We start from the raw sequence: 127,716 nt of genomic DNA, 5'->3' as shown, positions 1-127,716 counted from the left end.
TCAAGAAGGACACCGAGACCACAACATCCAAGATTGAATCTTCTCGCAGGCCGAGCCATACTTGGCAAGCTGAGACGTAACTCCACGGTCGTCAGTCTCGACGCTGTGAAGCTGCCCAGCGACGTCAGATCCAAGATTTACATACACCGGATGTCACGCAATATGCATCCCACCTACAACGAAGGACGAAGACGAGCCAGGGGTAAAGCTCTGCTCGCCAGTGCCCGCTGGAACAAGGACCGAACATGCTTCGTAGACGCTGCTTCGTACGTTCAAGAAGAGGCCTTCTCCTCAGTGGTCATCGACTGTGATTCTAAAATCCTTAGCTGCGCTACCATCCGCACTTCTAATTCCATTGCAGAGCAGATTGCTATTGCTCTGCTCAGTGTACATGACACGATTTATTCAGATTCCAAGGCCGCTGTCAGGGCCTTTCAGATGGGAATGGTGGCTCCCCAGGCCCTACGTATATCATCCAAAGTGCTAAAGACATGAAACATCACTCTTTGGCCCGGTTCCCTGCGCACCTTGGAACCATTGAGGGTGCCTCGATCAACCCCAACGAGGAGGCGCAGTCGGCTGCACGAGATTTGACTGACCGTGCGCTGGGTAACGCGTCCTCTCCTGGGCGACCCGAGCCTCTCTGCTCGTACAACGAAATCTGCAAATACAATTATCTGTCAAGGAGACTCCTACCTTTGCCGCACTCCTCGCTGTGCAGGGCCCAGGCAGTCACTCTCAGACTTCTGCAAACAAGCACTTACCCAAGCCCCGCAGCGCTGCACACAATGTACCCCGAACGGTTCCCAAGCCCGGACTGCCCTCTGTGTGGTGATTATGCGCTTCGAACATGTCCTGTGGGGCTGTGCCTCTGCCGGTCCCCCTTTCACCCAAGAGGAAATGATGAAGCTAATTAGGGGCCAGGATCAGAGCTCTCAAAGCCTTGCAGTCCAGAGCGCTCGCGAGAGGGCCGTCGGGTTTCACCTGATGGTCCCCGAGTGGGCCTAGCCAGGTGACGTTGAGTTTGCTTACGTCTATAGTGGACCAAATAAAGTTGTTTCACTAAACTCACTCTCGCGAAGCCGGGCCAGCTCTGACAGTCGGGCGTTCCGAGTGCGTGCCCCGGAGCTCCGACCGTGTCACACGTCACGGGCAGTAGTTTTCCCCCACGAGTAAATGATAGACGTTAAGGGATGTATTGCAATTGGTGCTGCTCGCAAGCTCACATAGACTGCGAACAGGACAAGCGCAAGTTTGAAGAAGCAATCCGGAGCGAAGAACTAGCTCCCCGACTCTGGGCTGTCCAGCAGGTCCACGACGCCGCCAGGAAACTCAACCTCCCGGTTCCGTCGTGGGAGACGCCCACTCCATGAGAGCCCAAAGCTCTCGTGGCCTGCAGGACCTCGAATAAAGTTGATTTCCTTCCTTCCTTCCCCCACGACGAGCTTATTTCGCTTCCTTTCATTTATTTACTCTCAGAGCCGCACAGGCGTTGCGGAGAGGAGTGGAAATAAAACGAAATAACCGATGACATAACAAAGCGACTCATGGTCACAGACAGCAGACTCGAACGCGCCATGATCAGTGACACAACTGAGGCAGGAATGCGATTCCAGTCTTGACATGTTTTAGGAATGAAAGCTTCGAAGTACATGCACGTTGCTCTTACACTGTGGTACCCAAGGTGTTTTTTTTTTCTTTTTTGCTTTTTTTAAACCTCCTTGGTGGCACCCGAACCTTAGTTTGATGATAATGACGATGATCTATTAACATCCCTTTCGAAACTGGTTGGCGACAAACAGTATAGTCTGTTCGAGCTAATCAAGTAATCTATAAATATTTATCTAGCATTTTGTCTAGGCCTCCTTAATATTTTCTCTCTTCCTTAGAGCCTCTGTATTTGCTGTACATAGTTGTGTTTGCCTGTAACGGACCCAGGGGCTGGCGAGAGGCGTCGAATAGAAGTTACTACACGGAGTTTAGCATCCCAAAACTACACAATGGGTGAAGGGCGAGCCGTAGGGAACGAGGCTCCGGATCAGTTTGCACGTGCACACGGCACGGCACACGAGCGATGTTTTTTTTTTTTTGGGGGGGGGGGGGGGGTATTGCACCCCTCGATGGATGGATGGATGAAAAACTTTATTAGGGTCCTTTGGGCGCGCACTAGCGCGCAGCGGGCCGCTCCCACGTCGGGACAGAGAGGCCGAGCCTCTCCGATGCGTCGCGGGCCCGTTGGACAGCCTATAACTGTTCTTCGAGGTTGGGGCTGTGTAGGACCGCATCCCAGCGTGAAGATGGCATGAAAAAAATGAAAGGCACATGAAAGGTAGCTATCGAAATGCAGCTGGGAATAGAACGCACGACCTCGTGCTCAGCAGCTCGGCGGTTTATGTTCTTTTGCATTCAACTATATACTCTACTTTCTCATTTAATGCTACCCGATTTTGGGCCAATCTCCTAGAGTGAATATGTGCCACTGACTCAAGAGGTTATACCACTATGGTATACATATCTGGAATGTTGTGAAAGTACAACGGAAGACCGCCTCCGCCAAAAAGAAAGTAAAAAAAAAGATAGCTTCCAAATGAAGACAACTTCTTTCAGGGTGACAAAAGGTAGCTAGTTTCTTTCAAAAATAGTCGCTGTCGGGATCAATGGAATTGTTCAACCTGGAAGAAACTCTGAAACTCCTCAACCTAATATGGTCGAGCGCGCTGCCCCTGTGAACTTGCTCTGGGTGAATGAAGCATGCACGAGAGAGGAGCCCGTTTGCTGCCTAACTTGTTTCTCAACGTTCGCACGCACCGGCGCTCAAGGAATTTCAGAGGCCACGCTCAGGCTTCGTGGCGGCGGCGCTAGATGGCGCGGCGTGTTCTTAGGAAAGCGCGAAAGAAGAGTCCCGCTGCAGTACACGCCTCATATACCCAATTCGTTTCTACATGGGAGAGACAATCAGCTGCGCAACCATAAGGAATTGCAAGGTCGCGGAGGGGGAACAGGTCGCCATAGCGCTTGCAGCGACCGAAGGCTACCGAAGTAACAGATCACTAACCATATTAACAGACTCCAAAGCTGCATGCAGGCATTACATGCAGGGGAGAGTCTGCAAAGAGGCCCTGCGAATCCTCCTCGGAGCAGGAACCCTCGGAAATAAAGTGAAACACAAACTTTTCTGGATACCGGCCCATACCGGTATAGAAGGGAACGTGAGAGCAGACAGTCTAGTTCGCGAGATCACATACCGAGCTGGACAGATAGAGCCTCTCGAGAACCCTACAACGGTGGAGCCGACGTGTGCGGAAATATTAAACTACTATAGAGGGCAGAGAATCAAATATCCTCCGCCACACACACTACTTACACAACAGGAAGCAGCCGACTGGAGAAGGCTACAAACCGGAACTTTCTATAATCTACACATGCTAAGTAAAATGTACCCGACACAATACAGAAACTCCTGCCCATGGTGCGGAGAAATACCAACTCTTTACCACATAACATGGGAATGTAAGCATAACTACACATTCCATAAACATAAAAACCCGAGTGCGGAGCAATGGGAGGGCCTGCTCACCAGCAGCGCGCTCACCGCCCAAAGGGCAATGGTGCAGCACGTGTGCGAAGTGGCCAGGCTCAGTGGAGCCCTGGAATAGGGGCACACCCGTGCTGAAGAGCCTGGCAGCAAGCGCAAGACGGCTCACCGCTAAACCCCTTGATAGCATCAATAAAGTTTTTCTCTCTCTCTCTCTCGATGGTGGTAATACGTTGTGTCGCTGTATTGATTCAATGCTATAACCGCGCCTTACCGTCAACAGTCATCATGAGAATTTTTCGGTAGCCATGTGCAGTCTTGGCTCTCGTGGCCCTCTCGACCGAAAGATCTCGCTTCCTAGCACGCTTCCTAGCTTTGGGTTTGTGCCACTAAGTGTGTGTCGCTCTTCATAATAATCATCATAACATATAAATCATATAATCAATGACACACGCATTATAAGATAGGCTGCGGCACATTAGCGTCTCCAATCATATCCAAAGGATGGTTGCGCCGCCAATTTTTCTGGGTATGAACCCCTGGTATTATCGTTTGGAGCTGTACAGTTCCGCCGCAGACATAGGGCGATTTGCACTGCGCTTAACATTGTCAATGATGCATCCATCAGATTGCCATCGCTGCCGCGATTTCATTTTGTCACATCATTTCACATGTCAGATGACTTAATATCCACCTCTTCTGATATTCCACCTGAACGGGCTGAGTAACGCTTAATGCCCGGTGCCATTAAAAACAAATCTGCTCTAGAAAAAAGAAACCCCTGTGTGGCGTCATAGTGAATCAGAAATCGATTGCGTATTAATACAATGCAGGACTGGATTTCATTCCCTATTTCTACGCCTAAAGTTACACTTTGTACACAAATCTTTAATATTGACATGTGAAATCGCTGTGGACGTATGTCGCTGATAGCTCTTCGCCAGGTCGTTAGCCAAAAATGCATTGTAGTACTCAATTTTCTCGCATTTAGCTATTGAATTCGTTGTCACATCACCCGTTTATTAAGACGGAAGCATTAAGTGGCTCGTTGCAATGGCTCATACCCCTTTAAGGCGGCGTCTCGTCGAGTGGTACAAAAAGTATGATCAGCAAGCACTCATACCCCGTAAGCAAGCAAAAATGCAATGGCTCATACATTCATTGAAATCGTCCATACAACACACGGAACAGCATACGTTTCAATAAAGAACAAGCTCAAAACAAACATCCGAACCATCGACGATGCATTGCATACCCTCCTCGGAAGTACGCTTCGGCCGAGGATGCTCGCCAAACGGGAAACGAGGTGCGACGTGCGAAGCAGCGCGCGCAAGGCGTTTGACCGCGAGTGGTGCTTCCCCTGCTGAGAGGACGCAACGTAAAGTCGAAGAGAAACGTCGTTGGCGCGACTCTGACCCCGCGCGAAGCCGTAGCCAAGTATCGAAAACGATACGAAGCCGAACTGCGAAAGCAGCAACACGACGCTGCGAGACGGCAACGCACAAAGGAGACGAAGCTCGCGCAGACATCCGCTTGCCACACGTGTACTACTTCACACTGCGGCTCGTTACGTCTTGCAGGAAGTCTGACCCTTCCGATCATATAACTTAATGCGTTACCAAGTGTACAGCAGGCTTTCGCCTTCACGTATTGCAGGAGTGTAACATGCTGGCGAAATTTTAAATTTATACTCTTTGCATCGCTATTTATAAATAAACCGTCTCGTTTATATGTTGGCCAAAATGACATGAAACGTGCCGCTGTTCGCAGCCTCAAGCGAACTATTAGTTTTCGCAGGATCCCTCTTTATTATTCCCTATCCGTTTCACTTCCTTCCGATTTTTCTAAGCCGCGCTCGTGCAGTTTCAAATTTCGACATCGAATGCAAACGGGGTAACAGGCGGTCGGCAAACGCTGCAGCCTTTCGGAAGTCTTCGGCTGCCTCCTTTCGGCAGCCTGCGATCGCCATCCGGCCACCTAGGCGCCGTCCATGCGGACATAGCGCGCCGCAGGCGAACTTGTGTCTGGTGCGCTTTCGCGAGCCGCGACAGAACAGCAGAAAGCGCGCCGGGCGAGACAGGCGTGCACTGCGGTCACGACTGCTTGCTCGTGCTGGCGCCGGCTTTGGGCGGCGCCCACGGCTGCTCCTTGGTGAGCAGTGTGACGGCGCGGCCGTCCATCTCGAAGAGGTGCCACCCTTTCTCCCGCTCCTGGTCCATGCCGCCGTGCCTACGCATCAGGTTGATGAAGGCGTCGCTCTTGGTCAGCGCGTGACAGGTGAGCCCGTTGCACTTGTTCTGAGCGGCTTCCTGCGCAATGGGAAGACGACGGCGACATAAACTCAGGGGGCTGCGGAACAGGGAGACCAGAGGGGGCGCCCGGAGTGTCCACACAGGTTTCAGTGCAGGGGGGGAGGGGGGAGAGGGGGAGGGGGAGCACGACAATGAAAAGGAATCACAGCACTGAGGGTCACCCCTCCTCCGCCCCCGCCCCCCTTAAACATAGCAAATTAATCTTGGTTTCGCAATAACAACTTTGTATAGGTGAAATGGGCCCGGCTCTTGCCCCCACACTCACGATATACCTCCGGAGCACCTGCATCGACTTTCTGGCGTAGAGATGCCAATGATCTCGTCGTGTGGTGGCTCAAACAGCTTTGTGCAGGTGGCCACGTAAATCCTAATTTCCATAGGTAATCGTGCCATGTCCGCTCAAGGCACGCTTACGTTATATCATGCTCACACGATGAGGTAAGCCTTAATTCCCATTATGATCACAGTAAATTTACCTTGAAGACCGTTTATAATTACGGCGATATAGGCTGACCTTGAAGACAGCCCGGAGGAGTGCCGAGCCGACACCCTTGCCTCGGTACGCGGGTGCCACGTGCAAGCCATCGAGGACCATGCTGCGGCCTCCCCAGGTGCTGAAGACGAGGCTGTACAGCGCACAACCGATCAGCGGGTGCGACGGCATCAGGCTGGCGCACAGTGGAGGGCATGGCACGGCAATGCCTGCGTGTAAACGTCGGACGGCAATGTGGATGACCGAGGCACTGTGAGGAAGCTTAAAGCATTCACATTAAAACCGGAATAGATTATAAACGGCATGGGATGTGCTGCTGGAGCCCAGCAACGGAATTAAGAACCTAGTACGGGCCACTCATGACCCGTGCAAAGTCCTTAGTTCCGCTGGAACTAATAAATGTCATTTCCGCCTTCTCTCCCTCGGACGAGGCGTTCTGGCACATCGTGTCCAGCGGCGAACTTATATCGCCTTCACGGGCGCGTCGAAGTTTCATGCACGAATCCACATACACGCTCTCTCGAGGTCGGTCAAAACTTTTCCGTTCGCGATTCAATTTGTGGCCATGGTGCACCGCGGAGACGACAGCAGCTGTGGGCTTACCTCCGCTACTGTCCTCGGCCACCAGGATATTCACCAGAGGCCACTCTCCAAAGGCATTTTCCTTGAGATCTGCGAAGTTGTGTACTGATTTAGAGCAAGGGGGGCGTATACTGCGGTGTGTTATATATAGCATGCCTTGGGATTTAACCGAGTCAGTAATCTAAACATCAAACCACTTTTCTTTATGGCGAAACTCGATAGAAAATTGTTGGTTCTTACCATAGAGTTTTATACGTTAATAACTAGAGGTAACTCTGGCCTTGCGATCTTTCAGCCACCATGGGAATGATGGGAAGTACAGGAATTTGTCTGATCTTCGTGCTTGTGGCTTCAGACATACTTGCGACTTCGTTTATTACGCTTTACCTGCCTTCAGTATCCTAAATTTCAGAACAACCAATAAGTGCAGAATGAGACTCTACGAATACACACAATCCTACTAATTGCAGCGTTTCATGTATGTCGACGTGGTCAAATCGAAGCGCACCAAGCTTCTCCACACGCTGACTTGCCCGCGAGCAATTCACTAGAGCGTTCTATGGCTCGCGTCGGTTGCATGCGTCCGTGACGTAATGGTTTTAAAATCCGGCTTCTCTTCTATAGAGGTCCTGTGTTCGAATCCTGCCGTCGGGCAATCTTAATAATATTTCTTTAAATATTTATTGCACAGTACTTTGTTGAAAGTGACGAATTTACAAAGTCGAAGGGATGTTTAAAGCCAGAAGGACGAAGTTTAGGCAAGTCCATGTACTTCCCATAATTCCCACGCTGGCTGAACCGGCCCGATTGCAGCCCCCGTAGACACTAGCGCCAGAGTTCCTTCTAGTGATTACTACCTGAAACTCTATGGTTCTTACCTGCCATTGCGGCTGCATCGTCCTTGAAGTTGAACTCCTCAGCGCCTTTCTGAAAAGTGTTCAAATAAAACAATATTTCTTGCTATCACCAGTGTCAGGTTATCGCCGGATGAATGCCCACCCGCCTGTCTCGTTCATGTCACTTTGAGCGTCACTTTCCCGCTGAGCACAAGGCTGTCCGTTTGATTTCCCGTACTCAACTATACAGGCGGAATACAAAACCGTCTATGCGCTGGGCTTTCGACGCAAGGAACCTTGGTCAAATGGTAAAAAATAAGTCAGCCATTTCGTTCCTCGTAGCGAATGCGCAGGTTTGAGCGCAAAGTTAAATCATTCAATCTGTCAGTGAATCAGCAAACCATAGTGGCGTGTAATATAGTGAATAGTCTGTCAATACATCGGAGAACTATACATTTGAAACTCGATTTAACGAAGTGATGACCACGCTAAAATTATTTCGTTAAATCAGGAAGTTCGTAAAATCGAGAAATGAATTTTCCGGTCCTTAGAAATCTAAAATTGCAACGTAACGACACGCAAAGGCTACCGCGGTATTGCATTTGCCGCTAATCCAGCCATCTGCCGCATAAACCATGAAATAAAGCAACACCGCCCCTACCGAGGCGGTGTTGACTCGGCTGTTCCGTGCATGGGCGCGGCGTGCAGCCTCGTCAAAATAAAGCTAGGGATGTGACCGTGGCGCCTAGATGTTCTAACGCGATAGCTTTAGAGCGCACGTTCGAAGAAGAACCCGTATGTGTCAAAATTAGAAAGAAAGAAATCACCGCTTTTTTTTTACTCATTTATTTCAGGAAAAACTTCGCTAGAGCGAGTTCGGCCAAGTCCGTTTCGTTAATTCGGGTGGGTGGTAACATTGAACCCTATGGGTACCTGCCGGGAAAGTAAATTTCTTCGTTAGATCGGGAACATCGTAAAATCGGGTTTCGTTATATCCGAGGTTTAGCTGTATTGTCGCGTGACGTAGTGGCGCAGGGTCAAGTAGCACGAAATGGGTAAAGTCTAGCTCAGGAATTCTGCGATGTGTTTAATGGCATTGACGCAAGAGAGGCTCCTTCTTGTGGCTTTTGAAGTTGTCATTATTTTTTTTTCCTGGAGTCGCGTGAAAATCGCACCCCAGTCACCATGAAAATGCGTTGCTTGCACTTTGCACATCATCAGAAAAAAAAACAAGCACACAAAATACACACCGCATATAGGCGAGGCCAGAGGTGTTATCGCGTCATATATAGGGATGATGCCTGTTTCCCGACAAACGTAGCCTTTCTTTCCGCACTAAAGCTTTATATGCAAAAGGAATTGTTGCCAAGCTATAACACGATTTTCATGGCACACTAGGAACAGGACTCAGCATTTCGTAGAACGAATAACATGTGAACATGCTGAGCTTGTTGTCAACGCCACGGGGGCGGATTCTAAGCTAACGTTATAACCGGCAAAACGCATTAGCACGCAATGTATTGGCGACGTCCAACTGTACTATTTTAGTTGGGTTTTGTTCAGAAGCCATCTACAATGACTGTCAATGTAGCCGAATATGGCCGAACGCTTCCAGAAAGCTATTCGCTTTATTTAAAGAAAGATGCGCACTCGAATTCAGCGTATATTTGTTCATAGTAAGCATATAGTTTAGGTAGCGTTTGTTGTTTCATTGCATAATTTAGTAAACGGAGCCGCTAACCAGTACATTTATGACCGTAAGCTGGCTATATATATATATATATATATATAAACCGATTCGTCATGTTTTGTCTTCAGCGGCGCGAGCGCCGGCGTGAAAGGCGGCCGCCACTCTCCTTTCTTTCACCTCCAGGCGCCTTCCTCATCCGCTTCCTTCGCGGCTTGGAACAGATGACATGAGAAACAAGATGGTGTGAGAAAGTATCAAAGTGGTTGAATGAGTTCGCTTAGCTTCCTTTCAAACCGCAGCGATGCTTATGTCCTCAACACACAGTCATCAAGGAAGAGGCACAAAGAAGCAGCGCAGCCTTGAGTGACTATATACTCCGTCTGACGAATTCCGTGCAGTGCAGTGAATGCTAGGGCTCGTGTCAGCCGATCAGTAACGAGCGCTGGTTGACTCCTCCACAAAAGAGAGTAGGGCTTGGCCATTGCACGCTACTGTACATATAATCCTTCCGTCTAGGTTCTATGCAGTCGGCGACGCGGCGGACGACGATCGGAGGCGAACAGTGGAGAAGTCTGGTTCGATTTACTGGTTGGCTAACGTGGCCCACAACTTTCGCTGCGCATGCCCGTTGTCTGCGAGAGCCGCCTTGCACTTACCATCAGTCTCCTGAGGGCGTCGCAGTCTGTCGGCTGGGCCCTGCGTATGTGGACGCCTATCGTTGTGCTAGACATGCTGGAAGCGGCCGCAGAAGGCACTCACTCTCCGTCGGTCTGTCGGAAATTTTGGCGCGACTGAATTTCCCCCGTCCAATCGCGGCTTCACATCACCCGAGCCTGCTCTGCGGCCGTGCTGCGGCGTTCGCGCGATGGGAACCTCTCGCGGCGAGTGCACGGGTCGGTGCACGCGAACCGAGAATGATGATGATGATGATGATGATGATGATGATGACTACGACGACGACGACGACTTAATTATTTGCACAACCCCACCGTGGGGGACAGGATTCGAACCGGGTAGTAATAAAATGATTAACGCATGGGGTATTACGTACCAAAACCACGATCTGATTATTAGGCACGCCAGAGTGGGGGACTTCGGATTACAATTCTGACCACCTGGGGTTCTTTAATGTGCACCTAAATCTAAGTACACCGGTGTTTTACAGAGAAGCTGTTAAGAACTACTTTTCCCACTATCGTGTCCGCGTGTAGGAAAAAATCCCGAATATAGTGCAATGTCGGGCCGACCCGCTTTAAACACTCCCCATACGTGAACCGATACCAAAGATAGTGCAATGCCGAGCCGACCCGCGGTGGAGGTGCAGTTCGCCATTAAGGGGCCCTCATACACAGCTTCACTGGTCAGACTTCTTCACAGAGTGGAAGGGCGCCAAGTTTTTTTTTTTTTCTTTTTTTTTTTTTTTGCATTTCGCCTCCGTCTAAATGCGGCCGCCGTAGTCGGCATTTGATCCCGCGACCTCGTGCTTAGCAGCGCAACACCAAAGCCACTAAGCAACCACGGATGGTCGGAAATTAAATTAATAATTAAAGTTGAGAAAGAAAGGAAGAAGGAAAAGCGGAACGGTGAAGGACGTTTTCTTTTTTGTGCAAACCGCCCAATTCTTGGCCGACTCCCCACCACATACCCACAATGGGTAGCTGCCACTTGTGCAGAGGGAACAGTCACATTTTCGATTACGTTTTCGACCATTTAATTCCTCAATTTCAATATGCTCTAAAAAAATTTCCGTTTAATACTAACCGACCTATATTCAACTTCGGTTTTAGTTTTAAGTTCATTAAACCATCGTACTGAAACGTTCCGTGCGTCATACCAATAATTTGAATTATTTCCTGTGTATACTTCTTCGATAGTTGTTGCGGAATTTATATGGATTCCATATAAATATTGCGTCATTTCCATAAGAATCGTATGGAAAACATGGAAATCTGCGGGAAAAATGGAAAGCATCGAAACAGGAGCGTGTACACGTTCTGAACGATCCTCCACATGGCAGCCCGCGATCTTTCTGACCCTCGGCTTGTCCGAGCTCCGCAATGAGCGCCTGCTCGAACTCATCGAGAGTCGGGAAAGCCGGTGCAGCCGCAAGATCGACGCCTCATGCATAGCCAGGCACGTACCTGCGAAGTGATTCACATAACTTCACGATTCCCGCAGCGCGTGGGATCTGCGTAGCTTTTTATTCGTATTTTTCGATGTGCGTGAGAGCCACGAGTTGAACTGCCGTGCGCGGTAAAATTTCTTCTGGCGCACGAACAGCGCCTAAGTGTTAGGCACGATGCCTAATGGTGCTTTTGCCGTCGGTGCATGGGTCAGTGACACTTGAAATGTTGTCAGTGACACTGCCGCACTGTGTCGGAGCGCGCTGTGTACAGTATACATTCGAGGTGCTGCCGAACTGCGCGTGATTATTCCTTCGTTATTAGTTTTCACCTTGAAGTTCTCGTTTTTACATTACTGTAATTTTTCCTCCCTACCACGCGCTTCTTGGCCAGTCCCTCACTGGGGGCAGAAGGCTGTCACGTGACAGAGAAGGCGGTCGCGAGCTCCTCTACAGTATACCTGAAAGTGACAGAAATTAGAGCCCGACTGTATACATGCGCTGCGCCTTGCCTCGTACGTGCGTGTGGCTAATCCTAAACTCGGGTCTCTCCCTCTCTTTTATGCCCCCCTCCCATTCTTCTCTTCGCGTGTAGGGTAGAAAACTGGACAATGTGTTGTTAACCTCCCTGCCTTTACTTTCTGCGCAGTGGTACTACTTGTTTGGCTGGTTGTTTGAACGTAACTATTAGGAGAGGGGCGGTAGTTAACGCACTGTATGCAGATGAAGCGCGCCCTTTTGCAATACTTTCAGAATGCTCGTCTTGTCAATACTCCATCTGTGTAGGTGCATTAAGTTGCGCGCCCCTGAAAATAATTATCCTTCCTTCCTTCCAATTCCTTCAACCCCCTCCCTGTCACTATGTTTCGAAAACACTGACGTCTTTCTGTTTGGAGGAAGAGGACCTGTGTGGCTTACGGTACCTATATAAATGGTGTGTGGGTGCACGTCAATATTAAACAGTGCTATAACGGGCACGTCACAGATAGCCGAGGCACCACTAAGGTCAAATAAAGGTTCGCACGTACGAACGTATGGGCTCACGTCGAACGCGACAAGACAAGTGAAAATAAACGCAGAGGAAGACTTTGTCAAATGTATCGCCGATTTTAATTTACGTCCGTCCAGCCAGTTTCTGCATGTCGTCGTAGGAAAGCTGGTAATAGCTCCAGCCGTCTTGGGACATGATGTCCTTGGCTCCGTGTTTCTTCAAAAAGGAGATAAGCGCCTCGTTCACCAGTTGTGGACAGCAATCGATGCGTCGGCATCCTTGATCTTCACACTCCTAAGTAGACGAGAAAACGACAGCGCAGAAAGTAATTATTTGTGACGTCATACAACAAAAGGGGGGGGGGGGACAAAAAAAATTAGGCAGTACGGTATAGCAAACACATCTTAACTCAAAAGAAACGCCCAAAGAGCCCGTTTTCACCGTTCCTTCAAGGCTTTTGGCTGCTTAAGCCAAGTTGGTGCATTTGAGTTCGATTGTTGAATGTGAATAAGCTTCCAGCAATCGCACCACTTTAGCAACGTGTGCACGAATAATTCGTCACTTGCTGCCACTAATCAGTCTATATGCTGTCTCCTAAGAAAGCAAAAAATGCATCATAAAACTGAAATAGTCAGGGTACAGCATACACGGTAAACACTCTACGGGGCGTGGTGCATATTACAGAATTTTGGCCCATTCACGGCCAAAATTCTACACGCTGGCACCTTCATCAGCCGTGCTACGTGCTCAAATTAATTACATTCCATAACGCCCTCAACAAGTTCAATTAAAAGCATCTGTGCGTTTACTTGGTAACGCGGTATTCTAAAGTACAATTTCTAACGTGTTCGCTTAATTACGTGCTAACAACTTATGTTGCACTAGTCAGTTTTCCTGGCTAGTGCGTTGTCCTACAGCTAGGAGTGGAACGCACTACTATCATTTGAATTTCAAATAATCTCGACCGAACGCGCTCACTTAGAAGCTAAATCAGTAAGCTGAGCTAGTGCGCTCATACCATATAGCGCAAGTAGAGGGCAGGAAAGGCAAGCAACCCATTTGATACTAGATACTTTAATTGCACTTGAAGAAAAAAAAAGTAGATTTGAAGAATAGAGAAGGTGCGCAGGTCTTACGGAAAGGCGCGAAGCCGATGCAAACAGATGCGCCCGCAGAACCAACCCACTTGCAGGTTGCAGGTTGATTGGATGCTGAGTTTTATTTTTCGGGAGCGTGAGAAACGTAGCAGTTTGGCGTGTATATACCCACCACGTGACATATACCATTCATGCCTGGCATACAACTTTTGCATTACTTGTAACCTACATGCCCCCCAAATTTACCTTCATGACTCTCCTCAAGAGCTCGGTCCCAATGCCTTTTCTTCTACGGTCTTGAGCGACGTACAGGTCACCAAGTCGCAAGCTTTTTCCTTCCCAACTGGAGTAGATCCTTGAAACCATGGCATAGCCGATTATCCCGGGAGCAGCTGCAGAAACGGCAGCGTTTATTTCGTTGACAAAGAATAAGTAAATGCTGATTGGGGAATAGGAAGGGCGGGGGGCACAACCTGCCGCTATAGGGGCCTACCTGTAGTATCTTCCTCAGCGACGAAGCACTCGAAAACAGGATCTTCACCAAACCCGTTTTTCTGGAGACCTGCAATTTACCAAAAGGCTCCGTCAGTTAACTAGACCTACCCGCCGCGGTTGCTCAGTGGCTATGGTGTTAGGCTGCTGAGCACGATGTCGCGGGATCGAATCCCGGCCACGGCGGCCGCATTTCGATGGGGCGAAATGCGAAAACACCCGTGTGCTTAGATTTAGGTGCACGTTAAAGAACCCCAGGTGGTCGAAATTTCCGGAGTCCCCCACTATACGGCGTGCCTCATAATCAGAAAGTGGTTTTGGCACGTAAAACCCCATAATTTAATTTAATTTAATTAACTAGACCTCTACATTCAGTTTATACGTATATGCCCTCCTATCTCCTCCGTGATGACAGAGTTGGTCTCTCTCGACGGCGACCTTGACGCGCTCTTCAGCCTTTGGGTATTAACGGCTTGCTGCGTATATAGTCAAGCTAGCAGGTCTAACTATACGTGCTTTGATGCGGGTGCTCACTCTAGGCTTAACATATGCGTGCACGCCTTCGATGAAAAAAATAAGTAAATGCAGACACAGGACAGCGCTACTTTCTCGTCCTGCGTCTGTCTTCTTGGTCTCGTCTAAGGTGTGCGTTTGTTAAACTGTGAACCCAACCGCCCAGCAACACGTCCTTGTACGACCCGGCCATTCGCGCACCTTGACGTGCTGCCCAACAGTTTAGTGTATTAAAATACACTTATCACCGCGCGGCGGAATACCAGTTCTTGGTTCAGAGTATATAGCTGGGTCCGTCGGTTTAATACCGGACGCTGCCCTATACAGATTCCAGCGGTCGAACACTTCGGCCATTCGGAATGGTACCCTTCGACGCACCATGCGAGCACCTGTATACTCCGCGTGGCCCCGGTATCCCAGATGGTCTTACCACAGCAATTTTGGCTCAGAGAAATTTATGTTAAAACGGCTGCCATATACGGCTATCCGTGCCGCTACCCTGAACCCATCTCAAATATGAAGGCAGACCTTTATATATCTGCGGACGAGCCCGGGCCTCCATTCTAATTGATGACTACGACGACAACGACGATGATGATAGGTAGTTAAAAATATTGTCTTTGTTATGCTTTAATTGTTGCTAGACGACTCCCTCGTTAACATTATATATATATATATATATATATATATATATATATATATATATATATATATATATATATATATATATATATATATCATTAGATTACCTCAGAACTAGTATGAAGTTAGAAAGAGAGAGGAACCCGCCCAGGTGGCGTAGGGACTATGGTGTTGCGTCGTGGGATCAAATCCCGGCCGTGGCGGCCGCATTTCGATGGGGGCGAAATGCAAAAACGCCCGTGTCCCGTGCTGGTCGAAAATAATCCGGAGTCCACCACTACGGCATGTCTAATAATCGAATCGTGGTTTTGGCACGTAAAACTCCAGAATTCAGTTCGAAAAAGAAGAACCTCCTATTTTCTAAACCGTTGTCAGATCTCAAGACAGCGCTTCGCCTATTGAAGCAGCCTTGATGCACGCGAGTGACTCACTTATAAGCTCTTCGGTATGTCATTAGAAATGACGGCAAATGAAGGCGCATGTGTATCTCATGTGTAACCCTTGGGATAAAATGGTGGTAATGCAGTGAACTTAGCGAAAGTCACTTGAGGAATTTTATCAGGACAATTTACTGGTGACTTACGTCGCTAAAGAAGCGGGGACCCCAAAAAGGCGGAGTTGTCGCTAACGTCACTAACTAGTAGCTAAATGCAGTGACTTACTCAACACTGCAGGTAGCAGCTAGACCTTCATCACTGGACGTATATTGTCCACACACCCTGCTATATAGGGCGTGCTCCAATTCTGGCCAGAACGGAGACAATCTACGTAGACAGCTAAAGAGACAGCCGAGACAGCTTCGGGTCCAAGTAATGGAACGCGTTTCGAACCGTGTGGAAGACTTGTGGAAGACGCTTCTGCGACGCGATGGCACCTCGCAGCGACAGTGAAAAAGTTGAGAAGAACGCATTATTTCTGTATTTTAACTCTTTGCGTCCGCTAACCTATGAAAAACACCATGTGACTTACATTAAGGGCACAGGAAAGCGTGTGTCTGCTGTATTTTTTTTATCTTTCTTTTTCTTTTCTGCGCAGTCGACCTTCCCGTCGAGATTTCAAGCGTCCTGCTCAGCCGCCATCTTGTTTGGACAGGAAAACAACCTCCGTCGGTTTTGACTTTGGTGCTGTTTTCGCGAAACTGTCTTTGACGTCTTCGTGGGAACTGGCACGATACTTAATATGGCCGCCATCCGCTTAGCCGTCTACCTTGCCGTCTGCGACGAGTATTGGGACACCGCCTTAGTGAATACTATGAGCCATTCTATAGCCCCTCTCTCCATAACTTCTTTCAGAAAAGGGCTATTCTGTGCTTAGAAAAAAAGAATATATTATTCGACATACGCGATTCACATCATCATTAAGCCCACCAGCCACCTTAACTCCGGTAACAATAAAATAAAATGTGTTTTATTCCTTCTCTGGAACTCAGACGGTGTGTTGCTAGTGTGGTTTAAAGAGGGCAGCCTCATTTAGACGGGGGCGGAATGAAACAAAAAAGAAAAGAACGCTCGCGTACTTAGATTTAGGCGCACGTTAAAGAACCCCAGATGGTTAAAATGAGCCCTCCATTAAAACTTCCCCCATAGCTGCTTTCGGAGGTTACTTCCAACAAAACAATCAAATCAGTGGTTTAAATGGACACTAACGAGGATCACTAAATCAGTTCAAACTGATAAAGTATTCCTTCAAAGCTCCGTTAATATTGCGTTAAGATGTTGATTGCCGGGAGAGAAAATGAAGGTCAAACTTAACGCTTCTTTTTGTTTCTTTCTTTCATTTCTTTTATTTTTTTAATTTCGCACCGATACCCCATCGGCATACAATAGCGCGAAGCCACGAATTTCAGAATATTCTATACCGTATTTGTGCCGTTGTAGCGCAATAAAATTTCTCAAAAGTTGCCAAGCTACAGTCACTCGTGTTTGCGCTCTATTCTCGCACTCCAAGACTGCATGCTGTCGCGGGCACCGTTAAGAGCTGCTTCATTTTGTATTTTAAAGAGGTGATTTACTAATACAGCTCAAATCATTTAGTTCTTTGGTGCGCCTTTAACGTATCACAAAGACGTATCGCGGGGAAAGAAGCCGCAGTCATTATTAATTAACTGGCACAGCCCAGCGCTGCGTTATATACAGGCCGCGCGGAGGCGCATTGAAAACTTCCTTGTGCGATTCTTGGCAAACGCCCTTCAAGCACGTGTCGTACTTTCTTCGCAGCGCTTCTTATCCCAGAAGTAACGATGTACTACACCGGGCGATCGTATTTAAGTGTTGTAGAATTTTTAAAAATACTTTGTTGCAGAGTCCTTGAGCTGGATTATTCAGAGATGCGGACATGCACGAGAAAATGAAACCCGTATTCAACTAATTTTACAAGAAACCCACTAATTATCTTCTGAATTAATTAAGAGCACATATTGCAATTTACGAATTCTAGCCGGTGGGTTTGTCAGGCGATACTCGAAGTAAATTTCCAGGATGACACCAGTTTCGAGATATTTCCCAAAGTGGGGAACGAAATGCATGGGCGTTCCAGTTAGTTTTGTGCTTAAGTGAATAAAAGTGCGTTTCGTTAAAAAAAAAAAAGTAAGCGTCAACAACAGGGCATTTTTACGGCAAGTTTTATGGCGCATATCTCCAAACTGGCGTCATTCTGGAAATTCATTTTAAGTGGATGCGCCTTGTAAACTCACCGGCTACAATTCGCAAATTGCAATGTGTGCCGTAAAGTAATTCTATCACGAGATGTTTAGTGGATTTTTGTTAATTAGTTGAATATGTGTTTCGTTTTCTCGAGGAAGTAATGTCCGCCTCTCTGAATAATCCAGCGCAAGGACTAGAATTAGGTTATCTGGAAGAGGCTATTCTTTCTTTTAATTCCATAAAACTAAAAAAAAAAAATCGATCACCTTGTACACACAGCGGTCCGGAGAGAAACTATCGGTTTCTTTTGGAAGAGGCGGCGCAGGGAGGAAACGGTGTTTTGCGTGCATAGGAATGCGCGGGTGACGCAATCAAAAAAAAAAAAAAATGTGCGGGTGACGCGGTCCTCTAGATAGAAGGTGCAGATACGTGCAGTAAAGACAAACTGCACAGCGTGACGTGACGAAGGTGGCATGGCGCTGCTTCCACCAGCGCTGTCTAAAGTGAATAAAATCCCACTTAGCTCGCACTACGTAGTGACTACACATGTTTGAACTTCCTTATAACACTGGCTGGCGTCGCTGTGACAACTTGCCTCGCTGTGATTCACGCTAAAAAGGTGCATGTGAGCGAGGGGAATAGTGAATCGCTTGTTTCCCGCTCATGAAAATCGGACAAAGCGCGGCGGATATATCGGCAGTGAAACGAGCGTCGGTGGTCGAAGAGATATTGGTTTTGCCGTCGAGTCTTGGTAAAAGTGAGAACCCCTCCTGCAATCGTTAACTGTCCTGCTGTCACTGAATTAAGTAAGTTCCAGTTGATGCTGGAGACTACGTCAGTGTTATGAAAGTTCGCTAATAAAACATTTTTTCCTGCCATATTCTTGCTGAAGGAAAATCGAAAAAGAAAGAAAAGTCGATACGTCGCTTATTTAGTAATAACTTATTTCCTAATGCCATCCGAATCTTGGCCATGGCATCCCCCGCCCTGGGTATGTGCCATGAGTGTCATAGGAAAACGAAACGAAATGCCACAGGTGGGATCCGATCCCGCAACCTGGGCATATGCAAATTTCTTGGCTTTATTCATTTGAGCCATTCGTGCTTATACTTGAAAAACTCGCAATAACGTTACCCACAGCGGGCCACTACAACAACCTATTACATACTTCGGGCCATCCTCTCAATTCTGTGCTCTATGTATGTAAATATTCCTCTGTCTCCACGACGTTCTGCTTTTTGACCACGAGGGAGCGGGTTCGGCTCCCGATCGCACTCCGATGGGCGAGGAATCCAGAAAGACTTGCGTGTATAAATTTACGTGCACAGTACCCCGCGAGCGGTCAGAATTAATCCAAGGAGCCCTCCGTGCACCAAGGCGTCTCCCATAGCCGTATTACTTTGGGACATCGCACCCGGCGTATAAATAAATCTCTTCTCTCACAGAAGTGGGCGGGTGACATTTGGCGGCCGCCCTCTTCCTATGCCACCTTCGAGGGCCACTATATAGGGTTTTGCAAGAGCCGCAGCTGTACAAAGTAAGGAGCGCATAAGTGTACCAGAGCTTCCATGTATAAGCTCCCTATCAGTAGCAGGTTTGTTCGCGAGGCGTTAGGTTTTAAGGACAGTATAGGGGGAAACATGAAAGAAATTGGGGCTGCGGAGTCTATATGGTAAAGAGACGGCATGGAGGAAGGCTGGTGCCGCAAAAGGAAGGGATGATGCGCAATAAAGCGAAGAACTTTCTACATTGGATAATGTAGCTTAGGATATATATTTAGAAATATTGAAATATTTATAGGTATTATAAAGTTGTAAATGACAATATTGGTGGCGCGTGACCCTGCCCGTTTCACAGAGGACCCTCGCAGCTCTCCGGGACGGCCCGCATCGAGGACACGGATGACGCGCCCGCGCGACGAAAAAAAAAAAAAAAAAAAAGACTACGGCTAATAAGGAAGTGGCCTGCAGGGCGACAAGAGCGCGGCTTCGAAGCCGTTCCGTGCTGCGTCCAAAGGCGCGGTTGTGGCGTTTGCCAAATTCAGCTCTTATACACGACTGTTCCAAGCGCGGCGAATAATCGCCAAACTGACCACTTAAAATGCTTCTGCAGCGACGTCCGTTGCCGGATGTTGGACGCAATACGTTAAGTGCGCGCACGTGACCGTAACGTGGTATAAGCGTACAGGCAGCCTTTGATGATGCTGGTTTTCTTATTTTTTTCGTTTTTCTTTTTTATCGAACTGTGGCAAAGGAATCGAAAGCGCGCGCCGTATACTGCAAGCGGCATTCGCCAATTTTCCCACCCTATAGTAACATGTAGTAAAACAGCAATGCATCGCAGCTCGTGTAAGTACTTATGCCGACGGACGACGACGCTTCCAATAATAATAATAATAATAATAATAATAATAATAATAATAATAATAATAATAATAATAATAATATAGGTAACTACTTACGTGAGGTAATGACATCTGCGTCCGTAAATGCAATATCTGAACGATCCCTCTGCAACCGAAAAAGAAGAAAGAAAAGAAATGAAACGTCACTTTGCAGCTGTTCTATTCGTAACCTGGCGTCCGCAGTTCGCTTGGCTTTGTACTCACGAAGAAGTTTATGCATGGCTCAATTAAATGTCACCGTTCTGAAACCAAGCGAATCTCATGAAAAAAAAGAAAAGATAAAGCTAGCATTTTTGAACCGAGCTTTCAAGATGTCAAGATAACGTACATGTAGGGCGCAATCAGATGCAAAAAGGTGAGCAAACAGCGGACATGAGAGAGGTTGCGTAATTGCGTGACGGTGCGCGCCAGCTGAACCCTTCCGCGCCAAAGCGACGCTGGGCTTTAATTGACGGCACACAGCTGCAATTCCAGGCAGCACGCGCATTCCGCCTTAATCCGCGGCACACGTATATCCGTCATAGACATCGGAGCTGAGGTCATGGTATGTCAGCGCCCGTCAACAGGGTGATCATTTTTAAGTTTTATGGAATTTTCAACAACAAAAAAAAGCCTCTTGCAGACGACGTAATCCTAGTCCTTGGGCTGGATTGTTCAGAGATGCGGACATTAATTTTACGAGAGATCGAAGCGCATACTTGATTAACAAATAGCCACTAATTATACTTTTAATTAATTACTTTACGGCACATATTGCAATTTACGAATTGTAGCCGGTGAGTTTGCAAGGCGTATCCACTTGGAATGAATTTCCAGAATGACGCCAGTTTGGAGATATGCGCCATCAAACTTGCCGTAAAAATGCACTGTTGTTCCACTCACTTTTAAAGCGGAAGCTTTACTGGTCGCGAACTTGCGATTTCGCCGTGGCGGTGCTCCGAGGACGCACATGACGTCACAACGCGCGCCTCGTCGCGGATATTTCTCGCTCTCTCTCTCTCTCTCTCTCTTGCTCCCTAGTCACTACTGCTCATGCGCCATTAGTAGCACCGAGCCACAGGTGTTCCGCCGCTGCGCAGCGCCGCGCCTTTCCGCTGTCGCCGTTTGGTATGACGTCACACCGCGTTCCTCGTCGTTGCGCTCACCTCCGTTCGCTTCGCCAGCTGCGTCGCATGCCCGATAACATGTCGGAGGATTGAAAAGGAGAGCTCGCGTGCGCCGCAACCACAGTTGAGGCGCCAGTATGGACGGCGACAATTCTGATAAGCAGGAGGAGGCCTGGAATCGACGTCGGAAAGAGATGAAGAGGAAACGAATCACCCAGGAAGCAGACGAACAGCGCGCCGAACGACTGGCTAAACGCCGCAACATAGCTACACAACCAGACTAACCTGGACTTGCAATCTAGTTTAACCAAGGCTAACCATGCTACGCCTTAGCTTTCGCTACGTATATCGTGGCATAGCCGAGCTAAGCCAATGCCAATTTTTTTTCTTTAACAAAGCGCTCCTTTGCGCACTGAAGCGCAAAAGTAAGTGGAACGCCCATGTATTTCGTTCCACACTTTGGGGAATATCTCGTAACTGATATTATCCTTGAAATTCATTTCCAAGTGGACACGTCTTGCCAGCTCACCGGTTACAATTCGTAACTTGCAATACGTGCCATAAGGTAAATAAGTTAATTAGTGAAATGTTATTTAGTTGAGTATCTGTTTCGATTTATCGCGCTAGTAATGGCGGCCTCTTCAAATAATCCTGCTCAAGGACAATTATTATGCTATCTGTCCCAAGCGATTTCTAAATATTCCATAATTGAAAGTAATCACCCTACATTTAGTGAATAAGCGGATGCTGCGAACCGGTCGTATGCTGTTTCGAACAAATACGTGGATATATGAGGCATCAGTACTGCATTCTTTTTTTTCGAATGTTAAGATTTCGCTTTAATCTGAGGCAATATGTATGAGATGCGTCAGTCATGCCTCTCGACTGCGACTAATTACGATAAGTATGCATTGGAGCCTCGTATAGTCCTGTACGAAACAATGCGCAGGCAATATTGCTAATCTTGAAGGTGAACGAAAAGTGCAGTCTTAAGCTCGTTTAACGTATAGGTTCCAGCTATAACTAAAAAGTTTTTTGAAAATATATTTCCACTTACCAAAATGGAATGGAGTTATGCACATTCCCGCTTTTCCGGCTTAACCGTTATCATTCGCACTCATCGACGAGTCGCGAGTATGCCAATAAGCTATACTGGTAATGGAACATTATAATGTTCCATTCGCGATTTTAAACTGCAACACTTCGTAAAGCTCCATGTAAAGACGAACTTGCTAACGTTGTGATGATGATGATGATGATGATGATGATGATGATGATGATCAGCAGCAGCAGCAGCAGCCTACTTCTTGTGCCCAGTGCAGGACGAAGGCCTCTGTCAATGATCTCCAACTACCCTCGTCTTGAATATACTAGAATGTTCATATCATTTTATATTAAACGTGATAACGGCTATTCATTATTCGAAAAGTGTTCGATATTCGATTCGCTTTTGGCACTATTCGATCCGTGCTAGTGCCCAAACATGGCGGACACGATGACGCCAGTGCATCATATTATCACGCGTTCACTGCTTTACGTTTTGACTGTGACCGGTCCTCGCCGCATATTCACTGTTATCAATTTGTCGCTCGGCCCAAGACACGCCTGTCACGCTTGTTTTTTACGCAGCTTCTCGAGGAGCTAGTGCCCCAAGATGGCGCCCACGTCAATGCAAACCATCTATATGGGACACCAGCGCTGAAACTTCGCGTGCCAGTAGCAGCGCCGTAGAACAGCGTAGCGAGCGGCGGAAAAAGTTTTCAGTAGCACATGCTGCGGTTTCGCGTCATCAATTTCGCCGCTCATCTTGAGATACCTGTGTCCAGATTCTGGCCTGACTGGAAACCGGCGTGCTCTTAGAACGTAGACGAGCGCATGCGCTTCTCCAGCGCGCGTGGGTATGGCCGTATGGCCAGATCTTGGACGGATGCATATATAGCTAAAGCAAACGTTGATACAGGCGGGCGTCTGTTAGCATCCGAAACGTCGTACCATTTTCGTGGCCTCCCTATTCGAAGTGTCAGCATATTTCAGCTGAACACCCAAGCTGCTGTAGCGCCTCCTGGCCAGCACTGGTACCCCACAATCAGTAAGAGCAACGTCTTAGTTTGGTGTGACAGGATAGCGATGTGTCACACGTCGCATTATCTTGTCCGCTAACGATAAGACACTTGTATCTCGCGCGATTATTCCACTAGAAGCCATCCGACTTTTGGCTAGAACAGCTCGAGGAGGAGTGATTGCGAGCGAAGGTGGCAGGGCCGCAAAGTGACGGCGGCAGATAATCGCTCGCTGCAGTTTATTTAGGCAGTCTTTTAATTTCTGTTGGCACTGTTTGCCACCGCCAGTGCGCGCGTACCACTCGCCGGCGCAATAAGAAACGAGAGTGCATTAAAATCCCAGTTGATATATCTTGAAGAGTGCGCAGGGGCTGTATTTTTGTATTGTGGTCGAATCCTGTAGGAAATGTCAGGAAGGACTTCGACCGACGCCGCAGTTTCTCCCACACGGTAGTGAGGAGGATCGTTCCTGTCTTGCAATCTGTATTGTTTAATACCACATTAAACACCACGTGATGTTTTTTCTTGTCCAGCAAATATATCTGCTAAATGACATTTGGACACAACGCCTTTTAGCACGCATGTGTCGCCCTTGATTACAAGGCCGACAGAAACATCACACGCTGAAAAATGGATTGGTTCTATCCTTTGAAAATAGTCGCCTACGTGGCAGCGCAAGCCTCTTGACATTTTTATCAATGACCAATGGAATGATAAATTTAGCGATTCATTCTCAAAATCAGGCGAAACAACGAATCGCCCGTGAATGTAACGAATTTATGCGAAACTTTCAGACTCACCCCCCAAACCGGTTCGAAACGGTTGGTTTGTTTTGCGCCAAACTTTGCTGGAACTGATCACCGGACCGGTTCGATCGGAACGACGCCTTTGTTTGTTTGGAAGCATTACGAGATGCTGGGCGAACAGTTTCGGCACGGTTCCATCGTTCTGAGCAGGTTCGGGTCTTCAATATGGTGCGCCGCACATTTCTGCCCGGGCTGTTTCGGTTCGGCAGAAAATCACAAACGGCTCAGTTCGGGTCACAGTTCGACACCCTGGTCTTGCGCGCAGCGCGTCATCGTCTTATCATTCGTAGGTTATCTTTCCCATCGTGGTTTGCACAGGTATTTTCCAGCACGTTTTGCACAACTGTGAATTTAATTCAGGATAATTCGTAAAGACATATCCTCAGAACAAAGTTTCAATGAGTCGCCATACCTATGATTGCTCCGAAATAGAGCACACACCGGAACAAGGAGACGACGGCATGTAGCCATTGTAAACCGGAAGTGCGGATTCTCACTAAGCGTAGCTGCAACTATTACGATGATCTCTACGTTCTCAAAGCTTTCGGACCTGATTTTTTAAGTGCAACGACTGCATATAACTAAAAATGACGACCTTGTTGAGGCTGTTCAGTCTCCAGCAAACTTTGAGCTAGTTTGTAACTTAAATGCGCGCCACTCATTACGGGCCTGTTAACGCACGCGCGCTATATATCGAGGAAATGCTTCGTCTTCAGCCACGAAAAGACATGTTCGAAAAACGTTACCATAATCTCGGCAAGCTTGCTGCAGTCTTCAACTCGTGCAATCCGAATCTTCGTCATCTTAGTACGCGTTGTCTTCTGTTTTCCTCCGCAAACGGACGTCGCCACTGCTCGCTGACACACACGAACGGTTCGCGAAACGAGCCGCGCCAGCAGACGCGCTCACTGCAACGCGGCGCAGACGGCCGGACGAAGCGCCGCCGGCGTTGTCGCGGGGAGATCTTTCTTCGGCAACGTCCTGTACGCCATCTAGCGATAAAGTGGCGAGGCTTTTGCTTTCTCGAGGAGCACCCGCGCTCGAGAGTGGCACGTGATAAGGCAAGCCTCCACTTTTTTCGCCATGGCCGCCACCATGCAGAGAAACGACCGCATGCTCCACACCCAACGTATTCTTCAAGAGAGATTGGCTCCAAGGCCACTGCTATCCTGCGACAGCAATTCAAGCCACTAAGTACTGGCGCAGATACAAAAAATATTCTCAGCCGGTGCCTGCAGTTGTGAGGAAAGCGCGTGTTTGTCTGCACAATTTACACCGCGTGTCGAGGTTCTCAAAATAGGAGTTCAGTGAATTTCCCTTTTTAACTCCGTGGGCGCCGAACCTGGTTCGTCCGGCGCACTGGCGGATCCAGAGGCGGAGGGGCAGCGAGGGAGACTGTAAGGATCGGGCTTCCCCTGGCATGACATGCCGGTACTTCTTCAGACACACGCCATGATCGCGGTATACAAGTTGAGCAGAAAATTCATGTGCTGACAAATTTGAGAGTGCCCACAGCGTAACCAAAACCGTCTACCGCAATATCCTGCTTCTCCACCCACTCCACGGCCTTTTGAAGAGGGCCGCATCCTTGATGCTACCGTGAGTCCGCCCCTGAGCTAGTACGTGTCTCCCGCTTTTAACTTCTTAACGCAAGACCTCACTTAAATGCGTAAATTTGCATTCACTTGTGAAGCGGCAAGTGTGTGATCTCAGACTTACGTGCTCTGCTTTTCGTCTGAATTTCTATAGGGGACTGACTCCTTTCTCTTCTGAAAGAGTAGCTCTAATGGAAATATTAATTGCGCTGGCAGAAATAATTTTAGACGGCGTGAAATTTTTGTAAACCTATGGCTGCGGTCGTTGCTGCTAATGTGCTTGGTATGATGTTTACCTGGGGCTCAGCATAACATTATCATTATCCCCGTTTATTCTTTGTATGGCTATAGCCGTCGCTTCTTTATACAAATATCTTATTTTCTTATAACGTACTGGTTCTCACAAAGTTGAATGATAGGGATTGTGGACAGAAAATTAAGCCGCTGGCGCATTTCAGAACTTGGAAGCCGGTACGTGAAGTCCCTCGCTGCAAATGTTCGCCAGGTTTCAAAACAAAAATGTGCACTGAGAATTATCTGTTTCGAGTAAACCTCATCGTTTATAGCGCTTTCGCCAACACAGAAGTGACATCAGGAAGCACATGATTTCAACCTCTCTGCCTGTTCCCACTATCTATCTATCTATCTATCTATCTATCTATCTATCTATCTATCTATCTATCTATCTATCTATCTATCTATCTATCTATCTATCTATCTATCTATCTATCTATCTATCTATCGATCTATCTATCTATCTATCTATCTATCTATCTATAGAAATAAGTAAGTAAGTAACTATCTAACTAACTTACAAATAACACTGGCAGATTCACGCCTATGCTTTGACTGACCGCCATGGTGAATACGAAGCCCAATCAAATGAAGATGAAGAGGAAGAACAGTGCGTGATTTGCGGGCTCCGCTAAGGTGGAGGAGCGGCCATGGCGTCCGCCGCACGCCTGGCGGCCGTCGCCGTTGTGCTAGCGGGCTCCGCGTTCGCCGCTGCCGCAGCAGCCGCCACCCCACACTTTCCTAACCCGTCGGCCCAGCAGGAGAGTGAGTGTACTGTTAACACACGCGTGTTTCCGAAAGGCGGGGCTGCCATCACGACCTTGTGCTGAGCGCACACGAGACCGGCAGTCTCAAACTGCTGGTTCAGCTCCTAAACAGCAAGCCTGTGTGCTCTGAGCCGTTACGTCATACCGGAAGACGAGAGCGCATGCTTTCCAGTGAGGATGCAAATGACTAGCGCGGTCATCACTTTCCCAAAGCATGTTCATCAATGGACTTAGCGCGCGACGTCCCTGCTCGACGTGCACAGACATCATGTTAGGCTGGCCGTATCAGGCGCAGGCTTATGGTAACGTAAGCCACACCAGACTAGAAGAACTTGAGCAGAACCGGTGCTCAACGGTGAAGACAGACTTATTAGAGGGGTGATGCTCTAATCTGCATTGGCTTTATTATCATCCAGACCGTTCGGCAATAGTCTGCAGGGCAGCTGTCCAGCTTGCCAAGGACCTGTGCAACAAACCTTACACGAACTTTTGGCATGCCCTAGGTATCGCTTTCTGGCCACCTTATCATCCTCTGATTATAACGGCATAGTCAATGTGCAGAGCATTGCAGCTGACCGTAGAGCTGTCTGTAATCAGTTATGGAAGGGCTATTGTATAAGTGGCGCCAGCTGACACTGTGAAGACACCGCACTGTGCGCACTGACACACACTGTAACTTGCGATCTCATGCTCGCTCTCGCTCCCAGAGGAGCCCGGGTTCTGGTACCGCTTGAACCGCGAGGCCCTCGAACAGCGCCTGAACGCCGAGAAGCGCGAGGGCCGCGCCCACAACGTGATCCTGTTCATCGGCGACGGCATGGGCCTGTCCACCATCACGGCGGCGCGCGTGTTCAAGGGGCAGCTGGCCGGCAAGGCGGGCGAGAACACCGCGCTGTCCTTCGAGAAATTCCCGCACACCTCGCTCTCCAAGGTGAGGAGGTGAGCCACGCTCGCTCTCGACTACACTCATCGCAAGTTAACTGGCCTCCCATTCTTGTGGCTCTCGTTTTAAGACGGGAAAATAAGAACAAGGAAGCCGCAGAAAGCAAGAAATGTGTGAATGTGTCTGTCAGCGTTAATTGGTGCCGTTTCACAACCTAGACGGCGCGTGTTGTCATTAGGTCTATAGAGAACATATTCCGGGGAACAAAACATCGGAGAAATCTGAGGCATTTTCTGTACCCGATCCGAAATTGCCCAAACTCTAGGTCATTCGAAGCCAGCACAGGCCTACACGTTTCCTTAGCTCGGAACATAAAGCCTCGTTGGCCGCGGCTCGTGTGGGAACGCGGAGTCGGCAACAAACTGCGAGCTACGCAGGTCCACCGAACTAGTTAGAAGTCAGAGGACAGGTACGGTGAGGCATGATGCCCACTTTCTCTTTTCTAGTATCGTCAATGCTTCATAAAGCCCAAAATGAAACGCCCAGCTATTCCTCATTTAGGAGCGAGATACAGCTACCCTCCCCTCCCCCTTCTTTCATATATATATACGCACGTACATATAAAGCAAATTAAAAAAGAAAAATAACAATAAAAAGCAGGGCTCGTCCGGGATTTGAACCCGGGACCTCTCGCACCCTAAGCGAGAATCATACCCCTAGACCAACGAGCCGCTGATTCCGGATCGTCCGAACGGAGCACGGCTGGCCTGCCCTCGGTCGCTCGCGTGATCAGAGAGGAGAGCGTTGAAACTGGGCGACCAAAAGTTAGGCGACGCTATATAGGTGTTCTGTGACGCTATATGGACGAGCCCTGCTTCTTTATTGTTTTTTTTTTCTATTTTAGTTTGCTTTAAGGGACTGCATACGGATTTCATTAAAGATACTGGTTTAGTGTGGGCGGAAAAATGTTCGAGGAATCTGGGACTGATTTTGGTGGCGCACTCCTGTAATAGATAAAAAAGCACAAATAGCCACCTTAATGAATAATTCCTGAATGGATAGCAATGCGCCCTCGAACGCTCCGAAAAGGAAAAAAAAAAAGTAAAATGTTAGCAGTTCTCGCATATGACCTGGACAAACTTCGTAGACAGACTACGTACTTTGTTTGCACTGTTCTAAGCAATTTCCTCAGATTTCTTGAACGCGCGCCGATAGCTGAGATATAATCACAAGCTAGATGCGTCTTCATGTTATCGTTGCAATGTGTCTTCTTGTGTTTCTTTCATTGTTCTCTTTTATTAGGGGGGGGGGTTGAGGTGAAGGGGAAGGTGTTGTTATTGTGCTTACATCAAGAATTCCATGCGTGCGCTGAATGCATGGCTGGCTCAAACTTCCTAGAGGGTACCCCTGGTCGTTATGAGTCTGGAATGCCAACATAAGATAGACATCGTGCTGCGCCATACCGATTGATTGATTGATTGATTGATTGATTGATTGATTGATTGATTGATCGATCGATTGATTGATCGTGTTTAACGTTCCAAAGCAACGCTGGGGCTATGAAGGACGCCGTAGCGGAGGGCTACCGATTAATCTTGACCAGCTGCAGTTCTTTAATGCGCACTTAATAAGTTCGCAAGCATTTTTGCACTTCGCCCCCATCGAATGCGGCACGGTCTGGAGTCGAACCTGCGACATCGCGCTCAGCAAATGCGCTGCGGGTACCATATAACACCTGTCTTTGTTTGAATTCTCGGGCAATAATAAGTCAGAAATCTTTGACCCCGTTAATTGTATGAAATCGATTCGTGCCGCCTTAATGCATACGTTTGGGGATCCGACATAACCCTGCAATGACCTTTGGCCACGTACCTCAAGTGCTTCTGCATTATCTTGCCGGAATGACCATACAAAATGCGAATTTTAGGCCATTACATTAGAAACAATGTCAGAATGCAAAAAGAAGAGGAATTGATACTCTGAAATGTTTGCCAGAATCGAAAGCTTAGGGTATTTCAAACTGGAAACGTGTCGCAGCAAGTGTGAACTAGGGTTAACGTTGACACTTTTGTGTGTTTGATAACCAACGTTACAGTTTTACAGAGAGCTACTGCTGCTAAGCTGTTTTGTTTCTGGGTTGGGAGCCAAGTCGGAATGATTAGTCTAGCTAAATTTACATAGCAACGCCAGCTTATATATTGAAATAGCCTTTGGGAAACAGCTATATGTCATTAAATGATCTCAATAGGAAGCGCGGAACTGGAAAAGCAATATTTCTATACTACTAGATGACTAGGTTTAGCTATACCTCACTTCACAGCTTTATTTTGACTGTTGCCGTCGCAGTAGCGGGCTTTGGCTGAAATAGTTCGCTGAAATAATTTCACCAGATGCATATTTTAAAAAAAAAGTTCATTTAAAAACAAAGGGCTCGTCCGGGATTTGAACCCGGGACCTCTCGCACCCTAAGCGAGAATCATACCCCTAGACCAACGAGCCGCTGTGGTCAAGCGCAACCGCGCGCCAGCAAGGCTGCTCGAGCGGCACGTGGCGGAGCGAGTTGTAAATTGAGCCGGTGACCTTCACTGCAGAGAAAGAAGGCGCCTGCCGAGCGGGGCTGCGTTTGGGAGCTGGCCGAGTGGGAGAGATAGTAGTAAAGTTGTTCTTTATTCTATGATAGTAGTGCTGGGCGATGTCGGTGTATCTGCGAGTGCTTGTCGACCGTCGTCACAATGCACGACGGGCTATTGTGTGCGCGCCTGAGCACCTGCGCGCTGGTGAGCACATGCGAGGTGTGGATTACACGCATTGCGTCAGCCAATACAGGAGAGGGAACGCACGGACGCATGCCCAAATCACTTGCTCGTTCGCCGATATCGGTTTTCGCGATGAAGAACCGTTCGCGCCAAAAAAAAAAAAAAAAGTAATAATAATAATACCGTATATTTAAGAGATATTCAGACAATGGTTCTTTAACTAGGATACCTTTTCCCGGAATTAAGCATTGAGAACATTGAAGTTTGTGTGCAGCCCGCGGAACAATTGAACACATGCCATGAGAACGGCAAAACGGCGCGATCCCTATTGAGGAAAAGGAAATACGGTGAAAAATGTGTCAGTGTTCTGTCCATCGTCCCGACAAAAAACGAAAAAGGTATGTATCCGTGACAAGGTTGGACAACACTGACTGTGTATACATACACCAGCAATTATGGCGCGTGTTTCCTTATTCCTCATGCGAAAACCAATGAGCTTCATTAAATACCAAGAGTGTGTCGTCGTCTCTCCTTCCATGTTTTCAAATTGAGTGCCCGCTTAATATATATTTAAATAATATCTTGACATTTTGGTACGTAAGAGGTTCATGCTATGGTTTAAGTTCTCACGGCCGATTGGTGTGCCACCAATATTCCAGAGCCCCCTTGAGACCAAAACTTCATACAACACATTCTGCTGGCCGATCGATGAAAGGCGGGGAAACGTGTCCGTGTAAGGGGACGGGTTCGAAGTATAATAGGCTAGCTGTGAATTCATATCGTTCCACTCATTTCACTTTTTAGACACGCTTCAGCTAGGAGGATTGTGCCCTTTATGTGGGATTTTTTGTTTAACGCCTGTACACGTTTTTTGAGCTTCCCTGCTTATCGGAGACAGCAAGTGCGCTGAACACGGGTTCGTCCTAGGATGTGGGGAAAAAAAAACTGCACCCCCTTCTTAAAGAAAGATGGTTGAACGCCACGCTACCTTGACGAACTGTATATATCTGCATTGCATTACGAGCGTCACGCAATGCATTCCCGGCCGTCACCATGGGTAGGCCGCGAGTGCAGCGCACGGCAGAAGAAGAGGCTGCCGTACGCGAACGCAAGCGCGAGAGCGATCGTGCCCGTAAGGCCGATCCCGTGTATCGGCAACGGCATGCAGAAGCCACGTGGGAGGCGCTTCTGCAGTCGAGATGCCCACTGGTCTTGTTATCGTGAGCGTGTAGTACCTCAGACCGAACACGTCTCATTGTGACGCGGAAACGTTCTTGGCAGAAACGACGAATAGCTCGAATACACATAGTACGCCGCTTCTCGTGTGCGGTGACTTTACGTCGAATGTGGCGAAAGAGCACGGCAAATGGATCGAGCGTTTCATGCTAGATCGCTACTCGTTGAAACTGAAGACGCTACAGAGACCCACGACGCAACACCGTTCCTACATTGATCTCACGTTTGCAAGCAGATTGTGTCACGTTACGATGGCAGAGGCCCTGACCGTCTACCACAGCGATCACAAGTCAATGCTGTGCAAGTGTAGAGTCGTCCGTAAAAGCGTGAGTGTGGGCGTGTAACTAACGGCTGCATAGTCTAATATAAAAGTTATGCAACTTAACGAAATGTGTCTTCATTAAACTTCAACGTTCAAAAAATACAATCTTAAACAAGCAATTAAATCGCATATGTATAGCATCGGGTCGCTCAGCATTTCTTTGGTACGTTGCGTGGTCGTTGGCTTGGGCTTTGACTTTGATTCAGTTTGCATTGGGGGAAAGCTTCGCGTTCATCCATCTTTCTTTAAGAAAGGGGCTCTGATATTTTTTTTTAAGTGTCTTTACCTGGTTAGAAATTCTGCATGTCACGTTCTCAGGGCTCGCTTCACTGTGCGTTATTAGCTGTGATATGCAAGTGGCTGGTAGGCACACACTGTTATCTGTTGATAAGACTATCAGATAGGATGAGGATATACAGGCAGACCATATCCTTTCAGATTGATGAAACGTGTGCATATGCGGCCTTACAAGCTTTTTTCCCTCTTCCTCCAACGTTGCTGCGTTCTGGCTACATGCTGTCTAGCCTAGTATGCAACAACTCGGTCAACTGGGTATGTGCAACAGGGCATGTGCCACTGAGTATGCCATTAGATAAGCAGAACAGGAGGCAAGACAAAAAATAGTCTGGGGTATTACGTTACGATTATGAGGCGCGCCGTAGTGGGAAACTCCGCATTAATGTGGACTACATGGGGTTCCTTAACGTGCACCCAAACCACGGTACACGGGAGTTTTTGCATTTCGCCCCCATCGAATTCATGCGGCTACCGTGGTCGGGACTTGATTCCGCGCCCACGGGCTTAGCAGCGCAACGCCAAAGCCACGATGTGACTACGGCGGGTATGAGACAAGAAGAAAGTCGGCAGCGGAAGCAGCCGAGAGTGCAGAAAGAAGTTGATGCTAAGTGAACAAAATGTGACCAGTGTGTGCATTAATCGAGGAGCGTTGATATATATATATATATATATATATATATATATATATATATATATAGAGAGAGAGAGAGAGAGAGAGAAAGAGGTAAAGAAGAAGTGAAGACATTTCAGCAAACATCAATTAAATAAAAGCTTCGCTCATCACTGATTCCCACATATATGCGTAGTATCCGTAGATTTCTTTTTCTTTGTTTAAAACCCTCTCGTGTGCTCGAACACTACCTTATATGTCCTGAATTAATTAGGTCGGTCGGTCCGACTGCACCGAAAAGCCAATGAGGGAGGGCAGCACCCGTTGCCTATTCAGCATAACTGCGTGTAACACTTGCGCAACATGATGACATATGTCACGGCCGGCTGTGGATTGGGCATGTGCATCAACTTCTTTCCGCACATCTGCATTCCATGCTCGGGGCATAACTTGGGTCCGTGCGGCTCAGGGACCGTATGTGGAAAAGTTAATAGTTTGTGGTATTTTAATGTTGACCGCCGCCTTCGCGATAGCACTTCGTACAACCATTGCCAGACGTACATCACAGGCACCACTGTATAGCGTCACAACCACAGAGAAAGAGACGGACGTCGCAGCGCCGCCTTGTGGCGTCTGTTCTTTCGTCGGGCGCGAGTGCACGCGCCGCGGGTGAGATGTCGGGTGTGCCCGTGTAGCGCAGGTGTACTGCGTGGACCGCCTGGTGCCCGACTCCGCCTGCTCGGGCACGGCCATCCAGTGCGGCGTCAAGAGCAACTACTACACGCTGGGCGTCTCGGCGCACGTCACGCTGAGCAACTGCACCCAGTCCTCGAACCCGCGCCACCACCTCAAGTGTCTCTACGAGCTCGCGCAGGAGGCTGGTGCGTACACACCACGCTCGACGACGACATGAGCACGCATGTGTCACTTGTTCTCCAATTGCAATGAACACGAAGTTAAAGACTGGCGCGTCTACCCCACTTAGTTACAGCTTCAACTCCATTCTTCCGCTGACGCACCGCTTATCAGAGCCAGCATCGTTCCAGTCATTTAACGCGAGTGTGTACCTTTGCCACAGTCCATGGGGTGGCTGGAAAACGCCTACAAGTGCTTTCGTCGTCCCGATGTCACTATACGACAATCTGTTGCACAAGTTCGGTTTTTATTTAACTGTTATATCTTTTCGATGGAAACGTGCACATAGGGAATAGCGCAGAAATCTGACGAAGACGACAGCGCTGTATGTGTCTTCGTTGTGCCCTCTCTTTGTCAGATTTCCGCGCCCTCCACCTGTGCGAGGAACAGCCTACAAATCCAACTGGGAATGTGCGCATCAGTGTTTTTCGATGCAATTGGAGCGAATTGAAAAGCTGAAACTGCCATGGCTTTATCGGAAACGCGTTTCCCCCGCAACTGGCGCGCTGATCTGCACGTGCACTTCCCCGCGCGTGCAGACAAGAGCACGGGATTCGCGACCACGGCCGGCGTGACGGACGCCACGGTGGCCGCGGGCTACGCTCACTCGGCGCACCGCGAGTGGGAAAGCAGCGTGGGCGACAAAAGCGGCGACAACTGCCTCGACATCGCGCACCAGCTGGTGCACCGGCCGCCTGGGTTGCACTTGCGGGTGAGCCCCTCCCTAAGTCATGGGGTCACTATAAAGAGAAACACGAAATCACTCTAAACTGATCGAGTATTCTCTCACTTCTCTGTTTTCGTCAGTCTCGCGCTGATAGGTCAATTACCACAGAAGAGAGAGAGAGAGAGAGAAAAAAAATGAAGGTCCAACTGCAGTTCTTGAATCTCGCGCCGAAATCCAAGCGCCAGCACGTCAGTGTGACGTGTTGAGAAAGCGTTTTCCCGTACTTGCGCCGCTGCTTTGAAGCAAGTGTTCTGGAAACTTGCTGTGCAGTGCAGTCTTTGGTTTGTTCTAGAGTACAGTGGTAATCCATCTTTAGCGATGAAAAAATTGTCTACAGAGCAGACGAAACTCCTTTGAAATCCGTGACGTCACGAGGAGATGGTGCGGGAACATCAAGATGGCTTCGCCACGCGCCTTTGATTGCCTCTTATTTTCTGGTTTATCATGCTTCCTGCCACTCTATATACACTCTACACTCTAAGAATAGTTTACACCCTTTGGAGTGCCCCTTCTGCCACACAACGATAATCGTCATCTGCCTTGATGCGTTTCCTTTCTTTAACGCTGCGAGCCCGGTACTTTCCAGTAACGAACGGCATGCGCGTTATCAGCATGATAGCATTCCCGACAGGAAAGTAGCGGGCGCGGCGTTTTCAAGAAAGGAAACGCATCAAGGCAGATGACGATTATCGTTGTGTGGCAGAAGGAGCACGCCAAAGGGTGTAAACTGTACACTCTTAGGCAAAGTTACACCCTTTGGAGTGCCCCTTCTGCCACACAACAATAATCGTTATCTGCCTTGATGCGTTTCCTTTCTTCAAAACGCCGCGCCCGCTACTTTCCTGTCGGGAATGCTATCATGCTGATAACGCGCATGCCATTCGTTACTGGAAAGTACAGGGCTCGCAGCGTTAAAGGAAACGCATCAAGGCAGATGACGATTGTCGTTGTGTGGCAGAAGGGGCACTCCAAAGGGTTTAAACTCTTCTCAGAGTGTACAGGGTGTCCCGGCTAACTTTAGCCAGAGTTTAAAAATATCTGAATGCCACGTAGCTGGACAGAACCAAGATAATGTTGTTTGTCGTCGCTTGGAAATACTAAAATTACTTTTCGCCGTTTTTCAGATAATTTCAAAAATTTGTTTTTTCTTTTTGCCGGCGAGTGTTTCCCGGGTGTTAGCGGATTAATCGACACTAGTCGGCGACAGCGCACCCACATGTCACAATTAACGTATCCTGACCCGACAAATCCACACGACCAACGTGCTCAGCCGTACATAGCTGTAATATCGGCATGACATAACATAACGCTAACATAAATTTACCTTCCTATAGCAGGCCAATACATAACTTCGGCAAGCGTCCTCGCTTATTGACTGCCAAGTGCCCCCCCTCCCCCCCATCCCCCTTTGGGGAGGGCGGACAACATCCCTGTCACAAGCACGTTGTCACACCTGTCGCATGCGCTTGCACACAATGACCTCTCAGCCACGTACGTCATCTGTTTAGGATGGTCGTGACGGTCGACGTCACTTGCAGTTCATCGCTGGTGGCGGGCGCGAACACTTTCTCGTGCCCGAGGAAGCCGTGCAGAGCGGCCAGCCGGGAAAGCGTCCGGACAGCCGGAACCTGATCGAGGAGTGGACCCACCTCAAGCAGGCGGACCGAATGAACGCTCACGTGTGTATCACTAAGGAGGACGTCGAGAATCTAGACACTGAGACAGCGGATACCGTGCTAGGTGCGTGTCTCTAATATGACATTCGAAGTTGCGTTGCAAGAAGTATAATTTTAGGTTCACGTTAAAGAACCCCAGGTGGTCAAAATTTCCGGAATCCCCCACTACGGCGTGCTTCATAATCAGACCGTGGTTATGGCACGTAAAACCACATAATTTAATTTTTTAGGAACTAATATGTGGTAACGTGGCTGCAGCAGGAGAAGCAAGCGCAATGATATTTCTGAGTCTGCACGGCAACTGAAATCATCTACACAGCGCGTGCGTGCGTGTAAGCGCGCGCGTCAGTGATCAGGAATAATAGCAGAGGGGGTACATGAATTTCGAAAAAGGTTCACTGAAAAGAGGGAATTGAGTTAGGCACCGACAAATAACGAGACGATGCGTATATACTGCTCATCCAGTGTTTCAGTTCAACAGCAGGTGGAGATCGAGAACGCATTTATTGACGATTGCGCTTATTTGCCATTATGAATGCAGAACCACAAGAATAAAACCTTGCAGAAGCCATCGAAGATGATTGTCTGCATGATGATAGCGTGACGCATGCTGTATATTTGATGCGCTGAACGCCGTCGGCGGGCGTTCACTACGTAGAGTTGACGTTCTTTCTCGGCGCGTGAACGACAGTGTTTTTCCAGTTCCTGAATGAGGCGGTGGTTGACGTCCAAGTACTCGTCGGCACAGTTCGTCCGGCGGGCCACCCGTCGACGAGCGTTCACCACGCTCATCTGCTGTAGACGAGGCTCTCTTGAGATAGCGATGGAGAGAGAGGGGGATACGTTGCATAGGCGAAAGAGGAACGGTGTCTGACGTTCTTTCTTCATCATTCTGCACAGCTCCGGACGCACAGTGCTCAACCGCATGGCCTCGTGCTTCCAGTGTGCAGCATCGGCAGTGTTCGCTTTTTGTGAAGAAGGAGTATTTATAGTCTGTGTCCGCCCTTGTAAATGCAAGGTTCTTAAAAAATTGGCAGTGGCTCAGCTCGCTATGCCAGGATATACGTAGCGAAAGCTAAAGCATAGCATGGTTAGTCTTGGTTGATCTTGATTGCAAGTCCAGGTTAGTCTGGTTGTATAGCTATGTTGCGGCGTTTAGCCAGTCGTTCGGCGCGCTGTTCGTCTGTTTCCTGGGCGATTCGTTTCCTCTTCACATCGTTCCGATGTCGATTCCAAGCCTTGTTGGATCTGGAGGACAATCCCAAATGCTGTCCCCAAGATTTTGACCTTGCCGTTTGGTGCGGGAGTTGGCCGAGGTTGAGGAGGACTTCGAGATGAAAAACTGGAGGTTTATTTACATTATTTACAGTGAGAGCACAAATCAATTAGCAGTCATAAAGTCATTACGGGCCGGCAGCAACTCGGACGCTGCGGCCCGTGGCAAGAAGCTCGAAAGAGATGAATGAAGGAATGCTCTCTTGCTGCTCCCGGTCTCTGGCTTTTAACCTCTTCGGTGTCTCGAAGTCACGTCACGTTCGGCCAATCGGCGAGCCCGCTCAGGTGGCGTCATTTTCGGCCAATCGGCGAGCCCGCTCAAGTGTCGTCGTTCTCGGCCAATGGTAGGCGCCCGTGCGAGTGTACGTCACATTCGGCTCTGAGGGTCACTCCTTGGGCTCCAATTGTCCGAGGGATTATTTGTCTGCGGCATTGCCTTCCCGGTCTGCAACTACCGTCACAAAGACGGAAGGGGGGGGGGGGATGGCTCCCAGGGCTTCACGATGCATTACGGCCGTCGTTGCCTCACGGCTTGCAAGCGCCGTCACAATAGGCGGATGAGGGGAGACGGGTTGTCTTTGAGCGAACTTTCAGAGCTGCAAAGCAGCTTTCCTCGGGACCCACGTTACCTGGAACAGTGCCAGGCTTCCGCTACACTTTCGGGAAGAGTCAAGCAGTGGGACAACAGCTCCACATGCGGCGCACGAGGTGGGGGACGCCAACTTGTTTGCACGTGCCGCGCCTCGGGAACGTGGTGGATGTGCTTCTGCGCTCCTTAATTAGCGGTGACGCGATTCGATGTGGTCTGGTGAACTCGAAGGAGGCTCAGGAAAAGGTCCCGTATCTAACAGGCTCCTCCTGCTTATCAGAATTGTCACCGTTCATACTGCCGCCTCAACTGTGGTTGCGGCGCACGCGAGCTCTCCTTTTCAATCCTCCGTCATGTTATCAGGCATGCGACGCAGCTGGCGAAGCTAGCCGAGGCGAACGCAACGACGAGGAACGCGGTGTGACATCATGTGCCTCCTCCGAGCACGGCCACGGCGAAATCGCAAGTTCGCGGCCAGTAAAGCTTTCGCTTTAAAACGCCACCAAATCGTGTCCTTACGCGAGCAGTATTCGAAGAACGCCGTCGTTCACCCGCCGAGGAAGCACGTCGACGCTACGCTGTACAAAGTGCTACACGCCGAACGCGAGAAGTTACGCATTCGTTTCCTCAATCCGCACCAAGCCACGTGATCTCGCTCGCACACCACTTGGATAGAGAGAGAAAGCGCGCCGCGGTGAAAGGGGCAGCCATGTCCAAAATGGCGGCCCCTTTCTTCGCGGCGCCACACCACGTCACTTGCGCAGAGGCGAAAAGGGAATTCCAGTTTCTCCCCGACTAGTGACGTCACTCGGTCAGATTCGGTCATATTCACAAACCTGCCATGGTGGCCAAATAAAACTATTTGATTTAAGGAGGAGAAGGGATGGGGGAATCAACAGACGGCATGCGGATTTATATATGCCTATATATAGTGTAGCCAAGCTCTACATGTGACATGCTTAACTCGCAGCATTACTCGCCAGCGGTGACCTCCCGTACGAGAAACTGGACGACATCCGAAAGGGCACCAGCCTTTTGACCAAACTCACCGAGAAGGCAATCCAAATTCTGAGCAAAAATCCCGACGGCTTCGTGCTCCTCGTCGAAGGTATACGTGCCCGTCAAGTTGGCTTCTACAAGGCGTCACGATCAAACAAACCCGTCAAGTTAAGTAATAAACACTAAGCGAGCTTTAGGGTATCCCACATGCAGGAAAATAAATCTGCAGCCTAAAGTGAACGACAAATATTATATATGCGCTGCTTATAGCTCAACTACCTGAAAATAGCTTTGCAGTGCCGTTGAATTCATTCATCGCCGATGCTCTGAGACAGTATTCTTGATCAAATCACTGGAGCGACACACTGCACTCGAGAACTATATAATGTGACGCGAATGTGTATATTATCAGAACATATATGTTCAGCTTGAGATATATCGCTCATTAATGTGATTGAGGCGTGTCGCTGCTTTCGTCATGTTTGCTTCCACTGGCTGAGTAAATCAACGCGCACTGAATGTGACATCCCCCAAAAGCGCTCGACCGAAAGTACGGCCCCCGCATAGCGTTGCGGGAAGTTCCTCTCGTTGTCGCTAGTCTCTGAAGTGACTGTGCTGACAGTAATGCTGCGCATTTATCGAGAGTCCCATTTTCATGCTGTGCTCCCATATTTTCGATTTATCAATTTTTAATTTTTTTTTTTCGTTTGACCTAACGGCGCGGCCTCTCTTCCCGCAGCCCATGTGTTGAATTCCCGCCAGGGTTTCCGCAAAACACAACAAAAGCCTATAGCCAACTGCACATTACAGGCGCACAGTTCTACCCCCATTGCTGTGTACTTTTGCTCAATATCTTTGGGCAACTCATGTCATCGATAATCGAAAGCTACATGGAGTGTACCAGCACTGACAAAACAATTCTGCGTCAGTGTACTTTTAACCTAATATAGTGTTTTTTTTTCAATTCAAGGCACCGACACCGAATTTCTTGCACACACATTTGTGCCAACACACGCACATCGACTAGGAATTAATGCCCGACGTTAAAAAAAGAAAAGGATCCGTGACGATTTAGCGGTAGGTGTGAGATGAGAGAAATGCGTTGAGTGTACGTCGCACCTTTTTGAGGTCCCAGATCCATTATTTAAACAGCGTTCATCACATTGCAAAGTGTTGTCCAGGAGCTCACTTGACACACGTCCTGCTTCTTCGAGGAGCGAAGTGCAACTGATGGTAGTCCGTCCGGAGCAGACCACCGTTAGTTGAATTATATATATATATATATATATATGCTATGTGACCAGTTTCCAAAACATCACAATTTCTTTCCCACTTTTACATTCCTAATGGTAATGCATTCACTACTCCCAGCCGGCCAAATTGACAAGGGTCACCACGAGAGTTTGGCGCACCGGTCTCTGGCCGAAGTGCTCTCATTGGACCTGGCCGTCGCCAAGGCGGTCGAGATGACGCGGCCTGATGAGACGCTCATCGTAGTCACCGCCGACCACGGACACACGTTTGTCATGGGCGGAAAACCGCAGCGAGGAGCTAACGTCTTCGGTACGTATAACGCGGCTGCGCAGGCCCTATCTTAAAGCGATCTGCGATGGGTACAGAGTCTAGGTGTGGCAAGGGCTGATAGCTCTGTGTGCGCTGTGCTCTCGCTGCTTAGTTCACGTTGAAGCGGGAGGCAGCACGAAGGTCATTTCGCTCGCTGCTGCTGCCACACTTTCTCCCTCCAGCATTTTGACAGCGAGTGTACGCGGTCATCGAGTAAAATGTGTTTGTTTGCCTGTCTGCGCGTGACACCATGCTTTTTAATTTAGTTAACAAGCGAATGTTTACAAGTTCACACGGCAGATAAAACTACTATCCTTACTTCGTATATAGCTGTCTAATAATTTTCTAACGCTATCGATGCATCGATTTTCGAGCGAAACTGCGACTTTTTAAGGAAGTTTCCATTCTCTCTTCACTCGACCTGGCGGATATGCTGTTTTGCCGAATCTACAGCTACTCGGCCCACTAGGTACGTGTCTGTGTGGTGTTGGTATGTGCCTCTGGGTATAAGCCCCTGCGTTTGTGCAATTAGTTGTGCGCCCGAATAGACAAGTTCGGGCGCTGGGTGTGTGCCACTGGGTAAATGTAAGAGAATGGGCAGGTGTCCATTCTTGGCTAATCACCCGGAATGAAACTGTCGTAGAGACCGCGAAAAACGCCTTGTCAAAACGGTCTCGGTACCAGGTTCCCGAGGCGCTTAGTGAATGCGGCCTCCGCGTAGTAGCTTCCACTAAAGCTCTCCGTATAGATGTTTTCGCCGAAGCGGCAGTGACGCGTGGAAGGAGAGTTTACAAAAGAGGCATATGGTGATGACGCCGTCATGCCGGCACAGGTCCTTGGGTAAAACGCCGATCTTTATAGTTTGCATGCTGTTTTAGAAACTTCTGTTCTCTGCTTCATTGAGAACTGACAGCGTCGATGATCCGACAGAAATTGCCTTGTTTTATCATTCAAGTCTGATTGCCTCTTGTCATGGACGAGCAGTCTGATGGTTTTATAGGTAGATGCCGTTGCAATGTGCACGTCGTAAGTTTGCTATCAGTGGTTGTCGCCTGCGGCATCGGGAAATAGGCTTTCGAGCCAACACCTTACACCGTTTTCACCATCATTACTATCGATGTACGTAGAAGCAGTCTAGGTGGCGTCACCGATATGATGATTCTGTCAAGAGGGTTCCAGAGGGTTCCAGAGGTATACCAATTTATGGAGAACGTAATGTTGGGATGACACACATTTTCGTAAATGACGTTCTTGCGCTATGTATCCCAGTTTACGATTGAACTACCAACACGCCCAAACTTCTTCCATGCTAAGGTTAAAAATGACTCACGCGATTTTTGTTGATGTAGCTGGACACTCTCTCCCATGCCTGTTCTTTGCTTTGTTTTACCAAAATGCTAAACTTATGACAGGCAGTTGATAGAGAGGAGCAGGTGCAGGAGAGTGCTCCAAAGAGATGAAACATCGTGCCGTTTATCGATGTATTTATTTATTCATTATTATTTCTTGCGGTTAGGCGATTCAGTTGCATGCCAGGTTGGAATGAGAACTTGGTTACAAGCGGCTTGAATCTGAACTCTTAATCAATGGAACCTGGCTGTGCAGACGCCAAAATTGTGTGTTTCTTGTGACATTATATAATGATCGCTCGCTTCTCCTGACATTCTTAATATCACATATCGTTCATTGAGGTGAATGTGTACAGGTGAGGTTACGCAGTCATAGCGATTCGCTGGCACGCTTTATTGAATGCAAGAAGTCTGGAATAACCAGAGCTTTCTGTATGCGGATTGCAGCATCCATTCACCATGCATCATGCTCGCAGGCGTTGACAACAAGCAGCATCCGAGGACCGTGCTCAATTACGCTGTCGGGCCGGGTCACCGGCGGGACTACTCAAACCTTACCTTGGAGGAGACATGTTTGTACAACATTCCCGATGTGCTTTTAAGCTAATGCGCGCGGGCACTTGAAACATTGGCCGAATAGATGCACTGCCGATTTACGGAGCCAAGTATTCTCTGGCTGCCCAAGTCATGATGCTCACATACTGGTTACGGCCGGTGCGTACTTATTATGTCAAGTTGTAAATAACACTTCTGGGAGCGCAAATGTGGTTTTGCAAAATTCTAATGCGATGTAGAATGACAAAAGAAAGCATCCGCGAATGTTCCAAAAGGGACGTTAAAGAAAAAGGAAAGAAAGTAGAGAGAGAGCGCACACCATTACGGAATTTCTACAGATCTCCGTGATGCTATCCACTATGGCAACTTCTGGCCCTGACTAAAATTCACTGCTTAATAATAATAATAATAATAATAATAATAATAATAATAATAATAATAATAATAATAATAATAATAATAATAATAATAATTTCAGCAGTCTAGGCGCAGGCGCAAAATTTACAATATTTGGTCTTGATATTATGCGTGTTAAGACACGCTAGGCCCAATTTAAACAAACAATCTAACTCTCACTGAAAAAAATCCGTTCGCCCTTACAAAAGTCGTTATAGAGAATCTATTTTACTGTCAACTTTTTGTGGCCTACAATAGACATTCTGTAGCGATGAAACAGAATATTGTGTACGATATTGCAAGGGCGTCGAAATTGGAAAGCACGAACAAAGCCACGTTAGAGTATATACACCGGAATATTAACTATTTATTTAACTCAAACTTTCCGTGACAAAATAAAATTATGTTGCCTTATGCCATGCACGCGACAATATGATTTCCTCAGTTCGGTCGTGTGCGCAATGCTTATGGGGCATGATAGGTGTTAGTAAGCCATGCAAACACAATGCTTCGAGTCTGATTATATGACATCTCCGTGGGCTTCTTCCGACACACAGACATGTCATAGATGATTACATACGCTTCCAGGTTCCACGAGGTATGCAACACCCGTGGAAACGCCCATGTTGTGACGCAAGCCATAGAATACGATTATAAAGCTGCAGCAGTGAGGGCATCTATTTCAACCGCGCATAAGAAGTGCGATTTGTACATCGTTTTATGATGCTGTTGCAGAAATTGTGAATTATATAGACAATTAACTGCAACTGCACGTTAATGGATGGCGTCAAGCAGCGTATCCGATGCGTGCTTGTCCGCACCATTCCTGTAGGTCCCTAACAGCAATGCAGACTTAGTTAAAAAAAAAAACACATTAAAAACCACATTTCAAGCAGCTCGATTCGCAGCGTGCGTGCGCTGATTAGATTTGTTTTCCAACTAATTGGCGAGACGTGGTGTTTGTTTTCAACGCTAGAAGGGGCTCCGAATTTCGGACGATGCCCAAATGTACGACAAATTTTGATGAGGCCGTCTTTCTCGAAAGTGCCCAACCAAATAGACCCCATAGAGAAATCTGGGGACTCTTTACCTCTCTTGCTCTTCAAGATGTGCATTTGCCTTGTACTATATGGAGGGCGATCGTAGTGGCCGCGACAGGGTTCGTAATAACGTGGCGGCAGTTCTTTTTGTCGTCAGTGGTTGGCTGGCATCACTGGGGCGCACGTAACATAAGGTTTCCAGCTTCGCAGTGCGTCTTCAACGCGCTGTCATTGTCAGGGTCGTCGGCGATGGGATAAGTACGAGCCGCATTGGCACATGCAGCCCACCACGAACAAGAACTGCAATATAATGCGGTATAACCCGCAAATGGGTATATACAATGAATTTGCAATAATAATGTGCCATTATTCATTATTCTGGGGCCGCTACAGCGGCATTTCACGGCGGTGTTGACTGGTCAACGGTGACAGACGACGATACGCAAAACTCCGTAAGCAGGCTTTCCCACACACGTAACGTGTCCTAACCAATATGACTGCGCTCCCGCTGGGAGCACAGTTGAAACACGCGTTTTGAAAGCTTGGATGGTGAGTGGAGTGGAGGGCAGGAGGGATGATGTCACCATTCCGCGTACTGACATTGTAACTGCAATTCTAGTCCAAGATCCGCCATCTTTGTTACATCAGATGAGGTCTGTGGAGAACTGCATTTGAAAGTTCCATGTATATTCATTAAAAAAAAAAAAGTGATTGGGAAAGGTGGGTATGGGATCATCACGGGCATAAAGCACTGTAGCCAGGAATTTTTTTTCGGAGGCAGGCACACATCTGACCGAGGTTGGGGGAAGGGGGCTAGGGAAGCGGCATCTTTTGGTACACCAAAATTTGAGATGTAGCACAAGCCCGGTGACCCCCCCCCCCCTACAGGTAAATCTGTAGGACAGAGACAGTAAGAGGTAAAGAAATGCAGGGAGGTTAACCAATGTCGCGCTGATTGATTGGCTCTACGTTACTCGTGGGGAAGGGGAAAAGAATGATAATAAAGAAGACAGCAAATATACTTTTATGCAGCATTTAAATACATAATCTCTCTGTTGCAGAGATTGGCAGAATGCTAGATTACGATGTCGTTAGCGATCATCACCATAGTTAATTCAATGCGGCGATGCTCTTACCGTCCTTGTGGTCGAAGCAAAAATGCCATGGGGTTCCATGCCATCCGTTCTCACCTGAAGGGCTTTGCATCAAACCTCGTCCTTTTGAGCAGCGCGCGAGGACTTCGCCTTCCCGTCCGTGTACTGGGAGAAGGCGGGCACTCACAGTGGGGAGGACGTGGCCGTGTTTGCCTATGGACCCTACGCGCACCTGTTCAGCGGGGTGCATGAGCAGACGTACATCTACGAGGTCATCAGGTACAGTCTGCTTGGCTTTTTGAAGACGATTTTAGGCGAGGCACCGTCGGTGTTATACATGTTGGTTAAGCTTAGGCTGAAAATCAAAGAGCCTGCAGCCTCTAAAATGCTTTGCGTTTGGATACAGTGAAGAAGAGAAAGGTACAAACGATGTTATTCATAGTAGAAGCAATGAGATTCCTCCTCTTCGTGTTCCTGATGACGTCCACCCTGGAGCGTGAGGAAGTTTGGGCTGGGAGTTCAAAACCATTAGGTTCATCATGACCATTCATTCACTAACAAAATGCGAAGCATTTTATGCTGGCAGGCGAGACCCTATAAGAATTCCAAATTTTCCTAAGAAGAAATAAGATACCAATAAAGAAACAAACACGACATCTACACTGAAAAAGTCAGTTTTTAATGCAACAGATATAAATATACACACACAAGAAAGGATACATAAACCATAAATGCGTAGGAGAAAAATAAGTTGTGCATATTTTCAATGAAGCGAAGTGCTATGGTGATGGCAGATGCTCTTGCTCTCATTGTGTATGATGCTCATCATTAGCGTCATTAAGCTGATTATATTGCACCACTTCTCCCTGTTTATGCCACTATTCTCGGCAAGATATGCATGAACAGGCTGCAAAGGAAGGGCAGAAGTCGTCCAATGACAGTAATGGAAAGTGACGAATTATTGCCGAGCCGATTACTGAATCTGTAATGCCTTGATGCTGATTTATCTTCTGTATCTCCAACACTCTCTTTTGTGCCTTCTTGAGTTCTTCTCTTTCAGCTATCTTTCATTCTTCTTCTTGCCCATACCATTTACTCAATGTAGTAAGGTCATGGTTTGTGCGTGCATGCGTGCTTCACAATGATTGACAGTATTGCGCTGTCACCAGCATTCCATTAACTTCAAATGGGGTCAGCGTGTCAGCAGCACATAACCGCCATATGTACTGCCTTCCTCTTCCCTTTTTAGAGGACAGTCTTGTAGCAGAATATTTAAGGCGCTTTGTAGTTGGTCAGAGTGTCACTATCAGCACTGCAGTTAGTATGCTCCCACTATTTCAATACAAGTTTTTACATTGGTAAAATGTGTAAATTCTGTGTGCGCCCATGTGAGACGAACACGATAGACCACTATGATTGTCTTCAAAGCTTGGCCACATTAAATACCAAGCCAAATTTTTTCCCTTTATGCTATTGCAGGTACGCTGCTGGTTTGGACGATTCGAGTTACCCTATGAGACGCCAGTCCTTATTTGCGGCTGTCACTGCGTGGGTCCCGGGTCCCGTAAAATACGCCCTGGCGCTCGCTGTGGTCTTTTACTTGCACATGTTTGTCAAGACTTTCCTATAAACTTTAATAAATCAATAGTGCATAATTACAACTTTATTTCTAATTACCGAGGAGCATATACCTCAAAGTAATTGAAAAGTGCACTTCAAAAAAATCTAACACGTGTCAAATATGGCTCACGTGTGGTTATCCAACCTCAAACGCACTGGATGCTGTTGTGAACATAAATTCCTCCTATTGTTGAAATTCGTTCCAGCAAAATGGACATTGTATAGCTGCCCAGTGTTCTCAACAAGAGTACCACAAGTTGGCAAATTTGACAGTGACGTGCACACTTTTTCTGTCATCTTACATTAGTGGAGAAAGCAATGAAGGGCAGTTTATATTCACTTCGCAAAATACTTGACTTACTCACGTATAAGTAAAAAGGAATCTCTGGCTGGTTTTGGGATATCCAAGTTGTAGTAGATCTCGCAGAGCTCTGCTGTGCACATTGATGTGACTGAGCCTACATCAGCTCTCTGAAGTCCCATGCAGGAATCAAGTCCAGACGCTTAAAACTTTTACTAGCCGGTGGTCACTTAAACCCGAGTAGCTCGGAAACACTTTGTCAAGATTCTAATTTCTGAACACCAAATTTTTGCAAAGACATGTGAATGCTCAACTTCAACCTCATGCACCACATATTGACTCAAGTTTTGGGCATGCGTAATTTATGCAGCGATGTCAGATGCTTACCCAAGAAACAGAAGATGGCAAAATGCATTCACAACCATTTGGGCTAAGATCAAAGTGTGAATTGCAATCCGACCAAGTGGCAGTGTGAACTTTCAATATATTGTATCTCAGGTAAGTATCTCACCTGTCTAAATGCTATTAAAAAAACTTAGGTCTGACGCACAGCATAAAACATTTGCACCTAGCTGCTGTTGTAGCATTCAAAATTTTATTAGAAAATCTTACCAAGCAATGTAAAGTCTTGTGTTCCCAATGTGTGTTGAGTGACAGCTGTAACAGTTTGTTGTCATCTGGCTTCTTATGATTATCCAAAGCCATATTCATAAGCTGCTTTTACTTGTAAGCAGATTTCAACGTTTATATAGAACTCCATGAACTCTTATATAACTGTTACTTGTCTTTTCAATATGAACCTAGACAGAAGTTGCTGGTGGTATTCGCATCTGCTTTCATCTGCAAGACACTGTGCACCAAATGGTGATGTGCGTCTATAATGTTAAATGATTACAACAGCACACATAGGCGTGCTTTCTTTGCAAGATATAGGCATAAATTTTATTTGATGCCAGCATTTTCGGAAATATAGCATTTCCAATAGCATTACTTCATATCTGATGAAACTATAGTCGTTATGTGTGCTTATTTGTGCAAGGGGCGAATGCGAAAGCTGACACTGCTATAATGGACGATCACTGACACACGCCCTGTAGCGGTAGCGGGCGGAAGATATTCATTCCTGTTTCGGTGAGAATTGCAGAATGGAGTAAGAAGTGTTGTGAAAATACGGCACGTACTGGGTAAACAGACACAAACACTTTATTAAGCTAGAGCTACGTGTATTCGCCACTGTTGGAAATTTCAACCTTTTTGGATACCTTGCCCGATGGCGAGCCATACGTTTCCATCTTTCTGACAACTTCCATGCCACTGATGACCTGTCCAAACACCACGTGCTTCCCGTCCAGCCAATCCGTTTTGGCTGTGGTCAGAAAAAACTGCGAGCTGTTGCTGTTGGGACCCGAATTCGCCATGGACAGCATTCCCGGACCCGTGTGCTTTAGCTCGAAGTTCTCGTCGTCGAACTTTCGGCCATAAATCGACCTACCGCCGGTGCCGTTGTGGTTGGTGATGTCTCCGCCTTGGCACATGAATCCGGGAATTATGCGGTGGAAGGTGCTTTTGATGAAACCGAAGCCCCTCTCGTGCGTACACAAGCAACGGAAGTTCTCCGCCGTGCGAGGCACCACGTCTTTGTACAGTATGATGCGGACTCTTCCAATCTCTTGTCCATCCACGCTGATGTCCAGGTAGACCTGAGGATTGGTCACCTTCTTCGCCTTGTCGCCGGACTCCTTCTCGTCGCTCTGAGCGTCAGCTTCGTCACCTTCCTTCGAGTCTTCGTCGCCTTCCTTGGTGTTGAGAGTTTCGCCAGCGTGCTGCCGCAACCAGCTGTCCTCGGACCACACTGCTCTCGTGGAACCCTCCTTGATTTTCATCGGCTTAGCAATGTTCACGCGGATGGTTCTGCCAAATAGCTCCGAATCGTTCATATTGTCGATGGCCGCCGCGGCGTCTTCCGCGCTCTCAAACTCGACAAACGCGAAACCGCGGTGCTTCTCAGTTTCGTAATCGAGTGGAATCTGAACATCCACCAAGTCGCCGAACGGTATAAAAGCCGCGTGCAGCACCTTTTCGTCGACTTCCTCTGCCAGTCCGCCAACGTAAACAATACGTTTCGACGTCGTCGCCATTGCCAAGTACGATGTTTACGTTCCGTACTGGTAGTCCGCAGCAAAGTTTTCCTGCAACACACACCTCGTACTTCTCAAACACAGCACGAACTATCAAGACTTACTTGAGACGAGAAACATAACGGTACCACTACTAGATTCACACACGTTTTTGCAACCGCCAACAACTGTCGACATAAACAAGCTCAGGGTTGCCTGGTTGCCTCACCAACATTGGACAGACCGCTAATTAATCGGTTTATGTATCACATGTACCGTCTGTTGACCGCGTTAGAATTAAAGGATAACATTTGTTTGTTACATTAATACGTTATAAACACTGAAACATCATAGAAATATTTGCTTTTTGTTGTCGTTTAGGAAGAACAGTAAGGTAAGTCATATATTACTGGCCTCTACTACTAAAGCCCCTCCACTACTAGCGTCGCTAGCGCATCACAACAACATGGCGCATCTGTGATGGTATCGGGGCTATTTGTCGCTTTTGACGTGGTTTCTGAGCTGTAGCGCTTTTCACGTGTTTCACGCTGTGCATCTTCTATGTCGTTAATCGGTGCTTGCAAACTCTTTCATTTGTTTGTACTTTGGTTGTGACAACCATTGCGTAGTTTCTTGGCTGTTGCCGCTGACGCACAAGATGTCAACGTTTCCCGACGACACCACAGGTAAAAACGCCTGTTTTTCGCTTGGAATGATATTTAGGTAACCGGGCGATCCGTCGTGAAGCGTGACGTCTGCGCTTGTTTCATGCTGCGAGTTGCTTTGCGTAGGTGCTCTCTCTTCGAGCTGTCAGCAACGCATTGTGTGTCGCATTTTTGCGGGTCGTGCTCCGGCCGAGGAACGATATATAGAGCGACGATTCATTTAGTCCTGCTCTAGCCTTTGGACTTATAGCGTTTCAGTGTTCTTCGTTGTGTGTCTCCTTTATCAGGTGACCTGTCTCAGGTGAAGAGCGATGAGGACGCTAAGGACAACGCTGCCAACGTTGATGACCATGAAGCGGAACTCGACCAGGACGACGCTGAACATGATCATGACCATGATAATGAACATGATCATGAGCAAGACCACGATCTAGATGAGCCAAAGGCACCAGACTCTCCAGACAATGAAATCACTCTTCAGATGCTCGAAGAGTCTGTCAGTCACACCCCGGGTCCAAGCCTTGCTTCGCGGAGAGTCGAAGGCGCTGCCGGTGGCTCAGACAGCCAGCCGGCGCCTAGCAAGACGCGAGAGCAGATTGAGGAAGAAGAACGCGAGAAGATGCAGGTTCTCGTATCCAATTTCTCGGAAGCGCAGTTGAACAGGTGCTGTTTCCCCCCTGTTTATTTATTAATATTGTCCTGATCAGCGAACAACATGCACTAAACAGCGGTGGTATCTCACACTCACCCTACCTGTACAAGATAGGGGTTGTTAGCATTTCATATTTAGAGCTTATAGCAACATAGTATTGTTGGCTAAGAAGGCCGTACAATACTGTGCTGGGTAACTAAGCAATTTTTTATGGATGACGCTATGTGCACTACAGAGTGTGCCCATGCTGGAAATGGCTGGGTGCACGACACGCAGGTGCCGCACGGATTTAATGCTGTCACATCCTATGTAAGGCTCGTCATTTCGTCCGTACAGTAATTTGCCTATTGAAACGTACACTCACCAAGAATTCCAAGTCTGGGGCCCTATAACGTAAAACTATTCCAATCTGTTTTTATTACAATTTCCTAACATAAAATTTACGTAACCACTGATGCAAGCATTGGACGGTAGCCCACAGATTTGTTTAAAAAGCCCAATCGGACGTGCTTCTCGTTTATTGACCTTTCTCGCAGAGCTGTTCGATGGCGCTTTCGGCAGGGTGCTGCATGTTGCCTCGGCAACAGTGCACCAATACGAAACCATTACCGTTTCTACCTTGCTTATTCGCGATCAGCTGTCTGAAAGGCAACTGAGTTTTCGCTATTGCACTGCGCTCCAATCATGCTGGTTTGAATCATGTGGATTGAAGACGTGTGCAGTAGTAGGCTGCAAAAATTGTTACTAGAATATTGAGGAATGGAATGAGTCGGTGTGGCTATGTACGTGGACCGTTGCTGCAACAGTCTGTACGTGTTACCAGCACTTCGAGGATGCAGAAATTTGCTCAGCCGCCAGCATTGTATCGCTAACCTTCAAACATAGTGCTTCAACCTTGGAACGTCAGCAAGAGTGAGTACATCTCGTTGAACAATGATAAAGGGAGTCGCGCCACTTCCTGTCATAGTACTCAAGTAGAACTTGTTGCTGGGCGAGTTGGTTGGGATCTTATGAATGCATTGTTGCGTCAAAAAATGAGAATAAAGACTTGGGACTCAGTATGTCGTTCCGTACTCTCCCTCCCAAGTCTTTATTTTCCTTTTTTGGCCCAACAGTGTATTCATCTGTCATAGCATGAAACTTAGCACGAAACTTAGGCCCATTCTATCGCCAACGGGTTGCACCCAGCCTTTTCCAGCAGGAGCACGCTCTGTAGTGCGCATAGCATCATTCGTTTTTTATATGGTTACTGACATCTAGATTTTAGCTCTATGGATATAGTAAAACAAGTGAAGTTGTAAAGGTGCAGTCAGTTGCGTGCACAGTTGATTCTGTCCATCACCACTTTCTGTTGCTGCTCGTTTCTTTTGATAACATTTTTCTAGTAAAGCTTGACAAACCACGATATGCTTTAACCTTTCCTGAAGCTCAGGCTTTGTGGCATAGTTGAAGTACCTACAGTCATTTTCCTGACAGTGTTCATAATATTACACAATGGTAATGAAAGCAGTACAAATATTTTAACGAGAAGGTAACTCTATTGCTTGAGCGAACTCTATTGTATTCAGTGTCACATGATGTTGGTGACTGTATCTGCAGGCACAGGCCTGGTAGGTACAGGCCTGCAGGCCCGGTAGCTGCAGGCACATGCTTATGACGAATTCTGTAGTGTACTTGTCATTGGATTATAATTAACAGGAAATTGTGTTTGCATGGCCATTTAGTTATGACTGTCACCTTTTATGAATTCTATTTTGTAATGATAAAATAAGTTTCCATTTTAATGACAGTGACGTTAATGGAGTACTGAATCAGTAATATTGTCTCTGGCTTTTACAGCTTTGTTAAATAGCTCCCAACTACATAACGACAATATGAGACCTCACCACCTTGAATGCTCGAGATCATGAATTATCTCGCCATTAAATATGACTAATTTAAAACACATGACAAACAGGGTGGAGCTTCAAGCATGTTGGGCAGGGTTCAGTCACGCGTAATGAAAATTGAGATATCACTTCCTGGTGTCAGTCTTTCTGGTGCATTGTTTTCGAGCCACACAATGATTGTGTTGCACTAAACTGTATGCATACCACACCTGTCATGCCTCTTTTACTGTGTGCTTTTTCACATTCAATGTTCGGTAAGCATGGTCTTCTGCCATCACTTTTCTCGGGACACAGGGAGCCCTTCTTACCTTGTCTCCCTATTCTCCAATTTTAAAGCTTTCAGCAAGATGATCGCGGTGCGGCTTGCAGCCATAACACCAAGCTGAATGACCATGCAGCTGTGATGGCACGTGACCTGCACTTTCAATTTTGTCATACGCAAATGGGCCCTGTCCAACATATCTGAAGCTGTGCTACAGTTTGTGTGCATGTTGAATTGGTCATCTTATAATTCATTACTTGTTGTGTGTTGAAGGAATTATGGCCTCAAATTGCCGTTACAGAGTTGGCAGTTGTTTAGCAAAGTAAGAAAAGTGAGGCAAACATTTTTTGTCAATATTTCTTTAATGCCACTATCATTTTCTTCCACTGTATTGCAAGTATAGTGGATGATATTTTATCATTGTGTGTTCTAGACAGCATTTGCAGGCCCCATTATCATGGTAATATTGTTCCTTGTTTACTAGCACTGTTACATTGTACCCATGGCTTCGTTGAAGGTATGTTGTACCACTTGTGACCTCTTACTAGTGTGAGGGAATGTGTTATAAAAGCAAACTGCTAGTTTGCTTAGGTACCGAAATTTTACATTTTGAGATGAATCTAGGTGGAAGATTGCCTTGGGCTCTCTGCTGGGAACTTCCACAATGTCTTTTATCGGTGCCACATGGGCATTTGAAAGGCCTTCATACCAATAGTCTATCGATTCAATGGTGAAGTAGGCATTGCTACAGTAGCTTCAACAGCTGTCAATACTTTACGAGTTGGCATAAAAATCTATGAAGATCTTGAAGGCATTTGAGCAACAAGTGTGTGCCCACATCAACAGCTTGTTTACATGAGTGTACTGTAAATAACACGTTAAAAGAAAGGTAACAAAAAACTATCTACCTTGCAAAAATAATTTTTTACAGAAACAATAAGAGCCATTCTCATGCCATAACGAAACACTGTAGCCAGCAGCCTCAATGTTTCAAGAGTGCTCAAACAAAACCAGTGACAATCTGTTAAAAATATGCAAATTGAACAACAGTATATAGAACGGCATACACAGTACATAATTGCAGTACAACATTTAAAAACCATACCGCAATGAAAATTCTTAAATGGCAGCACACTTAATTAGACATAGAAGTACAATAAGGTGCACAAACACACAAATACTTTAGTGGTTGTTGAGTTTGCCATGTAGTAGTGATACAACCCACTTTTACTTGACAGAGTTTGATAATTTCAAAGGAGATTGACTTGTTAGTTGTTGAAAAGTGCCAGTGGGGTATGGGTATCAAACTCAACTAATTCATATTTGTTTACACTTCCAATAGCAGTTTTCATGCCATAGTCCGAGTGTTGCAGCTACAGTTCATTCCTATCTTTTCACACAGGTATGAGATGTACCGGCGTTCAGCATTTCCGAAAGCAGCAGTGAAGCGACTGGTGCAGTCACTCACAGGTTGCTCGGTCTCGCAAAATGTGGTTATTGCAGTGTCTGGCATTGCAAAAGTGTTTGTGGGTGAAGTAGTGGAAGAGGCACTTGACGTTCTTGAGAAGCAAGGAGAGACTGGGCCTCTACAGCCAAAGCACTTGCGCGAAGCTGTTCGTCGTCTCAGGGCCCGTGGCTTTATCCCCAATGGACGCAAGCGGCCTGCCTGTGTTCTCAGGTACCTGTGCTAAGTGATGCTGTGCATTGTTTTCTTGCTCTGTGTCGTAGTCTTCCTGCCTATTGAGTTGCCGCATTTTGTATTCACATGCCTCTTCGGCTTCTTGTAGATTCATCTTTTCCCCTCTGCTCAACTTATCTGTATCTGCTTGAGAAATATTTAATACAACCAAGCTTGTCTCGAAAGTTGACTGACTTGTGCTCTCAGCCTTAAATGTTTAAGTGATAAGTATCTAATATTGTAATTCTTTGTCTTCGTGCTGGTTTCCTTCTGCCGCCTCTGTCTTTTATGCTTATTGCTTGGTGACTAATCAGTGGTGTCCTGTTGCTAATTTTCTTATCCCTTATCTGTTGTCGCTTTGGCGAGGAGAATGCATACAGGTAAGAGATATACTACTAACAACCATGTCAAAAAAAGAAGAAAAACAAAGAGAGAAAGGAAAAAGAGCAAATATTTTTGCTGTACACCTTGCATGGTTCCTTTGTACACTATTCTCATTTATCTAAAACCATTGTGTGTCATTTCCCTGTCTCATGCTTGCAGTTTATAAATTTTTGAAAGAGTGAACTGCATGTGGATCACAAAGTGAATAGTGTGACGAATGGATTTCACTCTAGGCAAGCAGAAGTTACCTGCTGCTTCCGTGCTGTGCTTTGGTGCTCCCGATTACACGCACTTCACATTTGCATGCAGTGTTGCCAAAGTTACGAAGGACACTGAAACTATATCAGCTGCACTCTTGTGTACATATAATGAAACATAGTACTCAATCTGTATAATTCCGACTTTTACGCTCACAACATGTACATTGACAAGTACTGTCAAAAAATGTTATTCTGCGTGCTGTTAAAACCAAGCACCACCAGTGCAAGCATTGGCATGGCCGCTCATGAAAAAGGTTGTTTGTGTGAGGACATTAACCACCAAGTGTCACCACCAGACCACTAAGTGTGAAGAAATCGTAGGGTCTGCATGTCTATATAGCTCTAACTACTCGCATATTGTGCATCTCGAATCCAGCAAATTGGTGCAAAGCTCTGCTGGTCTGGTTTGCTAAGCACAATTGTACATTGTAATCAGGGTTGATGCACTCTGTAGTAAAAATTATGGCCTTGGACCTTCAGGGTGTGTGCAGCACACAAACTTATTTTAAAGTTTAATGCAAGCAACATTTGCTCACGAAGCACTTATAACATTCTGAGGTGTGTTTAATCAAGTTGCACCTGCAGAAAAAGCTTATTTTTAAGGACTGCATTCTTTATTTTCACTTTTCACTTGAAGCCGAGTATGGTTATGCAATTCCTCAGTAATCTGAATAACACAATAACTTATTTGAATTTGTTGATTCATCTCATAAACCGTGCTTGCTTTCTTCAGAAAGTATTCACAATCTAGCATCAGTGTTTTCTGCGAGTCTTGAACCAATATCGCAAATAGTGTTTCTTTTTTTCTTTGTGGGAAAGTCGGAGTTTTGTGTCAGCCAAGGATATGTATGTTCCACACAAAAGTTTGCACGCTGTTAAATACTTCTTGCTTAGATCTTTTGTCATTTACATGTTTACATAGTGGAATAACGTGCTTAGTTTCCTTATCTGAGGTAGTAGCCTATTGAAAAGCAGCTTTATGTCCTGCTTTTAAAGGTGGCCTCATTAATGGCTTACTGGGGTGAAGTGTCATCTTATGTGGCATACGTATTTCTATTGATATTTTTTGCTCATCCTGTGCTTTGTAGGCACTGTACATTAGTGATACACTGCATTCATTTTCCTTACTTTTGTACATATTCAGCTTCATCAATTTGCATAATTATGAAAACTCGTAAGTCTGCGTTTAACCTGAGATGCTGTGTGTATTTTAGTATCAGCCACTGTAAACACGGTTTAGCATAATGTAAAGTTATACATATTGAACTTTAGAAGCACATCAACACAGACGTCTGTAGTAGAGAAGAAAAGTCACATATTATAATTTAGTTGCTTTGTTTGCTTTTACTTAGATGTTTATTTTTGCTGATTATGTTTTGTTTTCATATTCTTTGTTGTCTTGCTTTCTTATCAGGTGACATCAGCAGTCAGGAAAGGAACCGTGGTGATAACTTGACAGAACATTGTTGCTGCAGATACAGAGACTACAGGTGTGAATGTGCAAAATATTTTATTCATTGCATTGTGTACATTTTGTCATATTTCTTTACCGCATCACCAGGAGTTGTTCATGAAGTGTGAAGTATGAAAATGAAAAGTAGTTAAATAATAAAAGAATGTGGTGCGATTATGTTATGGGATGATGTGTCGTTTCTAGCTGCTATATACAAAAGATTGTTCTGATGTTGCTATTCCTGGAATTAAGTGCCTGTGGCCATTGTGCTCTTTTATGCCCTATTAACTTCAATAGCGAAGTCAAATTTGTTTTATCTCACTCTAGCAAAACCTAATGCATCTCTTAAGTTTTGTGGCAGCTATGGCTTCAGGTAAAAATCTGCTGGAAATGAACAGAACATTTGAAGTGCAGATATATATTATATTCGTTTCACTAATTAAATAATTCTAGCTAGAAATGCATAGTCACTATAACATGACACTAATGTCGCACACAAATATGCAACATTGCAAGGCTATATGCTTTGGACGTCGTTCTTGTGTATGCGTGTGTGTAAATGCTGAGGTAGTTGCGTATCTAAGCAGCAAAACTCCTAATAGTAAGTATCAGCACTTGTGGCCTTCAGACATCCCACACAGGGGCCTTCCATGTTGGATTCATCTTGCTTCCACGAGGACATTGAAAAGTCTCTGCGAACTCATCCAAGTTCATGAGTGGTCCATTCACCCTGTAAATAAAAGTATTGGGTGGCATATCACACAGAAGTTGATGTGTAAGCTGGACACCTTTACAGCAAAGCCGTATAAGAGAGTTCCACAATGTTTCTCGTGTGGCAGTGGCAATATTGGTGGTTTTGTCAATATTGAAGAGGTACAGGTGCATTGCGCAGAGCTTAGCTGGCACAGCATACAGGAACATGCATTAGATATAGCAAAGTGCGTACAAGTACTAAACATGGACATATTGAAACATTTAAAAAAGACTCGGTTATGGTGGAAGAAATAGCACCAAATATAGTTAAGCATTTGCAAAGTAGATTTCAGGTAGTTTCTCAAAGTATGCACAAGACCTTGACTATAAAGAAGAAGTACACTGTATATAGTAACACGTTTCAATATACCTAAGCATATTGGTTGTACCATATAGAAGTGGAGCATTTTAAAAGCACAGGGCTAACATGCATGCAGGAGTATGTTTCATTTTATTATCCATTCAGCAAGTGATGATTATGTACAGATAGTATGCAGACTAGGATCCCAAAGTCAAGGACTGCTACGGGACCCTTGATTTAAAAAAATTTTATACAAGACGTGGGTTAACACAGCAGAATTTAAAAAGTACAAGAAACACAAATGAATGTTTCGAATGCATTACATTGGTCAGTGACAAAGAAAAAGTACATACTGTATTTACTCGCATAATGATCGCACTCGCTTAATGATCGCACCCTGAACTTGTAGTGATATGTGGTGTGTCAAGTCTAGCTAATGATGATTGCGCTTACCATCTGTCGAATGCTACGTGAACGACTCCTGAAGGCTTACCAAGTGGTCTGCACGAACCCAACATTCTTAAGCAGATACCCTATTTCATTCCTTTCCTCACTTTCTGCACTTCCATGAACAAAAAAGCTACAACCAAACTTGCCTCGGCTTTATTATTTGTAGGCTTCATAATGGTTTCGGTCAACAGCAACATAAAATGCGCCTTTCGATTCTTCTCGTCTGCACTCGTGGGCACGCAACAAATTGCGAGCGGCAATGATAGTGGCCACATTTACACTGATACGTTAGAAGTGTACCCTATTCATACGCTGACACTTGTAACACGGCTAAGATATTTGCCCGCCCTTAGCGGAAACGTATTAGGATAGCAGTTATGACAAATGCCGCAGTTTCCGCAGCATGCCCGCGATGTGCTTCTATGTCACTGGCAGCTAAGCGCGCCCGTCTCTGTTTCTGTCCCCTCAAAGTGGACATGGCTACGTTATTGTTGCAAACTTGCCGATATTAATGATATTATTCATTAATGATATGGAAGAAACTGTTTCAATGCGCATAATATACTCGTGAGAAGAAAAATAATTGTGTTCAGCGCATTCGGCTTGCTCCGCTGGCCGCCATTCTTGTTTTGGTGTCTCGCACTGACAGCAGCAGCCACCTGCTTGTTGACCCGTTGTCATTCCGCGCGGAATGGAAAAAGAAAATGTTTCTTTTCAAGGGAAATTTAATCCGCATAATGATCGCACCCCTGAATTTGCGTCAATTTTTTTTTTTCAAATAAAGTGCGATCATTATGCGAGTAAATGCAGTATATCAAAAAGTAACTCTACAGCACAAGGTATTGTCGGGCAGAAACTATTTACAAAAAAATAAAACATTTAATTCATGTTTGACTGCATTCAAAGATGAATATTTTTTTAGTGAATGTGGTAGGTCATTCCATATTTTTAACACTGAAAGCGAGGATACCATTTTTTTCATAGTTGGGGTTACATTTAGGTAGTAGAAAGATGAAATTATGTGCTAACCTGGTGCAGTTGAAATTAGTAATCTGGAGTCTACAAATTAGTAAGTAGGCTGTTAAGTAATTTAAAGAAGAATACTTAACTGTTAATAAACAAGCCACATACAGGTAGAATAAAGTTAGCCTGAAGTAGTGGGAGAGCATTAGAATAAAAAGAACTGGTAATTATGCGAAGAGCTTGGCTCTGTATATGTTGAATAGACGAGAGGTGACAGTGATATGTGCTTCCCTAGGGAACAATACGATAGGCGATATGACTATGAATGCACGTAAAATGTGAAGATAATGCGTGTTCTGCAAAAAATGCTGGTGATTTAATTAGTGCTCTTATGCCGAAAGCAGCTTTTTGTTTAACAAAAGCAATATGACTAGCTAGTTAGGATCTAATTTTATGCCAAGGAATAACACACAGTCCGCTGCAGGAATAAGGTGACTGTCGAGGGTTCCTTGGGGTATACACGGCACCATCCTCTGCTTTGTTTTAAAAAGCATGATCTGAGTTTTGACAAGGTTTAAAATTAAATGACTTAACCCTCTAAAACGCTGTGTACACAATTGAAAATGGGTCAATGGCAAAAGCATTGATGAAAGTAATGGCATTCAAATTTGTTGCAGCTTGAAACTATTCTGATTGCAATTGTGCTGCACATTTGAATAACAGGCTCAATATGTTTTAGTAAAGCTAGTGGGAAAGTAGGCAGTTGGTGTGTATTTGCTTGGTGCGAGTATGCCACTTTATATAGTGGGTTCACTCCTTTCATGGTTTTTCATAGTGTGTTGCACCAGCATAATTTTCAAGTGCCTGGATAGGTGCTTTTCAAGCCTGCTAAACATGAAATAGTTGACGTTCTTGTATTTAATGTTCTGTAATGAGTTTTCGCATGGAGTCCATATTCTGTAACCTTGACAAAAATCACTAAAGAATTTAAAATTCTAAAGCTCTTCTGCAGCTGTATGCTTTTTATGATTTTTACTGTGCAAGTGGTAAAATTAAATTTGAATCAACAAAATTCATTGGTGCTGGAAAGGTTGCCCGACACCAATCTACAACTTTTGCTAGTTCATTGTTCAGTTTAAGGAGTAGGGTTGTTAAAAACTTGTCTGACATTGAAATAGTGGAATAAGCAACATATAGAATAGTATATTTAAAGATTAAGTAAATCAGGTAAGTCATTCATGAAATGCAAAACAACAAGGGTCCGAGTATTGAGCCTTGTGGTACCCCTTTATTAATAACTTTGAACTCGGAATATGCGCTCTCTGCACAGACTGTTTGCTCATGGTCAAGTAATATTTTAAAGAAAGTTAAAGCTGGGCATGTTATACCTGGAAATTCTAGTTTGGCAAATAGTATGGTAAAATAGTATGATTAACAATGTGAAAAGCTTTAGTAAAATCTAAAATTGCTGAGCCAACGAATTTACCACTATTAATAGAACACTTTTTGTAACCAATTAATGCTATAAAAGCTAAGCTGATCGAACTGCCAAGATGAAAACTGAATAAGCAAGGTGTCAACAATTTAAATTTTGTTACGTAGCTGTTTACGTTTCAGAATTAATTTCTCTATAAGTTTACTAATGGAGCACAAAATAGAGACTGGGTGGTAATTAGACACCTGAGGCTTTATCACCTTTGTTATGGACAAGATTAATTCTGCTTTAAGTGGACTGGAAAGGTGCTGCATATACAGATTAGATTAATTATTCTGCTCAATGTTTCCACAATACAGGGAGCAACAAGCTTTAAGTGATAAGCAGAGACATTATCTAGACCTGGGCTAGTGTTTTTTTTTTTACTTAATATAGCAGAACAGTCCTCCTTGGCTGAGAAAGAAAGAGAAGGAATGAATGACTGAAACGGTGAAGCAGATATGAAGAGGCTACTGGGATATTACTACTCACTTCACAGAAGTAATTACTAAATGAGTTGACTATAGAAGATTATTTATTGCATGTCTCATGTTTATAATTTATGAATGGTTCTACTAGCCTGGGGGTGTGCTCAAAGAGTCATTGAAAACTTCCCATTGTTTCTTAGGATTATTTTTAGCCTTGCAGAATTCTTTCTCATAATAGAGCCATTTTCATTGTTTCAGTAGATTGTTTAGCACAGTATTGTATTTTTGCGATGTGCTAGGCTTTCAATGAGCGCCTGTCTACCTGTAAAGATCATCCTTTTTTTTGCATGCTGGTAGATAAACCTTTGATTATCCAAGGATTATGGGGAAATTAAAATGTTTTCTTGCATTTGAAAGTTCTTGTGTAAAAGACTAAAAAATAATGAGTAAAATTTTTCGGCGTGTGTTGGGTGTAGGGGTAAGTATAGCATACTAGATTCGAATATAGTAAGCATATCAATATAGCTCAGCTATATTGAAGTACTTGCATGAGATATATAGTGAAGCACTTGCAAAACTCCAAGTAGATTTCAAGTTGTTACCTAAAGTGTGCACAAGACATTGATTATAGCAACCAAGCACACTAGATAAAGTGAAATGTTTCAAATGGCCTCAGGTATAGCAAATGAGTTGCACAAAATATATGGAGCGGTTTGATTTCAGTGAAATGACCTCAGTGGCAAACAAGACAGATAGGACTTCCGAAGGGTATGAATTGCTCGATATTGCATGCATCTGCGAATGTTTCTTAATGCAAATATTAATGCGAATAGCATTCTTGGCATTGTCGGACCAGTTCTTTTTTTCTGGCTATCTAGCTATCCCACCAGAAATGTGGGCTGATCCAGAAGTTAGTGCAGTCTAAAATAGGGGCCATTCACGTGGGTACATGCCGCTCTTCAGCGAACCTCTTTGACACTAACTTGGATCTTTGTGTATGCGCCACGGGGTATGCGCATACTCCCTGGCGCCACTGCCAGAACATGGATCGTGTCTGGAGAGAAGCGCAAGAAAGGAGCCTGGCTGCGGTACACGCCTTGTATATGATGCATTTTGGTTATTCGTATACTTGGATAGTCACCGTAAAACGTTCTCCTAACTTTTGTTTGTTAGTTTCAGTGTTCACTCTTGTAGCTAATTTAAGAGAAAGCTGACACACACTTCTCTGAGCTACTCTGCAACATCAACTTAATTGAGTCGTAGATTGGATTCAACATCCCGAAGCTGTGAAATATTTGTGGTGCTACACAGTATTTCACATTTGGGTAAATTTATCCATTGCTATACAGCTTTGTTAAATTGATGGAGTTGTCACACAACAAGCTGCCTAGTGACAAAGGCAAAAAGTTCAATTTTTTTTGTCACTTGACAATCTGTTATGGAATGCGGCTACTGTGGCCAGGACTTGAGTTTGCAATCTCGTGCTCAGTGGCAAAACGCTATGAGCTCTGAGCAGCTCCTGTTGGGTCTCTGCGTGATGCGCAAAATTTGTGTCGTCTAATGTCGACATCAAGCTGGAGGTATAACATACTTTAATCAAGTATCTTGCTATTTCTAAGCATAATTGCAAGCTTCCTTTCTTTTTCGACAACTGCATTTCAAGGAAAAAGAAGTGCATTACTGAACATAAAGATGTACGGTTCCATGTTACTCTTTCTTAGTTTGATGGACGCTTTTCAAAAAATTCTTCGCCTGCGGGCAAAACTGCCTACTTTATTTTTGCATGAAAAGCAGTTTTGCTGAGAGAAATTACACCATTGGCTAGTGCAGCATACTGCATCAAGTTAAGAAATCACAGTGCAGGATTATTAGTCACCTTGTTCTGAGTAATAATGAATGGGAAATATACTCTGCATGTCAGTAAGACAGTGGAGTGCAGATGTACCAACAGCTGACCGAAACACCTTTAATTCTAGCAGAAACTACAACAACTGACAATGTCCACACGTTATAGAACAGCACTGGCAGTATGGCCCAGAAGTTTGTTTTAAATTCAAAGTGCTGTGTGAAACTAGAAGTGCATTTCAGCGGTACTTTATAAGTAAGAAAGGTCCATGTTTGCATGAATATAAGACAAACGTGATTATGTGTGATGCAACCGTAGTTGCCTTAGCATATCGTGATGCACAGTTTGCAGAGTGCGAAATTGATGAGTTGCGGTTTAATTTATCAATATAAAATTTTCATGCGCTACCCTGAGGGGCCATGTGTATGCACATCAGCCGGCTTCATTTATGAATACGAAGCTTGCATGGCCATGCTTGATGGTAGTGGGTTGGCAGAGTTTTTTTCTATCTTTCATATGCGATGTTGTGTCGTTAAACCTTTTTCTTTGTTGATTCACTCTCGCTGCAGCACATGGAATTGTTATTCTTGCCACTATTTCGCGGATTGATTGTACAACAAAATTTAATTGATTGCTGATTATACTTGCATCGGTGGGCTGCCTGTTCTTGTTAGTAATGTAGTCCTTCCTCGGCAATATGCTGCAGGTACATGCTAGCGAAGGTTAAGGGTCATGAGTCTGTATACAGACTAGGGAGCAAGGAAGCTTGAAGGTGGTAAGTAAGTGATGATTGTGTGACACAGATAAATTCACAAGTATTACATTGCAAGAGCACGAATGAGCAATGGATATTTCCTCATAAATAACCATTTGTTTTCATTAGCATTTACTGTTGCATTTTTGGTATGTCACTGACTATTAGTGTTTGGCAATGTACTCAGTGACCCTGGTCTTTTTATATAGTGAAGTACAAAAACAAAGTTTCTTTATAAATTCAGAGTTAATTTCTTGTAAAAAGCTTTGCAGCCTTTCTGTAGCGAACCCTATTTTTGGTCTAGCAAACAGAGTTCATTACATATGCCGCAGTTACGACTCCATCTATAACTTACCCTGACCTGATCTTGATGCTGAGTTTATGTGCTGATAAATTTTTATTATGTGTACATGTGTTGCAAGAATGAGCATGCTTACCTTGCATGGTTGTTACTGTAGATGGAGTTCGGGTCATACTTGTTATTGTTGCACCATATCTGTTTTGTAAAAGGGTGTCATATTATAGATGTTGCAACTGTGCACTCGAAGAAAGATGAGATAATGTAATGCTCATACATACCGAAGCAAATGAAAGGAAGTATAGCTGATCGTTAGTGTACTTCTCAAAGCCTGGCAAGGCGGGTGCTTTGGTTGGTCCCTGCTCACGGCGATATGACTGCAGGGAAGAATGAAAAATATGTCGGCCCACAGAAACAAAAGTGTTTTGGACATCCACATGTACTGTCTCATCTCTTACCTTAAAAGAAAACCTAGCAGCTGAAGTGTCTGCCAAATTTTCATTCCTAGTGTGGCTGCCATTGACCTGTGCAACATAAATGATGGCTGGTGTAAATATCTTGTGCCACAGGAAAGTGAATTATTTGGTAGTAGTACTCAAATAATTCACGAGACCACCTATTTCGTTCATTTTAAAGACGACTCTGCCCAACATAAAAAACTTTTGTCAGTTGTTCAGTCCAGTACCTGAAATGTCTTTGTATAGAAGTCAATCAATGACTGCATGCGCTGGTTAAACTCCTGCTTTGTGCCCTGGGACCACTGGTCTTTGTCAAAGTCAATGCCATGCTCATCAATGGTGATACCTGTATAAGGAGGCAAAATGTGAATGAATTCAGAACTTTTTTTGTTCTTGTAGTCCACGAATGTCTGTAAACCTACGTAAAAGATGCTGATAGATGTAGGGACACACAGAGTATGCCAGTTACTTGCTCATTTCTTGCAGCTGTATTGCTTTGATAAAGTAAATGTTCAAGAATATTGTTGTGGCAGCAGTCTGCATGGAATGTTATGCACTTTTACTTTTAAGGAGGAAGTAATTTTGTGTCACTGTATTTTTTTTTGCAAACTGAGTGATGAAATACTCTGGAAGGCAGGAAATCATGTTCACAGGCAAGTCTGCGCATGGCGCATGTGAATGTATATTCAGATGAGATTATTTGAGATGTATGATGGGGGTTCGATTCTTCCCAGCACCAGAAAAGTATTTAAGATGTTTTTGCAATTGAAAGCGGCACATACCCAGTAGCCTAATTTAGCATGAAAGGGGTTCATTGAAGAGATGGACTACAAAGTGACCCAAGTTGGTAGGGAAACAGGTAGAAAGTCCCTGAAAGTATGTGAAGTTCCCAATGAATGCTAATCACATTAAAAACCATATGCATACCTCTGTCATCAAATGCATGGATTATCTCGTGGCCAGCCACGAATCCCACAGTGCCGAAGTTCACGTATCTGCGAGACAGACGGCAAGAATAAACTGAAATAAGAACAAGAAGTGTGAATAGTAGGAAATTCAGTCAGTGTTTATTGTGGCAGTGCTAGGAAATATGCTACAGAGAAAGAATGACACACATATGTGATGTGTGTTGGGCCTTTTATAGCAATGAACTATTGTCACCAAGGTCAGTGTCTTGTATGCTATGTACATATTGGTGTGTTTGGTATTTTTGTTGAAGCATGTGTGAAAAATGAAACTTACATTGGAACCTCAAGGTACGAGAAGGGCTCCAAAAGCATACCAGCATATACCTCTGGAACATGACAAGAAAAGATCAGACATATATAAAGATCTGCAATGGCAAATCAGTCCAGTGGAAGTCCACAAGGGGGAGGAAAGTACATGAAAGGGAAGATTTGTCATCCACCCGAATTGTATCATGAAGCTACCAAGGTAGCCCATACAGGTTTCTCAGAAAGAAAGTCTCTCATTTAAATAAAAATTTGGCCTAGTCCTGATCCCGGGCCAGGACGAATTTTTCTTCAACTACGAGGCTTTCTTTCTGAGAAACCCATATGGGTTTTCTTTGTAACTTTGTGCTACAAATCAGGTGGACGACAATTTTTCCCTTTTGAAAGGTGTGCAATATGTTCGAAATATGTTTATCTTCTGGTATTTGGAAAGCACACCTGCCAGTTTCACATGAAGGGTGAAGCACTGAAAAGATTAAGCGTTGCATTGGCCCTTCTTGGATGGTGTTCTAACGATATGTGGAGGCAACATGGGGCAACGCAGCCCACGAAGCAACTGAAGCAGTACAGCATGACCAGTGCCCTGGCAGGTACCTGGTATCTCGCAGCACCGGCATGATCAATGCCGCCAGCAGCGTTGCAGGGATTCACTTTACTGGTGCACGAGATGGGCTAAAGGAAAACTATTGGTGTTTTGTAGGTTGAGGTTTAGTGTCCCACTCAGACCAATGTAAGCACACAGCTGCACAGCAGGAATGCTGATGTTTGCGTACACAACACTCATGCCAGCAACGGAAGGCAGAATTCACTCCTGGCTTTGCGGCTGTGGCAACTGAGCATAGCATGATGGTGCATCAACTCGTTTTCATCATTTTTGCATTCGGACGCATTATGCATCTGTCACTTCTTCTAACCCTCCAGGTGGGAGTGTCAATAACGGCAACAGCAAAAACATGCCTTGGGCATTTGTACAATTTCTGTATCAACAATTAAAGGACACTAAAAAAATTATAACAGTTTGGTAGATTGCACTCAAGAGTAAAGGCTCGATATGCAAGAAAAGAATGCAAATGACATGCTGCAACATCGTCATCCAATTCCTAAAGTCAGCCCTATGACATGGCAGATTTTGTTTCAGCTTCTATGGTTTGTTACTTGTTGATTGTTATTAAAGTAATTGCATCGCTCTCAAATATAGGCAAAAAGTGAACTTTGCAACAGTTGCTGAAATTCCAGCATTTAAAGGACTCAAATATCTGAAGATACAGTGAAATCTGTGACTTCATGTAGTGATGATATCAGTGCGAAGTTTAGGCAAGAAATTCAAACCAGGTAAATTCGACTTCATTTTTTATGCTGATAACTCGTCCTTCCAGAAGAGCAACCTACTCCCCAGCCTAATTCAGTGTTAGCGTTTAATGTATACCATCAGTGTTTCAGCACTTCTCATTAGGCGCTGACACACGAGGGCAGTAAAAAAATTCCTGGAGTGGTGATTCAACATGCTAACGTTACAACCTATGGCAATGCTTACCTAATCACTTTCGAAGTAGGACCCTTGCACGCACCCGCACTTGCTCCGTTGCCCCTGCCATTGTTGGAAGCAGCGGTAGAAGACCTCTTTTGGAATTTGTCGGAGCTTGGCCGTCGCATTCACTTTGATGTCTTCCACAGTTGTAAAACATGTCCCTTTGAGGCCCATTTTCGAAGTAGGGAACACCCAAAAGTCACTTGTAGCGAGATCTGGAGAGTACGGTGGTTGAAAACTCTGAAAATGAGCCTCATGGGGACATGTTTTGCAACCGTGGAGGACATCAAAGTGAATGCGATGGCTGAGCTCCGACAGATTATGAAGGAAGACTCTGCTGCTGCTTCCAACAATGGCAGGAGTGATGGAGCAAGTGCGGGTGCACGCAAGGGTCCCACTTCAAAGGTGATTAGGTAAGCATTGCCGTAGGTTGTAACATTAGCACGTTGAACCACCACTATGAGAACTTTTCGACTGCCCCTTGCATGATGAAGACAGCTGTTAGATGCATTTTCTGTGAATTACGATAATTGAGATTGTATGAAGGCATTGTCAAGTTATGTAGTTATGTGATGCTTATCTTACTAATGTTGTGTGATGAGCATGTGCTCAACTTTGTCACATTTACCTTCTCTGATGATGTCTACAATATCTTGCTTCGTCCAGTAAAAAAATTGACTGGCACACTTATTAAATTAAATAACTATTGTTTATAAATGAAATTGCTAAGTCTAAATCACCTAACAAAGTGACATGGCAGAATTCCTAGGCAGTGCTTATTACGATTTAGCTAAACAAATTTGGACATCTGGAATTTGCCAGTGCTTTATTCTTTTTGCATGGAAGTTTAAACAAACCCTCTGTTTATGAACAAAGGCACTGCAATGTATAGTGTAAAGAGAGAGCAAACACTTATTCTGGCCAGGTCATGTGCTAAGGAGCACTTTACTTGGTGGCAGCAGGTCACACACACTAGTTCAGATAGCAAATCTGAAATCTAGGCTGTGTGCCCAGGTGAAATAAATATTAAGCTTTCTTCTTAAATCCTGCACCCTGTAAACTTTTTATGCCAACTGTACATTATTGTGTACTTACTGACATTGATGTCTCGTATGTGATAAGCAGCATTCACGGTTTCTGCATTTATGTCTTCCCAAATCCTGAAATGAAAAGGAAAAGGTAAGGTACGAGTTTGAGGTCTTCCATACCTGACAGAGAAACAATTGTCTGCACATGCTCTGAATGTCTTGCATGGTTAGTCGCCATGGAAAAAATGAAATGAATTATTATGCAAAACGAAAGCTGCAGTGGCACATGCAGCAATATTTGTGCGTTGCACACATAGCTTAAGAATTGACCTTGATGATAACCATCTATAATGCTGCATAAGAATTAAAAGAAATCCTTATAAGCTATTTCATAGCGTGTATTTGGCTGCATAGTAGTATTTTCTTGCCCGTTCTTATGTGCCCCCAGTCACACCGAGGCTGAACGAACTTTAGATAATGTAATATCCTTTTTATTTTGTCTGCATTCTGCATTATCTTTCAGAAGGCCTTTGCATTGCCTTGTATAATTCTGATACAAATATAAGTCAACCTAAGCCAGACTGGGGGGGTCATGGTATTCTTCATTAAGCTGAGGGCACTATCAGACAGGCTTTGTCCTGTATCAAAAGCTTCCACCAAATTTTTTACTGTGATAATGGAGAAACAACTGCATGTTCCTTCTTGCCATATTTTGGATGAATGGGTGAATACATTCATTTAAGTCGGTGACTTTGTCTTTCGACTTAGTAAGGACTTTGTTTTTATTCTCGCCCAGCCTGTCTTCTGTGTATTGTCAGATCTTAACGTAATCACCCTTAAGTGCGAAAAGAAGAGACACGATAGGAAGGAGTGCGCTCTTTCCTATTGTGTCTCTCCTTTCTGCACCTAACGGTGATTGTTTCGCACAGTGTTTTAAAATTTCAGTATGAAACAACTAGCTTGCAAAAAAGTACTTCTTGTCAGATGTGTTTTGTGTGTGTGTGTGTGTGCGTGCGCGCGCGTGTGTGTGTGTGTGTGCGAGTGCGTGCGTGTGTGTGATTTGAGTTGAACAAGTACTCTATTGTCAGGCCTCAAACATGGACTACCACTGCTTGCTTCAGCTACTCACTCTGGCTTTCTGGGCGAGAATAGCTCTCTGGCTTGATGGTTGTACTTTTGTACTCTGTGGTACACAAGTCGTTCAAGGAATGGACCATTGTTCTGTGGAGCTTTGTCCTGAAAAAGAGCAAAACAAACATGTTTAAATGAAAAGAGTGATCTGATAGTGTTTTGTGTCAACATGTACTATTGCTGACATGCAGTGTTTCATTTCGAAGCTGCTTGGAGGACGCACATACGCACCATTTTGTAGTAGTTGTATATGTTTGTTGCATTCAAAAGCCACTCAGTGTAGCCAACCATAGCATGGACATTTACAAGCTGCAAAAGATGAAAATGTCTTAATGTATGATGAAGTGCCAGATAATATTGCATGCATAGTATGCTGTTCTAAGTAACACCAAGTGATGTGGTAAACCTCCAGAGTAATACTAAACAAGCAGTGAGATCAATCTAGATGTGCTAAAAATTAAGATCATCCGAAGTTACTAAATGTTTGGTGGATAGCCTGGTAATGGCAAAGAAGAGTAAACTTTGTTTATCAGATAATGTAGTAAAGCTCCAAAGTAATGCTAAACCAGCTGTAAGATCAGATTATAGCCAAGTTACTTACAAAGACCCCAATTGACAGCATGTTTTACCTTCTCAGAAAACCCACCATGGTTGCTTAGTAGCTGTGGTGTAGGGCTGCTAAGGGAGGTTGCGAGATCAAATCCCGGCCAGGGCGGCTGCATTTCGATGGCGGTAAAATGTGAAAACGCCCGTGTACTTAGATTTAGATGCACGTTAAAGAACCCCAGGTGGTCCAAATTTCCGGAGTCCCCCACTGCGACGTGCCTCATAATCAGATCATGGTTTTAGCATGTAAAACCCCATAATTGAATCAATTAATTTACCTTCTCAGAAAGAATAACTTAGTTTCTGCTCCCTCTGTACCATGGATTCTGTGCTTCTGTCTACCAAAAGCATGATTAAGCCAATGAGAAAACTGGGCTCCTCCTAGACAATGCAAAGTACCATTGACAAGCGGAACTCATCCTTGGCTATTTGCTCGTCCTTGGCTGGGTTAACATAATGCCGTGGACATTATGTGTCAGTCGGAAAGGTGGTATCATTCTGTCAGGTTGTATCTGTGCACTATTTCAAGCAAATGTTGAAGACCATGTTTGAAACTGGACGGTGCCTGCATGAGCAGGTGCCTGCCACAGTTCTGTCTTATGTCTGAAATAAGTTGAAAAGGGCAGGTGCATGGGGCACCTACCCACAACTGCCATTGTCCAGAAAGCAATTGTCTCTGGTGCATTGAGAGGGTACAATCCAGGAGCTTAAAGTAAAAGCTTGATCTATGCATGTAAAACTCTTGCTCACATATATATATTTTATTGCCCATTCCAAATTATTCGTGAAACCTAGTCCTTTTGCGCACTCCCTGGAAGTTTCGTTTTAGCAGCTGTGCCAATTGAAGTGTATTTTAAATATGCAGAAGCTAGCCTTCTGCACTGTTAATTAAAGTGGATTCCTTCCACTAAACCTATTATATACTGTGCATGGACATCCGAGGCACTTGTGCTAAGTGCTACCAACCTTTCTCATCAGGAGTGCCCTTGTCGAATCGTCTATCCATGTTGCCGATTTCAGTGTCTCGTTGAATTGTACCTTCACTTGGTCTAGCATGTGAACTGCCTGAAAATGACAACAAAAGCAACAACGTTTTCAGTAACTTCACTCTGTAGTAATACCAGGCTGACCCCCTGACTTTCGCCCCAGTGCTTTTATTGAACAATTAAAAGTGCCTCTCCAATGCAACTTTTTGTTCAAGACAGGAGTTTGAAGATGCTGTTGCGTGTTCTAATACATGACTGACACACTGACATACACTTACAAAGGTAAAATAAAAGTCAGGATGCGGCACAATATGCATGAGGGTGTGTTAAGACAATGAATCACTTACCAGCACCTTTTGCTTTTCAAACTTGCGCAGGTTTGTACGGAAGTAGTGGTGGTAACTGACGAGCCTCAAGGTTTCTACTAGCTCCTTGCATTTGACAGTGCGGTTGAATTGTACACCCTGCTGCATGGTGTAATCGTAATATGTTTGCCGAATCTCCGGTCGGGGTGAGAAGACGACACTGTTGATCAGGAACTTGTAGCCTATGTAGTTTGCCATCGCCCTGCACAGCCAACCAGAGCACGTATGTGTTTAGTGCACAGAAAACTTGCACATCTCTTTGCCTATGTTAAGCATATTCCCTTGATTCCGTTTTTTACGGTCTGAAATTACTTGTGGAGCTTATTACCTGCATCCCAAATTGGCTTGAAAGCACTGGAGCATTTTTCAAGGTGTCAGATTTATTGACAATATTTCAACTGTAGTCTTGAGCATGCCTGTTGAGATGGGATGCTCACATATGTGATTGGTGGTGGTAATTTAAAGGTCATCGCACTTCATCAAATTAGAGAACAAGTTTATGAACAGGCATATTGACAGCAAAATTTCGGCTCGCTGTGGCTCTTGCAGCTGTTGGCATTGAGGAAAGAATCAGCATGAGTGTTTAGATAAATATTTGGTACGAAGTAATGACACTCGCAACACAATTAACAAATATTCTTAAGTGGCACATTACGTTAGTTGTGCCATTTTACCTGCATTCTTCTTTTGCTTATACATTTGTCCAGAAACAAAGATGAGTTCTTTTGCATGTTTGCAAGACAATTGAGCCCAATGCAAGTGTTGAAAGTGCGTCATCTGAGGGGTCCATAACTGCTTTCAGACATGCAAAAGTTGATGCACTTAATTTCTGCATCTCTAAGTGAGTTCCAGCGAATCGCACCTAGAGAACCGAAACTGGACTGACGAAAACTTAATTGAAGCTGAAACTGAATTATCATGCCTTTAGCAAATGGCCATGAGCAACGTGACTGTGCCTCACTGTCAGGCTAGCATGAATCAAGCATCCTTATCAAGCCATGACCTCGTTCTGTTATAATGTTAATTAGTCCGCATATTGCTTTGTTTAATTGTACTAGCTTGAGTCATTTTAGAATGTATACCTGTGGGATAAAGACGGTGCTGAGGAAATCACTTTCTTGTAACGTCTTCTTCATATTTAAGGAACTTCCAATGCATTTTGTGAAATGTGCTGTGTATTAAAAATCTTGATGGAAACGGGAACTAAACCACATTAATGTGCTGCACAACTGTATCTTTTGGTCCTGGTTATGTAAACACCGAATCTAGCTCCGACATTTTAGTACCGTGTGCGTCAGTGCAATTCATATTTCCAGCCATAAAATCGTGCAGTGAAGTCCAACTTGCAACAAGATTCGATGATGTGGGTTTTCTTTCTTCTCTATAACAAAAATTACATTTTCATGGTGAATGGTGTTCATTTGTAAGGTAAAAACATGAGAGACCTCAAAGAAAAGGCGCAAAAATGATTTCAATCTCATGCATTGCGGGAATTCATGTTATGCGAAGCATTTTGCAGATGGTTGGCTATCCAGCAGCATTAGAAAAGTTAACCGAGCATGAACAGTGTCGGGTTTCTCTTCCTGAGCAAGAGCATTTCCTGGATGCTGTAATAAGTGCCCCTCGCCAATGAACTTTTTAAAGCAGCATGTCGAGCTGACTGCTCTTTACGTAGCGATGCAATTAAATGTCTTGTTTTATTGCAATAGCAATTATATGGCCACTACGGGTAAATTTTTGTCGTTGCCGTTATATTCCTTATACGCGGGTTGCCCACGTAACTTTAGCCAAAATTTAAAGGTATGCAAGTACCACATAGCTGGAGAGAACCAAGATGATGTTGTTTGCCATCGCTTGGAGATATTCAGATTATTTTTTGCATTCCACCTTATTACATGATTCATCTTAATTAATCAACTTTTCAAATATTATTCTTAGATGAAAAGTGTGAATAAGAAAATTGTACAGCAAGATGAAAAACTCTATCCAACTTTCTGCTGCTCAATATCTGTTACATAAAAGTGTTTTTCTGAATGCAAGAGAAGCCCGCGAATACACGCAAAGTACCTTGAGCGACTATTTGCGCAGCAATATTGCGTGTATTTGCGAGCTTCTCTCACATTCGTAAAAAACACTATTATGTTGCATATATTGAGCAGCAGAAAGCTGGATTGAGAGTTCTTTATCTTGATGTACAATTTTCTCATTCACACTTTTCATCTAAGAATAATATTTGAAAAGTTGATAAATTAATACTAATTATGTGATTAGGCAGAATGCAAAAACTAATCTTAGTATCTTCAAGTAATGGCAAGCAACATTACCTTGGTTCTGCCCAGCTACGTGGCATTTGCATATTTTTGATGTTTGGCTAAAGTTGCGTGGGAGATCCTGTATATATTTATGTATATGTAATATATGCAGGGTGTTTCGGCTAACTTGGGCCAAGTATTAAAAGAAGAAACATAGGCACTACGCGTGTCGAATTGCTGCAACATTGTTCTGAGCCACGTGGAGCACGCCGTGATATATATTTTTTTCAATCCGCCAAGCTGGGTAATTAACAAAGACTGCTTAACTAACTTCTTAAATATTAACTCTAGCGAAACATATTCAATACAAAAGTTGTAGTGCTTGTTTAGAAACATCGGATTATTTCATGTGTGCTAACACAACTGCCATGTTTAATTTTTTTCCCAGCCTTTCTTTAACGTTCACGAAATTGAAAAAATACCACATGCAGCAGGCTCATGGGACGCCCTTTTAGTGCCCTCAAATGTAAGTTGAACGAATTAGCAAAGGCTGCTCCGCGCAGAGGTCGACTGAACAGGCTGTCGGTGACTGCGATGGATCGGAGCCAGGATGGTTTTTATCTTTTTGTCACACTGTCAGCCTCGGCCCCTCCATCATGTTCATTGGTCCAAAAAAAAAAAAAAAACTTGGTGCCTTTCTCCTCTGTGAAGAAGAATGACCAGCGAAGCTGTGTATGTGGCCCCTTAATGTTGAACTGCACCTCCGCCGCGGGTCGGCCTGGTATTGCACTATCTTCGGGATCGGCCAACGTATGGGAAGTGCATAACGCCTGCTTCACCTCCGCTGCGGGTTGGCCCGGTATTGTTTCGGGATCGACCCACGTACGGGGAGTGCTTAACGCCTGCTTCACCTCCGCCGCGGGTCGGCCCACGTATGGGGAATGCTTAAAGCCTGCTTCACCTCCGCCGCGGGTCGACCCGTTATTGCACTACCTTCAGGATCGGCCTGCGCTTAATTCGTACGAAACATTTTCTTCAAAAACATCTGTTCATACCTCTGTGCCTGGGATCTCTTTGGGTCCCACGTGTGACAAAATAGTTCAAGGGCGCATTACAGTTTCCCGAGCGCACAGGCGTATGTGCCATTGAGTTTGGACCCATTCTGCATTATCACCAGGATCGGCCCATATGATTTCTTTTTCTGCTGCCGGACGCCGAAAAAACTATGAAGGTTAGTCATATACAGCTTTCGCTGTAAAAATGCCTGTGCTGCATCAAATGTTGCCTCCGGTCCCATATCGCATTCGCACATGGCAACCTCTCTTTCGCTGAAGAATCAATCAATCTCTGTGCAAGAAGCAGCCTTTGTCTAATTCGTTCAAATTATATTTGAGGGCACGAAAAGCGCGGCGCATTAGCCGGCAGTAACATGGTATTTTTTAACATTTCGCGCTCTTTAAAGAAAGGCGGGAAAGAAATTTAACAGGGCAGTTATCTCAGCATAGATGAAATAATCCGCATGTTTCTGAGCAAGCAGTATACAATTTTCGTATTGATGATCTTTCACTATAGTCAATATTTAAAACGTTAATTAAGCAATCTTTCTTAATTACCCAGCTTGACGGATTGAAAAAGAAGTTATGACGTTACCGCATGGCTCAGAATAATACTGCGCCAATTCGACACGTGTAGCGCCTACGTTTCTTTTTTATCAATACTTGGCCCAAAGCTAGCTGAAACCCCCTGTATGTATATGCAAGGTAGATAATATACTACTCTACCGCGAAATTTGTGCAAACCCAGGTCTTCCGTCCTTGACTGAATTATTCCTCAGCAACTTGGAGAATCACAATGTGTAAACTAAGGTTATAGAACATTTCATTCACAGCACAAAATAGCACAACATCTGAAATATGTAATCTCATTGGCGCCGCCCTTTACTGGCAGCGCAGTAGCGTCTGTGCGATGCCATTACAGGCCCTACACGGCGTGTTAAAGCTTTCAAGGGTGCCGGAAGTCTTGACGCACCTGCGTGTGTTGCATCCGCATATAGTCGAACTATAGTTAGAACACTGTTCGAGGAGTCGGAGCGCGGTGCTAGACCTTGCTATCACCTTTATAGGGCTTTGCCTTTCGGCAAAGCGCTATAAAAAAAGCTGCCATTTTTTTTAAGCATGACACGCTTTTAGCTCACGTTGTCGGCACCCTTCAAGTGACCTTGAACCAAAAGCCAGAGCCGTTATCCGGGCAAGTTGCGAGAACAAAATGAGATCATCTGGGCAACTAGTCAAGACTGCATTACATAAGCTAGTTCTTCCAAATGTTTGTTCACAATGTCACTCAGGATGTGACTTCTAGTACGCTGAAGATTTATTTGTCATTTACAATAGCGACGTTCAAAAGGGAAATACAGGTCGCTATACGCCTCGTGCACCGCCTATAGAGGCGCCACCGAAAGCCACCTAGCGGGCGCTTCCAACAGTACGCGCGGGAGCAGTAGCAGACGACAACCCTTTGCAGCAAGGATGGCTGAAATTCGCGGCTGCGATTTCTCCTTTGTTCGGGTGCCCGACTGCTTCTTCTGCGGTGACAGCTGTAGGGAAGAAGCTGACCTCTGTGGTAGCGGGTATGAACACGATGTTACCGGTGTTACGTGCCAGGTGCGTCCCGCAGACAAATGCCATAGATCCCATCTACGTGAAGTGGAGCTCCTGTTAACTAGCCGATAAATTTTGTTGAGTAATGCGATGTCTCGATCGTTCTTTTTAGATTACACCCTGGCCGTAATGCTGCTTCTATATCTCAATAATAAGCACCCGTCGTTAGTGCAGACTTTTATCCAACAAATCCGCACGGTGCGATGTCTGCATATGCCGTTGTGATTTTTCTGCCGATGAATACATGTGACATCGCCGAATAAGTGCAGTCAAAGTCGCCTCAAGAAGAGTAATTGCGAATTTATTGATGGAAACGCATACACTAGTCAACGAAGTCACCAAACGCATGGGTAAATAAAAGCGTGTGTTAGCGCTGTACCGCCGATGCAATTCTGCTGCATACGCCGATGAACTGCCGTTCCCGCTGCAGTTTCTGCAATTTTAAATTCCCCAAGGGAGCTGGTTAGAAACGTACAAAGCTAAAGTCTGACTAACTTTTCAGTACTTTTTTATGTCACTAGAGAGAGATGCTACACGATATATTTAAAGGTAGGGCAGTGCCAGCCAAAGTAGATGAGCGCTGGCGGCGAGGCCGGGTTTAGTCCTCTGCGGCGTAAGCATAATAAGAAAGAATTCAGTTGAGTACAAAATTCACATGCAAGAAGGGACTACGTTGTGAAACAAACAATTCGCTCAGCGTGTTAAGTCTGCTCAGGCAGCATCGGAGGTGTGATGACTTCCCAAACGTGATGCGGACTTATCAGCGAAAAATGGAACAAAAATACCATATGCAGAAACTATTAGCAATTCTCACCCCCCTGAACTACCTATTTTCTAAACACATTTCCCAAAAAACCACAATATCTAAAACGTCCTCGGGCAAAAAGAATAAAGCTGTTAAAGAAGCACTTGCTTGGTATCATTCAGATAAGACACAGCGTGATTTATACCCTTTACAAACGAGGCAGGGTGAAAGCCTCGCAGCTCAATAGAATCAACAAAAGTTCTGCATCAAGCAACTAGCAACAGCTAAACATGTGCCAAGCCACGCATAAACTAGATGTGAAAAAATGAAGTGCGCGACAGCTGGTGCGAGGATTTTCCGGGCTACATAAAAGCAACAATTTCAGTTCTTGCAAACCTCAATAGCTATGACACACAACACAATGGGCTCATGCAGTCCTGTTGCCTAGCTAGCGCAACGCGGTACAGAAGCGGAAAACAGCATATGCGGCAAACAGCATTCCGAACGTTAGCGAAATGCCTTTAAACTGCATGCTGCACTGCAGACAAACTTCATCGCTTACGTGTCTAACTATGATCGAGTGGAAAAAAACACCGACGCAACAAAGGAAAGGATGAGAATAAGAAATTTCCCGCCGAAGCGAGGATCCATTGCTACCGTTGCTCCCGCTGAAGAGGCTTTGCGGGGAATGATTAGAACCGTATCGCCGGCACGTTTTCACCGGCATTTGAGCCCCCCACATGGCAACTATTCCTCTCCGACATTCCTTGAAGCTTTGGCGACCCCACACATGTGAAGGGCGTTGCCCATTTTGCTCTAAAAACGTGAATAAGACAGAGAAGCACTGTCAACGACACAACAAACTACGGCGCGCGGCTGGCTCCTCTCCCGTGTGTTCTGCGCAAGGCCACCACCAGTGGCGCGTCCATCGGCGCGCACTACGCGTATACACTTGGCTGTCATCTTTTGGCAAGTAAAGCTTTTTTCCTCCTCCTCCTCCTCATCTTTTGGCGCTGAAACAGAGTTGCTTGTGCTCTTTTCAACAACAGTGGTACGTGAGGTCCGCGGCCACCGCGGCGCACGTCTGGCGTGCCGGCAGTAGGGTGCCTCGTGTAGCGCGCCGCCGTAAAGCCCCTCCCCAAAGTAGCACCATTCGCTTCCCTCCTCCTCCGCTCGGCGCGGCCTCGACGGTGGCGCCGCCGGTGGTGGGCCTGCCGTAGCAGACGACGGCTAACACGCTACGGGAGGAAATCCGCAGAAAAGTGCGTTCGAGCCCTGCGGAGCAGTTTTTTCAATCGAGATCTTTCTTCGTCAGTCGGTAACTGGCCTTTAGAATTTCGTGTTAGAATTGCGGAGGAAATAGAGAAAATTACCATTATTCAAGGCGTATTTAAGGCATAAAGCGCGCGACGTTGAGAGTTCGTGTTGCTGAAACACTACGCAAGCACGCGGTGTACTCAAACACGCGCGTAATTACCAATGTTTCAGGTGTTGACAGCGTGAAAGTATGCGTACGTGGTTTCGTAGGTTCATTCACGTACCTGCAGGACACTTTTGTTCGGTCGGCGCGTGAGAGATTCCGGCTGTGTGCGGTCAGCAAAGACTGGCAACAGGACCGTTTTTTCATTGCGGGGTGCTTTGATAATCGTGACGATATCTTTTTTTTTTTTTTTTTTTTACAAGTACTGCTCCAGGAGGGCACATGTAATGGCTAACGGAAGCCTAACATTACACTAATGCAGACGTCGCAGGGAGTGTTCGCATACAAAATTGGCTGTCCGCGATCTTATACCCCCGTGGCATGCACAGGCTTCGGCGAGCCCCATCTAGCGCTGGTTCTAGCTTTGGTGTTGCCGTTGCCACTTTGGTGCCCTGACGGCGCCGTCAATAACACGAAATAATGACAAGTTGTTACACTAGTAAATAAAATTTATTGAAGAAATACAATCGCGCCGAGGCGCCAACTTCTAAAGCAGCACTAGCGCACGAGTATTGTGAAACGGCAACGAGGAATTTACCGGCCCACGTACGACTCTACGATCAAAGTGCACGTTAAACATCCCCAGGCAAGCTAGATAAAGTTATCCGGAGCCATCCACTACGACCTCCATCCTAGCTTTAGTCGCTTCGGAACGTTAAAAACATTAATCACCACAAACCAAATCAATACATGCGGGCGTACATTCGAAGCTAAAAGACTGCATCGTAAGTAATAGTGAGCCTTGCAATAGCGTTGAGAATGTGCTAACTTCTGGTGAAGCTCAAAACACACCCTGAATAAAGTCGCTTTTATGTCACAGGCCAGCTGCAGATGCGTGCATTTCACCGCAAGACGATACTACATGAAACAAAGAGAGCACATTCGAAAAAAGAAAGTCAAACAACGCGCTAAAAACCACGCAGAGCATGAACACCCACTTTTTCGAAGCGGAAGGCGTGAACTAGGCTCAAAATAAGAGGTTGTGAGTAGCCGTGGCCCTTACTTCACTAAGCCGTGCGCTCTTTGCCACTTCCTCGAAGTCAGCCCGCCGGACGGCAAAGCAAAAAGCTTTTTGCCCTCGCTGTGTCTGTTGCGGCAACCGAAGGTGCAGCAGCATGGCATCGCAATTAAGTTCTCGGCCCTACTAAGTCCGCCTGCCGTACTTTCGTCGCGCAGGCCCAACAATGGAGGTCGGCGCGCGCTGGAAAGAAAGAATATACAAAAGCGCGGCGCCTGCTCCACGCTGGAAAGAAAAAAATATGCAAAAGCACGGCGCCCGCTTCCATGTGACACAGATTGGCCAATGGGGGTGCGGAGGAGGCTGGGGCGACAGGAGCCGTGGAGGAGGACGCGCCAGGGTGAGCGGGGTGGCGGAAAGATCTAAGAATGGCGTTACTTTTGAAAGATTGAGGGGATTTACGCCGCCGTACAGGGTGGCGACACCTTTTGGCTTGCGCCGCGCCGCCGTTTTGCTCCGCGGTCGCCATATTTGGGCGAGCCGCTTGCTGCGCCCGTTCCTTCCAGCGTTGGCAAAGCGGCATTGTTGTGCTGGGCGATTGAAATGTGTTCAGTCGCAAAAACCAGCATGCCAGGGTGTTGTGTACCGCTGTGCGCCGGCTCGTCAAAGAAAGGCATGCGCTGTTTTCGCTTTCCACGGGATAAGGAACGGGGAAAAGTATGCACCTGCCCGCTCTTAGTTGCCAGTATTGTGTGGTTAGAATAACGCCGCGAAGCTTGCTTTTGTTTGTTTGATCATTCTTAAAGCGGCCGGCACGCCGCATTATCAGTTTTTCTGTGACGCGAGATGAGACAAGATTTATTCCGATTGATCCCAGCCACGCGCGACTATGTCGGGTTCCAGAATTGTGTCGTTGTCTTTAGCATGTTATCTCGAAGGTTCGGTAGATTAAACTCGGCCAAGAGCGGTGGGCATCCTGTTCATCGATGACAGCCAAGCACGTTTGCTGCTATCGCTGCCGTGCCTGACACATCTTTCTTGAAGTGAAAATGGCGTATTGTGAATAAGCATTCATGGTTACAAAGTATATTTTTGCAAGTCACCGAAAGGTGTTCCTTTATAAAGCAGTCAATCTAGTCAAGTAATTCATCGGTTTGAGCATGCCAGTTGGCCAACGCGGACCTAACTGCGCAGAAATTTCCTCTGAGATCTATGCATGCAAGCATACGCTATTTCATTTGTGTGCAAGAAGCGCTTAGGATTGTGAGTAAATGCGCAAGACCTTTATGCACCTGAATTTGCTGGCGCAAGCGCATGCTAAACAAGAATATTGGCCGACGCACCATTGCCCGCCGTATCTGCGCTCGCCCCCAAAATGGCGGTCACGAAGGCAGTGTCTCCACCCTGTACGGCGGCGCGCTACATCGAGGCACCCTAGCCGGCAGCGCCGGTAGCGTCCGGCAGCGCCCAAGCCGGTAGTGTCCGGTGAATCACGGATGGCTGTTCGAAGGAGACAAGACTTGCAATGAGGTCCTGTTTCTGACAGGAAACTATTGCGTCCATATGGACCAGTGCACAGTATGGCGTGGTGCGGTGTGGTGTGATGAGGTGTGCCGTTGCGGTAGTATATTGTGGGTAGTATCATCTCCAATCTGCTTTGCCGGTAGCCATTTTATGCTTACATCTATTCTCTTTTACGGGAGAGCCAGCATTTTCTTTTTCGTTACGACGCCTCTACGTTGATCGACCTGGTCGCGTTTCAGGCCGTTGGGCCAGCGCGACCTGTGCGACTCGAGAGCCACTTTGCAACAAATGTTGTTACACAATGAGTTATCAGGACCAGTCGTTCAGCCAACCGGTAAAGAAACACGTCAACAACAAAATGCAGTGAGTACACGCTAGAAAGGTGCAAGTAAGCAAGGATCAGCCGCATAAATGGAAACAGGCAGTGCTTACCTTATATGGCGGGTGTTGTGGCGGCAGTTGCCGATGAACTTGGCGAGTGCCCGTAGTGCTTCAAGATTGAGCACCATCACGCTGTCTTTGAAACTCAATTCCGGTAAGCCTGCCTCCTTCAGAGCGGGCGACGTCAGCTTACGGAGGTAGTCGAGCCACTTAATCTGGGCACACGAATGGCGCAAAAGACAGACATGGGGATGAGGAGCTGAAAGCAGAAGCGGAGAGACGAGCAGTGAAAACAGAACAGTTTGCTCGAAGCGGGGGAGGGCAGTATGTTTCATGGCTGCCATAAGCCATGCAGATAATGAAGTTAAAAGCACAAACAATGAAAGATTTAATTAAATAAAAATTCTAATTTTAAATGTAAATTAGGAAAGGTCCTACCAATTTGCCGGAGGAGTCCTTTTGATCCTAAAGAAAATTTTGTTGCAGTTGGCCATTAAACAGATTTGGAATATGTGCAACGACTCGTGAACAGTGACTGTTATTAAACTGTGGAGGAATTGTCACAGAACAAGGCTATTGGGGCAGAGAGGTGTGATTGTAGCCAACAGCAGTTCCAACTAACACAAAACTGCTCTTGCTTAACGTAAGTATAGTTGTCGCATGGTGAGAGCTGGTGGTAGTTTTTGTGCGTTATGCACAAGAACCTCCTCGCAATGTTTCGGAACATGGAAATCACGACGATATGTGGAGGTTATTTTTAGCGCGATCTCGCCGCCTCCCGAGTTCCTCCGGCCTGTGGGCGTGGACCCTATAAGTTGTACCTCAGTAATGGACTGCGAGCTCGCACCTGGCCGCTTGATAGAAAAGCAGCCGTGGCTTGAGCTTTTAGGTTAATTTCTGCGTCCCTTACTATGGGCAGGCGCACAGTGTACGAGACGGAAACTTACCTCCGGTACTTTTCTCGACAGTTCTTCCACCGTCATTCTTTGAGGCTTTTGGATGGCGACTGTTTCGTTTTCTAGCTCCTGCGATGAGACAGATCAACAAAAATTCAGAGCTACTGAAAAAGCTTCGGAGGACGCTTAAGCTCCGCCTTTAAGAATGGAACGCGATATCATTCAGATTCCTGACTGCTTCGCATACTTCCCGGCAGCTGCAGCTTATGTAACCGTAATGTTTACCGGGAAACGCCGGCGGCGAACGCTACGCATGATGGCAAGCTTTCTGGTAGAAACGCGGGCTTTTGCGTGAGCCGCGATGGATAGATGGATGGATGTTATGAGCGTCCCCTTTGGAACGGGACGGTCGGTTGCGCCACCAAGCTCTTGCTATTACACTGCCTAATGTCCTACCTAGGTTAAAAAAGAAAAAAAAAACCTATGAGCTCCGACAAACAAATTTTCTGATCCCCTATTGCGAACTTTGCTTTTGTACGTCTCCGTTTTTTGTCGTTTCCCTGCTTTTCTTCCACCAATCTTCCAATCGCCTTTTACTAATCTAATCCGCTTTATGGCCTTTGAGAATCTCGGAGGCCATGGCCGCTCTATGAATGGTAGAAATGCTGGAAAAGAAGTTTGTGTTTTGAGTTTCCGCATAATATAATTATGTTTTCTCGTGAATTCAAGTTACAGTTCGACGCTATCATGTCTGCAGGTTGTGTGTAAGTCGTATGTTATCTTGAGGAAGTCAGTTCGGTAACTTCCTTGCGCTACATGGAGGGCCTGCGTGGTTGGGTATGCATGGTTCGAAATAATTTTTGCCGAAACTATGGTCGACGCGGGACGCCAATGCAGGATATTCTGCGACACGGAGTCCTTAACGCTATCGCATTAAAATGTAGCGAGCAAGGTAGATGTTCTGCCTGTGCGCTGCTGGAATCCACAATTGCGTTCGGATGTCAAACAGAGCACTTGAAAGCATTTGAACTTATTTTACATGAGAGGCTTGTCAAATAACTGTAAAACACCAAAACATTTTCCGCCCAAGATTCATGATTTTTGCGAGGTGAGGGAAGGGGATAGGAAGCGTTTATTCTTTAGTCCAATAACGGAAGTGTGTCTGTGGTAATTTAGGTAACTTATAGATGGGCTTTTGGTGTCACAACCTCGATACTTTATCAATTTCCATATACCTTCCTAAGAAAGCGAAATTCGTTACGCGAGAAAGAGAAAAATTTATTTACAGAAAGACCAGAGGTCGGCCTAACCTATAGCTTGCTCTGTCAAAATGAGAAACATTTAAAGCGTACAAGTTGAAAGTGAACCCCGAAACATAGTCCTGTCTTCGCTACTGACAGGTTCATTAGTTTTGATTGGACCGCTTGCATCCGCCAGTGATTGTGTTGTCAGAGGACGTCTCGCCCACCCATCATTCTTATAGGGCAGATTACGAAGCATTTAGGAATAACCAAATCTTCGCGCCTGGCACCGTACCTCAAGTAGCGCCCTGGTGAAATTGAACATCTCGGCGATCTGGTTGTCAACGTCCCGTTCGTGGTCAAATTCTTTAGCGTGGGTGAACTCCCTGTAACGAAGTGCGACGCTCCGCAGGAATGTCTGAATGCCCTTCACCGTTTCCTCCTTGTCGAGGACCGCTCGCGTGAACATCAACTGCTGGAGTCCGAGCTGAAAAAAAAAAAAAAATTGAGGAGATTATGCTTTTCATGCACAATTCCTGCTACACTGTAGTGCATTCTCCACCGATAGAATATGAACAGTTCAAAAATATACTACTGCCGCATCGCGAGCTGACAGGAGCAACTTTGCTCTGTTCCAAGAGGCGAGCGCAGTTCATGTGAATATGCCAGCAGGCTTGCCACTTGCCGCCCAGCACGCCGCCAGTGACGTGCTAGACATGGGCAGAGTATATCGGCAATGTCGTAAGATGGAACGATCGAGCTACCTCATTAGGAGGGCGGAGCTGGAAGTTTGGAGACAGCAGATTTGGTATTTGCATGTTAGGGCAATGACATCATCTACGAGATTTTGAAGGTCGTTCATCGCAGTGGAGGAGCTGCAGCCTTTCTGAGGAGGTCTTGTACGCAGTTTATGCAGTGTGGGACATAGGAACGCGTACGTTTCTGCTCGTCGCGTACGGACGCATTGGCTCTTGCAAAGTCTCGGTAGTGCTCTTTCGTTTGCGTATGTGGTGGTACGTGGCTGATTGCGAGGGCATTTAGCGAGCACAGTAAGAAACGCGCAGGACTCTTTTCAGGGTCGTCTTGGCATGCAGTGCAGCATGCGTAATTCCTCTTTATTGACGCCAGGCTTACCAGAAGGAAGCATGTATGTGTCAGCTCACTGCTCCAATAAAATAGCAGGCCAGTCGATGCATGTCAAACGTCAAGCGAGCCGCACGTGAGCGACGCTGACGTAACGGTGACGCTTGCATCTCAGAATTCAGCTGTACGTTTTTGGAGGTCTCTGTTTATTTTTGACTTCACACTTGCCTTTCAGCCTTGGTTATAAGCACGAGTAACCAATGATCGTAGATGTGGACAGGGTGGTACCAGTCGATCTTTTCTCGCGCCTCAAACTGCAATGGGCTTTCAATACGAAACTGGGGTACCTTCCACAAGTCCTCTTTTGTTCTCGCACTAACGTAAATCAATTTCACAGCCTTTTCGCTGTATTTGCGTGACATTCACGTTACGTTATGAATTGATGACCTCGAAAAAACATTTCTTTCCGACTTCAGAAAAGGAGGCTTAATGTTAACACACTTTTTATAAAACGTATTGTTTCTATTTTTGCCTATGAGAGACCAATGCTGGGATGGATTCTTTAGGCTGTCGCTGTGGCCGCCCACATGCCGAACCAAAATAACAACAAAAGAAGAGAAAGAAATAGGAAGAAAAAGAAACGCTCTCTTAAATCATGTTGTCATGACAACTGATTGGAGGTGGTTGCCTGTCGTCGTCGGGCCAGCAAAGAGCGCTGGCACTTGAAGATTCTCTCCACTGGCCCACAACCACTTTTTTACTCTCACAACCTTTGAGACGTGCATTTTGAGAGAGAAGAGGCACTCATTGTGCAGTCCTATACAGCGAGTGCGGCTCAGCGCTCCGATGCGCTGTTATACTGATTGAGAGAGGGGGGACAGGATATTTGGGAGCGCGAACAAAGCAATTCCTTATTCAAATTTATGTCACGTCGGTGGCTAAACCAATCAGTCATGCTGGTTGAATTAATGCCCCCCCCCCCGTCCTTGAGAAAGAAAACACACGCACATACGCATACACGGGGAGGGGGGGGGGGGGTGCGCCACAACTTCTCGCATCATAAGCGAGAATCATCAACGGGACGAAATGCTTTAACATAAGAAGAATATTGAGCTGCAGTGCAAAAAACAGAGTAAACTGACGCGATGAATAAAAACCACCGCTACAAACGGCGCTGTGTTCTTGTGCGCCGGCTTTACGCTTCCTATCTCCTTCCTGTGGCACATCGGTATACTGCTATGCGCAGCTACAAATGCACTTGATCACGTAGCGGTGACATAGCCCTGAGTTGCAGGACGGTGCCCGCCTGCAGTGTGCAACAGCAAATGCATGCGCTCACCACGATGATCCTGCGTCCGTGCCTCTTGGCGTCGACGTCGAAGCGCGCCTGCAGCAGGGCCTGATTGTAGCCCATGTGCGCGAGCCTCGTCTCTGCCTGCATCCAGCAGTAGGTGTCGTTCTGCCAGTGTGGCTGGAACAGCGGGTAGCCGCCCATCGACTTCAGCTCCACCAGCACCGGGTCCATGCCCTTCGACGTGTTTCTCGGCTCGTCTGCGGCCGCCCGCGACAGTGCAGTTAAGCAGGCAACACAGCCACGCGCACGCACACACGTGTACACGCTTGCGCACACACAAAAAAATCTAATCAAATTATGAAGTTTATAACGTCCCACTAGAGCAACCGACATCCTTAGGAACCAGAGATGTTGTAAAGGGGGGGGGGGCTCAAAATAATTTCTGCTATATTGAGTTACAGCTGCGTTTGTTTCCCCGCATTTCGCCATCATTAGGATGCGGCATCTCCTGGTCGAGAATCGAACTCGCGACCTCGTGCTAAGCTGCAAGAAAGCCGTACCACTGAGTCACCGCGGCGGTTCGCACAGGTATACTGGCAATCTCGTGTGCCAGGGTAACGCACAGGTTGTTTCTTTTCTTTTTGAAGTGATGTCAGAAAGAGAGATAAAGGCAAAGCCAGGATAGGAAGGGCAGGTCAACAAGACGGGAATTCAGTTTGCTATCCTGCATTGGGGGTAAGGCAATTCGTAAATCTATATAGAAGGGAAACGAGGAAGAGATTGGGCAATATGTTAGCACGCTGAAGGACTTTAAACAGCCAATCAGGCCGGTGCACTTCAATTAATATATATGTATATATATATATACCACGCGAATTGCTCTTTTTTTTTTTTTGTGCCAGCGACGGATGCGGCCACGGTCATGGGCTGTCAGAATTGGAAGCATGTCAAGTGAGTCTGTATACACATCGTGCGCATTGGTTTAACTTACTGCAAGAGCAAAGCGATATCTCTATGGTCTTCAAAATGTTGACACTGTCGCCACTGCTGCTCACCGTTTTCGCAGTGCCTGACAAAGTCGATGAGGTAGCGCTCGGCTTTGTTGGAATCGCCAAAGCGGCCTTGCAGCAGTGCGTCCCTCGAAGCACTGAAGTCCCCCTTGATGGCATCCGCCGTGCTCTGCCAGATAGGGCCGCGCTGATCGACGTCCCAGCGTTGGCAGGCGAACTCGTAGAAGTCCTCGCACGGGTCCACCGACTCGTTCATGCTTCGCCGCAGCCTCTGCGCTGCACGGATGCGCACGCATGCACGGTTTCAAAGATCGTTTCAGTGAGAGTGGGCTCCATGATATACTGGCCGGGAGAGAGGTATTAAGACAGGGAGCTTAGTCTGTAGCCATGTGTGTATGCCTTGTGCTGGGGTAAAAAGGTGAAGGGAGCGGAAGGTTATATAAGGAAAAACGAGCTACAGTAAGACAAAAACGAACTAAAGATTTGTACATCCACCGTCAGACTTAATATGGACATGGAAGACGCATCTCAGGCGTAGACGGTGAAATTCTGTATCGAACCCCAGTGGTAAGATCGAAGACATTGCAGCGACAGCTCAGCGTTGGTGTTCAAGTGAATCATTGACGCATTGCAGCAGTTACTTGCTGGCTAGGACCCGCCCAGCGGCGCAGCCAAGGTGATGGGTGGTGAGGGGGAGCATGTGCCCCCCCCCGAAACAAATCCTTGTGCCAGGATTTTAATCTTTATTTCCTCCTTTCTCCTCTTCTCCCTACCTCCTTCTAGGTGCATTTCCATTCGCCCCATTCCCTGCAGAGTAACACGTTGGGGAATACGCCTACGTGCTGCTCATTCCGCTTTTATGTGTTCTTTAATAAAGTGGATCTCTCTCTCTCTCTCTCTCTTTCAAAGCTTGCATTTTGGTATACTTACATATACTCCAACATGCGGTGGTATTGCAGACTTGTCTTTGATCCAGGTCATCTAAGAGATAAAGAAAAATAAAGAAACAAACAAGGTGTATAACTCGACTGAGCCCCTCGTTGCGGCTCACCGTCAGTGCTGTGAGGTCACCTCAAATCATGATCGTTTTGCGGCCCGCAGATGCAGAACTGACCTAAGCTAACTTTTTGGGTCTATAATACAGCCACTGTTGAGCAATGCGACGCTGAAAATTATAGGATGACGCGAGGGCCAGCGCGTTTTCTTATTCGCGGGTCTGACTAGCCTCGTAATAAGAGCACCTCAAGTTCGTTAGATTGCCCCATTCCTTATAGTGTCTTCTCCCTTTTGATACGAAAGTGCTCATATCAGCATTGAATTTAGCAACAGCTTGCACCTTCTTCCGCTGCCTCCTGTGGTGGTGTGTTAAGTGCATTAATTCAGATATAGCTACGCATATACCATGCATGAGTTATGGCTGAGATTACGATTTTTTCTTTATTTCCGTTGTCTGTTTATTGCAAAAAAAACAAGCAGAGAAAAAGCGGCCCGTCATGACTAGGCGTCACTATAGAAAAGAACAGCGATTTCGTGTTTCGTAATAACTTCGTATAAAACCGACAAAGATGTTCCGCATAAGATATATATATATATATATATATATATATATATATATATATATATATATATATATATATATATATATATATATATATATATATATATATATCAAGGTTTTGTGCCACCGAGAGTGACCAGGCCGGCTAATACCTCCCTCGCGTTCTGCGTGCGTACCTTGGATGCGCTGTACTGCGACTAGAACACATGCGGCAATGGCGGCGACCAGCAAGGTGCCTGCGAACGCTAGGGCCAGGTGACGTCTCTTCCGGCTGACGAAAGCGACAAACTTGGTCCCGGGATTGTCGCGTCTTCTGTGCGAGAGACAAACAAAACAAAACGTATGAAGCAACAAGATATACTTCCTCTGCAAGGATAAAAAAAAAGACGAGGAGGGAAGAAAGTAAGCTCGCACTGCGCCAGTAATCGTGGAAAAAAAATATAGAGAAAGAAACTATGAGTGCACCGCGGGTATACGCGGGTGTCAGGATATTCTAAGCGCTGTCGTCCGCGCGAGAAATACAATGCCGTGACTCTTTCTCTCACGGATAATAACGGCGACCCTATAGATATACGAGGCCTCTGTTTAACTGCGCGATAAGATTCCGAGTGGCCAAAAGGAGACTGCATGCGACCAGAGTGCGCACTTCACTGCCGGAGGCTTCGTGCGCAATCGGTCCTCTGAGCTGCCGCGTGAGAGATTCTGGGAAACAAGCTTGTCCGAGTAGTGAAATCTTCAAATCGCAATACGAACATTTAAGGGCGGGGGGGGGGGGGGGGGGAATATCGGCAGCACATGTGCGATAATAGAGAGAAGAACAGAGAAGTTTGTGAGACCACGGCAGTAATGGGTCGCGGCAGGAACTGCGTTTGAATAGATGAACTAAGAAAGTACGGTCGTTTACAATGTACTAACGTACTTAGGTGACTGATAAAATTTAGCGCACTTATAGATCTGTCGTTTTAAAACTGTGAACTCTACAAAAGATAGTGGGGGGGGGGGGGGGGGGGTGGAGGATAAAGAAAAATAAGAACAAGAAACGCACCGATGTGCCCTGTATGCTGTATGACTTAAGGTTCCAGACGCGTGCATAAATCTGTCGTTTCAAAACTAAACTCCACAGCAACGAGCTAGAGAGAAGCGAAGCACACTTATAGCTTTATGGCTGCAAGTCTGGCTCTCTAAAGAAAAATAAAATAAAATAAAAAGAATACGTGGCATTGGATCGCTAACAACTCTTCCTGCAATATGATAGCCAGGCCACTCACGCAAAAGCAGTATCTCTTTCTCTCTTTGTTTTGTTTGTTTGTTTTGTTTCGTAGTGTAGATTGCAAAAATCTTTAAGCATTTCTCTCAGCATTCGATATTCAGTCTCATGTAGGTTTCATGGACGGAGATTCTGGCAACCCCAATACTCAAGAATATTCCGCTATAAAATATCATATGGAAATCGACTTCTCGATATACGCGCAGCATATAGGAATCATATAGGAAATATCTGGAATCATTATATTCGCAATAAAAATATCGAGCACTGACACACCGTCTACTAGAAAGAAGCGAAGACGGAAAGGTTTACCATAGGGTAACTGTCTATACGGGCGCTGTAACCCAATCTGTGAAGGCGCCACATAGTTATTGCGTACACAGGCGGCGTGAACAAATTTCGGAAGAGCTCTCGCGAAACCTCGCACACGTTACTGGTACCGCAGGTTGTCGTCACATGCAGTTCGCGACCAGTTGCAAAGTTCCCCGTAGACCTTGCCTTTCAAAAGCCAGTCATGCGATCGGCCAAAGAACGCCATGAAGCGAGCATGTATATGTGCTCCAAATAAGAAAAGCCAAAATTTTTAGCAGCGCAGAAGGATTTTTTTTCACAGCGCATTATATACTTGCTGTGGCAAGTATGTAATAATATATGTGATATGTGAGCACAGTTACTCTGCTGCAAGTTGGAATGATGTCATGGAATACGGTATTTGAACTCGTTCTTCGGCGACCTCTGAGCACCAACATTGTGCGGTGCCACCAGCAATGCCCTGTCGGTGGGAACGCTGTACGCATGCAGTGTGCAAGGAACTTGTAACTGAGTAACCCATGCAGTTCAGTTAGGCACGAGGTTTTAACTTCTCACGAAGGCAGGTTACCTTGTCGACGCCTCTTCGTCGCAAATGTTCGTGGTCGATGTAGCGTTGTCCATGTTGGAGTCGAGTCGATGCAGTCGGCCGGCTCCCTTCTCGCTGCACAAGAGGCAAGGGACCAGACAGAGAACGCTTAGTGCTCCTGACAGACACATCCGCTGTTCACTTTAGCGGGGGTAGGATGGTGTGATGTAACAGCAATTAATTTTTTTATTCACGTCATTTATTACAGAACTACGTATACCTCGCACAGCGAAAGTGTTAAAATGATTTCGCCGGTACAGTTACCATCTACACACTGGGGAGTAATGTCGTGCAGGCTTTAACGTACAGAGCCGTCCACTGTTAAGAGAAACACATTGTCAGTATTGAATCCGATATGCGACCTTGAAGTCTCGTAAACTAGGAAGGAGTTCACAGGGAGGTGGGGACTTGGAACAAGGGATGGCTGCAGCCAACTTTCCGACACGGGGAGCTGGTAATCTTCAGAGAAACAGCTGCTACTTTACGCGAAAGAAGTAAACGAACGATGCCTCAAGCAACCCAACGCGAACATATCTTAATGAAAAGTTAACTTGAGGGTCCTCATTTCAAACTTAAGCTGTATGAGCGTTTGGACATTAATGAATTGCTTCGCCTAAAAGCAGAAATGCGGTCTTTTCTAAGAAATTCGGACATTTCGTAATTTAAAGAACAACACCACTTTGCGACGTCCGGGGGCATGGACACTTGACATAGGTCACTTGACGTAGGTCAACGCGCATGGACACCTTGACATAGACTATTCCTGGCGCTACCTGATTTCCGCTGAGAGTCAAGTACTGCAGCCGAGCGTGCTTTGCGTGTTGCCGACAAGGTACTATACTCCTTCCCGCTTCGTGTTCTTCACGGTCGACTGCTTCTGCGCTGGTCAACAACAAAGCACAGAGCTGCACGCCGGGCTTATCACGTGCGAAAGGAAATGGACAGTTGAGTGCGCGAGAGGGAGGATCGTGTTTCACGCCTGCTTTGCGTAACAAAGGTGCACCTTTGCGCAGGCGCCCGGATCGCAGGGAGGCACTTAAAACACTCGAACCGAGATAACGTGCGGCTCTTTCATTCGCCAGGAGTGTCGGCTGCACCCTTTCCGGCGAACTTCACCGGCGCAGGGTTGAAGCGGCGTCATTGGCTCGGCGCCCACGTTGGAAACAACGCACCTGCCAACTCCCCCCGAATTTTCTGTGACGCTTGCGAATTTGGTTCTGCGATTTTACGAGCGTTGCGTCAAGTTTTACGAAAAGCAGATCTTGTTCACAAAGTAAGTTTTAATGTTGTTGCAGGGCGGCACGATAAATTGCAAAAATGGACACAAAAAAAGATTATGATGGTAGCCCAAGACGTCACCACATCATCATCATCATCATCATCATCATCATCATCACCGTCATTGTTGTCATCCGATTTATGTCCACTGCACAACGAAGACCTCCCTCAGTTATCACAAATTATCGATTTCTAGCGCCAGCTGACCCTGTGCATATTATGTCTGCGAATTTCCCAATTTCATTACATATGCACCAACTAATTCTCAGCCGTCCTCGACTACGCTTCCCTTCTCTTGGCACCCTTTGCGTAACTCTAATTCGCATGATATGGGCTGTCCAGCTAAAGTATTTCCTTTTAATGTCAACGAGAATATCGGCTGTCCCCGTTTTCTCTCTAATCAACACCGCTGTCTTCCTCTCTCTTAACGTGACACTTAATTTTTTTCTTCTTTCCGTCGCTCTTTGCGTGGTCCTAACCTTGTTCTCGAGCTTTTTGTTAACCTCCAAGTTTCTGCCCCATATGTTAGTAACAGTAGAATATGCAAAATTATTGTGCACATTTCTTTTCAAGGATAACTAATATAAGCAAGTTGCGAGCATATTCTACTAATTGCCTGCGCCTGAGGTTCCACAGTATCGCAGTGATAATTAATGCTAGGGATCCAGTCAGTTGATGACAGTAATGTGATGAATACGAACAGATATTCAATATTGCAAACAAGACCCAAACGGTGTTTCACTACGTTGGTCTTCGACCATACCAGTATAGGTATCTTGAACCGAAAGGACGCCAGAGGGTTTTATACTCGCTTCGAAGAAGTTTATTCAGGCAAATTCCTGAAGCAGGTGAAACCAGCAACTGAAAGAGACACTGTGATCTAAGAACAGTGTGTTGCTTGTCAGTATTTGTTGCTGCTTACACGCCTCTACTAAATGCAAATTATAGCTAATAAAGTGTGCATGTATCCCACAAATGGTGTGCTCACAGCAGACTTCAAAAAGAATGCATGCCAGACGACTTCCTTTCCCTCCCCCACATCACGCATAAGCAGACCGGCGGTTCCAAGTGGTCTATAAGTTTGGCCGGCTTGATACATTTTTTTTTTTTTGCGTTTCCCTTTGTTTTGTTACATAGGTGCTGCAGGACCACCTGGTTTTACTGGGTTCAATTACCTAGAGTGCCTCGGTGTCAGGACTTCGGTGAAAGAAACAGTGAAGCCATGAGGAGTGAGAGAGAGAGATGCAAATGAGAGAGAGGCAGGGAGCTTAACCAGAGGGAAAGCCTCCAGTTTGCTACCCTGCTCCAGGGGTGCACCTCTGGGCTACTATAGAGAGGAAATGTTTGTTTTGTGTGCAACCACGGACGTGTAATACGTCCCTAATTCCACGCATGCTTTGTGAATGTATTCAGGAGCGGCTGTACGCGATGTTGTTTTGTCTTTCGTTGGGTGATGCCACCGCTACCGTATAAGGAAGGTTTGGGAACCGGCTGGTTGGTGCATGATCCATATTGTTTTAACTGGTACCTGTATGCCCACAGACATCCATGCCTACATGTAATTTCATTCCTACTTTATCCTAATTTCATTCCTACAGCACACACGCGTGCGCTGCCATTGCAGGAGCGGCAGTCAATACGGTTGCCGGTTCCGAAGAACTCTATTCATCCAGAAGTACCTACATCTGCTTGCGAGAAGATATTGCTTGCTCCTTGGCAAGTATAGGCGACGCGTGGGAACCGGTGCGAACACGGAGATAACGCTGTTGTTGGATGTCGCTTGCGCAAGCTCACTGTAAGATTGAGATTGTGGCGTCATTGTGCGAGGGCTGGTTGATAGCCCTTGCCGCACCAACGTCATGTCCGTCGTTGAAGGATGATACGCCGCGTTCGTGAAATATACGTCGACGTCCTTCTGTGCGCATCGTGATGACTATACGAGGCGACGGACGTATTCAAACGGAGATGAAATGCGAAACACGTATGCTAGTTTTCTGTAGTTACGCGTGGTATCATCATGGCAGCAACATCGGTAAATTGCGATAAAATGCGCACCAGCATGACAATTCGGTCGTTCATTTAGGGCGCTCCACACAAGCTGTAATCACATCGTTTGATACATGGTGAGCCAAACGATACGTTGAACGTCGACGTGCTGATGAACAAGTGCCACGAAGCTCGCACATATCCCTTACTGCCAGAACTACAGAGGTGTGTTGCGAACAGGTGCATGTCGTTGCTTCATCTTCCCCAGCTCTGCTGTTCACTCATCGCGGTAGCCCAGTGGCTGTGTGACGATCTACTGCTGAGCACCATTATACTCGATCGATCGAACACTGATACACAGCGACCGCATTCTGGTGTAGGCAGAGTGTAAAAACGCTTGTGTGCTTTGATCTAACATGGACGTTAATAAAGGTAATAAATATTCGACCGGAGCCGTCCTCCACGTTATCTCTCATTGCCCAAAGCAGCTATTGTTTTATTTCAGACGCCATAAGTTAAGCTGGACAAATTAGTGACGAATATGCGCAGAGCCTACGCTTATACGTATAGTTGGACCGAGGCTGCCAAACATAACGCTGACGCAAGTTTCGAGCCCTCTCGCAGGGCTTCGCCCCATCAATAGTTTTCGGAACAGGAGTGCTATACGTGTATGATAAGCCTGTTTTCAATATGAAAAGTTAGCCTACAGCGTTTTCTCTTCTTTCTTTCTTTCTATCTTTCTTTCTCTCTTTCTTTCTTTCTTTCTTTCTTTCTTTTCTTTCTTTCATTCGTGTTTTCATTTCGCGATATATTGAGGCAAATAACTTGAAACCGAGATCACCGCACCGACTGGCAGTATAGTAGGCCAGTGCCGTCAACGCCTTCGCAGAGGGAGGGGCGGTGGCGTACCACCTATTTCTCTAGTGGGGATGGTGCGCAAACCGCAAAAAAGATCTGACCTCTCTCTTTCCCATATATATCATCATCATCGTCGTCATCATCATCATCATCATCAGCCTAGTTACGCCCACTGCAGGGCAAAGGCCTCTCCCATACTTCTCCAACTACCCCGGTCATGTACTAATTGTGGCCATGTTGTCCCTGCAAACGTCTTAATGTCATCCGCCCACCTAACTTTCTGCCGCCCCCTACTACGCTTCCCTTCCCTTGGAATCCAGTCCGTAACCCTTAATGACCATCGGTTATCTTCCCTCCTCATTACATGTCCGGCCCATGCCCATTTCTTTTTCTTGATTTCAACTAAGATGTCATTTACTCGCGTTTGTTCCCTCACCCAATCTGCTCTTTTCTTATCCCTTAACGTTACACCTATCATTCTTCTTTCCATAGCTCGTTGCGTCGTCCTCAATTTCAGCAGAACCCTTTTCGTAATCCTCCAGGTTTCTGCCCCGTAGGTGAGTACTGGTAAGACACAGCTGTTTTACACTTTCCTCTTGAGGGATAGTGGCAACCTGCTGTTCATGATTTGAGAATGCCTGCCAAATGCACCCCAGCCCATTCTTATTCTTCTGGTTATTTAAGTCTCATGATCCGGATCCGTGGTCACTACCTGCCCTAAGTATATGTATTCCCTTACCACTTCCAGTGCCTCGCTACCTATCGTAAACTGCTGTTCTCTTCCGAGACTGTTAAACATTACTTTAGTTTTCTGTAGATTAATTTTCAGACCCACCCTTCTGCTTTGCCTCTCCAGGTCAGTGAGCATGCATTGCAATTGGTCTCCTGAGTTACTAAGCAAGGCAATATCATCAGCGAATCGCAAGTTGCTAAGGTATTCTCCATCAACTTTTATCCCCAATTCTTCCCACTCCAGGTCTCTGAATACCTCCTGTAAACATGCTGTGAATAGCATTGGAGATATCGTATCTCCCTGTCTAACGCCTTTCTTTATTGGGATTTTGTTGCTTTTTTTGTGGAGGATTACGGTGGCTGTGGAACCGCTATAGATATCTTCCAGTATCCTTACATATGGCTCATCTACACCCTGATTCCGTAGTGCCTTCATGACTGCTGAGGTTTCGACTGAATCAAATGCTTTTTCGTAATCAATGAAGGCTATATATAAGGGTTGGTTATATTCCGCACATTTCTCTATCACCTGATTGATAGTGTGAATATGGTCTGTTGTTGAGTAGCCTTTACGGAATCCTGCCTGGTCCTTTGGTTGACAGCAGTCTAAAGTATTCCTGATTCTATTTGCGATTACCTTAGTAAATACTTTGTAGGCAACGGACAGTAAGCTGATCGGTCTATAATTTTTCAAGTCTTTGGCGTCCCCTTTCTTATGGATTAGGATTATGTTAGCGTTCTTCCAAGATTCCGGTACGTTCGAGGTCATGAGGCATTGTGTATATAGGGCGGCCAATCTTTCTAGGACAGTGTTCCCACCATCCTTCAACAAATCTGCTGTTACCTGATCCTCCCCAGCTGCCTTCCCCCTTTGCATAGCTCCCAAGGCGTTCTTTACCTCTTCCGGTGTTACTTGTGGGATTTCAAGTTCCTCTAGACTATTCTCTCTCACCTTATCGTCGTGGCTGTTACTGGTACTGTATAAATCTCTATAAAACTCTTCAGCCACTTGAACTATCTCATCCATATTAGTAACGAGATTGCCGGCTTTGTCTCTTAACGCACACATCTGATTCTTGCCTATTCCTAGTTTCTTCTTCACTGCTTTTAGGCTTCCTCCGTTCCTGAGAGCCTGTTCAATTCTATCCATATTATAGTTCCTTATGTCCGCTGTCTTACGCTTGTTGATTAACTTAGAAAGTTCTGCCAGTTCTATTCTAGCTATAGGGTTAGAGGCTTTCATACATTGGCGTTTCTTGATCAGATCTTTCGTCTCCTGCGATAGCTTACTGGTTTCCTGTTTAACGGCGTTACCACCGACTTCTATTGCGCACTCCTTAATGATGCCCATAAGATTGTCGTTCATTGCTTCAACACTATGGTCCTCTTCCTGGGTTAAAGCCGAATACCTGTTCTGTAGCTTGATCCGGAATTCCTCTAGTTTCCCTCTTACCGCTAACTCATTGATTGGCTTCTTATGTACCAGTTTCTTCCGTTCCCTCCTCAAGTCAAGGCTAATTCGAGTTCTTACCATCCTATGGTCACTGCAGCGCGCCTTGCCGAGCACGTCTACATCTTGTATGATGCCAGGGTTCGCGCAGAGTATGAAGTCGATTTCATTTCTAGTCTCACCATTCGGGCTCCTCCACGTCCACTTTCGGCCAACCCGCTTGCGGAAAAAGGTATTCATTATCCGCATATTATTCTGTTCTGCAAACTCTACTAATAACTCTCCTCTGCTATTCCTAGAGCCTATGCCATATTCCCCCACTGACTTGTCTCCGGCCTGCTTCTTGCCTACCCTGGCATTGAAATCGCCCATCAGTATACTGTATTTTGTTTTGACTTTACCCATCGCCGATTCCACGTCTTCATAGAAGCTTTCAACTTCCTGGTCATCATGGCTAGATGTAGGGGCGTAGACCTGTACAACCTTCATTTTGTACCTCTTATTAAGTTTCACAACAAGACATGCCACCCTCTCGTTAATGCTATAGAATTCCTGTATGTTACCAGCTATGTTCTTATTAATCAGGAATCCGACTCCTAGTTCTCGTCTCTCTGCTAAGCCCCGGTAGCACAGGACGTGCCCGCTTTTTAGCACTGTATATGCTTCTTTTGGCCTCCTTACTTCACTGAGCCCTATTATATCCCATTTACTGCCCTCTAATTCCTCCAATAGCACTGCTAGACTCGCCTCACTAGATAACGTTCTAGCGTTAAACGTTGCCAGGTTCATATTCCAATGGCGGCCTGTCCGGAGCCAGGGATTCTTAGCACCCTCTGCAGCGTCGCAGGTCTGACCGCCGCCGTGGTCAGTTGCTTCGCAGCTGCTGGGGACTGAGGGCCGGGGTTTGATTGTTGTGTTCATATAGGAGGTTGTGGCCAAGTACTGCACCAGGGTGGCCAATCCTGCTCTGGTGAGAGAGTGCGTTACCGGTTCTGGTCACCGGGATCAGGCCGCACTCCAGGCCTGTTTGTGCAATTTTCTCAACACACGGTTTTTTTTTTTTTTGTATTTACCGGTGGAGAATTGTGCGGCACCGGGATTTGAATCACGGTCCTCTTGCACGGGAGGCGGAGTTAAATTAAAAATTAAATTATGGGGTTTTACGTCACAAAACCAGTTTCTGATTATGAGGCACGCCGTAGTGGAGGACTCCGGAAATTTCGACCACCTGGGGTTCTTTAACGTGCACCTAAATCTAAGTACACGGGTGTTCTCGCATTTCGCCCCCATCGAAATGCGGCCGCCGTGGCCGGGATCCGATCCCGTGACCTCGTGCTCAGCAGTCTAACACCATAGCTGCTGAGTAACCACGGCGGGTCCCGCAGGAGTTGTACGCTCATTTAACCTCAGTCAAGGTGGACCAATCTGTGCTCGGTTATACCGCACAGATGGCACTCGGCTAGAGAACCTGGTATTTATGACCTACACATGTGTGGCCATACATAATTGAAGATATATATCTTTCTTTTTTTTTATTTTAGGAGGGTTCCCGTACAGTGATAAAATAAAGGAAAAGACATTAAAAAGAAAGAAAAAAAAGAAAGAAAACGGGGGGCAAGAAAGGAACATGACAGGTGATTTGAACTCGTGACCGTTGGATGTTGCCCGGCAAGATAGCTCAGTCGGTTGGTTCGTCAGGCCCCAGGTTACTTTCAAGCGCCATAGCTCCTGCTCCGAGCCTCATACTTACGTGTAAAGGGGCTGACGTTGTCCGCGACTGGTTGGAAGTCATACTTTCTTGGAAAAATGGCCGTCCGAGGAGAAGAGCGAACTCGAGCGGCTTTGGAGCCTAGGAAAACTGCCCTAAAGTATTTAGACTTGAGGGAAAGCTTCGTTATCAAACGATAGCACGGCAATCAGCACTCGAATACGACGAGAGAAATTATTGAGACGTGGAAAATTCCCTTGAAATAAATATGGTTTGCGAGACAAATGCTTGTAAGTATTGAATTGAAGTATTGTAAGTATTGAAAGATGAGGGGGGAATATGCGCTCACGGAGAGGGCATCGTCGGCACGAGACCACCACCAGCCACCTTACTGAGACGAGGAGGGCTCTGCGGCCGGAAACAAAGCCTCCTTTCTCCGCCGGCCAAGAGGGGAAACGCGCTTTCCGATCGCTCAAGGTTGCGCGGACATAGTATAACTCTAGCGTCTAGGAACAGCTTAACCAGGTGCGGGGGCGGCACGCATAGCGTGGGAAGCTAGCCGCCGGAATAACTATCTCAAGGACTGCTGCTGACGAGGGCGAAATACCTTCGTGTAATTATAGTAACCCTAATAGGACTACTTTCGAAAGAAAAAAGGAAACGGCCCAGAGGGCTATACTACGAGAGCTATGACTGATAATTTTCTATATATATATATATATATATATATATATATATATATATATATATATATATATATATTCACCTCATCTATGGGATCGCATGCGCGCGCTGTTGGTTTGTCTGTGCGTGTAGTAGTTAAGAGAGCAAGTTTAAGGGCGGAGAAGAAGGAAGGAAAGGAAAGCAAAATTGCAGCGCCGTGGTTTTAAAGCGCACCCGGGGTAGAGAAACGGAAGGCGATGTAAGCGTGCGTGGCCATGATACGCACACGACAAACTGCCTTAAAACATTTAGACTTGAGGGAAAGCTTCGTTAACAAACGATAGCACAGCAATCAGCACTCGAATATAAATATAACCCTAATATATATATATATATATATATATATACAGCGAATTACTACTGAGAAATGTCGCAGTTTCGTCCGAGAGGCAAAGCATCGATTGTTACAGCAAATTGCTAATCAGTATACAGCCATAATAAGTAAGGACAGTAGTTTTACCGGCCGTATAAACTTGTAAACACTAGCTTAGTAACTAAATTACCAAACATGGTGTCAGCACGCACAGGCAAACATGCACACATCGCACTCAATGACCGCGGACACTCGCTGTCAAAACGCTAGCGTGAGGTAGTGCTGCAGCGGCAGCGAGCGAAGTGACCTTCGTGCTGTCTATCTGTTCAACGCAAACTGAGCGACGAGAACACGGCGCACGCAAAGCTACGGGCCGTTGGCCTAGCTAGACCGTACCCCCAAAGCTGATCGCTTTCAAGACAAAAGCCCCCGCGAACGCGCGTGGCCGCCCCGTACACAGTTGTTGCCGTAGTACAACGCACCCCCCACCTCCCGTCCCGCCGGCTCTTTGCACGCGACGGAAGATGGCGCGCTTCCTCCCCGCTTTCCGCCCTTGCGCACATGATGTCGAGCCGTGATCGCCGGCTCAGCCTCGCACACTTTCACTGGTACATACAGCATACGGCATGCGGCGACGGTGTTATCGCCCTTGGACTTCATACGGAACACGACGCTGACGACGACTACAAAAATGCGCCTGGAGTGTCCATATAATTGCTATCAGAATAATAAGTGAAGAAGCCTGGAAATGCTTCTGTCAGTTATACTTATATTTAACAGACATAGAACTATTTAACAATCACATGTGGTGAACCATGGGGGCCCGAAAAATTATTTGAATTTGCATTTATTTCTTGCAAGTATATAAAATCTCAAGAAGATGTAGGATGTCCTTCAGAGAGGCACCGGATCCCGCGCAGTAGCAGCAGTGCAGCACGCATAAAAAATGGACATTTGAGACAAATTTCATAATTCAACGAGGAATTGTACTTGGTGTTTAAGTCTACAGCATAAACGCATTGCTAGTTTCGGTAATGGTATCGTTGAGGTTATACGCAAGGAAGTACAATCAACATAAATTACTAGCAACATTCACAAGAAAAAAAGACAGAAGATGTGTGCGACCTTGAAGAATTACAGCCCGATTTCTCTATTAAATTATGGGGTTTTACGTTCCAAAACCACTTTCTGATTATGAGGCACGCCGTAGTAAAGGACTCCGGAAATTTTGACCAACTGGGGTTCTTTAACGTGCACTTAAATCTAAGTACACGGGTGTTTTCGCATTTCACCCCCATCGAAATGCGGCCGCGATTCGATCCCGCGACCTCGTGCTCAGCAGCCCAACACCATAGCCACTGAGCAACCACGGCGGGTACAACCCAATTTCCAGCGAAGCTCTTCCTTTCGAACAGCCGCAATAAAAGTTTGAGTTTCTTGTAATTATATTGCATAATTTAAAAGTTGCCCGTATATATATATGTGTGACTGCCCCGCTTGAAAACTTGCCCGCAAACAATAACTGTTTTCACAGAACATAAGCAACCTACACCCAATGCAAATTTTCAGTACACGTCACCAAAAAGTGGCCTTCATTTTTTCAAATTACTAAATATCTGCTTTTCTTCCTCCTGCCGGGAAACATGTAATAGTGCAGCTCTTATTTAGAAACAGGCAGAAAATGAAATCGTCAAAGTAAGAAGTGACACTTGCCTTTAGAAAAAAATTGGCACTGAAACATCTTTGCACGTTAGACCAACGCCATTTTCACGAGCCTAACTACGATAAGTCGTGATAACACAAATAAATTCGACAGTTATATATACCTGTACGAGATTGATAAGAATTTTCATGATGAAAACATACTGAGACAGCAACGCTTTGTAGGCTATCTCTGGACAGAGATAAATAGTTCCGGCATTTGACAATTCTGTGATTCCATGCCGTTAGGCACACAAAAAAATTAAATTATGGGGTTTTACGTGCCAAAACCACTTTCTGATTATGAGGCACGCCGTAGTGGAGGACTCTGGAAATTTTGACCACCTGGGGTTCTTTAACGTGCACCTCAATCTAAGTACACCGGCGTTTTCGCCTCCATCGAAATGCGGCCGCCGTGGCCGGAATTCGATCCCGCGACCTCGTGCTCAGCAGCCCAACACCATAGCCACTGAGAAACCACGGCGGGTAAGTAAGGCACACACTCACTAGCCCCCCCCCCCCCCCCCCCACCCGGTAGATAGGCATATGGGGAGGGGCGCAGTATGTGAACGCTGGCATGATGAGCGGCAACCTGTGGAAGAAGACGACGACGAACGCGCGAGCAGCCAGTGGCACGTGTCGTTGATGATGATGATAGTTCTTGCTCGCACACATGAAAATATCACAGAACCCTAGCCACAAACAGCGTCGCTGTAAAACGGTTTCTTGGGCGAGTTAGTGCTCGGTGATCGCAAGTGCAAGGGCAGGAAACGGGAGGATGTCATACATCGAGTCAATTCAGAGCGGCTGTTAGCGCTTGTAGATATGCATTTGGATAGCCTACAAGCTGTTTGTATAATATTCTGCGGGCATCTAAAGACATCTTATAGAAACCCAATTTGTCCATACAAATAACGCGCGTAAAGATCGCAGGAGCAACAGCTGATTAAAAGTGTATACGTCTATTGGTTCATAGATTTCCCGTGGACGGGCCTTGTGGACTGTCGACAGACAGCAGAAAGTCAATGGTCTTATGGCGCAACCCTCATAGGCGACTATTATCGCTTACACTTTCCACGGCCTGAGCGCCTGAAGTGCGATCAGACGCAGTTCTATTCGTTGCTCATTATTCAATGCAAACGGGTGCAGTATATTCGCATTACTTAGCGTATAACTTTGTTGCTATCGCAGAGCAACTCTGCCGACGCCGTCAGGGCGAGAGAAAAGGCGGCTAACGTGCACCGCGTTGCAAAGCGCGAGGCAGGAAGTGAGTTCGGCGCGCACGCGTACGCAATGGCGGAGATAAATTCAAAGCGCTCACCCAATTCGCTCGCTATCAGTATATGCTTGCTGCATCCGCCACGCAACTGACAAGCATACACGCGTATTGCCGAATTCAGTGCTCGATTTCGTTTGCGCACGGGCTTTCGTTCCTCTAGGCGCGCGTTGTGAAACAAGGTGTCCACTCTGCTCGCGTGTATATACTGTGCGTGCCAACCTCGCTGATATCGGGCACACTCTTGCAGCTCTCCCAGCAAGGCCTCTCGAAGCCCGGCCAGCTTCTATGTCGATAGTGCATTGGTTGCGTGCCCTTGTCGGTCGCTGCCGTGGATCGTTAAGGTCGGCGCTGATAAGCGGCCGAAAGCATCTCCACGGTCGACCTAGTGGCAACAGCGTTTCCCACGGCTTATTGCGCCGTATTCACAGAAGAGGCGGAAACCGGAGGCTGATTCGCAAAGCCTGACTCTCGGTTCGGAATAACTGTTTGTCAGTGGTCTTTGGCTGCAATGCCAACTAGTCTGACTCTGAGCAAAGCTTGCCGGAATTGGGAAATGTTCTAGGTATTTATGTCACCATATATATTATGAAGCTGCAAACTAGTAAACGTTTCAAGTTGGTGTGTGCTTACTTATACTGTACGCTTCGCTGTATCTCCGATACGTGTTCCGTAAATCTGACCTCCGTAATTTCTACCGGTTGTTTAAGTTCACGATACGTTCCGAAGTAGAGGACACTGTAGACTGAGTGGCATTGTGGGGCACGGAGGAACACTCGGAAGGTTCCAGCCACCTCTGGGCCCGTTTGCGTTTTGCATTGCGAGTTCAGCGTTACGCGTTGAATATTTCTTTTTCACAAAAATTTTTACCTGCAAGTGACAACTTCGAAATTGTTATTTACCTCGTCCTTGTGCTTCTCTTGACCACCCGATTCACGGCCGATCCCCCGTAGTGGGCACGCGCAACGATCGCTCAGGATCGAACAACAGCAGCATCAAGGCCATGTTGACCAGGGCTTGCGCGACCAGGACTGTGCCGCGACTTCCCCACACAGGCGCCCAACGTGGGGTCCTGGCTGTGCCCCGGAAAATATCGCGAATGTAAGGAGATTGCGGTGCTATATACTGTGCCCAGCTGATGGCCAAGGATCATCCTCCTCGGGCGGCGTGTCCAGAGGACCCAGAGCACCGAGAATCGCGAGTGAGGGAACGGAGCGAGCCTGTCCCGCTGTAAGCAACAGGAGAACGGCTCATGTTCACGGAGGTCCCAGGCGTCGTTGATAAGAGCAAAAAATGGCGGCTACGGCCGCAACAGGTTATACTGCTTCTAACACAGATCATGCTGATCTGCTTTGGTCTTGGCACCATCGGGATTGGCTTCATCACCGGCTTTTCTTCCTGTTTCAGCGACGGCTCGTCAGCTGACCTGTCGTGCTGCCATTTCTCGAGCACCGCCGATGCAGCTTGTCATCTTTTTTTTGAAGGAGGTCCGAGGTTTTGGATTTCAGCACCGCGTTGCCTAATTGAATACAATCTTATAGCGGAAACGTGCGACACAAACGAAAATGAGAAGCCTCATAGACTGTTGAGTTATAGGCCCATAGTTTGTACCTCACTATAGCAAATTAGCAGAGCGCAAGGGAAAGACGCAGGAGTGTGCGCAGGCCCCCATGCAAGAAAGCCGCGGAAATTGCGCGCGATGGCACGTTATGCGTGAGCGATTTGTTTACCAGCTAAGGAGATACGGCTTTTGAATGTGATACGCGCATCACTTTGGAAATGGCACTAAGTTGCCTTTTCTGATCGGTATGTCCTATATGTAATTCTTTGCGATTCTCGTGTGTCTTTTCCTCGCATATACCGTCGTTATTCTTGCATTTTGTTACAACAAGTTTATAGAGTACATCACATCGATCCGGGAAAAAGGAAATTCAGTTAAATTAAAAAAGAAAAACGAATTAAATGAAAACCTGCTTGGTCTGTATAGACTGCAGTAGGTACAAGTAAAAAGTCGTTGGAATTGAACGCTGTTCGTGTCGCCCTCTCCCTTGCACTGTTAATTTCTTAGTTCTATCCACGGCTTGCGATAGTGATGCAATAGTGATGAGCTTCGTATTGTAAATCGTTCAACCTCAAACGTTGGTTTATATATGCTCGTAAGATTGCTGTGCCTACGTAAATCTGCTGACGATATCCATTTTGAGGTTTGTTTGATGCTATATATACCTGTTCGTTACTGACAACACTTTTTTTTGTGTTGTGGCTTGCATAAGGTATATGTTAGTTTTATTTTTTAGCAATAATAAGCCCGTCATTTGACTTGATCATGTTCACGAGAAGCCCCGCATCACAAGTCGTAGGGTATATCGACCTATAAAGTAAATAAGTGCACGTTTTCATTTGAATGAGCCCAAATAACTTTATTCGGTTCAAATAGAACCATACGAGGCTTTGAATAGACCGACTGATCATTTGCTTAAACGTTACTGAGCCTGTGTTTTGTGTCTACAATATATCCATTATTATCATTATTTATCTTGCCTTTCTTTCTCTTACCCCCCCCCCCCCCCCCTTTGTGTTTACACGCTCCTTTTTTTCTTCTACTCGTTGCAGCTATTGCTGGTATAAGCAAATTATGGTGCATATTTTTCTGGACGCGCGATAGTAAACATTGTCAGGAGCGTCATAGGGGACTAACTGGGCGGACGGCACGCTACAGTGGCGTGAGCGCGCGACGCTGGATGGCGACGACCGCCGTCGATAAGCCGCGGGTATACAACAGGCAACCGACGCTGCTGCCCACCTGCGACGCGGGCGCGTGTAGAAAGCCCGTCCGCCAAGGGCTGGACCGTGACCTACATTAATGACGCGCGTTCACTTCTGGACGTTTTGCGCGTCACTTGGCTCTTGGCTTGTAGCGCCCAGCACCTTGCTGACAATAAAGCATGACATGGCCATTCACTCCGAGGTCTACTAGTACCTGGGTCACCTCCGAGCAGGCGTGGATCCAGGCTTTCTTTCAAATGAGGGTGGGGGTTGGGAGGGGCGGGATAGCATTGAGATGGTAATTGATGATGACGATGTGTTCTTTTTTTAAATGCTGGAGTGTTAATTCACTTCCACAATCATTGAATCTATATTGTCACGCTTGAGTAAAGGAAAAGTAACAGCTGGGAAGGACTTCATGTGTTTGCGCACACAAATTTTAAGAGGAAGCTTTAGCTCGCGTGCTCCTATGTAAATACACGCAAAAGGAGAATTTTTCTCGGCAACCACAGCGCCAAATTTGACGAGCTTTGTTGCATTTAAAAGACAAACCTGAAATCTAGTGACTGTTCGTTTCGAATTTTCTATTTAGGTCGTCAATGTTTTATTAAAAATAAAACGAAACTATCAAGTTTCCAACTCTGTAACTCAGCAATGAAAGATGATATCACAATTCTGTGAATTGCATCTAACAGTACATCTAAAGCGGAAAAAATTGATATGTTACACATGAATCTCAAAAAGATTAGTAATATAATAATATAGCTCTTGCAGAACCCTTGTGCACAACGTAAGAAATTCACGTAAGATATATAATGACATATCAAATTCGTCCGCTTTCAATGATCTAGTGGATGCCGTTTAGAGAACCGCGATATCTGTTCTTGATGCAGAGCTATTAATTTGTAAACTTCGCGCTTCTATTTTTTTCAAACTTCCGAATTCTTGAAAATCTTTTTAACAAAACTCAGGCTCTAAATCGAAATTCCGCTTCCAACAGTCACTAAAATTGAACTTTCTCTCTCAAATGCAACAAATTCATTAAAATCGGCCCAGGGGCTATCTTAGAAAATTGTTTTTGCGTTTTACATGTATTTGAATAGGCCGCGTCGGAGTTGGGCCCGAGCTAAAGCTTCCTCTTAAGGGAGGGGATTGCCGGAGTCAGGACATCCAGAAATCCCCCCTGGATCCGCGCATTTCTTCGAGGTCTGGTTGACGCCACGAAGACAATATCAAAGGGGCGCGAGATCTGGTGCGCATGCCGAGTCACTGCTTCGATTCAACCTCCCCTTTCCGTATTTGGATACGTGCGATAGTTGTGGGCCATCATCATCATCGTGGTGGCATGCCAGTCTGAAATTCGGCGCCGGGCCATCCCGATCGCAGCTAACCTTCGTTCATTTGAGATGATCGATGAAGTTTAATGCTCCAAAGCAACACGAATGCACGAATGATTTGGGCTGCGTTCCAATACTCGCCGTAGACGGCTAAGCGGACAGCGGTCATCTTAATTAAGCCTCGTTCCAATTCTCACGAAGACGTCAAAGTAGACAGCTTCGCGAAGACAGCATTGAAGTCAAAAACGGTGCAGGCTACTTTCCTGTCCAAACAAGATGGCGGCTGAACAGGGTGCTTGGAATGTCGGCAGGAAGGTTGTCTGCACACAATAAAGCGTTGACACGCTATCCTACGCCCTTAATGTAAGCTACTTCGGGTTTTTAATAGGTTTTCTGGCGCAAAGACTTAAAATACAGAAATAATGTGTGCTTTTCTGAACTTTTTCTTGTGGCCGCGAGGCCGCAGAAGCGTCTTCCATACGTCTTCCAGACGGCTCGAAACGCGTTCCATTACGTGACCTTGAAGCTGTCTGGGTTGTCTCCTTAGCTGTCTACGTAGACTGTCTCCGATGCTGGACAGAATTAGAACACACCCTTGATTTCCTTCCCGATTGGAATGAGGGACAATGACGATTTGTCTTCTCATGACTCACCTTCCGACAAGACCTCGCATTGATTAAATTTGAATCGAAAGAGCGAAATAAAGCATGAGAAAGTTTCCTCTCAAGATCCGCTAAGGCACTAATGCAGCAAGAACGATCGCAATAGGAGCAACACCTACGTAGACATTTAGAACCGAATGAGGGAGGCGATGTGCCTACGTGGATGTTCTTGGAGACCACGTGAAAATATATGATGACCTTTGCCGAACTTAAGGAGCACTTTAATTCTGACAGCGCCATTATGTTTACACATACTGAAATTGTGATTTCTATTAATAATACCCTTTCGGGACATCGTAAGGTAGAGTGAAAAAAAAAGGCGGCAAGTGACATTCAGAACTCAAGCGAAATGAATTTAACCCGCGTGCTGCATGCGGACAAACCGATTCAAAACATGGGTAGGCCGTGATCAACGTCACTGCAACACCGACATGGCGAAAGAAAGCATGATAACAAGAAATTTCCAGCCAAACGTTGGCGATCCATTGCTGCCGTTGCTCCCTTTCATGAGGTATCGCGGGGAATTACTGTAACTGTGTCGCCGTCAAGTTCCTGCAGGTATTTGAGCACCCAACTGGGCGAAATTCGTTCTTCAACATGCCTTGAAGCTTTCGTCACCTCGCACATGAGACGGGTGTTGCTTAATTCGCGAATGAAACGTGAATCAAACTTCTCTAGAGAAACATTGTTAACGATGCGGAAAACCACGGCGGATGACTCTCTCTAGCGCACTTAGCAAGTCCACCCCCGTCGGCCGTCGACGCGCACTATACGCGTATAGCAACTGTAGTATAGCGTAGGGAGCCTATATATATGTATACATACGCGGCCCGCTGTCCCCTATGTTAGTATGGAGGAAGGAAAAGGTTAGGAGGGAGCATTGTGCAACTGGTGCAACGCTATTGAAGCCAAACCTGGTGGCCCAACACGTAATCGCACCTCAAAGTGCACGGTTGGTTTTAGTGTTTACGCTCTGCAGGCAGAGCCACGGCAGGGCAGCCGAATAAGCGCGCACCGAACAAAAACTACTAGCATAGCTACTGGGAACCAAACGTCTCAGCAAATCTCGATTCTTGCTCCGTGATCTCGAGGCGAGAGGTAACCTGTTGGGCCACCACTAAAGCAAATGTATGGAATATCACGGAGCGTTCGCTTGCCAAGGCTGGCTGCGTGACCTGATGTTCTCTCCTTTTTCCTTCCTCCAGGCTCTCTGATATATAGCACAACGTTTTCTGTGCATGGCCGGTCTAGAGTACGCGCTCGTGCTCGTGTGCTCCAGTCTGGCCGTGCTACGTGGTTTGGACTGGCTTTGTCTTGCACCATCTTGACTGACGGATAGTAGCCAAATCCAGACTGTGCATTTTGAAGCGATATCAGTAACTCAGTACGAAGCGATGTCTGCCAAGGCGTCTAGCTAGGTTTATTATTTTTTTATATATAGTACACTCTATAGTGCGGCCAGGAGTGAGTGATTGCGCTCGCTAGCACGCTTGCGTGTGATTTGGGCCTAAGTTTCGTGTGTATCGAGGCTAGCTGAGGGTTCAAGACTAATGGAAATTAGTGAGCGGCTATAGCACCCGGTAAGCAGTGTTGCCAAAGTTTCATTCCTGCGTGGGCCGCCACGAACGAGCGTGAGAACTTTGAGAAGACGATAGTCGACCTCTTCCGGCAGTACGTAATTCTTGTGAAAATTCTAAACGTAGATTTTCGCTTGCTTCAGCCTGCTTAGTTAACTGCGTCTATTACTATATACAAGCTAACAGTAGGAAGAAGCGCACTGATTCAAACATTCTGCTTGCTTCATGTCAATTCTGTCGGCCAATGGCAGCTCTCTACGGGAAGCTGCTTGATTGTGTAAAGGAGCACCGCCGACAGCGCCAGAACGAGTGAGGAGAATGTTTTAAAAGAGAGTGTTTAAAGAAAAGTGAACTTCGCGTTTCGCTTGTGAGCTCCGCGCGCCGCGCACGACTGCAAAATTTGGCTGACATGTTCACTGCATGCAACGTGTGTTATCCGCAGAATGTGCTTCAAGCCCGTTGGGTGGTTTGGGACTCTTTTAAGTGACATTTATAAATAACCGTTTTGAAATAAAAGTACGGTTACGTCGCAGGACAGCGGTGGCCACCATGAGGTGACGGATGATATGCGGTAATTCGTCGATAATTAACAAATGTTCATTAAATATACCATTTAAGCTTTTAATGTCTGCAGGCTCACCGTAATTGAGAAATTGAAGCGAGCTCTACGTAATAGTCATCTCAACTTTTGGATCTCACAGTATATCATGGCCGTGACCGTCCCGGATAATTATCTCGCGCGTCAAACCCAATGTTAATTGCCAAATAAAAACGTCAGATCCCAAATTACGAGTTTTCATGAAACCGCTAAACCTGCGGCAGTCCCAAGGCCGTTGAAGATCCCGCTCAAGTTTTGCGATTGCCGCATTTCGATGGGGGCGAAATGCGAAAACACCAGTGTGCTTAGATTTAGGTGCACGTTAAAGAACCTCAGGTGGTCCAAATTTCTGGAGTCCTCCACTACGACGTGCCTCATAATCAGAAAGTGGTTTTAGCACGTATAACGCCATAATTTTCTTTTTAAGTTTTGCGATCATGAGTATATTGAACATGTAACATCACTGCGCGTGTAATAAAACGCTATTGCAATATAATAAAAGTCGAGAAAAAGAAGCCCCCGAAAGTAAGAGAAGATATAGGTAACTAATATCAGAACGCCTTCGACGATCACACTCTAAAAACAGTTGCGCCCCTTGGGGTGTATATTTGCCACACAACAATAATCGTCATCTGTCTTGCCCGCATTTCCTTCTTTAACGCTGCGAGCCCGGTACTTCCAAGTCACGAACGGCATGCGCGTTATCAGCATGACAGAGCATTCTCGACAGGAAAGTAACGAGCGCAGCGTTTTCAAGAAAGGAAATGTGGGCAAGACAGATGACGATAATTGTGTGGCAAATGTACACCCTGAAGGGTGTAAACTTTTTTTAGAGTGCAGCGAACGAGGGAAGCCTCAGACGCCGCTGCATGCCGGCGTTTCGACAAGAATTTTATCTTCGTTCATTGCAAGAACAGCGCACTTGTTGAGCCACTGTTCACCGCTTCGTCTCCATCTTCCTGTGGCCCCTTTTCATTGTATGGATATCGGTTATAGTTCTTTGCGTATGGTCGTGAACTACTGGAATATGCTACATATACCCCGCCTTCTTAGGCAAAGGAAATCCTCGTCTAGCGTCACTGCATGGGAAGGTTTCAGTTATACGAGCCTTGAAGTATGTGCTATACTTTTGCCTTCGTTGCCAGAATTTTGCGCTCACTTCGCCGGGATCATTAACCAGGGCAAGTTTTTCTTAATGCGTGTCTGCACAAGTAACAATGGTCGAAACTATTTTCCGTTCAGCTAAAGATCCCTTGTTATAGAAAGACGTGGATAGGGAAGGATGGGAAGTATACGGTAAAGGCGCCTTTCGAAGATTATAATATTCGAAACCTTCATTTCGCTTTTCGAGAGGACATTGATAGACAGCGCGCTTGCTACTGATACTTATGGAAGCGTAACGGTGCACAGATGGGCAGTGCAGGCTGCCGAAGTGGACGAAGATAAAGAATGCATCGGGCGAACATGTTTGCTTACTCCCGCAACGCGCGCTCTCTCTCTCTCTCTCTCTCTCACACACACTCACACACACACACACACACACACACACACACACACACACACACACACACACACAGACGCGCGCACACTGAAAACCTTCAGAAAACCTTTTCCCACTAAATAATTTATCCCGTTAAAAACAGAAACGTGTCGCTAACTTTAACAGGACAACCGCCATAATGCGCGCACGCAAGGTAGTATAAATTCACCTATAAACTATAAACATCTTGCACTAAATGTTCATATATAGGCCAACGACACTCATACCCACCATACATCACGTTCACACAAGCATTTAAACAAAAGTAAGCGTAAGCAGCGTTCGCAACAATACCTATACAGACGCTGATCAAAGAAAATTGATCAAGTTGTAGCTGAAATGTTCTATACAGGGAGTGAAAATGCGTATCTTCCGTACGTATGCAACACTAAACAACAGCTCATATTGAGGAGAGCACGACATTTGAAGTGTGTATATAAACTCACAGTTCTAACGGCCCTAGGCGCGGGACATCGAAGTGGTACGACTTGCGCGCGGCGTCCCCGATGGCACAATTGAGAAGCATAACAGTATTTCCCGCGCCGGTCAACAATCGCACACACGCGGGCGCGCCACTCGAGCAGCGGCGGCCTGTCCCACCGTATTGCGCTTCACACGCACACCGTCGACGACGACTCGCCGGCGCCTCACACGGAGCGAATAACTCTTCGCTTTCCTCCGCGCCGTCAGCCTATACTGCCTTCTTATCAGCGCCGATAGGTTCGAGATGGGAGGTCGCGGCATTGTCCTCCTCCTCTGTGCGTGCGTATATGGGCGCGTGTTTGCGCGTGCGAGGCGCCTTACAGCCTGGCGTCATCGCTGTCGGGATAGCGCGACTGTGGGAGAGTCCGGGGACGAGAGGAACCCGGAGTTCTTTCTTTTTTATTTCTCTTCGCTCTATCTAAGAGGTGGCACATCCGACACGAACACATTCACGTCGGCGTGTGTGTGTGTGCGTGCGTGTACGCATTTACCGCTGAAAATGTAGAAATATCAAGGCATTCGTATCACTGCCAGGAAATACCTGAGTGAAGTGGTCTTTTTAGGACGAGACAGACACTGTTTGTTCGTGTAGGGCGTTATTGATACAGTGAAGCCGACGGGCCCCAGTGAACTTGTGGTCATGTTGACGTCGTGGGAATGATGTCGCAGGTAGCACTGAAGTTGCCAGTCGCAAACTTGCTAGTGATGTGACATGTATAATTGCACCATTGGTGAAAATTTAACACGCACACACGCACACAAACGATGTAACGTTGTTTTACGTAACGTCGTATCCTTTGAATTGCAATCGCGGTGTGCGATAACTAGAATTAGACATCCACGAAAATATTTTACATTGTTTCGCTGTGCTTGAATGCCCTCTGCATGAATTATAGGAACCCGGTTCCGTACGTCGAGAGATGCTCTCAGCATGTGAACCGCTGATAACAGGTATCGATTTACGTGATCGCAGCCCTCTTACTATAGAAAGCATGCTTGCCATATTGACTGATATATGAGCGGAAAGAACAGCCGAGTGAATATTTTTGAGTGAGTGCGATGCTGTGCTGCTGCTTCGAAATTATTGTCAAGCAGTGAGTTTCTTTCGCGTCATTCTATTTGTGAATGCAGAGAGCGAGAGAGAGAGAGAGAAAGCGGAAGAAAAGGCGGGGGTTAACTAGACGTTTTCTTGTCAGCTACTGTACGGGGGGGGGGGGGGGGCGAGGAGGAGGGAAGGTGAACTAAGATAAGGCTCGAGTTCATATCAATCACATGCACTGGGTGAGAGGCAGCGTGCCTACAGTCGGGCACTCAAGTCTGCCTCCTTCAGGCGCTGTAGCAGAGCTCATGTGGCTTTCTGGTCTTATAAAAGGCGAAGTCCGCTTCTCAGGAACTTAGTTTCAGTAGAAAACCGATTCTACAGTCTGCTCAAGACACACCGGAGAATCTGACGCTGTTCGTCGTCCCCGAAGTTCACTGGCAGATGAGGTACTCGACGGAATTCTCACATCTGCAGTGAGCGCACCTAGGTGAGTCAGCCATTACAATGCGACTGCAGTGTGAATTATGGAAGACTTCTCCAACCCACAGTCAATAAAACAGGGCTGCGTCCCATTGTTAAAGATTTGGCGCTAACTGCATATAATGACGGATCGAGGCAGCGTCAGCGACGGTTGAAGTTCTTTGAAGCCGAATTGTTTTAATACGCCATTCGGCATTTCGTCTTGAAGCTGGTTCAGTCCTTGGTATTCCTGAAGCTCGGAAACTTACGTAAGTGGAGTGTACGGGAGGGCGATGGTGTGACCCAAATGCTCATAGCAAGAAACTCTGAGATATGTCAGGTAGCTGACAAAAAGTCTGTCAAGGAGTCACGATGCGTTATCTAAAGAACGCCTAAAAAGCCAAGGAGTTGGCAGCTATCAAATGATTTGTCAAATACCGCTTAACGCGCAAACAGGCCACGGTCTCTATATATAGTATTATTATTAAGGTGCGACGCCGTCGCTTCCTCAACGACGATCTCCTGGAAAATCCGATGCCACCGTGACAGAGACGTCTGGCCCTGCCACATGCTTTCAACCTTCAGTCGTCTACCTTTAACCAAAACTTGGAGCGCGATGAACCGTGCAGCCGCCACCACTGCGTCTGACGATACGTGCCGTCAGCACAAGCACCACCTGCAATCAGCAATTGCGCTGTAGGTTGTGGGGACCGATGACGCTGCTACTGCACTCGAGCTCCGCGACAGAGCGGACTTTCAAGTGTATTCCCTATACGCAAGACAAAGAGCGGCCAGTCGTCGCAAAGGTGAAGAGCCTCGTGAATGTCGTGCATTCCTGGATAACATGCACACAATGAACTACAAGTCTTGGTCACTCTTTTTGTAATTTATGTTATTTTTTTAGAAGTAAGGGCAATGGTCCCTCTGCCAATACCGCTTTAGGGAGAAGGCACGAAATAATCCACCGTGCTTTCTGGGTAGTGCGCAGCGGTGAGGAATGAGGGAGGAAAGCAGGATGGCAGATATGGTGGCACCAGATCGTGCGCTCATTTTCTGTTCCATCTTCTGTAGGGCACGTCACGTGGAATAGCAACAATTTGCTCATAAAAGTGAGAGCCATGCCAGTTTGCGTGGCCGCTAGCGCTTTCAAGCATTGCACCGCATTCGTGATCGCGGACCATTTTACTCAGCGCATTTAGCTTCGTGGTCGCTCCAGGTTGTCGTCTCTGTCATAAGCCACGGCATCGTCCTCGTGATTAAGCTGTCGTCATCGCCCTACCGTCTCCTTCCCAGATAACCATTTATGTTCCATAAATATCTAGATTTATCGAAACAACATTACAAATACACACCATGCATATTCTAAGTCCCATGCAGATCACGTTGCTGTAACGTGTAAGGATATCTCAACTGGACATAATAATAATAATAATAATAATAATAATAATAATAATAATAATAATGATAATAATCAGTCCTGCAGGCGAATTTCTGCCATCGCCGTTGTCATGATGTTCCGCATAAATTCTTGGGGCGATAACATCGTCGGCGCACGGCGTATTCTGTGTGTGCGAATGAAAGCACGCGAGGGAAGCTGACGAGCGCGGCTCAATCTGGCGTGTGCAAAGGAAGAAAGCGGAGAGCAAACGCGCCATCTACCGTCGCGCGGAAGGCCGTGGGGGGATGGGAGGGAGTGAAGGAGGGGTGGAGGGGCGGGGGGGCGTTGTGCTTTGGCAGCAACTGCACATTTCACTTCCTGACGCAAGGGGAACCACGATCGCGGCTGCATCTCGCGCGCCATACGTGGAGGAAAGCGGGGAGGGTGGCGGCTCGACTCCGCCAACAAGTGCGTATTTTGCACGTCCGCGCGCGCCCTTCTTGAAAGATATTTGCGGACGGCTCACACGTTTGTGCGCGCTCTGTTCTCGTCAGTGTTGCGGAGTTACCACTGCGGAATTAGAATGATTCCATTTTCGCGATCCCGGAATCGAATGGAAATGGAACGATAATGCTTGATGAAGGTAATAGGAAAGGAATTAATGCAATTAAGCGCTTTTTGCCCGGAATGGAATGGGAATGGAATTACGTCTTTTTCTGAAAACAAAGCGCTTTTTCGTCTACGCGCTGTTTTTTTGTCAAAATATGCCGAATAACCAACCAGCCCACGGTCAGACATTGGTAAGTCAGAGACTAGAATTTAACAATAAAGCAGTATTTTTTAAAATGGCTTGGCTGATGACAAGCACGGTACATTTGTAAACAACGCGCCTACTACAATCCTGTCCGCCTACCACAATCATGACGGAGCCATACAGCTGCTCGTATCAGCTCCACGCAGCGTTGCTGCAGTGAAACATCGCTGACAAGGTGAAATATGTATTTTCGTACTATTTCGCCTCCGTTAACTGTTTTTATTTCATTTTCCAGGTCCTTCGCGTGGCGACAGATAACGCTTCATCAATAATAAAGGCATTTGCATTTACCGGGTGGGAGACTGAAGAGGACGATGATGATGACAATTTCGCCGACTGCCCGGAAGGCTTAACGAAGGAGCTTTTAAGCGAGTTCCATTAGTTGGAGCAATCTCGATTTGGCTGCGCCGCCCACAGCCTGCAGCTTGCCGCAAAAGACGCCATTCGGCAGGTATGCGCTATTAAATAACATATTGGTTTCATATTATGTGCATTGATACGTCGTTCATTTATTACTATTTTCATGAATAGTTGTTTGTGCCAAGCTTTGTTAAATAATTTGCCATGAATGTATACGGACAAAGAACGTAAGAATATAATAATTGCAGTTTGAAAAGTAAGGGCAGACAACTGCACTCATTACAGTTTGGTGCTTCAAACCTTTATTATGCAACTAGCACCGGCTCATGTTTAACCGAGTTTTCGAGCGTGGTTCGCTTTTTCATATTGGGGATTCGCGGTGCATTTGGTGCCATGGCCGAGGTCGCGAACTCTGCTTCCCATCAAACAGTGGCTGCGGATCATTGTTATGCCGCAGGCCAGGCACTAAGCTTACGCGGCTTTGAGGTCTGCTCTCACCACGTCAATCAACCGTTCTGAAATACCCCTAAAAGCAAACAAAAACAAAACTGGCACATCATGTAAAGAACGCCTACGGTTACCCGAAGTTATAAATTTTAGGGGATTTGGATTTGGTTCATTCCTTGTTCAAGCTATTTTTGTCTTATTGCATTTTGGGATCGTTGCTATTTTGCTCCTTTCGTGATCTTCCTCTCCTTTTTTTCTGGATCACACCTCCCCGCCGGGAAAAATGAAATCCTGCGTACGTCATTCTTTCTAGTACAAGTCGACCTGCCGGTCAACACAGTTATCTGGCGTATAAGACCAGTCAGTGAGGCGGCAGTCTGCTGGTAGTCTGTTTACTTGAATTACGAAGCCCATTTCATTAAGTTAATACCAGCCGTATAGTGCCGTAGCCATGGCACTACTTGCACGACATTTATTCCTAAAGAACAGGAAGGTTCAGCCTATGCATTAATGTGCACTCAATTTATCGTATAGGGTTGGAGAAAGCGGCTGTTACTGTCCCCACTTCATTTTATCTAATACAGTCTTGAAGAGTGTCAGTGTGTCTTCGAGTGAAATACCGTACGATTACATATGTCATCATTCTCTTTCTGAAATTCTATTGTATTGCATCTTTGCCGTTTGCGCTACCTGTACTTACAGTGGCAATATTCACATATTGTTGACCTCGCTTTATTTTAGGACCCAAATGCCGAGGAAGTCGTACAAATATGTGGCGCCATCGTTCCATCTATACGCAATAGCACCGCCGACACGGAAGAAGTGTTGAATGTGGCCGGTCTGTATTTGGAATCTCACAGAGCGACGAGGTGGAACTCGCAGCTTCTCATGATGAGAAACCTCGTTACCACCTTTTCGGGTCATCCAGGCCTGAGAGAAACTCTGCACGCGTGCAAGAAGGCCAGACTGTCTAAATATGAGCTGAGGCTGAAGATGCTTGAGCTTCTCTTCCCTGTAGAGGAAGCCACGGAGTTGCTGCAGAAAAGGCACGAGACAGCCGGGCTTTTGCTTCCCGCGCTGCGACATATCGAAGTTTCTCTCGCGGAAATCTAAAGCAAAGGCGCACTTCTTAGCAAAGAGGCGGCTAAAGGCCCACAGCGTAGCCTGAAGAGGCGGTTCGCAAGCAGGTGGTCTGACTGTGTTCTTTTTATGGGTGCCCTCCTAGACCCACGGTTTAGGACTTCTTGGTGTTCAGCTGCAACAACCGAGCAGGTGCGTTCTGATATATGCTGGGGAGGAGGCCTCTTTTGTTAGGGCAGGACCGTCGAATGGGGTTTTACGTGCCAAAACCACTTTCTGATAATGAGGCACGCCGCATTGGAATACTCCGGACATTTCGACCACATTTTAACATTTTAACGTGCACCTAAATCTAAGTACGCGGGTGTTTTCGCATTTCGCCCCCATCAAAATGCGGTCGCCGTGGCCGGGATTCGATCCCGCGACCTCGTGCTCAGCAGCCCAACACCATAGCCACTGAGCAACCACGGTGGGTGCTGATGCGCTAGGTGTTGCGTGAGGGAAGAGGGCATCGCCGCGACGCCACGTCACCTTCACTCTCTGAAGCCTGTGTTATACGCGCGTTCCTTGCCTGCGCAAGCTCGTGCCTGCGTTCTAACTTAGCCTCGGTAACCGCTATAATAAAGCAATTAATGTATAAAAAAACAGAATAAGTTCGAAAGGAAAATCTTTCGTGGTAGTGAGTATCAAACCTACAACCCCACGCTTAGAAGCCGACTGCCGTACCCACTTGGCTAAACCAGCGCCTCCAATATAGCAGGCCTGTGCAGTCTGCTTTATGACATCATGCTACATGGACCAAAATTTCCATTACCAAGCCCGGCGTGACGAAAGCGGTGACGTCAAAATCACCGCGGCTTACTCGGGAGCGTCCCCATTAGCTTCGATGGCAGCCGGGCAAGGTAGCATGACGTCACAGATCTAAGTGCATCGGCCTAGTACTACCTAGGAAGCGTTGGCCAAGCGTCTCAACGCGCTCGCTTGCCCGCGAGGAGTTAATAACTCGTAGCACCGCTCAGCGGCGATAAATTGGACATTAATGCTTTCGCATTCACAACTCATAAGTGCTTAGCTGCCCTCGGATTTTTAATGCTTATGTAGTTTTTTTTTTCTCTTATTGTGAACTAGAATATCGGCTATGCCCGTTTGATCTGATATCCACACCTCTTTCTTCCTGTCTCTTAACACTACGCCTAACATTTTTCGTTCCATCGCCCTTTACGCGGTTTTTATCTTGTTCTCGAGCTTCATTGTTAACCTCCAAGTTTCTGCCCCATATTTTAGTTAGAATGCAGTGATTGTACGTTGTTATTTTCAACTATAGTGGTAAGCTACCAGTCAGGATTTGGTAATACCTGCCCTATGCACTCCAACCCATTTTTATTCTTTTGCAATATTTCCTTCTCTTGACCTGTCGGTCCCGACGTGGGAGCGGCCCGCGACGTGCTAATACGCGTTCTGCAGGACTGTAAAATAAAAGTTACTCAATCAATCAATCAATTCTCTTGATCAGTGAGCGAGTAATTGACCTAGATAAACGTACTTTTGTACAGGCTGTTCACGTGTGGTCCGAAGGAAGTATTTCGTCATGTTACAATTAACATACATTAGCCGTCATGTGATCAGCAGCGCACATAGTCACGGGCTACTACGCTTAGGCACGTACCCAGGGCCCCCCCCCCCCCCCCCCCTGGGTACGTGCCTGAGCCAAACATTAAAAATAGGGAAATTACACTTAGGTGGCAAGAACAAAGGTAATGTTGTTTACCGTCGCTTGGAGATACTCTAATTACGTTTTTTTTCATTCCGCCTAATTAGATAGTTAGTCTTAATCAATTAATCAACTTCTCAGAAATGATAATCAGATGAAAAGTTTCGATGAGAATATTGTAGAGCAACATGAAAAGCTCCCGATACCGCTTTCTGTTGCTCGATACGTGCTACATAAAAGTGTTTTTCCGAGCGTGAAGCAAGCTCGCGAATGCACGTAAAGTGCCTCGAGCGGCCAGTCGAGCGGCCAGTCGAGCGGCAATTTCGCGTGTATTCGCGGGTTTCTTTCACGCTGGGAAAACACTCTTATGCAGCACGTATATATATTGAGAAACAGAAATCTGTATCGGGGGTTTCTCATGTTGCCTTACAATTTTCTCATTCTCACTTTTCATCTGATTGTAATATTTGGGAAGTTGATTAATTAATTAAGGTTAATTATCTAATTAGGCTGAATGAAAAAAGATGTCATTTGACTGTCTCCAAGCGACGGCGAACAACGTTACCTTGGTTCTGTGCAGCTAAGTGGCATTTGCATATTTGTAATGTTTGGCGCAACTTCTGTGGGACACCCTGTACAGTGTTGAGTGAATACAAAGGGCTCCGAGATCGCCGGCGTTTCTACAACCCATGCGTGTTGCCATGGTCGCGACAACAGCAACGCGCATTCGCGGAAGAGCATTCAACTCGCAACTGGGAGCGCGACCTCGCCGAGAGAATTGTGCAAAAAGATGCGCCAAGAGGAAACTGTATACCATCTGCCTTTTCAAAGGTCAGCCTTGTCGCAGGTTATCGGCGAATTCCGGGACGTCGCTATTCGCGTCTCCCTGACCGCCACGCTTCATCTTGTCACCGGGGCTTCTCGAGCAGGCCTGTCGAACAACTGACGCAACCCGCTCAAAACATCTCCCTCTGCGCAGCTGCCCCCATCTCCTCCCTCGCAATCTTGTTTTGTCACCTCCTAGGGTCTTTCACCCTTCAGAAAAACAGACCTGTTCTTTCAATCTGGCACAATCATTTGCAGACTCGTCAGAGAGTTCGCTGCTAGCGGTGTTTACAGAGTGCGCTGCGCAAACACACTATCTTACCAGGCTTCGCGTTTTCGCTTGATGTCTACGCGAGCTTCGACGTAGGCGGCCTTTCCTTCAGAATTCTTTCTTTCTCACATTTCCGCGCTCACTTCTTTCCAGAGACGGCTTCTATGCTCGATTGGACAGACCGATAAAAGATAATTCTCCTAAAAGTCTCGTTCGTCCGTTCTCAAGCAAGCAAACAAACAAACAAGAAGGGTCAGGAGACACATCGGCTGCTTGCATCTCCTCGTGTATTTTATCATACACGCAACGTGTAGACCATTAAAGCGCTGTTGTAGCGCTCTTGGGAGACAAGGAAGAAGAAAAAAACGACCCAGAATGGGTACAACTTAACAGGTAGGAACAGTACGGTGTGAATAACGCCGCCAAAACATCCGGTTGCTGCATATTGCGCGAGAACAAGCCAGAGCAAGTGGCTTCACGTACGTAACTCTAACTGAAAAATCACGCACAATGCGTTGGCGGGCTAGCTGGTGAGAATCCATAATTACATTGTTTAGCGCAAAACAACGGACACAAGAAAGACGACCAGGACAAGGCGCTACTCTCAGCTGACATCATTTTATTGCGTCACTCCTTTATAGACAGCAGGAACTAGAGGAACATGCGCAGTGAGCACCATGTGCAGGAACCACCAACATCCGATCACAAGAGCGCACTCATGCGACAGAATCCAAAAAACCGTATTCAGCACTGTACAAGGTTAAAGAATGTACACTAATGCTCTGTGACCCCACTGACTGTATGAAGAATGCTTCCGATAACTCTCGGGTGGTGGTGTCACGGCTCTTTTTCAAAATCGTAGTATCACGAAGCATGACTTTGCACTTGCATATTTTACAATGTTGAGCCAAATGGGAACCTGTGCCTGTTGGTATGGATCGCTCATGCTCTCCAAGGCGCTCGTTAACACAGCGGCCTGACTGCCCTACATACACTTTGCCACATGACAACGGAACCTTATATACCACACAGACGCTGTAATCTACCAACTTCGCATGGTTTTTTTCACAATCTGGTTTTTTACTTGCTTTAGAAATACCCCTGCACAACAGTGACAGTTTCTGAGGAGCAGAAAACACTACCGGAATTTGGTATCTAGTGGCGACATTCTTTAGATTGTGAGCCACTCTATGGCAATACGGCACAACTTCAGGCCCCTTCTTTTGTGTAATACAGTTACTTTTGTGCCGCTTCCCTTTCAGTTTCTGAAGCAATACCTCTGAGGCTACGTCACCACCACACTTAGATTTGCAGCTATCCTTACAAACAGGTCATGCCTGCTGGATGTACTCGCCATGTGCACGTAAGGAATTTTTACCTTATGCGTCTGCGCACTCAAAGATTGTGAAACGCGCCATTGCTTTGATGTGTCTGGAATATTCGTTAATGAAATCTTGTCATCGCTCTGCGAACCAGACTTTCATTGCACAGTTAAATAGGCTGCAGGCTGCGGGTTACCCAAGTTTCGTGTTGACGTCAGTCTCGGGGGTATTGCTTCAGAAACTGAAAGGGAAGCGGCGACCCTACACTGGGGGAAGGGGAAAGGGAAGGGAAATATTAAGAGACGAAGAGAAAGTCCACTATTGATATCGCCGACGTGGTAAAGTTTTCTGCTCTATATTCACTGACGTTCACTCAGTCCGGATCTCAGACGGTCGCTCAATCCGGTAGCTTTCAAATATCGCAGAAGCGCTTTTGTGACCTTTTGTACCTGCGATATTCGCGGCCATAGTCCCAAGACCTTGGTCGAGGTGAACAGTTTTTTATCTAACTGATTTAGAGCTGTGCAGAGGTCATGTCTTTCATATTTAAAAGATGGGCAGAAGCACAGTAGATGTTCGATCGACAACGCAGCCATTGCACTCGGCGCTATCAGCCATTCCAGTCAAACACGTATATGCATTGGTGAATGCGACACGCAAGCGTAAGCGGCACAGCATTGTTACCTCATTTCGCGGAAGCCCAAGTAACAGCCGCAGTTGCATAGAAAATTTGCTCGGGCTATGCATGGGATAACGCATCCTTGTACAACGATAAGCTCTGTAAGGTTTAATAACATTTACTGATATTTACTGAAAGGGACATTGTATCTTTATATTAACACTTAGCATACGCTTGTGTGCTTATTTATTTATTTTGTATTATTCGATTGTTTATCAGTTTATTGCTGAAAGTACATAATGTGGCGTTTTGTTCCTGTTTTTTCCTAGATTGACTGGTTACGCATTTTTACAAAATGTGCTTTATTGCCAGAAGGGTTTTCGTATAACCTCGTAATATAATACATCGGTCAAGCTATGTTTTGTAGTTATGTAAACTATGTAACTAAACTATGCAACAGCGATTGCGCGTGAAACGGGAGGATGAATTATTGACCGCCTACGTGAACATGCGGCTTCACTAACAGGCTCCCCGCACAATTATCTGGTCACTCATTGCCATAAGTGCAGGTGCACCCCTATCTTCGAAAAAAAAATGCAAAATATAGTAAATAAGTAACCTGAACAGCGTGCACGGGAGATTTCCGAAGTCTTTGCACACGGTGGCGTACGCATGCATGCGTCAGCTCACCCTCCCGTTCCCTGTCAACCTAAGAAATGGAGCATCTGCTGTGCTGAGTACCTTTTCTATTTCGCGCATATTCCTTGCGCGTTCCTTGATATATCGCTGCTGGAAATAAGTATAAAGTATTCCTGGAAATAAGTATTCTTTTGCTGTGTCCTGCGTCGCTCTGTTTGAAGCAGCTGTTTACACTATGTCAGGGGAACAAACTTTACGGGGCAGAAAGCATACAGCAAAGGGGGATACAAAATCTACGTGGTGGCAGGTAATCTAGAGCAGCTTCCGCTGACGTAGTCCGCTGTTACAACATACGAGGCTTGCTTGCCTCGTCTACTGAAAGAAAAAAAAACGATTCGCTTATGCGATGGCTGCTTAAATAAACAGCCACTCAAGATGTGATCCGACGACCTGGGGTAGTGGCATCATTTCTTTTGTTCTACATTGGTCACCTCTTACATCACTCTGATATCAGACCTCGGCATCGCCATTGGCCAGCTGTTGTGTTACCTCTCTGCGGCGTCCCATTGCATGGGGTATAATGTTGCAGGTGATACGGGATTCGCGATGTGCGAGCATTCGATTAGTATTACACACACAAAAAAATTAAACAACCTGTACGCATTTGTGCCATACCTTACTTGTCGAATCCTCTCCTAGCGCAGGAGTGCGTCTCGTCTATATACTGTGCTCTGTCGCCTCAGCAAGATTCATGCAGGGCGATCCCTTCTTCATGGACTTCGGAGGCGGACAGAATCTCGCGCCTTTGTGGCACCCAACAAACTTCGTGCTCGTGGCTTGCAATTTACTGAAAGACTAGACGGTCAGGAGCCACCGATCTCGTACGAGAGTGTGGAATGTCAACACGCCCCATATTCTCACCAAGCGCCTTACATCATTGGCGGAAGCAAGATCTCTGGTGCTCTAACACCTTGACAAATATGTGCGACCGCCATCTCCAGTTACACACTTCGACGACTATATTTCACAAAGAGGGCGGCGCAAGTGCAGCAGTTTACGTGATGTAACTTCTCACAATCGTCTGATGGAGTTCGAGACGACCCCGTCGTGTCATCTACGGCACTTGAAAGCGTCGCCAGTGAAGCAGCCTTGCGGAAACTGAAGCGTTACCAGATGCAGCCTGCTGTTCTCCTTTTAGACAGCAATGCTGCGCTGCAACTATTACAGTGCGAGTCGCCCCTCGACGAGTGTATCTGTCGTACGCTACGTGCTATTAAAGAATTACAAGACATTGGTGTGATATTGCGGGCTGGCGCCACGGAAGGGACACGACGAGGCTGAAGTGGACTCGGACAGACTGAAACGAGTAGCGAGAGCTTAATGACGTAGATGGTTTATATACAGTACAACACTAGCGCCATCAGCGTGTACAATGTTGCAAGACGACATGGCGAATAGAAAACTATACAGAACCGAAACTGACAATACAACATATTTCGCCCCCTAAAAACATTTAGTCGGTTTGTAAGTGTTAGGCTAGTAACTTGTGTTAGTCTCATTCACAGCTGGGCGCTCGAGGCATAGAGACTGTAAGTAAACAAGCTATTGTAAGCAAACAAGGTAAACATTGTAAGTAAACAAAGATAAGACGTTGCAGTACACATATGTCCTTTGGTACTTCAAATCAAGAGCACATTTTTGATATCAGGAGCTCTTCTACTTCTTCGGGGCTGCATACGTCAGGTTCCTGGGACTGGTTTGAGGGAGGCAGTTTGCTCTTGTGCCGCAAGTGTCGGGACGGCTGGGGCCGAAGGGCTCTGCCTAAATGACAGCCTTTATGCGCAGCCACGGGCCCAATGTGACTGCATGATATCGGTAGTTGAGGAGTCCAGGTTCCACCCCAGGTCTGAATGTGCTCAAAGCAGCACCACGTTTGGTAATTGACGCTTGGGCGGAGCAATTGCCGGCAGCTATTTCCAGGGCTTTCTGCCTGCTGCAGGCGACAGTCTTCCTCTTCTTACTTATATAGCTGGAGCCGTACCCCTCACCCTTGACCCACTTTTTACAGCGAAAGTGCGACTGCAGACAAAAATGTCATTAAAATGCTCCAAAACTGTCAAGTGAACTTTAAATAACGTAGGCGTTTTAAAACTCTATAATATAAGATATAACGCGAAGTAAATCATTTAGGCAAACGTTTTACGTTTGCCTAATGTCCATACAAGTGATAATGAATTTACCAACATGTTGTAGACGCTCTTCACTCATTCATTCATTCATTTACTTATGCTGCAATCCCCACTAGGTGTCCCGGCAGGGTTGGTTATAAAAAAGAAACTGATTACAAGATTTGGGAATTCTGTACGAAATACCAGACCTGACAACATTAAAATGTAAAAAAAGTACTACCGTCGGAGCCAAGAGCTACTAAATATTGTGAAAAATACTAAACCTTGTTTCATTAGTCAGGACACACACACGCAGACGCCCGCACGCACAAATGACCTGAATTTGTTCTGTAGGTATATTGGCATAAAAAAAAAACGATTTGCGTCACAGAAAAGGTAAGGTTTCATGATGTTTATTCGTGAAATATATTCGTGTAATGGCGGCCAACATTTCACCTGCCATCTTAGTGGTGGTGCTGCTGCCGGTAGGTCAGAATAATCGAGCGGGTCTGAAAAGTAAGGCTCCGAAAAATCGCTCAACGACTAGATGCAATCTCTTGAGGTCAGTTCGGCCTTAAATGAGAGGCAAATGAAATATCGTGATATCATTGGCGTCAGTACGACAATTGTAAACAATCTCTAGAAATCGGGCATTTTACGGTAAAACTAGAAGTTTGCTCGTATGAAATCCAGACATAAATCATAGCAAACAAAAGAAAAAATGACGCGATTTTATTAATTTATTTATAGATACTGCAATCCCACATTTTTGGGATTTTAGCAGGGTGGGAAAAACAATGAAATACTCAATACAACATAGCAAACTGCAAGTAAAACAACAGTGGCAGGTTGAAGCAAAGAACATTCATACGAAACACTTATCTGAGAAGGGAAGCAAACAAAGTGAGCGCTAATTGCAAAACCTCATTGTCACTGGGGCTATTCCAATCAGTTACTGTTCTAGAAAAAAAGGAAAACTTAAAACAGTTGTTGCGTGGCAGAAATGGAGTTAGTGTTAAAGCATGCCTTTGCCTACTAGGATATCCGGTTGAGATGGTGTTTACTTCGGAAAGATCTGTTTTATAGTGTCCTTTAATTCGTTGAAATAAGAACTTCAGTCGGCTAAGGCGATTTCTTTGACTTATTGATGGCAAGTTAGCTCGTGTTATTAAATCAGTAACTGAAGCTCTGTTAAAGCAGTTATATATAAACCTCTCTACCTTATTAATATTAGTTTTAGTGTAAGAGTCCCAGATAATAGAAGCATAATCTAGAGTAGGAAGGACAATTGCATTGTAGGAAAGAAGGCGAACTGAGGAAGTAGAAAGTTTCAGAGCACGCCTGAGAAAGAACAGCTTGAAGTTTGCAATTCCAGTTGCAGCTACGCAGTCAATGTGTTTAGTCCAGCTCAGGTCGGTGGCAATCCAGAGTCCGAGGTATTTATGAGAATTCACTTCAGATGGATGGGTACCATTAACACTGTATACAAATTTCAAAGGATTTCATTTATGTGTGATTGTCATGGAAACGGTTTTTTGAAAAGTTCATTGACATTTGCCAAGATGCACACCAAGCAGCAATATATTGAAGAGCCCTGTTTAAAAGACAACGATCGGTTCTGTTATCAACCTCAGAATAAATCACACAATCGTCAGCATAAAGATTGATTTTAACAGGAATATCACAAACAATATCATTAACAAAGATCAGGAAAAGGAGACCAAGCACCAACCCCTGGGGAACACCAGAATCTACAGTTAAGTGTCAGAACAGTGTTCGTTGAAGATTATGTATTCTTTTCGATTGATAAAATACTCTGAAATCCATTTGACCAGCTGTACATTTTGAAGTCATGTGTCCAATTTGCAAATTAAGTTTTTATGTGAAACCTTATCGAAGACTTTTGAAAAATCCATGAAAATTACGTCCGTCTGTTTACCATTATTGAAGAGGCAAAGTCGTGTACCGTTTCAGCAAGTTGAGTGCATCTTGAAAAACATTTCATGAAACCGTGTTGGCATGTTGTGAAAAAATTCATTTTTTCGAGAAAGTCAGATATGTTGGTACAGATTATATGTTCTAAGAGTTTGCAAGCTGTGTAAGTTAACGATACGGGACGGTAATCTTTAACAGAATATAACAGAACATAAAACAAGACCTAAAAATTAAAAAAAGAAATGTAACGTTGACAGGGTGGCCAAATTCTGGGACAAGTAAATTGGCTGTTGAAGCAGTCCAACGGAAACCCTATGGTGCGAAATGAGGCGAGGATGTCGGCAAGTGTTGAAGAGAGGTCAAGTAGGTCATGTGTCACGTTAGGTCAGGTCACGTTAGTCAAGTAGGTCACGTTAGGCGCAGACGGGGGGAACGATCCCGCGCCCTCAACGCCGAACATTTCCCGCCCATGGAGGGCGCGAATCAAGCCCGGCAAGCATCGCCTGAACGCCAATACGGTCGCAGCCGCTCCCGGTCCAGGGGGAGATCCAGGTCTCGTGGCCGCTCCAGGGCTCGTACCAGGAGCCGCTCCGTCTCCAGGGCCAAGTCGATGTCAATATCCCGAGTCCGATCCAGATCCAGATCCGGTTCCAGTGGCCGCCCGGGTTGCAGAACCCAGCCAGCATCTGGACCTCAGCCCGCCTCCACACGTTTGGGGAAGCAGCCGACCCTCCTTTGGGCCGATCTGGCACGTCCTTAGCCCGGTGCCAATATAGAAGCTGCTCAGGCACCTCGTAACGATCCACACCCAGAGCGAGCTAGGGACGCGGAAGTCATTCGCTTACGCAAAGAGAACGACGACCTCAAGAGCACGATCAAGAGGCTAGTTAACGAAATGGCAGAGATTCGGAAACTCGTTTCGAATGCGTCGGATAACGGTGCACCAGGCAGGGCCACTGAGACTCCAATCCCAGCCCCAGTAGACGGTACTGCGACGTCCTCCAAACGCAGAGCAGTAGTAAAACAAACAGGTGAATCGGGAGCGTTGTCCGCAGAAGTCAGCGAGATTAAGCAAACTCTCACTGGGCTGGCAGATGGCCTCAAACAGGTCACTGCTAGCGTCAGTTGTCTCACCGATAACGTTCGTCAAATTCAGGTTGCACTCGGAGACCCCAACAGGGGCCTCGGAGCTCTCGCTGATCGCATAGACGCCATTGAGGCGCGAATGGCTTCATCCGCCTCCGTCGTACAACCGCTCACCGTTCCCGCCA

At 46.1% G+C, this 127,716-nt stretch overlaps 6 protein-coding genes, 1 long non-coding RNA gene, 2 other non-coding genes and 1 pseudogene across 12 annotated transcripts; 4 read left to right on the top strand and 6 right to left on the bottom strand.

The window, feature by feature from the left end:
* Positions 1-4,718: 4,718 nt before the first annotated feature.
* Positions 4,719-10,347, bottom strand: LOC129387796 (thialysine N-epsilon-acetyltransferase-like). The gene is made up of 5 exons (XM_055077366.2): positions 10,105-10,347; positions 7,801-7,849; positions 6,944-7,012; positions 6,362-6,549; positions 4,719-5,844 (listed from the first exon to the last, which is right to left on the bottom strand). The coding sequence occupies exons 1-5, from the start codon at positions 10,177-10,179 to the stop codon at positions 5,629-5,631; spliced, it is 597 nt and encodes a 198-aa protein (XP_054933341.1). The 5' UTR covers positions 10,180-10,347; the 3' UTR covers positions 4,719-5,628.
* Positions 10,348-12,654: 2,307 nt separating this feature from the next.
* LOC126542671 (thialysine N-epsilon-acetyltransferase-like) lies at positions 12,655-25,291 on the bottom strand. Of its 2 annotated transcripts, none has more exons than XM_072286398.1 (5): positions 25,070-25,291; positions 20,409-20,457; positions 14,158-14,220; positions 13,905-14,053; positions 12,655-12,855 (listed from the first exon to the last, which is right to left on the bottom strand). In XM_072286398.1, the coding sequence occupies exons 1-5, from the start codon at positions 25,124-25,126 to the stop codon at positions 12,685-12,687; spliced, it is 489 nt and encodes a 162-aa protein (XP_072142499.1). In that variant the 5' UTR covers positions 25,127-25,291; the 3' UTR covers positions 12,655-12,684. The 2 variants fall into 2 exon arrangements, with proteins under 2 accessions (XP_072142499.1, XP_050045770.1); XM_050189813.3 differs by having other exon boundaries at positions 13,905-14,050; positions 14,152-14,220; positions 25,070-25,288.
* Positions 25,292-26,830: 1,539 nt separating this feature from the next.
* LOC126542622 (alkaline phosphatase-like) lies at positions 26,831-48,273 on the top strand. Its single transcript, XM_055077185.2, has 10 exons — positions 26,831-26,977; positions 27,687-27,910; positions 33,784-33,964; positions 34,538-34,710; positions 36,264-36,465; positions 39,236-39,373; positions 40,636-40,827; positions 42,653-42,748; positions 45,396-45,540; positions 46,741-48,273. Exons 1-10 carry the CDS (start codon positions 26,863-26,865, stop codon positions 46,889-46,891), a joined length of 1,617 nt encoding a protein of 538 aa, XP_054933160.1. The 5' UTR covers positions 26,831-26,862; the 3' UTR covers positions 46,892-48,273.
* TRNAP-AGG (transfer RNA proline (anticodon AGG)) lies at positions 28,522-28,593 on the bottom strand. The gene has a single exon. It is a non-coding gene; the product is annotated as a tRNA-Pro (tRNA).
* Positions 30,290-30,361, bottom strand: TRNAP-AGG (transfer RNA proline (anticodon AGG)). Its single transcript has one exon. It is a non-coding gene; the product is annotated as a tRNA-Pro (tRNA).
* Positions 48,274-48,367: 94 nt separating the features above from the next.
* On the bottom strand, positions 48,368-49,528 carry cyp33 (peptidylprolyl isomerase cyclophilin-33). Its single transcript, XM_050189801.3, has one exon. It carries the CDS (start codon positions 49,318-49,320, stop codon positions 48,400-48,402), a length of 921 nt encoding a protein of 306 aa, XP_050045758.1. The 5' UTR covers positions 49,321-49,528; the 3' UTR covers positions 48,368-48,399.
* Positions 49,529-49,736: 208 nt separating this feature from the next.
* On the top strand, positions 49,737-56,719 carry Taf11 (TATA-box binding protein associated factor 11). The gene is made up of 4 exons (XM_050189810.3): positions 49,737-49,985; positions 50,252-50,627; positions 54,170-54,445; positions 56,504-56,719. Exons 1-4 carry the CDS (start codon positions 49,958-49,960, stop codon positions 56,505-56,507), a joined length of 684 nt encoding a protein of 227 aa, XP_050045767.1. The 5' UTR covers positions 49,737-49,957; the 3' UTR covers positions 56,508-56,719.
* Positions 56,583-111,556, bottom strand: LOC126542649 (neprilysin-1-like). Of its 3 annotated transcripts, none has more exons than XM_050189786.3 (21): positions 111,339-111,556; positions 90,370-90,462; positions 88,399-88,535; positions 87,595-87,645; positions 86,710-86,940; positions 85,700-85,911; positions 83,573-83,764; positions 82,088-82,165; positions 81,192-81,355; positions 71,126-71,345; positions 70,759-70,857; positions 69,418-69,495; positions 69,185-69,291; positions 68,123-68,187; positions 65,510-65,561; positions 65,195-65,262; positions 64,495-64,613; positions 64,268-64,333; positions 64,091-64,186; positions 63,949-64,007; positions 56,583-57,272 (listed from the first exon to the last, which is right to left on the bottom strand). In XM_050189786.3, exons 1-21 carry the CDS (start codon positions 111,416-111,418, stop codon positions 57,167-57,169), a joined length of 2,373 nt encoding a protein of 790 aa, XP_050045743.1. In that variant the 5' UTR covers positions 111,419-111,556; the 3' UTR covers positions 56,583-57,166. The 3 variants fall into 3 exon arrangements, with proteins under 3 accessions (XP_050045743.1, XP_050045744.1, XP_050045745.1); XM_050189787.3 differs by lacking the exon at positions 111,339-111,556 and adding an exon at positions 91,161-91,276; XM_050189788.2 differs by lacking the exons at positions 90,370-90,462; positions 111,339-111,556 and having other exon boundaries at positions 86,710-86,935; positions 88,399-88,489.
* A 1,158-nt stretch (positions 111,557-112,714) lies between these two features.
* On the top strand, positions 112,715-115,555 carry LOC129387797 (uncharacterized). Its single transcript, XR_008614969.1, has 2 exons — positions 112,715-112,904; positions 115,304-115,555. It is a non-coding gene; the product is annotated as an uncharacterized lncRNA (long non-coding RNA).
* Positions 115,556-124,947: 9,392 nt separating this feature from the next.
* Positions 124,948-127,716, top strand: part of LOC126542623 (uncharacterized) — an 18,714-nt pseudogene continuing 15,945 nt past the window's right edge.

Source organism: Dermacentor andersoni, chromosome 2 (assembly GCF_023375885.2).
Source record: "Dermacentor andersoni chromosome 2, qqDerAnde1_hic_scaffold, whole genome shotgun sequence".
Lineage (NCBI taxonomy): Eukaryota > Metazoa > Arthropoda > Arachnida > Ixodida > Ixodidae > Dermacentor > Dermacentor andersoni.
The sequence above is the reverse complement of the archived record's forward strand: the minus strand, read 5'-3'. Positions and strand labels throughout refer to the sequence as shown.

Bases quoted from the DNA above. Each gene is read 5' to 3' on its own strand.
- LOC129387796 (XM_055077366.2), bottom strand. From the start codon at position 10,179: ATGTCTAGCACAACGATAGGCGTCCACATACGCAGGGCCCAGCCGACA. The intron at 7,013-7,800 runs GTAAGAACCATA...ACAACTTCGCAG, and splicing joins CGATGCAGCCGCAATGGCAG to ATCTCAAGGAAAATGCCTTT. The intron at 5,845-6,361 runs GTCAGCCTATAT...CCCATTGCGCAG, and splicing joins TCCTCCGGGCTGTCTTCAAG to GAAGCCGCTCAGAACAAGTG.
- LOC126542671 (XM_050189813.3), bottom strand. From the start codon at position 25,126: ATGACGAAGATTCGGATTGCACGAGTTGAAGACTGCAGCAAGCTTGCC. The intron at 14,221-20,408 runs GTAAGTAGTTAC...GGTAAATTGCAG, and splicing joins CGCAGATGTCATTACCTCAC to GTCTCCAGAAAAACGGGTTT. The intron at 12,856-13,904 runs GTAAATTTGGGG...TCGTCTACTTAG, and splicing joins TCTTGAGGAGAGTCATGAAG to GAGTGTGAAGATCAAGGATG.
- LOC126542622 (XM_055077185.2), top strand. From the start codon at position 26,863: ATGGCGTCCGCCGCACGCCTGGCGGCCGTCGCCGTTGTGCTAGCGGGC. The intron at 34,711-36,263 runs GTGAGCCCCTCC...CGTCACTTGCAG, and splicing joins CGCCTGGGTTGCACTTGCGG to TTCATCGCTGGTGGCGGGCG. The intron at 40,828-42,652 runs GTACGTATAACG...TCATGCTCGCAG, and splicing joins GCGAGGAGCTAACGTCTTCG to GCGTTGACAACAAGCAGCAT.
- cyp33 (XM_050189801.3), bottom strand. From the start codon at position 49,320: ATGGCGACGACGTCGAAACGTATTGTTTACGTTGGCGGACTGGCAGAG.
- Taf11 (XM_050189810.3), top strand. From the start codon at position 49,958: ATGTCAACGTTTCCCGACGACACCACAG. The intron at 49,986-50,251 runs GTAAAAACGCCT...CTCCTTTATCAG, and splicing joins GTTTCCCGACGACACCACAG to GTGACCTGTCTCAGGTGAAG. The intron at 50,628-54,169 runs GTGCTGTTTCCC...CTTTTCACACAG, and splicing joins TCGGAAGCGCAGTTGAACAG to GTATGAGATGTACCGGCGTT.
- LOC126542649 (XM_050189786.3), bottom strand. From the start codon at position 111,418: ATGCTTCTCAATTGTGCCATCGGGGACGCCGCGCGCAAGTCGTACCAC. The intron at 81,356-82,087 runs GTAAGTTTCCGT...TCGTGTGCCCAG, and splicing joins TGTCGAGAAAAGTACCGGAG to ATTAAGTGGCTCGACTACCT. The intron at 69,292-69,417 runs GTGCGTATGTGC...GCTCTTTTTCAG, and splicing joins TATACAACTACTACAAAATG to GACAAAGCTCCACAGAACAA.